The sequence below is a fragment of the Oncorhynchus kisutch genome, linkage group LG2 (genome assembly GCF_002021735.2).
Source record: "Oncorhynchus kisutch isolate 150728-3 linkage group LG2, Okis_V2, whole genome shotgun sequence".
In the NCBI taxonomy this organism is placed as follows: domain Eukaryota; kingdom Metazoa; phylum Chordata; class Actinopteri; order Salmoniformes; family Salmonidae; genus Oncorhynchus; species Oncorhynchus kisutch.
Genome location: NC_034175.2, coordinates 62,051,930 through 62,196,108, shown reverse-complemented (window position 1 = coordinate 62,196,108; position 144,179 = coordinate 62,051,930). Strand labels below are relative to the sequence as shown.

Here is a 144,179-nt window from a genome sequence, read left to right as displayed (position 1 = left end):
CCGGGATTCCTAAAGATTGGAATGCTGCCACGGTCATCCCCCTCTTCAAAGGGGGTGACACTCTAGACCCAAACTGTTACAGACCTATATCCATCCTGCTGTGCCTTTTCTAAAGTCTTCGAAAGCCAAGTTAACAAACATATCACTGACCATTAAGAATCCCACCATACCTTCTCCGCTGTGCAATCCGGTTTCCGAGCTGGTCACAGGTGCACCTCAGCCACGCTCAAGGTACTAAGTGATATCATAACCGCCATCAATAAAAGACAGTACTGTGCAGCCGTCTTCATCAACCTGGCCAAGGCTTTCGACTCTGTCAGTCTCCGTATTCGTATCGGCAGACTCAACAGCCTTGGTTTCTCAAATGACTGTCTCGCCTGGTTCACCAACTACTTCTCAGATAGAGTTCAGTGTGTCAAATCGGAGGGCCTGTTGTCTGGACCTCTGGCAGTCTCTATGGGGTACCACAGGGTTCAATTGTCGGTCCGACTCTTTTCTCTGTAAATACTTTAAGTTACAAGACCCAGACTTAGGAAAGCCTAATCCTGGAGATCCCTTCAAACTCCACTGAGTTTGGTAAATTTGCTTTTAATTTGTCTGTGCCTCTCATCGAATGATCTCCAAAAGTCCTTAAAGTTAGTGGATTTGGTGCCTCTAGGGCAATTCAGACAGATTTTAGAGGTCCTTTTTACTGAAGAATGTGTTTGTTTCATATGACTGTGTTTTGCTTTTTATGTACTGTGTCATTAATGTGTGCTGTAGAAATGTATAGTGTAATTGTTGTTTATGAATCGTTTCATTCAGGACTCATCTGCAAAAGGTCTAGTTATGACTCCCTTCTAATACATTTGTGGACTTTAGAGAGATTGACAAAAGATTTATTGACAAGAATACATTTCTGCACTTTCTCCCAAAATGTTTTGCATGTCAGCAATCAAGTTTTCAAGATATATAACTTTCAAAATAAAGAAATAGAGCCGGTATGATCCATTTAGCATCATACCAGCTGTATTTCTGTATTTTGAAGTTACACATCTTAAACCCTTGACTGCTGACATGCAAACATTTTGGGACTATATCAACAATTAACTAATGAAACAAATACCAACATATCGTTTTTGGGTGGAATTTTCATTTATCAATGAGGTATGTGGGAAGTTTTTGCAAAAGGAATTTGTAGACAAAAAGAGCACAATGCAACGATCTACGAAACTTTAAAGATGGACATTACATTGTATTTTCTAATACAAAAGGCAATGATATGTACTGAGCCTATCACCCGTGATATAATGCCAGGTGCTATGATAAACTGCATCCAATGGCTTCAATACAGTGGCAGCTGCATTCATAAAGATAATATTGCCATTGTGTAAGCAGAGTGAGCGGTAAGCTGGATCAAAGACAGGAGGAGAAATGGAAGTGAATGAGGGTGAGGTGTCGGAGTTGGTAGGTGTGCTGAAGTTCTCAGAGCCTGAGGATTGCACCGTGGGTCAGGATATAGATGAGTCTGATGGTAGGAGTGCATTTTTGGAAAAAGTGGACCCTTGCCTTTTGGCTGATCCATTTGTGGTTTCAGGGTGGGTGAAAACAGAGTTGGGTGCTGTGAAATCAGTGAAGGTAGTAACCAAAAGTGGTCTCTATGTAATTGTTTGTGTTTCTGCTGGTCGGAGGAGGCAGGCGCTCTGTGTTACACAAAGGTGGACAAGAGAGAGAAATTGTTTTGCTCTCAAGAAAAGGGCACCATTGAAAGGATTGATTACTGGGGTAGAGGTAAATGTGAAAGTTGACCAACTGAAGGGGAAGATTCCAGGTGTTTGTGATGCTAGTCGTTTGGTGCGACGTAGACAGGGTGGAGTGAGTGGTGAAACAGAAGAGTCATTGTCTGTTCTTTTGAGTTTTGATGTTGAGTCCTTGCCCAACAAAGTGATGGTAGGATATACAGTATAAGTTATCCAGTAGAAGATTTTGTGCCAAATACATTATGTTGATACAGGTGTTAAGCTTATGCGCATGTGGCTGCAGTTTGTAAGAGGGATGCTCCAAGGTATGAGAAATGTGCAGAAGGGCATGAGGAAAAGGAATGTGTAGCATTGGATTAAGTAATGGTTAATTGTAGGGGTTCCCATGGGGCTGGGGATCAGAAACGTCCAGTGTAAGAGATGCAGGTTGAAGTTTCCAGGGTTAGAGTAGTGCAGAAGTTGTCATATGCTGAGGCAGTGAAAAAGTAGAGGAAGATGGGTCAAGGGGTAGGGATCCTGAGAAGAGTGGTGTGAATAGCAGTACTAGTACAGAGGGATAGATGATTTGTTTCAGTAATATTGGATTTTTTTCATTTATAGCAATAGTTATCATCTGTACTGCAAAGATGGAACATAAGTCGCATAAAATTGATGTTGTGGTGGGAGCTGCAGAGAGGAATTTGGGTGTGGGAGACTACAGGGTGTGATGACGCCAGAGGAGATGGCTGCTGTTTTATGGGCTCCTAACCAATTGTGCTACTGTGTGTTTTTTGTTGTTGCATTATTCGTAACTTATTTTGTACATAATGTTTCTGCCACTGTCTCTTGTGACCGAAAAGAGATTTTAGATATCAGGACAGCGATGACTCAACTCGTACTGGAAAAAGATTGTCTCTTTAATGAGTCGAACATGAAGGATTTCCTTCAAACACCCAACAAGGCCCAAATCCCTGTTATACGCATGAAGAAGAGACAGAGATATCGGGGACGTAGTTCGGGGTGCCTTGTAATGATCCGACGGTAACTGAGTAAACCGCCTTTACATCAGTCCTATTAGCCAATGTGCAATCACTGGATAATAAAATGGATGAGCTCCGATCAAGACTATCCTAATGTTACGGATACCAGTATCCTGTGTGTGTATCCTGTGTTCTTTTCTCTCCTTCTCCCCTCACAGGTGAAAATCATCACTCCCCAATCAGTCACAAATCAATCATCAATCAGAAGACACACCTCCTCCTGTTTCCTACCCTATCACAGTTCCTTTCCCTTGGTTTAAAAACCCTGTCAGTTGTTTGCTCTAGAGCGCAATCTCTCTGTAGATGCCATGTCTGTAGGTCTCTGTGGTTTACTCTCTTTGTGTATTAACCTCTCGTTTGTTTGAGCACCTCCATAGCACTTTGTCCTTTGAGTATTGTTTTTGGTTATTGTGTTTGTTTGCTGGTGGGAAAAGGGGAAACCAAGACAAGTCGCCCATGGGCATACACTACCCGTAGGTAGACTTTGTTAAATACACTAGTTAGAACTGGGCGGACCACCCACTGTATTTTTGGTTAGTTAGTTAGCTGTTGTTAAAGTAGGCTAGTCTAGCTTAGGGGTGTTTTTGAATACTTATTGTTTCTTTCCTTGGGTCCAGCTCAGCCCCTTTTCCTGCTCCCCCCCATTACCGTGTGTTTTCAAATAAACCTAGAGTTTGACGGTAGATTTCAGTTGTCCTGGTTATTTCGTTCACACTTTTTTACTTTGTCACTTTTATAATTTGCCTGAGTTATGTTACGGGTCTCATTTCCATCCCCCCCCAAGACTGTCGGGCCAAAAGGGATTCGTAACACCTAACAACGGGACATTAAAAACTGTAATATCTTATGTTTCACCGAGTTGTGGCTAAACGACGACATGGATAACATACAGTTGGCTGGGTTTTCGGTCCATCGGCAACATAGAACAGCTGCCTCCGGTAAGATATGGGGTGGCGGTCTGTGTCTATTTGTAAATAACAGCTGGTGCACGACATTTAATATTAAGGAACACTCTAGGTTTTGCTTACCTGAGGCAGAGTATCTCATGATAAGCTGTAGACCACACTATTTCCCAAGAGTTTTCATCTATATTTTTCGTAGCTGTCTATTTACCAACACAAACCAATGCTGGCACTAAGACCGCACTCAACGAGCAGTAAGCAAACAGGAAAATGCTCGTCCAGAGGCGGCGTTCCTAGTGGCCGGGGACTTTAATGCAGGGAAACTTCAATCCGTTTTACCTCATTCCTACTAGCATGTTACATGCAACCAGAGGAGGAAAAAAACTCTGGACCACCTTTACTCCACACACAGAGACGTGTACAAATCTCTTGCTCGCCCTCCATTTTGCAAATATGACCATAACTCTATCCCCCTGATTCCTGCTTACAAGCAAAAACTAATGCAGGAAGCACTAGTGACTCGCTAAATAAGGACGTGGTCAGATGCCGCAGACGCTAAGCTACAGGACTGTTTTGCTAGCACAGCCTGGAATATGTTCCTCGATTCTTCTGATGGCATTGAGGAGTACACCACATCCGACAGTGGCTTCATCAATCACTGGGCAACAGAGTGGTGCAGCGGTCTAAGGCACAACATCCCAGTGCTTGAGGAGTCACTACAGACACCCTAGTTCGGTTCCAGGCTGTATCATAACCGGCCGTGATTGGGAGTCCCATAGGGTGGCGCACAATTTTCCCAGCGTGGTCCGGGTTTAGCCGGTGTAGGCCGTCATTGTAAATATGAATTTGTTCTTAACTGACTTGTCTAGCTAAATGAACGTTAAATACAAAATAAGTGCATCGATGACGTGGTCCCCACAATGTCCGTACGTACATACCAGAACACAGGATTACAGGTAACATCTGCACTGAGCTAAAGGGTAGAGCTGCCGTGTACATGGGCGCTTATAAGAAAAACCATTATACCCGCCGACGAACAATCAAACACTCAAAGAGTCAAAACGGGACTAAGATTGAATCATACTACACTGGCTTTGATGCTTGTCAGATGTGGCAGGGCTTGCAAACTCTTACGGACTACAAAGGGAAGCACAGCCGCGAGCTGCTGAGTGACACGAGCCTACCAGATGAGCTAAATGACAACTATGCTTGCTTCGAGGCAAGCAACACTGAAGCATGCATGAGAGCATCAGCTGTTTACTCCACACAAGACTAAGGAGATGATTGTGGACTACAGGAAAAGGAGCACCGAGCACGTACCCATTCTCATCGACGGGGCTGTAGTGGAGCAGGTTGAGAGCTTCAAATTCCTTGGTGTCCACAACAACAAACTAGATTGGTCCAAACACACCAAGGCAGTTGTGAAGAGGGCATGACAAAGCCTATTCCCTTCAGGAAACGAAAAAGATTTGGCATGGGTCCTGAGATCCTCAAAAGGTTCTACAGCTGCAACATTGAGCATATCCTGACCGGTTGCATCACTGCCTGGTACGGCAATTGCTCGGCCTCCAACCGCAAGGCACTTCAAAGGGTAGTGCGTACGGCCCAGTACATCACTGGGGCAAAGCTGCCTGCCATCCAGGACCTCTACACCAGGCTGTGTCCCTGAAAATTGTCAAAGACTCCAGCCATCCCAGTCATAGATTGTTCTCTCTACTACCGCATGGCAAGCGGTACCAGAGTGCCAAGTCTAGGACAAAAAGACTTCTCAACAGTTTTTACCCCCAAGCCATAAGACTCCTGAACAGGTAACCAAATGGTTACCCAGACTATTTGCATTGTGTGCCCCTGTTTGAATGTTAAATGACGAGACCGAGGCATTGATGCGAGTAACCAGTCTTGTTCAGTACATCACAACACATCCGGGTATCTCAAGCACCTCGGTAAAACACAAGAGTTGCAGTAATGAACATTTACCAACAGATGGCATCACTGTGCCATCTTACACCCATAACATCTTCCATTTAATAAAATAGGACAGGAGGTGTCAATTCACTAACAAAACAAACCTAGTAACAATTTCCAACATGAACAGTTTAGTATTTTTATTTTTTATTTTTTTCAGGTAACAACAACACATTTTGATATTCTCTTCACTTTTATCTCTATCAACAATCCCTGATGGGAAACCTACAGATTAAGTATTTTTGGTGGCTGGGACAGACGCCTGCAGCGTGAAAAGACAAGGGGCTTGTCTGCGAGGACTGTGGGTTCCCCCACAGGTGTGTCACCTGAATGTCTAAGGGGAGAATTGATGGGCGAGGGAGCGGCCGACCTGTGATCCCCTGGCTCTTCGTCCAGTGCCTCAGGCCCCATGTGACTTGCTGGGGTTCTGTCTTTTGTCATGCGATCCCTTTGGCCATCAGGGTTCTGAGTAGGTGCTGGCTCAGCAATCCGAAGGTCAACCCTGTTACGACGGTACAGTGATCCATTCACTTCGACCAAGTAGGAGCGTGGTGCCACTTTCTGTACACAGGATCCGAGTCTCCAGAGGCCTGTCCGGTCCCCTGGTAGTGGCTTCATTTGCACTGTTTCACCCACCCTGAGCTCAGGTAAGTCTTTTGCTGATTTGTCGTAGATGAACTTGGAGACCTGTCTTCTGTGACGTAGCTTCACCAGCACGTCTGTCACCACACATGGCTCCAGGAGAGTGCTGGCTACTGGCATAGCTGCTTTTAAGCGCCGTGCCGTGAGGCGCTGTGCCGGGCTGCTATCCATGCCTTCTGTCGGGGTATTGCACCACTGCAGGATTGCTTTCCAGGCATCTTTGCCCTCTCGCAGAGCCTTTTTGCAGGTTCTTTGCGATTTTTACTGCGGACTCCACCTTCCCATTAGCTTTTGGGTGCCATGGTGATGAAGTGACGTGCTCGAATTCCCACCCTGCAGCAAGTTTTCGGAACTCAACTCCGGAGAATTGGGGTCCATTGTCTGAAATTAGCCTATCTGGCTGGCCATAGCGGGCAAACTGAGCCTTGCAGCGTTTGATCGTTGTCTCTGCTGAGAGGTCGGGGAGGAGGTCGATCTCCCAAAAGTCTGAGTAATGATCGACTACCAGCAGAAAGTCTTTGCCACTGTGCTGGAAGAGATCTAGACTTACTATCTGCCAGGGGCGCATCGGTAGCTCGTGGGACATCATCGTCTCTCTCTGTTGCTCAATGGCATATTCATTGCTGATTGTGCATTTACTGACATAGTCTTTGATTTCACTCTGCATTCCTGGCCAATACAGTGTGTCACGTGCTTGTCTGTAACAGGCCTCACCTCCTATGTGACTTGAGTGCACACGTGCCAACATCTCAAGGTGCAGAGACCGGGGAATAACGACTCTCTGACTCTTGAATATTACTCCGTTTTGAACACTGAGCTCCTCTTTGACTGGCCAATATTCTCTGACGGCTAAAGAAGTTTCTTCCCTGCAGTCGGGCCAGCCCATCAGAATCACAGACCTCAATGCCTGGAGTTGCCCGTCCCTGTCTGTGTGCTGTCTGATTTGTATAAGGCGCTGGTCCGTAACATTGAGGTAGTCAGCCTGGTTGATGTGTTCAACATCCACTTGCTCTGTTTGTAAGCTGCACACTGCGTGTTGTTCATGCATGGAGCGTGTGTGGGTGCCTGATGCAGTAGCCCTGCTGAGCGTGTCACTCACATACATCTCTGGCCCTGGCTTATACACCTCCTTGAGGTTGTAGTTTTGTAGGGCCAGTAGAATGCTTTGCAGTCGTTTTGGGGCATTCAGGAGAGGCTTGCTGAATATAGCAATAAGGGGCTTGTGATCTGTCTCTGCGGTAATATTGTCGCGCCCGTACAGGTAGTGGTGGAAGCGTTGGCATGCAAACACAATGCTAAGGCACTCCTTCTATATCTGGGCATAGTTCTGCTCTGTTGGGGCGAGTGCCCTAGAGGCGAATGCCACAGGCTGGCCCTCCTGCATGAGGCAACAGCCAAGTCCATACTGGCTTCAGTCACTCTTAATCGTGACAGGTTTTGACACATTGTAGTATCGCAGTACAGGTGTCTGGGTGACCAGTTGTTTTATTTCCCTCACCGCTGTGTCATGTTTTGGGAGCCAATGCCAGATGGTGTCCTTGTCCATGAGCCTCCTTAGTGGCTCACACACTTCAGAGAGCCGCGGTAGGAATTTGGCCAGGTAGGTGACGAATCCGACGAAGCGTTGCACTCCCTTCACGTCAGATGGGTGGGGCATTTCCAAGACAGCCTTCACTTTCTCAGGATCCACCTTCAATCCGGTGGAGGACAAGATGTGCCCATGAAAGCGGACCTCTGGCACTTTAAACTGAAGCTTTATGCTTAGCCTTAGCTTGACCTGTCTGCATCTGACCATCAGGGCCAGCAGCTTGGCGTCATGGTCACATTCTGCCTCCTCATCACTGTCCCCACAGCCCACTACGAGGATGTCATCTGCTATGGGTTCCACGCCACTGAGTCCCATCAACAGCTCATGCTGTTTCCGCTGATACACCTCTGGAGCCACGGAGACACCAAACGGAAGCTTCAACCACCTCTTCCTGCCCCAGGGTGTCCAAAAGGTGGTCATGTAGTTGCTGGGCTCGTCGAGCTTGCACTGCAGGAAGGCATCTCTGGCATCCACGAGCGTGAAGACTCTGGCCTTTGGGAGCTTGTAAAGAATATCCTCCAACGTGAGCATAATGTAATGTGAACGTCGCAGAGCCCAGTTGAGGTATTTAGGATCAATGCATATCCGTAGCTTGTCTGGTTTCTTGACGATAACCATATTACTTATCCAGTCTGTAGGCTCGGTGACGGATATGATGTGGCCATCTGCTTCGTATTTGTCAAGCTGAGCCTTTGTAGCTGCTTTCATGGCCACTGGTACATTGCGGGGTGCACACTGGACAGGCTGGATTGCTGCATCCAACTCAAAGTGGACTTCCCCGGGAACTGACTCAACCGGTGCGTTGAAGACATCATGGTACTTGCTTAGGAGTGTCTTTGTCTATAATGTTAAGATCAGCTGGGATGGTGAAGTTAATAAGTCCCAGGCGCTCGCATGTAGAACCTGACAGTAATGGCTGTTGACTAGCCTCAACTATTTCAAACTCAAGGGTGTATTTCTGGCCACGTAAAACACACTCTGTCACAAACAGGCCTAAAGAGGTCATGAACTGGCCTGAATACAGTTTCAGCTTGGTGCTACTCTGTGTGAGTTTGTCTCTGGGCGCGAGCCTCCTTTTGTCTTTAAGGCTCATAACGTTGCATGTGGCCCCTGAATCTAGCTGGCATTGCTGTGGTTTATTATTAAGTAGCAGAGTGACAAACCACTTTTGTCCTTTTGCCCTCACTGCCCCTATGCACTCGCTAGCATGTACATCCTCTGTGCTGTCGTTCCCTTCATCTGTGTTTGTTTCCATGGAGTGCACTTTACCCTCCTTTCTCTTGCTTTTCATGCAGACCCTTGCGAAGTGATTAGCTGTACCACAGGATTTGCATATTTTTCCATAGGCTGGGCAGTGTTCTTTTCCTAGTCCATGAGAAATGCCACAATATCGGCATGTATTGGGGTTGTCTACTGCAGAGTTGGCCGTAGTATTAGCATTAGCTGTGGCAAAGGGGAATTTCTTTACTGGCTGCCTGAATGTAGCATTGACATTGTCCATATGTTGCCTTTCTAGCTCCATGGACCTTATCCGTATATCAGTAAGCTCTGCTGCACGGCATGTCTCCACTGCCAAGGCCAGCGTCAAGTCACGTTCTCTCAGCAAACGTCTGCGGGTGCCCTCATCAGTTATGCCAAGCACAATCGTATCTCTGATCAGTTCATCTCTTAAAGCACCATAGTCACATGTAGCTGCCTTTTCCCTTAACCTAGTGACAAATCTGTCAATGGACTCTCCGTCCTCCTGTTTGCAACGACCGAAAACATAACGCTCGTAGATGACGTTCTTTGCTGGTGTAAAGTAATGTTCAAGAGCATCAAGAATAGCTATAGCGTTACCTTGCTGAGCTGCTGTTAGGTTCAGGTTGTGTTTGTATACATGTCGGCATTCAGTTCCCATTATAGTCCTCAGTGGCAGCCACTACCTCATCTTCCTTTTCCAGAAGTCCCGTTGCTAGCGCATAGTCCTCCCATTCACCTCTAAACGTATCCCAGTTCGTGCTCCAATCCCCGCTGAGCTTCATAACGGCGGGAGGGGGAATGTTCACTGTGCCATCTTACACCCATAACAGCCCCTCTCCCCAACCCCTCTTTTACGCTGCTGCTACTCTTTGTTTATCTTATATGCAGTCACTTTAACTATACATTCATGTACATACTACCTCAAATGGCCCAACCAACCAGTGCTCATTGGCTAACTTGGCTATCTGCATTGTGTCACCCACCCGCCAACCCCTCTTTTTACGCTACTGCTACTCTCTGTCTCTCTATAGTCACTTTAACCATACCTACATGTACATACTACCTCAATAAGCCTGACTAACTGGTATCTGTATATAGCCTTGCTACTGTTATTTTCAAATGTCTTCTTACTGTTGTTTTATTTCTTTACTTACCTACCTACACACACACACACACACACACACACACACATACCTTTTTTCACACTGTAAATCTAAATCAAATCAAATCACATTTATTTATATAGCCCTTCGTACATCAGCTGATATCTCAAAGTGCTGTACAGAAACCCAGCCTAAAACCCCAAACAGCAAGTAATGCAAGTGTAGAAGCACGGTGGCTAGGAAAAACTCCCTAGAAAGGCCGAAACCTAGGAAGAAACCTAGAGAGGAACCAGGCTATGAGGGGTTGTCAGTCCTCTTCTGGCTGTGCCGGGTGGAGATTATAACAGAACATGGTCCAGATGTTCAAATGTTCATAAATGACCAGCATGGTCAAATAATAATAATCACAGTAGTTGTTGAGGGTGCAGCAAGTCAGCACCTCAGGAGTAAATGTCAGTTGGCTTTTCATAGCTGATCATAAAGAGTAACTCTACCACACCTGCTGTCTCTAGAGTTGAAAACAGCAGGTCTGGGACAGGTAGCACGTCCGGTGAACAGGTCAAGATTCCATATCCACAGGTAGAACAGTTGAAACTGAAGCAGCAGCATGGCCAGGTGGACTGGGGACAGCAAGGAGTCATCATGCCAGGTAGTCCTGAGGCATGGTCCTAGGGCTCAGGTCCTCCGAGAGAAATAGAGAGAGCATACTTAAATTCACACAGGACACCAGATAAGACAGGAGAAGTACTCCAGATATAACAAACTGACCCTAGCCCCCCGACACATAAACTACTGCAGCATAAATACTGAAGGCTGAGACAGGAGGGGTCAGGAGACACTGTGGCTCCATCCGATGATACCCCCGGACAGGGCCAAACAGGAAGGATATAACCCCACCCACTTTGCCAAAGCACAGCCCCCACACCACTAGAGGGATATCTTCAACCACCAACTTACCATCCTGAGACAAGGCCGAATATAACCCACAAAGATCTCCGCCACGGCACAACCCAAGGGGAGCGCCAACCCAGACAGGAAGATCATGTCAGTGACTCAACCCACTCAAGTGACGCACCCCTCCTAGGGACGGCATGAAAGAGCACCAGTAAGCCAGTGACTCAGCCCCTGTAATAGGGTTAGAGGCAGAGAATCCCAACGGAGAGAGGGGAACCGTCCAGGCAGAGACAGCAAGGGCAGTTCGTTGCTCCAGAGCCATTCCGTTCACCTTCACACTCCTGGGCCAGACTACACTCAATCATATGACCCACTGAAGAGATGAGTCTTCAGTAAAGACTTAAAGGTTGAGACCGAGTCTGTGTCTCTCACATGGGTAGGCAGACCATTCCATAAAAATGGAGCTGTATAGGAGAAAGCACTTCCCCAAGCTGTTTGCTTAGAAATTCTAGGGACAATTAGGAGGCCTGCGTCTTGTGACCCTAGCGTATGTGTAGGTATGTACGGCAGGACCAAATCAGAAAGATAGGTAGGAGCAAGCCCATGTAATGCTTTGTAGGTTAGCAGTAAAACCTTGAAATCAGCCCTTGCCTTAACAGGAGGCCAGTTTAGGGAGGCTAGCACTGGAGTAATATGATCACATTTTTGATTCTAGTCAAGATTCTAGCAGCCGTGTTTTGCGTGCTTTATCCGGGTAGCCGGAAAGTAGAGCATTGCAGTAGTCTAACCTAGAAGTAACAAAAGCATGGATTAATTGTTCTGCATCATTTTTGGACAGAAAGTTTCAGATTTTTGCAATGTTACGTAGATGGAAAAAAGCTGTCCTTGAAACAGTAAGTAAGCATTTCACTGCTGTATTCGGCGCACGTGACAAATAAACTTTGATTTGATTGTTGTAACTTAGGACTGCCTAGGAGCCTTGCACTGAGCACACACTGAGCAGGAGGACACATAAACCCTCACGTCCTTGGCTAAAGTGGGCCACCAGTACTTCCCACTAAGACATCGCACCGTCCTCCCGATCCCCAGGTGACCAGAGGAGGGGGATGTGTCAGCCCACCAAATTAACCTGACTCTAACCTCCGGAAAGGGTGTTGGGCCCCCTCAAGCCAATGTCTCCACACCTTCAGGGCTCTGACAACAGCTAGCAGCTCCCGATCCCCCACTTCATAGTTTCGCTCCGCCGGGATGAGCTTCCCGAGAAAAGAAAGCACAGGGGCGGAGCTTCGGTGGCGCACCCGGACGCTGGGAGAGCACGGCTCCAACCCCAGCCTCGGATGCGTCCACCTCCACTAGAAATGCCAAAGAGGGGTCCGGATGCGCCAGCACGGGAGCCGAGGTAAAAAGAGCCTTCAGGCGACCAAAAGCCCTGTCCGCCTCAGCCGACCATCCCAGACGCGTCGGCCCCCCCTTCAGCAGTGACGTAATGGGCGCAGCCACCTGCCCAAAACCCCGGATAAACCTCCGGTAGTAGTTGGCAAACCCTAAGAACCACTGCACCTCCTTTACCGTGTTTGGAGTCGGCCAATTACGCACGGCTGCAATGCGGTCATCCTCCATCACCAACCCCGATGTGGAAATGCGATATCCAAGGAAGGAGACAGCCTGTTGGAAGAACGAGCATTTCTCAGCCTTGACGTACAGGTCATGCTCCAACAGTCGCCCAAGTACCCTGCGCACCAGAGACACATGCGCGGCCCGTGTAGCGGAATAGACCAGAATATCATCGATGTAAACCACCACACCCTGACCGTGCAGGTCCCTGAGAATCTCATCCACAAAAGATTGGAAGACTGCTGGAGCATTCTTCAACCCGTACGGCATGACGAGGTACTCATAATGGCCGGATGTGGTACTAAATGCCGTCTTCCACTCATCTCCCTTCCGGATACGCACCAAGTTATATGCACTCCTGAGATCCAGTTTTGTGAAAAACTGTGCTCCGTGAAATGACTCAATCGCCGTGGCAATGAGAGGTAGCGGGTAACTATACCCCACCGTGATGGAATTTAGACCTCTATAGTCAATGCACGGACGCAGACCACCCTCCTTCTTCTTCACAAAAAAGAAACTCGAGGAGGCAGGTGAGATGGAGAGCCGAATGAACCCCTGCCCCAGAGATTCCATGTATGTCTCCATAGCCACCATCTCCTCCTCTGACAGGGGATACACGTGACTCCTGGGAAGTGCAGCGCCTACCAGGAGATTTATCGCACAATCCCCTCGTCGATGAGGTGGGTCGCCTTCTTTTTACAGAAGGCGATAGCCAAATCGGCATATTCTGAGGGAATGTGCACGGTGGAGACTTGGTCTGGACTCTCCACCGTTGTAGCACCGATGGAAACTCCTACACACCTGCCTGAGCACTCCTCCGACCACCCCTGTAGAGCCCTCTGTTGCCACGAAATCCTGGGGTTGTGACGGGCCAACCAGGGGATCCCCAACACCACCGGAAACGCAGGAGAATCAATGAGGAAGAGACTAATTCTCTCCTGCGTAACCATACCCAGTGGAGCCGTGGCCTCCCTGACTAGCCCTGACCCTAATGGTCGGCTATCTAAGGCATGCACTGGGAAGAGTTTGTCCAGCTGAACAAGGGGAATCCCTAACCTGTTCGCTAAACCGTGGTCAATAAAATTCCCCGCCGCGCCTGAATCTACTAGCGCCTTATGCCGGGAAAGAGGGGAAAATTCAGGAAAAACAATCCATACATACATGTGACCAACAGGGGGCTCTGGGTGAGCCTGGTGCCGACTCACCTGAGGTGTCCGGGCAGTGCTCGGCCTGGCGTCTCAACTCCCGGGGGGACCCCCCCAGCACCGGTCAGCAGTGTGCCCTCTGTGACCACAGCTGGCACAGGAAAGGCCCCCTCCTCCAGTCGCCTCGCTGAAGCACCTCCTAGCTCCATGGGTGTTGGAGTGGTGGAGCTGGGAGATGGAACTGACAGAGCCCGATCTGGACGTCCGTGGGTCGCCAGCAAGTTGTCCAACCGAATGGACATGTCGATCAATTGGTCCAAGGACAGGGTGGTGTCTCTACAGGCCAGCTCCCTATGGACGTCCTCACGCAAACTACACCTATAGTGATAGATCAAGGCCCTGTCGTTCCATCCCGCGCCAGCGGCCAAGGTCCGGAACTCTAGAGCAAAGTCCTGAGCACTCCTCCTCTCCTGCCTCAGATGGAACAGCCGTTCACCCGCCGCTCGACCCTCAGGTGGGTGATCGAACACGGCCCGAAAGCGGCGGGTGAACTCTGGGTAGTGGTCCCTCGCCGAGTCAGGATCGTTCCATACCGCGTTGGCCCACTCCAGGGCTTTACCTGCGAGGCAGGAGACGAGGGCGTTCACGCTCTCGACCCCCGAAGGAGCCGGACGAACGGTCGCCAGGTATAGGTCCATCTGGAGTAAGAAGCCCTGGCACCCGGCCGCCATCCCATCATACTCCCTCGCGAGGGCGAGTCGAATCCCACTGTGCTCAGGCAATGAAGGAGAGGATAGTGGTACTGGTTGGGGTGTGGCTGATAACGGTGTGGGAAGGCCACCTCTCTCCCATCTCTCCATCGTCGCCATCACCTGATCCATGGCGATCCCCAGTCGGTGTAACACTGCCGTTTGGTGTTGAACTCGCTCCTCCACAGACCCTGGGAGTGCGTCCGCTCCTGCTGACTCCATAATTATATTGGTGCAGGATTCTGTGATAACATGCGTCTTGGTGAGAAGTGTAGGAGTCAGACAAAGGAGAGCAGGGATGTCTGAGAAGCGTGTTTAATAATATAGTCCACCAATACAAAACGGCACAGACAAAAATCCCAAAACTACGCTCTCGAATACTCAGAAACTCGTGCAAACGCACGGAGGAACAAACACAGTTCCGACACTTTACATACATGTGCGTAATAGCGAAAAAACAACAAACATCAAATACAATCGAGCGTAATACACACAAGTCTAATCCTGCATGAATTACGGCAGGTAACAGGTGCCCTATATACCCACAGAAATCAAAGCAATTGAAAATCAGGTGTGAAAAGGAACACAGACAAAACAACCAGAAAAAGAAAAAGGGATCGGTAGCGGCTAGTAGACCGGCGACGCCGAGCGCCGCCCGAACAGGGAGAGGAGTTACCTTCGGTAGAAGTCGTGACATGGCCAAGCACGACTCCAACACCATCATTAACTTTGCAGACGACACAACAGTGGTAGGCCTGATTACCGACAAGCACGCCCCCATTCTCATCGACGGGTCTGTAGTGGAGCAGGTTGAGAGCTTCAAGTTCCTTGGTGTCCTTATTACCAACAAACTACCAAACACACCAAGACAGTCATGAAGAGGGCACGACAACACTTATTTGGCATGTGTCCTCATTTCCTCAAAATGTTCTACAGCTGCACCATCGAGAGCATCCTGACTTGTTGCTTCACTGCCTGGTATTGCAACTGCTCGGCCTTCGACCGCAAGGCACAACAGAGGGTAGTGAGTATGAACGAGTACATCACTGGGGCCAAGCTTCCTGCCATCAAGGACCTCTATACCAGGCGGTGTCAGAGGGAGGTCCTAAAATTGGCAAAGACTTAAGCCACCCAGTCATAGACTTTTCTCTCTGCTACCGCACGGCATAGTCACTTTACCTCTACCTACATGTACATATTACCTAAATTACCACGACTAACCTGTGCCCCTGCACATTGACTCTGTACCCGTTTCACCTGTTGTCACGTCCTGACCTTAGTTCCTTTGTTATGTTTCTTGTTTAGGTTGGTCAGGGCGTGAGGTGGGGTGGGCATTCTTGTGTTGTTCTAGTTTTGGTTTTCTATGTGTTTGGCCTGGTATGGTTCTCAATCAGAGGCAGCTGTCAATCGTTGTCTCTGATTGAGAACCATACTTAGGTAGCCTGTTTTTCCCACTTGATTTGTGGGTAGTTGTTTTCTGTTTTGTGTGTTTGCACCTTACAGGACTGTTTCATTCACTCTCTTTGTTGTTTTGTTTTTCAGTGTTCAGTTGATTTATTCAATATTAACATGGACACATAACACGCTGCGCATTGGTCCGATCTTGACTACTCTTCCTCAGAGGATGAGGAGAACTGTTACACCTGTATATAACCTCTCTACTGTTATTTTATTGTTGATCTTTAATTATTTGTTCTTGTTCTTCTTTAAATTTTATTTTAGAAAAATACTTTCTTAATTAGAATTATTTTTCTTATAACTGCATTGTTGGTTAAGGGCTTGTAAGTAAGCATTTCACTGTAAGGTCAACACCTGTTGTATTCAGCTCATGTGACATAGGATTTGATTTGATTTGTTAAGTGGTGGCGTCCCATGCTTTCAGCCTGTTGGCCTGAGGTAGGACTAAATATATTTAAATAGTGGAGTAGGTTGGTGTTTTTATTTTTTGATTTAAGTGAGTGTAGGGTTAGATGGTAGGGCATTTGTCTATTTATTTGTGTCTATTTTTTTAAGCAAAGTATAAAAGAGTTATTCTCCAGTCTAGTAGGAGGCGGTAATGCAACATTTATTCGATGCCAACCGATGTTAAACCTCATTGAAGAAGAACGACCTTTTCGGTTGGACACCTTTACGCTTCAAACACACCGACTGTGTTTTGGCGTTTCGAAACACCAGAAGTACATTCATTTCCAATGGAACGCTGCAATTGCCTTGCGTTGCAGAGGCAGTTGCAGCGCGTTCTGTGTGGTGCATATGCATCAAACTGTATGTGTCAATTGACAGAAAGTAGCAAAATATGAATGTAGATTTTGTTTTTTCTACACATATTCAGTAAAAATATGGGATTACATAAAAGCAGTTTGATTGCATAATTTCTTTACATTTTTTATTAATTTATTTTCCAAGTATATTATTTATTCGATGACATCCACAAATTCATTGTGAGAGCCTATAATATATAGTCAAGATAGCAGTCGGCTCTTTCAACAATTAGACCAACGTTATGGAAGGTGGTCTTGATCGCGCTGTTGGGCCGGGACAAACTCCGCCGAAATCGCAGGTCTGAGTGGGTCCCGAAAGCAGGCAGGGGAATTCCACCGTCTATTTCAAGAGCTTCGACTGTTTGGATAGGAATTCCGAAGTTACTTTCGTCTGGACCGAAGCCAGTTCGATCACCTGCTTCAGATGGTTGGAGCCAGGATCACTCGGATGTATACCAACTACCGGGAGTCCAGCCCAGTTGAACGCCTGGCGATTTGTCTCCGGTAAACTACATTCTAGTACATTTTTAAAACCTTTGATACCATAATTGATTGATATTTGATACATTGTTTTTATGTGCAACCTAGCTAGCTAAAGGGCTCTAGTTAATAGTCCCTATATGACATCAGATGTACTTTTACAGAAAGTTCATTGGGACTATAACTTTCCCAAAGTTGATTTATAATCCTTTTTTAATTATGCAATGTTACCAAATGAAAAGAAAGGTGCCTTCTGCCCTGATGAAGGTAGGCTAGTCTTCTCCAGGACCCATTGTTGTTCAAGACAGTTAGTCATTCATTATTCTTATTGGACTCACATACACTCTTAGAGAAAAAGGTTCCAAAAGTGTCCTTCTGCTTTCCCCATAGGATAACCATTTTTGGTTCCAGGTATAATACATGGAACCCAATAGGGTTCTACTCGGGAACCAAAAGGGGTAGTACCTGGAACCTAAAAGGGATCTCCTATGGGGATAGCCGGAGAACCCTTTTAAGTAGATAGTACCATTCTTTCTAAGAGTAGAGTTGGCCTGGGATACAGTTTAATGATATAGTCATAGACTGAATTGTACTGTTTCAAGGCATTGTTAATGATGGTTGATGAGTATTACAATATAATTAGTAAAGTATAATAAACAGTAATGAGGTAGCTATATGAGTAGATATAATATGTGGGTGGAATTCAAGTTATACACAATATTGATCATTATTTTGAATTATATTTTAGATTCTTGGCGACAGGGGACTCCTACAGGACCATAGGATTCAGCTTCCGAGCTGGACGGTCCACGGTGGCAGGCATTGTCCCCTCTGTGGCACAAGCCATTTGGGACTGTCTGGTTGGTGAATACATGCCTGTCCCCAAGGAGGAAGCCTGGAGGGCCATCGCTGCCGAGGTCCTGGAGAGGTGGAATTTCCCCAACTGTCTTGGCTCCATTGATGGGAAACATGTAGTAATCCAGGCTCCACCATGCTCAGGTTCGCAGTTCTACAACTACAAGGGTACATATTCAGTTGTACTCTTGGCTGTAGTAGATGCCATCTACTGTTTCCGTGTTGTCGATGTTGGTGCTTACGGCAAGGGAAGTGATGGCGGGACCCTCCGAGACTGCCTCTGGCCAGGCACTTCAGGATGGCACCCTGGATATTCCACTACCTGCATCACTCCCTGGGGCTGAAGACCTGGGACCTTTTCCCCACGTCTTCGTCGGCGACGAGGCCTTCCCTTTAAGACCCAACCTCATGTGGCCCTACGCTGGATATCAGCTGCCATTGCCAAAGCCTGTAAGGATCTTTAACAAACGACTGTCCAGGGCAAGGTTAGTTGTTGAATGCGCCTTTGGGATTCTGGCAGCCCGATGGAGAATGTATCGGAGAGTGCTTGGTCTCAGAGTGAAACGGCTCTTTGAAGAGCCCCATAACACAAAGGTTATTTTAAGAACCATCCATCGTTGTCCATAAAATTGCATTTTCCCCCCCAGATTACTTTATGTATGACTGTCTCTCTTCATTTGGAAGCTATATTTAAGTGAAATTTGTGAGTAAAGACCACACCTTAACCCCTTCCCTCTCCCATTAACGTCAGTATTATACACACCTGGCATGGTACATCAGGTGAGCAGGAGCACTAATTAAGGTTATACGACATACAGTTAGTATGATAACAAAGGGAAAGGGTAACCTAGGTAACCTAGGGTCCATACAGATAGTACAGTTTACCACCATGTTCACTGGCCTGACAAAATGCAGGTGGGGAAGAGAATGTGTTTTTACTTTCATCTTGTCTTAGATCAGCAAAGGTGTAGGGAAGAAATAAGCAGATTAAGTCTAAGTTAAATATTAATAAACAACTGACTATGAAAACATTATAATTGAATAAGTATTCAAGTACAGGAAAGAACATGACAGGTGTGTGTGTTGTAAAAATGTTTAAAAAAATAACACTATTGAAAGAGGTGTGTGCGTGCGTGCAATTTATTATTATTTTTTAAATAAATGTGTAGCCTGTAATCTGTAAGAGAACAACAAGAGCATGTATTTTTGGCACAACTGCAGACCGATACAGGGACTACTCATAAAGCCTAGACGGAACTTTAGACATGGCCATAAAGAGAGAGAGGGCAGGGCACTGGAGATCTGAGGTACGAAGAGGTGTGTGTGTGTATGTCTCAGTCTCTGAGAAAAAGGGAATAATATGTAGCCATAACACAGCTAAACAAACAAATGGCCCCTGGACGTCACAGACCAGTCGATGGAACATAACTTCACAAACAGTTTTAACACCCTGGTTTTCAAGTGATTTTAAATGAAATAAATATATTGATCTTTAGTCTCGTAAGAGACCAAGAGTATCTGTGAAAACTCTGTATGAGTTTCAATTCAGAAATGTATGTAACACTAATAGTGAATGCTATCCTAAGACTTTATAAACAAATTACTTTATGAATTGGCTGAATTTAAACAGAACTGACGTGTGTGAAAAGAAAGGTACAACGAGGGAGGTCAAAACAACAACCAGACAACTCCTCTCCTCTTCCTGTCCTTCCTGTGAGCTGGTCGGCTAAATTGACTCCATTTCTGAAAGGGAAGAGAAAAACAACACATACAAGCTTAACATAATATGACACCTTAAAAGGTGAGATTTATGTTAACTAAATACTGCTTGTATAGTGTAGTTAGTGGCATAAATATAGGAACAGTGTGGTAAAGTTGGTAATACTTGCTGTTTACTCATGGAATTTGTATTTCAGATCAAAAGATGAATATGGCAGGCAGATATTTTGACAGCAAACTGTTTTAGGATATTTTCTAACACAGAAACAACAGCTATACATTTGCCTCATATTAATACTTTGATCTGAAATACCAATTAACCTACATGACTATACTGTAAAAATGACCTACTTCACTTCACTGTCGCACACTTATGACACTACCTGTGATGTGGAGAGAAAAAACGTACCATTGAACTCGGCTTCAAAAAGCATTTTAACCTTGACTGCTGCTTTTCTTTGCTGAGGCAGCCTCTTCAGTGTTGGCACCAGGCTCATGGCAAAGAGGGTCTCTTCATCCTCCTTCCTGTGAGCATCAGGTTGGGCTGCATCCCTCTCGACGGCTTGGAGGAGCCTCTGCTGAAATGAGTTGAGTGGATCTGGAGGCTGGTACCTCCGATGACGCCTGGTGTGACGTTGTTCCTCATCGTTTCACTCTCTGTTTCTCTCCACGGCCACATCCTGTTCAACGAGGTCCTCAGCGGTCACTTCCGTGAGGTTCATAATAATCTCAGGTGGTCCTATATCCAGAGGTGCTTCCTCCATTTCATCATCTTCCATGGCTGCACCGGTAGTGGTCATACTCGTGGATGATGTTGTAGAGGGTCGTTGAGGGTCTTGATGCACCGGTGGCGACAACACTTGTGGATGATGTAGTAGAGGGTCTGGCTGTAAAATTGCCACTCGTTGCCATAGGCACAATAAATGGATCCAGAAAAAAATGTGTCAGAAGTGCCAAGGCTGCTGACCTGAAGCTGCTGACCCAGACCTCTTGTCTTTCTCTGCCCTTCTCTCTCTCTGATACCTGTCCCTGAGTCCTCCTCACTTCCTCCTACAGTATTCTTCTACATAGACATGAACATGATAAGCCAAACCATTACCTAGCCTAACTATAGTTATTAGCTATCATGGACATGTCACCTACTGTACAGACACACACACACACACACACACGGTTATCTGACCAAATGATCAGGGGTACAGTAATATCTACCATTTCTATTACTATTTATCTAGCATACACACTCACACTCTTTCAAACATGGTTATTTGGTAAAGGTATCAGGGGTAGTAACTAGCATCATTTATTTGACTATTTATTTCACACACACCTCATTGGCTAGGTTAGCTAGCTAGCCACATCTAGCACAAGCTCACTACTAAGCTGACCTGGCAATCCTACTATCGTGGACACTTGTCTCCAAGCAGCATTTTTTGTGTTTATGTAGCTGTCAGCTGCTGTGTCAAAAAGACACGGCTTTGAGGATACTGCGAAAATGATTCTCTCCTCCATGTGCACAACTACATGCGACCATTTGCAAAAGGTACCTGCATCAGTATAGTTGCCTAGCTGCGCAAAATGTGATGCAGCTGTGATGCAATGACGCAGTCGATTCGAAGCGAATAAGCGTTTTCCAACCAGAGCGTTTTCCTACCAGAGCGTTTTCCGGCAGCACAAACGGTGTCAGCTGCTTCAGCAGAAGAACTTACATTCAACAAAGGTTTGTGGCCTATTACATTTACTGTTGCATCTGTTTACCTCCATTATTACTGACCAATGTAGGACTGTTTGTTGATTTTTGTAATAAGGTGTAGGCTACTTTGCAAGACGTGAATAGTCTCCATCAAGGAGTAATGATAGTTCATAAGCACAGCTAAATACTAATAATGTTCTTGTCTGTGTGTTTAGTTATCATCTCTGTTTATTAGAGGTCATAAACCTCTATTCTACAGGTATCTTTTGGACTGTATTTTTGGCTTGTGTTTTCTCTTCAGGTACACGTGTGATTGGAGGATGGAGGACTGTGGTACTGGGGGAGGATGTGGACTTATCCTGCAGACTGATAGAGACAGACGAGGAGCTTGAACAGATAACATGGCAGAAAAGTACTTTGGAAGAAACACAGAAACTTCATTTGCTGCTGATCTATCCCAATGGGGTTATTTCACCGAATGGATTGAGTGGTAGAGTCCAGTTTATTGGGAACCCATCAGAAAACCTTGGATCTATTCGAATAACTGCTGTCAGACTGCTTGATGAAGGCACCTTCACATGTATCTTCAGTGTTTTCCCCAGTGGAGCATACATTACAGAGATACCTCTGACTGTGCTAGGTAAGAACTCTTCCTTCACTCTTTGCATCACTGTTTCTACTTTTGAAGTCTAGAAAGACTGCGTGTGATAACCAACACTCGACAGCTAAAAAGATGGTTGGTACATTTAAAAAAAAATTTTTTACAAGATTTTATTTATTCTTTTATCAACAATACAACACATACAAACAACTACATCATACATACAAACATCTAGAGCACACCCGCCAGACCCACTAGCCTCCACCCCTATTTTCAGCACACGTAACACCTTCTGCCACATGGCTTCAAACAGCACGATTTTGTTTCTCCGTCAACCACGCTCTTTAAATTTTTTAAAATGTATAAAGCATTTGAACTTTACATTTCGTGAAAGATGGAGGATTGGCTTATTTCCAGCTTTTGAGTAAAAGTTTTGTTTAAAGATTATTGATGAGAAGAGTACTGTCCAACCCACCGGGTATCTCATTGCACCCTCATACAGTTGACGTCGGATATTTACATACACTTAGGTTGGAGTCATTAAAAATCGTTTTTCAACCATTCCACAAATTTCTTGTTAACAAACTATAGATTTGGCAAGTCGGTTAGGACATCTACTTTGTGCACGACACAAGTCATTTTTCCAACAATTGTTTACAGACCGATTATTTCACTTATAATTCACAGTATCACCATTCCAGTGGGTGTCACAAGAATTATGTTCTCAGTGTTCACAAACCCATTTGAATTGATTACTCAGCCTGATACCCAGAATTTGTAGGAAAATGGTTGGAATGAATCAGGCGGAGGCCCAGCCACAATTGTCAGGAATGTTTATTTAGAGAGGTCTCCTTATAATTTCCAGTACATTGGTCTATATACCTCACATTTCATCATAAATGTCCCTCCTCTCAGATACAATGGCAACATAGTTCACAAGTCTTCTCCTACTCATACATTGTGTTCCTAGGCCGTCATTGAAAATAAGAATTTGTTCTTAACTGACTTGCCTAGTTAAATAAAGGTTAAATAAAAAATTGTCTGCCACCTGTTAAACAATCTACTACAAGCCCAAGGTCTGTCCCCTCCCTGGGTGGGGACAGAATGTCCTGTAAGGAACACAGTAGTACAGCTTGTCTGATAGCTCCATTTCACACTTGCACCCTGCTTACATACTAAAAAGGAACAGAAAGTCCTTGTTCTAATTCTTGCCTAAAACTACACACATTAGATTTAGTTTTATGATTCTATTAAGTTGCATACAATCATACAGTGACAGGGTAGTATTCTGTTATAGTTCTACGTTAAATGTATACATTTAGTCATTATTCATAAAATTCACAACAGTGGGTCAGAAGTTTACATACACTAAGTTGACTGCATTTAAACTGCTTGGAAAAAGAAATCAGCCAAGACCTCAGGAAAAAAAATGTAGACATCAACAAGTCTGGTTCATCCTTTGGAGCAATTTCCAAACGCCTGAAGGTACCACGTGAACAATTGTTTGTACAGATGAACAAGTATAAACACCATGGGACCACGCAGCCGTCATACCGCTCTGGAAGGAGACACGTTCTGTCTCCTAGAGATGAACGTACTTTGGTGGGAAAAGTGCAAATCAATCCCAGAACAACAGCAAAGGACCTTGTGAAGATGCTGGAGGAAACAGGTACAAAGTATCTATATCCACAGTAAAACGAGTCCTATATCGAAATAACCTGTGGCCGCTCAGCAAGGAAGAAGCCACTGCTCCAGAACCGCCATAAAAAAGCCAGACTACGGTTTACAACTGCACATGGGAACAAAGATCGTACTTTTTGGAGAAATGTCCTCTGGTCTGATGAAACAAAAAAAGAACTGTTTGGCCATAAAGACAATTGTTATGTTTGGAGGATAAGGGGGAGGCTTGCAAGCCGAAGAACACCATCCCAACCGTGAAGCACGGGGGTGGCAGCATCATGTTGTGGGGGTGCTTTGCTGCAGGAGGGAATAGATGGCATCATGAGGTAGGAAAATTATGTGGATATATTGAGGCAACATCTCAAGACATCAGTCAGGAAGTTAAAGCTTGGTCACAAATGGGTCTTCTAAATGGACAATGACCCCAAGCATACTTCCAAAGTTGTGGCAAAATGGCTTAATACGGACAACAAAGTAAAGGTATTGGAGTGTCCAACACAAAGCCCTGACCTCAATCCCATAGAAAATCTGTGGGTGGAACTGAAAAAGCGGGTGCGTGCAAGGAGGCATACAGACCTGACTCAGTTACACCAGCTCTGTCAGGAGGAATGGGACAAAATTCAAACAACTTATTGTGGAAGGCTCCCCAACACGTTTGACCCAAGTGAAACAATTTAAAGGCAATGCTACCAAATATTAATTGAGTGCATGTAAACTTCTGACCCACTGGGAATGTGATGAAAGAAATAAAAGCAGATATAAATGATTCTCTCTCCTATTATTCTGACATTTCACATCCTTAAAATAAAGTGGTGATCCTAGCTGAGTTTAGATAGGGAATTGTTACTAGAATTAAATGTCAGGAATTGTGAAACTGAGTTTAAAAGTATTTGGCTATGGTGTATGTAAACTTCCGACTTCAACTGTATGTCATGTCTGGAAATATACAGACGGACAAATTAATAGTACATTTTAGAGGTCGACCGATTAATCGGAATGGCCGATTTTTAATTTGGGCCGAGTTCAAGTTTTCATAACAATCGGAAATCTGTATTTTTGGGCACGATTTATTTTTAATTATTTTACTCCTTTAGTCTTTTAATTAGGCAAGTCAGTTAAGAACACATTCTTATTTTCAGAGGGTGGAAGCGTTCAGAGGGTTCTAGAAGGATTCCTTCAAAGATATAAGGGTTCTTGGGCGGCAGGTAGCCTAGCAGTTAGAGCATTGGGCCAGTAACCGACAAGGTAGCTGGTTTGAATACCTGAGCCAACAAGGTGAAAAATCTGTTGATGTGCGCGTGAGAAACACTTAACCCTAATTTCCAGTGGTGCTGTACTACTATGACTGACCCTATAAAACAACACATTTCACTGCACATCTGGTGTATGTGACAGTACATGAAAGCAGCCTTCTATGGAAGCAGTCTACATAGAGGGTTGTAATCCTCTTCCAAGGGTTCTACCTAGCACCAAGAAGGGTTCCCATATGGGGACAAACCAAAAAACACTATTGTTGCATTTAGTACCTTTTTTCCTAAGAGTGTATCCTTTTACTCAAGCTGTAACCAGGAGAGCACGGGCATTAATAGTTTACCTAATGGTGGAACAGATGTTGGAATATATACACCACTATATACAGCATCCATTAACGGCATAATCACTGGGCAGTGATTGCTTTTCAGTGGAACTGCTGAAAATTAAAAACAGCTTTCGTGATGTGTGTGTGAAACTTAATACCTCAGGTGCAGGTAACACTCATCAGGGTGAGCTAAAACCTATTAACTGGATTTGACCAAACCTCCAATACAGTAAATGTATAGCTACTAAGGATGTATATTGCAATTGGTCAGATAGAGAACATGAAAGGGTTCATTTAAAGTGTGTTAGTCATATGACATGAGCATTTGAATAAGTTTCACATGACGGGCTGTGCATGGTGTTTTTTTCATGGATAGTTCCACATTTATAATTAGTGACTTGTTCATGTTTTCTGTTCTCTGTTCGTTTGTGTTCTGGTCATAGTTCCTCCAGTAGTGAGTGTGACAGTTGATGTTGCTCCTGTCATTGGGGAGAATGAGGTTGTCTTGGCAACCTGCGTGGCTGCTGGTGCCAAGCCACAGGCAGAAGTGAGGTGGAAGACTGGTGCATTTGGCAGTTTGTTGAGGACAGTGACTAACTTCACACAGCACGCCAACGGAACCACCACAGTACTCAGCCACCTGCTCGGGGTACCAACCAAGGCAGCCAATCATCAGCGGGTCCAGTGTGTGGTCAACCAGTCTGCCCTGGCAACAGAGAAGACCTACAACTTCAGCATAAACATCCACTGTAAATATTTTCTACTACCACTGTCCTACACTATAGACATCCACTGTCAGTATATTCTACTACCACTGGCCTAGACCATAGACATCCGCTGTCAGTATATTCTACTACCACTGGCCTAGACCATAGACATCCGCTGTCAGTATATTCTACTACCACTGGCCTAGACCATAGACATCCGCTGTCAGTATATTCTACTACCACTGGCCTAGACCATAGACATCCGCTGTCAGTATATTCTACTACCACTGGCCTAGACCATAGACATCCGCTGTCAGTATATTCTACTACCACTGGCCTAGACCATAGACATCCGCGGTCAGTATATTCTACTACCACTGGCCTAGACCATAGACATCCGCGGTCAGTATATTCTACTACCACTGGCCTAGACCATAGACATCCGCGGTCAGTATATTCTACTACCACTGGCCTAGACCATAGACATCCGCGGTCAGTATATTCTACTACCACTGGCCTAGACCATAGACATCCGCGGTCAGTATATTCTACTACCACTGGCCTAGACCATAGACATCGGCTGTCAGTATATTCTACTACCACTGGCCTAGACCATAGACATCGGCTGTCAGTATATTCTACTACCACTGGCCTAGACCATAGACATCGGCTGTCAGTATATTCTACTACCACTGGCCTAGACCATAGACATCGGCTGTCAGTATATTCTACTACCACTGGCCTAGACCATAGACATCGGCTGTCAGTATATTCTACTACCACTGGCCTAGACCATAGACATCGGCTGTCAGTATATTCTACTACCACTGGCCTAGACCATAGACATCCGCTGTCAGTATATTCTACTACCACTGGCCTAGACCATAGACATCCGCTGTCAGTATATTCTACTACCACTGGCCTAGACCATAGACATCCGCTGTCAGTATATTCTACTACCACTGGCCTAGACCATAGACATCCGCTGTCAGTATATTCTACTACCACTGGCCTAGACCATAGACATCCGCTGTCAGTATATTCTACTACCACTGGCCTAGACCATAGACATCCGCTGTCAGTATATTCTACTACCACTGGCCTAGACCATAGACATCCGCTGTCAGTATATTCTACTACCACTGGCCTAGACCATAGACATCCGCTGTCAGTATATTCTACTACCACTGGCCTAGACCATAGACATCCACTGAGGCACACAAGTGGTATGGACCTTTACACGCTTTCATTGTACTGCTGCTCTACTGTAACTAATCTATCAAACTGAAATGAAGGAAGACCAGGTTCACAAACAAACAATTCTTAGAGGGGTGTTCTCAACTTTACTTTGCTACCTACCTGACAACTTTACGGTTTTTACTTTTTAATTACCGTTTATATTTTCGGTTTTTCCCTCACTCCATTTTTTTTCACTCAGACTTTTTCACTCCGGGCGCTTTATCTGGATATGGTTTGTCAGGACCTCCAACAGCTGAAGCTAAGTAGTAACATTAACATGATGCCTTCTAATTGCAGTCGCTGTACTCATAATATACAGGAGAACAATCGCCTTATGGTGAGGATAGCTGTGCTGCAAGCCCAGCTTCAGACACAATTGTTATGCAAGGGTAATTTAAGTGTAGGAAAGGATGAAACGGCATCTGTGCCACCAGTAAGTACAGATAGTAACGTTAGTATAAATCCCCTTGCATGGTCCCCGCAGCCGGACAACTTTCTCACGGTTTCTGGAGGAAAATGCTGTAGGAATGCTCAACCGGTGTCGCTCATTCAGCCGACAGAAACTTTCAACCGGTTTTCCTCATTAAGCAGCGAGTCAGAGGCCGAGCCTCCTCTGGCCTCTACTCCTCCCGTTAGGGGAGGCCGAAGATTCCCACCATTAGCTCTGACAAATTGAAAACCCTAGTCATTGGCGACTCCATTACAATCGGTATTAGACTTAAAACGAATCATCCAGCCATCATACACTGTTTACCAGGGGGCAGGGCTACCGACGTTAAGGCTAATCTGAAGATGGTGCTGGCTAAAGCTAAAACTGGTGAGTATAGAGATATTGTTATCCACGTCGGCACCAACGATGTTAGGATGAAACAGAGGTCAACAAGTGCAACATGGCTTCAGCGTGTAAATCAGCTGGAAAGATGTGTCGGCATCGAGTAATTGTCTCTAGCCCTCTCCCAGTTAGGGGGAGTGATGAGCTCTCACAACTCAATTGCTGGTTGAAAACAGTTTTCTGCCCCTCCCAAAAGATAGAATTTGTAGATAATTGGCCCTCTTTCTGGGACTCGCCTACAAACAGGACCAAGTCTGGCCTGCTGAGGAGTGACTGACTCCATCCTAGCTGGAGGGGTGCTCTCATCTTATCTACCAACATAAACAGGGCTCTAACTCCTCTAGCTCCACAATGAAATAGGGTGTAGGCAAGGCAGCAGGCTGTTAGCCAGCCTGCCAGCTTAGTGGAGTCTGCCACTAGCACAGTCAGTGTAGTCAGCTCCGCTATCCCCATTGAGGCGGTGTCTGTGCCTCGACAAAACTAAACATGGCGGTGTTCGCCTTAGCAATCTCACTAGCATAAAGACCTCCTCCATTACTGCCATTATTGAAAGAGATCGTGATACCTCACGTCTCAAATTAGGGATACCGTACTTAACTTCAAAGGCAGTTATAGTCAATGAACTAATCACTGATCATAATCTTGATGTGATTGGCCTGACTGAAACATGGCTTAAGCCTGATTAATTTACTGTGTTAAATAGGCTTCTCCTCCTGGTTACACTAGTGACCATATCTCCCGTGTATCCCGCAAAGGCGGAGGTGTTGCTAACATTTACGATGGCAAATTTCAATTTACAAAAAAATAAAATGGCGTTTTCGTCTTTTGAACTTCTAGTCATGAAATCTATGCAGCCTACTCAATCACTTTTTATAGCTACTGTTTACAGGCCTACTGGGCCATACAGCGTTCCTCACAGAGTTTCCTGAATTCCTATCGGACCTTGTAGTCATAGCAGATAATATTCTACATTTTGGTGATTTTAATATTCACATGGAAAAGTCCACAGACCCACTCCAAAAGGCTTTCAGAGCCATCATCGACTCAGTGGGTTTTGTCCAACATGTCTCTGGACTTACTCACTGTCACAGTCATACTCTGGACCTAGTTTTGTCCCATGGAATGAATGTTTTTCCTCATAATCCTGGACTATCGAACCACCATTTACGTTTGCAATCTCAACAAATAATCTGCTCAGACCCCAACCAAGGAGCATCAAAAGTCGTGCTCTAAATTCTCAGACAACCTAAAGATTCCTTGATGCCCTTCCAGGCTCTCTCTCCCTACCCAAGGACGTCAGAGGACAAAAATCAGTTAACCACCTAACTGAAGAACCCAATTTAACCTTGCGCAATACCCTAGATGCAGTTGCACCCCTAAAAACTAAAAACATTTGTCATAAGCAACTAGCTCCCTAGTATACAAGCAAGCTTCCATAAAATTCTAACTGAAATGGCGCCACACCAAACTGGAAGTCTTCCGACTAGCTTGAAAAGACCGTACTGTACAGCACTCACTGCTCCTCGATCATCCTATTTTTCCAAATTAATTGAGGAAAATAAGAACAATCCAAAATGTATTTTTGATACTGTCGCAAAGCTAACTAAAACGCAGCATTCCCCAAGAGAGGATGGCTTTCACTTCAGCAGGAATAAATTCATGAACTTCTTTGAGGAAAAGATCATGATCATTAGAAAGCAAATTACGGACGACTCTTTAAATCTGCGTATTCCTCCAAAGCTCAGTTGTCCTGAGTCTGCACAACTCTGCCAGGATCTAGGATCAAGAGAGACACTCAAGTGTTTTAGTACTCTATCTCTTGACACAATGATGAAAATAATCATGGGCTCTAAACCTTCAAGCTGCATACTGGACCCTATTCCAACTAAACTACTGAAAGAGCTGCTTCCTGTGCTTGGCCCTCCTATGTTGAACATAATAAACGGCTCTCTATCCACCGGATGTGTACCGAACTCACTAAATGTGAGATCTGCATGGAGGAATGGGCCAAATTACCGTGTGAAAACCTTGTCAAGACTTACAGAAAATGTTTGACCTCTGTCATTGCCAACAAAGGGTATATAAGTATTGAGAAACTTTTGTTATTGACCAAATACTTATTTTCCACCATAATTTGCAAATAAACTATGTGATTTTCTGGATTTTTTTTCTTCTCATTTTGTCTGTCGTAGTTGAAGTGTACCTATGATGAAAATTACAGGCCTCATCTTTTTAAGTGGGAGAACTTGCACAATTGGTGGCTGACTAAATACTTTTTTGCCCCACTGTGTGTGTGTGTGTGTATATATATATATATATATTTCATAAAACGGCATTAGCACTTACCCGTCCAGAAGTACGTCCTCTCCTTGCAGAAACAGCTCCTCAGTTCCTGTTTGAATCATAACACTCAAAGATTCCTCAAACAAAAAAATCTGTCTCACTTTCACTTTTTCACTTTCACTTTAGACTTTGACTTCGCTTTTCCTGATTTATTCGCCATGATGTCTTCAATGAAATCGTTGAAAATACAACTTTCCAAAATACTGCTGCGCGTAACAAGCGTCACAGCAACTCCTCTGATAGTCAAGGCGAGAATGGAGTTTGTTACGCGTGCATTTACAAACAAGGAATGGTGGTCCAACCTAAAAACCATTACATACTGGCTATTACCTCAGCTCATTGGCGATCTACCCAGCTAGATTTCAAGAAGATCAGTGGTCATTGGGCAGAAATAGTCAATCAATGAAGCTTCGCTAATATTATTGGTGCGCAAGGTAGTCATTGCTCGTTGTCTTCAAATCAGTTCACTTCGGTCAATACTCCCCGCAAAAGAAACAATGACGTTTGGCTGTGTTGCAAACATCCAGAGGAATGCACTGAAACCATGACTAGATAAACGATTGTTTACAGTGTGTAATTACGTCGAATGCTCCGTAAAATTGATAGAGATGGAATTCACGGCACAAACGGGTTACAGAATGGATTTTATCAAAGAAAACGGCACATCATTTGATCACTGGGACCCTCGGGAAGAGAAATAAGAGCAAAAAATCAGAATGAAAGTCATAATTTTACCTTCAGATGTGGATGTGTAAAAACTGTCATGGCGGGAAATGTTTTTGTTAATCATTGCTCTTCTCAAACAAAAGCATGGTATTTGTTCTCTGTAATAGCTATTTTAAATTGGAAAAGTTTGATTACCAAGATCCTAATCTTTTGAAGGATGTAAGACACTTGCGTTTTCAAGAATATTTAATGTTACGACGTTGTATTTTTAGTTGTCACTCAGAAATTTCCCCTGATGTTGATCCCTGTACGGGGATTGCAGCCATAGGCGTCAGACCGAGGCTCTGCATCTGTCCTCGTGCTCCTCGACCTTAGTGCTGCTTTTGATACCATCGATCACCATATTCGTTTGGAGAGATTGGTTTACGCGGACAAGTTCTGGCCTGGTTTAGAGCTTATCTGTCTGGAAAGATATCAGTTTGTCTCTGTGAATGGTTTGTCCTCTGACAAATCAACTGTAAATTTCGGTGTTCCTCAAGGTTCCCCTTTAGGACCACTATAGTTTTCACTATATATTTTACCTCTTGGGCATGTCATTTGAAAACAAAATGTAAACTTTCACTGCTATGCGGATGACACACAGCTGTACATTTCAATGAAACGTGGTGAAGCCCCAAAATTGCCCTCGCTAGGAACCTGTGTTTCAGACATAAGGAAGTGGATGGCTGCAAACTTTCTACTTTTAAACTCGGACAAAACAGAGATGCCTGTTCTTGGTCCCAAGAAACAGAGATCTTCTGTTGAATCTGACAATTAATCTTGATGGTTGTACAGTAGTCTCAAATAAAACTGTGAAGGATCTCTGCGTTACTCCGGACCCTGATCTCTCTTTTGATGAACATATCAAGACTGTTTCAAGGACAGCTTTTTTTCATCTACATAACATTGCAAAAATCTGAAACTCTGTCCAAAAATGATGCAGAAAAATTAATCCATGCTTTTACTTCTAGGTTAGACTATTGCAATGCTCTACTTTCCGGCTACCCAGATAAAGCACTAAATAATCTTCAGTTAGTGCTGAATACGGCTGCTAGAATCCTGACTAGAACCCAAAAAATTGATCAAATTACTCCAGTGCTAGCCTCCCTACACTGGCTTCCTGTTAAGGCAAGGGCTGATTTCAAGGTTTTACTGCTAACCTACAAAGCATTACATGGGCTTGCTCCTACCTATCTTTCCGATTTGGTCCTGCCGTACATACCTACACGTATGCTACGCTCACAAGACGCAGGCCTCCTAATTGTCCCTAGAATTTCTAAGCAAACAGCTGGAGGCAGGGCTTTCTCCAATAGAGCTCCATTTTTATAGAATGGTCTGCCAACCCATGTGAGAGACGCAGACTCGGTCTCAACCTCTAGGATAGGGGGCAGCATTTGGAATTTTGGGTGAAAACCATGCCCAAATTCAACTGCCTGCTACTCATCCCCAGAAGATAAGATATGCATAGTATTAGTAGATTTGGATAGAATACACTCTGAAGCTTCTAAAACGGTTCGAAACCATGTCTGTGAGTATAACAGAACTTATGTAGCAGGCGAAACCCTGAGGACAAACCATTCAGATTCTTTTTTTGGGGTCACTCTCTTTTCAATGTGTTTTCATTGGGATTCCAGATTTCTAAGGGACTTGCTTGCAGTTCCTACCATTTCCACTGGATGTCACTAGTCTTTAGAAATTAGTTGACGTTATTCCTTTGTGTAATGAAGAAGTACCATCTTGAACGTGGGTCACTTCATGTACTGTTAGATAGAGGTGCGTGACCAGAAAGCATGCTTCAGTTTGTTCTTCCTGTATTGAACACAGATCATCCCACATTCAATTTAATTATTTACTTTAAAAAATAACTAAAGTTGTATTACAAAAGCAGTTTGAAATGTTTTGGCAAAGTTTACAGGTCACATTTGAGATTTTGTAGTCACGTTGCACAAGTTGGAAACATGGTTTTTCTAGCTCAAACGCGCCAAATAAATTGACATTTTGGATATATGGACGGAATTAATCGAACAAAATGACCATTTGTGATGTTTATGGGACATATTGGAGTGCCAACAGAAGAAGCTTGTCAAAGGAATTGCATGATTTATATATTTATTTCTGTGTTTTGTGTCGTGCCTGCAGGGTTGAAATAAGTTTTCTCTCTTTTGTTTAGGGAGGTGCTATCCTCAGATAATAGTATCGTTTGCTTTCGCTGAAAAGTATTTTTGAAATCTGACATGTTGGCTGGATTCACAACACGTGTAGCTTTAATTTGGTATGTTACATGTGTGATTTCATGAACGTTTGATTTTTATAGTAATTTATTTGAATTTTGCGCTCTGCACTTTCTCTGGCTTTTGGCCAAGTGGGACGCTACCGTCCCACATATCCCAGAGAGGTTAAGTCTTTATTGAAGACTCATCTCATCAGTGGGTCATATGATTGAGTGTAGTTTGGCCCAGGAGTGTGAAGGTGAACAGAAAGGCTCTGGAGCAACGAACCGCCCTTGCTGTCTCTGCCTGGCCGGTTCCCCTCTTTCCACTGAGATTCTCTGCCTCTAACCCTATTACAGGGTCTGAGTCACTGGCTTACTGGTGCTCTTTCATACCGTCCCTAGGAGGGGTGCGTCACTTGAGTGGGTTGAGTCACTGATGTGATCTTCCTGTCTCGTTTGGCGTCCCCCCTTGGATTGTGCCGTGGCGGAGATCTTTGTGGGCTATACTCGGCCTTGTCTCAGGATGGTAAGTTGGTGGTTGAAGATATCCCTCTTGTGGTGTGGGGGCTGTGCTTTGGCAAAGTGGGTGGGGTTATATCCTTCCTGATTGTCCCTGTCCAGGGGTATCATCGGATGGGGCCACAGAGTTTCCTGAGCCCTCCTGTCTCAGCCTCCAGTATTTATGCTGCAGTAGTTTGTGTCGGGGGGCTAGGGTCAGTCAGGTATATCTGGAGTACTTCTCCTGTCTTATCCGGTGTCCTGTGTGAATTTAAGTATGCTCTCTCTAATTCTCTCTTTCTCTCGGAGGACCTGAGCCCTAGGACCAGCCCTAGTACCATGCCTCAGGACTACCTGTCATGATGACTGACTCCTTGCTGTCCCCACCTGACCGTGCTGCTGCTCCAGTTTCAACTGTTCTGCCTGTGGCTATGGAATCCTGACATGTTCCCCCGGACGTGTTAACTGTCCCAGACCTGCTGTTTTCAACTCTCTAGAGACAGCAGGAGCGGTAGAGATACTCTTAATGATCGGCTATGAAAAGCCAACAACTACTGTGATTATTATTATTTGACCATGCTGGTCATTTATGAACGTTTGAACATCTTGGCCATGTTCTGTTATAAATCTCCACCCGGCAGAGCCAGAAGAGGACTGGCCACCCCACATAGCCTGGTTCCTCTCTAGGTTTCTTCCTAGGTTTTGGCCTTTCTAGTGAGTTTTTCCTAGCCACCGTGCTTCTACACCTGCATTGCTTGCTGTTTGGGGTTTTAGGCTGGGTTTCTGTACAGCACTTTGAGATATCAACTGATGTAAGAAGGGCTATATAAATCATTTTGATTTGATTTTGATTTGATTTAGTGTTGCCTCATCTGTGCATTAAAGTTTCTTCCCTGCCCACTGCTCAGAGTCTGTAGTGTCATTGTTATGGGTCTGTCTTGGTATGAGTGTGTAGGTCTATTTACATTCTATATCTGCAGTATCTGTAACCATTTCTCTCTCTCTCTCAGATCCACCTCAGTCAGTGAACATTACCCTTAGTGAGGCCTCTAAAGCCACAGTCTTCCTTTGTGTAGCAGACAGCAACCCACACCCCAACTACACCTGGAGCCGGTACTGACTCCTATGTAAACTAGTTCAAAACAGTTTAAATGTAAATGTTAGGTACACTTGTTTAAACATATGAAACAGATTAGCTTGCAGCTTCAGTATGTTCATATATTATGCTGGTAGTCAAATTATGCCTTTGCCTATCTCACACACACTCACACAAAGCCCTTCTCCTCCTCTCTCTCTCTCCCAGAGTGGTCCAGCCATGGCCTGGGTCTTCAGTGAGAGCTGAGGGAGACAAACTGCACCTCCTCAGTCTCAGCTCTGAGCTGAATGGTCTCTATGTCTGTCAGGCCTCCAACCCCTACGGGCGAGCCACTGGCTCCCTCAATGTACACATATCCTCCGGTGAGAAGCACCTGAGAGAGTGAGACACACACACACACTATTCATGCTGGTCATAAGCAACTAGTTAACTAGTTGCTTATGCTGTTTTATAAGATGCTTATAGTTGTTTCTGATTTGATTGATTGATATATTGAATACTTTATTGTCCCATAGGGAATTTTGCCTGGCAAGAATATTGGCATTCCTGGCATACATAAAAAACACATATATGAGGTTGAGAAATGTGTTGTAGCATGGATAACAAAGTTGAGCCAGATGTTCACTTATCTTTCACTGCATGTGTTAATATCAGATGTATGGCCTCATTCCCCTTTCTATGGGAAGGTACTGTATAACCATTACTAAGATGGTCATAATACACACATCTCTTACTGTATATGTACGTGTCTTATAACCTGGTATTACCTCTTTGTTTTCTGCAGGAAAGTTTTTGCATTGGAGCCATGATGGTTGCTTGGGCAACATGATTACATGTCATTATAAATACAGACTGTTTCTTATATTAACTGTATCTCCTCTCTCCTCACAGAGACCTCTGCTGCCTGTTGGGTTCTACTAGTTGTCATTCTCTGTCTGATTGTTGCTGCGGCTGCACTCATATGGTACCGGTGGAAATACGGACAGTTTCCTTGGTAATATCAACTATTGTAATATCATGAACTGATTTTGCATTGTGAAAAGAATGCATTTGCATTAGATGATCATATATTGATTTTGCTCAAGTTAATATATTTTATTTTCCTGGACTATATTTTCCAGGAGTTCATTCATGGCCAAGGCACCAGAACAGGTATGCTGTGAGTAGTTATAGATGTAGGATCTTAATTTGAGTCAGTTTGCTACAGCAGGAAAATAATCGTTCAGTAACAGGAAATGTGAATTATTATGAAAATTATTATAGGCATTTTTGTAAGGGTTGACACATTTTTCATGAGGAAAATCTAATCTGACATTTCTGTGGAAACTGCAAACTTAAAAAAAAAAAATGCCTTTTTAACCCATTTAATCCTGAACATGAAAATATCCAAATCATGTGTCATTATCCTATATATTTTTTTACATTTTAATGGAAAAGTACGTGAAAACGTGTGTTTTATGTTCGGTCACAATTGTAACTGGTTGGATAATAATAATTAATAACTTTATTGTAACATACATTGTTACTTTATTGCAACATGCATTGAAACAGTAATATTGTAACATTTGACCTTATTCTAATATTCATTGTAGCATTGTATTTGTGACATTTTAGTGCAACATTCACTAACAACTGAATAGCAGTCGTGTGATTCATTCACATTGAACAGAAAGGTAACATTTTGGATAGAGGTAGCCTGTAGAATATGCATTAGAGGCCTACACTGAACATATAGAGGTAGGCTTCAGAACCAAGTGCACGATTAGTTTGTGCATCACTACTTTGAACTACAATCAGTCAGACCTACTATCCTACAGTTGCTTGTCCTTGGTCTGGGTGGAGTAGATGTTGGACATTTCAATGGTGATATCTCTTAAGGTGGGTGGATACATTAGAAGGAAAACATCCATTGGGTTGGGGCAGCTTTGATTGACACATTCTGCAGCATTTGGACTGTATACTATGTGTTTTGGAATCACAGCGGTGGCTGGCCTCTTTGATCGTTTGAACACTCCATCTTTATTTTTGACCACCTGCAGCTTTGCCCTTGGCTCTTCTGACTGGACCCTCTAGCGGGTACAGGCCCTTGGCTCTTCATTATCAACAGTGGAGGCGGGTGGTGGGTTGGAGAGGGGGGATGGCGAGGGTTTGGTCATCATCAATGATAACGTTGTCCCTGTCATGATCTGTTTGCATAGGTTCAGCATATGCATTCAACAGCCTGGCTGGCAAATGGCCTGTTTCCCCCTCATAGTCCATATCTGACCCAGCGCTATCACAATCACTGAGGACAGCATCTTTCTCATTTTGAGGGATAACTGCAGTGTTGCATGCCTTGTCTGGGCGGTCACCTAGATCCAACATATCCAGAACTTGACTCGAAGTGAAACTAAAAGCAAGAACAGAGTAGAAAGTTAGGTAAAACAAGAACTATATATGTGTATAACTATGTCTATACCTAGATGCACTGTGATATACCGCCGGTCACTATTGTGACTAATGGGATTAAAAATATATTTTTTTATTTTACCTTTATTTAACCAGGCAAGTCAGTTAAGAACAAATTCTTATTTTCAATGATGGCCTATAGGTTAAACCTCAAATACACTACAAGTGTTAAATGTCCTACATTGCAGGGAAGTTCTCCAGTTCCCTCAACTGGGTGATCAAATTAAGTTGCTACATATGTATTTCACTGTCCTCCATTGTTTTGTGACTAAACTTACGAATTAGGTTTCTCATTAGCCACTGGTTTCTATGGAATCATACTGTAATAATGTCTGTTTGATTCCAGACTATATCAGTATCTTCCAAGACGAGGAGACATGACAAGGTTGAGGAAGGTGAAGATGACTCATTGACTGCAACTGTCCAAACCAGGAAGGAGCCTCAGGAGGAGGAAGAAGTATCATGATGTATGGAACAATATACCTTATTTGTTTTTTTGGAAACATTTTATTTTTTAATTTGTATTATTCCAAATGTTTTTCATGTTCGATAGATTGTCTGTTCATTATTTATATTTATTGTGTTAGCTCGAAGAAATCGCCGGACAGATTTTAATCCCAGGTTTTTATCCCGAGTGGCGCAGTGGTCTAAGGCACTAGAGATCCTGGTTAGAGTACAGGCTCTGTCACGACCGGGAGACCCATGGGGTGGCGCACAATTGGCCGGGTTAGGGGAGGGTTTGGCTGGCAGGGATGTCCTTCTCCCATCGCGCTAGAATGACTCCTGTGGTGGGCTGGGAGCATGCACGCTGACACGGTCGCCAGGTGTACAGTGTTTCCTCTGACACATTGGTGTGGCTGGCTTCCGGGTAAAGCAGGCATTGTGTCAAGAAGCAGTGTGGCTTGGTTTTGTTGTGTTTCAGAAGACGCATGGCTCTTGGCCTTTGCCTCTCCCGAGTCTGTACGGGAGTTGCAGCGATGAGACAAGACTGTAACTACCAATTGGATACCACAAAATTGTGGAGAAAAATATATACAAATAAAACAGAATTAGCACATTCTCCAACCATCTAATGAACAATATCTTCTAGGACATTGGAAACCTCGACTCCATCACAGCTTCACCCAGTGCTGGTCCTTGTTTCAGAGTTTTGTTCCCCTCTCGTGGACTCCACCTTGTCATGGTGAATGGTCTTTGTTGCTTCAGTGGGAATAACAACTCTCCTGTATGTATAGTATGTATGTACAGTATGTATGTATGGTGCTTTCAGAAGTATTCATACCCCTTGACTTATTCCATATTTTGTTGTGTTACAGCCTGAATTTCAAATGGATTAAAACATTTTTTTCTCACTCATCTACACATAATAAACCATAATGACAAAGTGAAAACATATTTCTTGAAATGTTTGCATATTTATTGAAAATGAAATACAGAAATATCTCATTTACATAAGGATTGTGGTGGCATTTTTCTGCTTTACCAAATGAGGAGAGTTGCAAACTACACACCAGTCAGAGTTATACTTAAACTACATATTTTTTAATAATTAAGCTTTGCAATAGCCCTTTTTGACTTTCAATGATGCGCTATCTCTAATGAACCATTGAGAAGTACCACCAGAAAAGTACAAAGATCATTTATAGCCAAGATACACCCCTCTCAACTTACATGATGAACCACAGATCTTAGGAACAGTTCACAAAGGTTAAGATTTGTATGAAAGATATCTATAAAACACTGCAGACAGTTACTGCTGTGTCAACAGTTCTTATTGTAAAGACCAGTGTCTGGCCCCCTCCTACTCCAAACTGGAACCCGTCTCACCCTGGTAGGGTATAGCACAAAAACATTACCTTTACTATCTGGAATGCTCTTTAGGTTTTATTACCCAAAGACATTGTAAATCTCATAGAGGCCCATCCTCAGTGGAACTCACACACAATACTCTATTCTGTCGAATGTAACAACTATTATAATGTAATACAAGCATTATAACAATCCTACAAGCATTAAAACATAATCTTGCAATTTTCCACGACAGGATTCACACCCATAAGTCAATAGATGCTATAATCACCTTTAGCAGTGTCTTTCTGGGTAAGTCTCAATTTAACTAAAAACTGTAACTAAGCCACTCCCAAACATGTAATGTCGTCTTGGTAAGTAACTCTAATGTATATTTGGTCTTGTGTTTTAGGTTATTGTTCTGCTTTAATGGGAATTTGTCTCCCAGTATCTGTTGGAAATCAGACTGAACCAGGGTTTCCTTTAGGACACTGCCTGTGCTTAGCTCTATTCCATTTTTTTTTTTTATGTGGTTCTCAGCGATGTTTTGTGTTGGATTTGCCCATAACATAATACTTTGTATTCAGGACATAAAGTTAATTTCTTTTCCCTTTAGGATGCACATGATGATTATTTTGGAATATTTTTTTCTAGCCACCGTGCTTCTACACCTGCATTGCTTGCTGTTTGGAGTTTTAGGCTGGGTTTCTGTACAGCACTTTGAGATATCAGCTGATGTACGAAGGTCTATATAAATACATTTGATTTGATTTTGATTTGAGACAGAATCATTTCCAAATTTCAATAGCTTTAATTAAAATGTATTTCACAGTATAATTTCAATGTGATGGTGAATGCTTACTAAAAAGGTTTACACCAAGTGTGATGTTGCATTTTTATTCAGAATTAAATATCAAGGAGGATCATTTATCAGCCAAACAACAATTAGCTAGCCTGTCTAACTATCTTAGCTGGCATGCCTTCTGGCAAGGTTGGCAGACTTTAGAAAAGCAAGCAATTACGCAATATACTGAATATGACTTACATGACTCATTCTTTTACCCAGATTTTAGATGAAGAGAAGCATATTTAATTTCTTTTAAAAAATAACCAGTTGTCAGGAGGATACAGACAGCTCAAGAGTTATGCTTAGATATGCAGAGAAATAAACCTTTTTTATTTATTTTTTTATTTTATTTTTTTTACATAGAATTAAGCAAAATGATTATGGCTCTAGATTGCAGAAAAAAACAGTTTCAGGTCTTTGAAAAATTCAAAATTCTCCAACTTCCCAAAGGGGGGGTAACTCCTTACGGACCACCTCCAGCCATCCTCACGTACTGTGTGCCACTTCAGATATTTGCGTTGCGTGACGCCCCTGCTCCACTTTATCATGTCCTGTATGGATTGGATTTTCATGCTGGTAAAGTAAAATTATCTTATAAACAAAACATCTAAAATGTCTCTTCTTTTCTATTCTATCATATTATATTCTACCGCATTCTTTTATATTCTATTTTATATTGTCTGGGTATCCTCAGTTATTCCCAGCTATACCGTGACCTGTGGTTTGAACTAAGCATTGTATGTGTTATTAATTCCTGGAGGGCAATAAGCAGGGAATCTTCTGTGCTGGTGTGGGCTATCCTGTGTTGGGCTTGGTGTGGGGAAGACCTGTTGGGCTGGTGTGGGCTCGCCTGTGTTGGGCTTGGTGTTGGCTAGACCTGTTGGGCTGATGCGCGACTGCTGTGGGCTAGCCCGTGCCCACCTTGCCTACCAAATACCCACATGGAGCCAATGGGGTCATGTTTGCTGAGATGTTTTCTATCTTACATACCTCTCTGGTCATATCTCCAACATTGCACACACAGACGTTCTTACACAATAACAATATCAAACAAACATGCCCAATTAGAGATACCCAGGAGTAATTCAAGCGGTTACGAAAATAAGCGATGTTCTGATTTTACTCAATGGGCTCTGGAGAGCCTGAGCAACCGCTTGAATTAATCCAGCCCAACACAGGGTAGCCCACACCAGCCCAACAGGTCTTCCCCACACCAAGCCCAACACAGGATAGCCCACACCAAGCCCAACACCAGATAGCCCAAACCAACCCCAACACAGGATAGCCAATACCAAGCCCAGCTAGAGAAAGGGGCTCACTCGATTATTGTGTGGTGTGCACGTTGTGCCATGCCCAATTTGTGGGATCTTGTACACTGCCAATGATGAAGTCTTTAAGTCTTCAATAAGTACATGTGACATGAGACTTAACAGTTTCTCTTGTAAAAAAATAAATATGTTTGATAGTAACAACTTGGTTGTCTTTTTGATACAATAATGTATCATGTTCCATAAATACCTTTAACGCTTGGAAATTATTCAATTCATGCATTGAATTAAATTCCTAATAAATAGCAAAGATGCATTGGTCCAATGTGAGCAGCCTACATGGGGACAATATTTTAGCCTGCATTGGGCCCACATTGTGCCAATTTGGACATATTTGCTGGTAATTTTTTTTTGTTTATTTCAGGCAAAGTGAGGGCTGCCTTCATCAGAAGTGGGCCACTCACCCTGGGCCACACGTGGCAAAGGCCTTGAGGGCTAATGTCCAGCCGATGAGCAAAGGTGCATTGGCCCAATGTTGGCAGCCTATATGGGGACAATATTTTAGCCTGCATTGGGCCCAAATCGTGCCAATTTGGTCATGTTTGCTGGGATAGAATAAGAATTTTGAAATCTCTGATTTTTGTTGCTGTGCAATTATGCAAATAATTGCAGTTGCTGGCTAATTGCATAAGTATCAGAACTGAAATTATAAACACATGCAAGCACGCATGGCCAGTCTCTCTGAGCTTTGCCCTACTGTGGGAATATTGTAGTGGGATCTCACTCTCTCTGCTATAGATGGTGGTCTCTCTCTCTCTCATATAGACAGTGGGCAGTGCTGACCCAACCACCATGTCTCTCTCTGTGGCCTCCTGTGAATCATCCACCAATGTCTTGTTTATCAAGACAAGGATCACAACAAAATACAGATCGTAACTTTTACAACTTACGTAAACTGCACATAAAATGCAGAACGGAGGAGAAAGAAGTGGCTTGAGGCATTGTTGATAAACAATCTGAGAGAAATGGGGTGAAGATAGAGGTCTAAAGATATGCTCGGCCTGAGCTTCCTACAAAACCTTTAAGTGGAGAGATCTCAGGTGACAGAGATGGATGAGAAAGCACCTGGCCCACTAGCTCTGGTCATCTCAGTGCACTAATGTCTCCATCCCAAATGGCTCGTGCACTGAGCTGACCAGGCAAAAAAGAAACTACTGATTACTATGGCTGGCCAGTGGCCTGGAACAGAGAATTATACTGAGTGGGGGATTTGAATGCCACACAACAGTCAACAAAAAGCTCCAAACCCATGTGTATTGGTGTTGCAAGTCATCCATCGCAATCATCCAGCTATTTCATGACACAACATGTCGAGGTGTTGGCTTTGAAGCATTGCTCAGAGGGGAAAGAAAAAAAACACCCTGTTCCAGCAGCGCTTTCTTGTGTCAAAAGATCATACTGTCCTCTAAATTGGCCCTGAATCTCAGTGCTGATTTTAGGTCAGTTTTGCCTTTTATGGTGTTATGTTGTAACAGTTACTCTAGTTCTCACTCTACTCCTTTGTTCTTAGCAACGATTCAAGCTGCCTGACAGCAGAGAAAGATCTCCCTGATTAAAGGAGCAAACAAGAGATTCACATTTAAGTAATTTTAACAGGCTTTGATATGATTTCATGTTAACAGCTACTCTCTGTGACAAACATATTTCCCAAATGACACCCTATTCCCTATTTAGTGCACTCACTACTTTTAACCAGAGCCGTATGGGTCCTGTTCAGAAGTAGTGCACTAGATAGGGAACAGGGTGCCATTTGGGACAAAGGTTCTAGTATCTAAACACTATGCACCTTTAATGATAACCACTATGCTCAGTGACTGGGCCACCTCATTGCCCTTACGATAACCAGACGCTACCCCAGGAGGACTCCTATTGGTCTGATTTATCCAAGGAAATGACTGTCTGCCTCATGACATATATCCACTTACAGTGGTGGGCCTTCATTATTTTTCTCTGTGTGTTTTACAATCAGAGGGCAAAGACAGACAGATCTCTGAAAACACTGCATTCCTCAGGGCACTGTTTGGAGGGGGACACGTGGAAAAATACATCTCTTCATTGAAAGATGGCAGGTAAGGAGAGAGAGAGGCATCCACATTAATACCAGGGCTTCTATAATTCTATCCACGGTCTGTAGTTCCTCTGACTTGACCCATGCTGAGCCGTGGCAGCTTGAGGAGAGAGCGCTCCTGGGGCTTTCCATGTCTGTTACCTACCTGTGCCTTCAACACTGCTGGCTCCGGTGCAATGTCAATTCCTGGAAAATATGAACTTGTGTCGACTTGCAAGCCTCAAACTAATAGAGTTTGTTCCCCAACACCATAAATCACTGAAAACAACACCTTTTTGCTGTGTGGCAAAAGGATATACAGTACTTGAAGCAGAAGTGTCAAAAATATATTTTAGAGAATGGCCATTGGGAGTGAGGTGAAACCCTCAACCCTGACCCAGTATGAAGTCAACCAGTTAGAATAACATTTACACGATGTGTTGAAGGTCAATGGAAGGAAAAAGTGACATACGTTTCTATAAATCTACCAGTTTTATACGAGATACAAGGACAATGAATCTAAATTGCTGCTTTATCTTGGTCTTAAAAAGTTACTTGATGTAGCTCACATCAAATACAACAAAAATATTTTTTAAATGAAATACCCCAAAAATAAAGAGTAGAGAGAACAGTTTACTTTTTATTTGTATAGTAAGTGCAGAAACTCACTTGTCAATTCATTCCAATTTATGAAAGGAACTTTGTATAAAAGAAAAGTTTAATCAATGAACAAACAATTATGAAAGTCAAAATTATGTCTCTGTATCCAAACAAATACTGATGAATTATCTTTAGATCATTCAACATGCCATGACAAAATCATGTTTTCAAAACTTGGATATTGGGTCTTGCCTTGAATCAAGAAAACGTCAAAGCAGTTTTCTTCCATTTTGACAATGGCTGTTTAAACTTACAGTAACAGCAGAAAACTCCTGGCAGCCCAACAAGTCCTAAAGTTGTTCTATGAGGAAAATATAGTGGCCAGTTTATTAGGCACACCCATCTAGTACTGGGTCGGACCCCCTTTGCCTCCAGAACAGCGTGAATTATTCGGGGCATCGATTCTACAAGGTGTGGCGTTCAAACGTTGCTCAATTGGTATCATGGGACAAAGCATGTGCCAGGAAAACATATTCCACACCATTACACCACCGCCACCAGCCTGTACCGTTGACACCAGGCCGGATGGGAGAATGGACTCATAAAGCTTACGGCAAATCCTGACTCAACCGGAAACGGGATTCGTCGGAACAGGCAATGTTTCTCTACCCTCAGTTGTCCAGTGTTGGTGATCGCATGCACACTGAAGCCACTTATTGTAGTTTTTGACTGATAGGAGTGGAACCACCAAGTTGTATGTTGCGTGATGCTGTTCTACACACCACTGTTCTGCTGTCCCGTTATTTGCCTGTTTGCGGCCCGCCTGTTAGCTGGCACGGTTCTTGTCATTCTCCTTCGACCTTTCTCATCAACAAGCTGTGTATCAAGGACCTGAAATGAAACACAATCAAAATAAAATGTTATTAGTCACATGCTTCGTAAACAACAGGTGTGGACTAACAATGCTTACTTACAGGTTCTTTCCAGCAATGCAGAGAGAAAGAAAATAAAGAAATAATAGAAAAGTAAAAACAAGTAATAATAGACAGATATTGAGGGTATCAGTACAGTCTCGATGTGTAAGGGTACGAGGTCATTTAGTTAGATATGTACATTTAACTAGGAATAAAGTGACAGATAGTAAACATCAGTGTATGTGCAAACGGCCCAAGTACATCACTGAGGCCAAGCTTCCAGCCAGCCAAGACCTATGTAATAGGCGGTGTCAGAGGAAAGCCCTTAAAATTGACAGAGACTCCAGTCACCCAAATTATAGACTGTTTTCTCTGCTATCGCATGGCAAGCGGTACCGAAGCGCCAAGTCTACGACCAAAAGGCTCCTCAACAGCCTTTTGTACGCTGCTGCTACTCGCTGTTTATTATCTATGCATAGTCACTTCACCCCCACTTATATGTACAAATGACCTCAACTAGCCTGTACCCCCACACACTGACTCGGTACCAGTGCCTCCTTTATGTAGCCTCGTTATTGTTATTCTTGTTGTGTTGCTTTTTATTATTACTTTTTATTTTAGTCTATTTGGTAAATATTTTCTTAACTCTTCTTGAATTGCACTGTTGGTTAAGGGCATGTAAGTAAGCATTTCACGGTAAGTCTACACTCGTTGTATTCGGTGCATGTGAAAAATACAGTTTGATTTGAAAAAGTTAGTCTGGGTAGCTGTTTGGTAAAAATATTTAACTAACTCTTTAGCAGTCTTATGGCTTGTGGGTAGAAGCTGTTCAATGTCCTGTTGGTTCCTGACTTGGTGCATCGGTACCCTTTGCCGTGCAGTAGCAGAGAACAGAAATAGACATAAGGCGATAGGTATAGTTAAAATCACAGCCTTAATAACAGGAACAGTTAATTTATCATGAGAGACGTGTCTATTATGTGTAACAATATGGGTGAAAGACAACTACGGTAATGTGAACATGGTATATAAAACCTGCCACGCCCTGACCTTAGATATCTCTGTTTTTCTATATATTTTGGTTAGGTCAGAGTGTGACTAGGGTGGGTACTCTAGTTTTTTGTATGTCTAGGGGTTTTTGTATGTCTAGGTTTTTTTTAATGTCTGTTTTTTTGTATGTCTGTTTTGTTTTTGTATGTCTAGGGTTTTTTTGTATGTCTAGGGGTTTTGTATTTCTATGTTGGCCTGATAGGGTTCCCAATCAGAGACAGCAATCAGAGACAGCTGAGACTAACCCTAACCCACTTTCTGGTGTGGGATCTTGACTATGTGTAGTTGCCTGTCAGCACTATATTGTATAGCTTCATGTTTCGTTTGTTATTTTGTTAGTTTGTTCGGTGTTCATTCTTTAAATTAAAAGAATGTACTAATACCACGCTGCGCCTTGGTCTCCTTCATACGAAGATTGTGACAAAACCTTTATAAATTCGTAATTATGTCCCCTATGGGAATGGTTGAAATTGGGAGGGCTTCAACCCAATCCACATGGTTCTATAGCTGTAAATTGTTCAGTTTTGTCAGTCCTCACTTCAGTAGTTATTTTTTTAGAAGTAGAGCAGTTTTACTACTGTGAATACTGGAAATAATGATAACAATTTATGTTTTTAATAAATGGTGATTTATTTTACAAAATACAGACAATTTACAGATTTTCTGTTTGCACATTTTTGTTAACAGTTTGACACATGCACCAACTCTTTCCCAGGCCTCTCTATACCACTTAGTCTTTCTCAGTGGATGGGATGCATGCCAGCAAAGCCACTAAAGAACACAACACTAAACAATGCATTAATTGCACTATAACGGTGACAAACGGTGCCCACAAACTGTTAGGGCCTACATAAACCTGTCCAAACAGCAGAGTCCCAACAGCAGAGTCCAGTGTTCAGCACTTTTGAAATGTACAGCAACAGATTTCAGAACATGGGCCAATCTTACAGTGTTCTCCCTGTACAACAAGTCAGAACCATAGGATAAATAAAGGGGGCATGTAAACAGACAATGAAAGCTCTTACCATATTTGAAGATGAGATTTCTCTAAAGTAGGTTTTTGGCTACATGTGCACCACCAAGTTAGAACAGCAGGTGAAATTAAGACGTGAAAATAGACCAAATTATTAGGGTGAGGCACATTGAACGCCATTTGGGTCTTTGCATGTCAAAAAAGATACACTAAATAAGCTTTTAATTTGACACGTCAAATAACACAATTCTATCATTTTGAATTTGTCAGTCACTCTCGCCATGATATCGTATGAACATGGCCTTAGTCATGGCAAAATATTAAGAATATCATGAAAATAGATTTAAAAACCGCAATATTTTCCATCTGCCCTATGGCAAAATGTGTACAAATGCAGGAAATTTGCTTTAAAACTTCAAATGTTTCACTCCACCCCATGGCAATATGAGTATAATTGCATCAAACATATATTTTTAAAACTGTAAAGTTCTCTACTTATTGCAAAATGTATAGAATTGCAGGAAATTCACTTTAACATTGTACTTTTTTTTCCAAGAGGATGGCACTAAAATATTCTGCCGTAGTTAAGCGGATAGGTAAAGGCGTGATTTGACTAACAGCATAATTCAACATCTGTCCGTAACTGCTCCAGGGTAATGTTTACTGCGTGAGGTGGATATGAGAAAAAAAGAGAGCGCAAGAGAGAGAGCGAGAGTGTGAGAGCGAGAGTGAGAGCGAGAGAGAGCGAGAGAGAGACAGCCAGGTGGTTACTGTTACTGCAGCTATAGAATGTAAGTAGGCCTAAATTCACACCCATTCCTGGACAGATACACTACATTACCAAAAGTATGTGGACACCTGTTTGTCAAACATCTAATTCCAAAATCATTGCCATTAATATGGAGTTGGTCTCCCCTTTGCTGCTATCACAATCTCCACTCTTCTGGGAAGGCTTTCCATTAAATGTTGGAACATTGCTGCGGGAACATGCTTCCATTCAGCCACAAGAGCATTGGTGAGGTTGTGCACTGATGTTGGGTGATGTGGCCTGGTTGGCAGTCGGCATTCCAATTCATCCCAAAGGTGTTTGATGGGGTTGAGGTCAGGACTCTGTGCAGGCCAGACATGTTCTTCCACTTCGATCTCAACAAACCATTTCTGTATGGACCTCGCTTTGTGCACAGGGGCATTGTCTTGCTGAAACAGGAAAGGGCCGTCCCCAAACTGTTGCCACAAAGATGAATGCACAGAATCGTCTAGATGCTGTAGCGTAAATATTTCCCTTTTTATTTGTATTTATTTCACCTTTATTTAACCAGGTAAGCTAGTTTAGAACAAGTTCTCATTTGCAACTGCGACCTGGCCAAGATAAAGCCAGGCAGTGTGACACAGACAACAACACAGAGTTACACATGGAGTAAACAATAAACAAGCCAATAACACAAACAAGTCAATGTCACAGTAGAAAAAAGAATGTCTATATACAGTGTGTGCAAAAGGCATGAGGAGGTAGGTAATAAATAGGTCACAGGAGAGAATAATTACAATTTAGCAGATTAACACTGGAGTGATAAATAAGCAGATGATGTAGAGATACTGGTGTGCAAAAGAGCAGAAAAGTAAATCAAATAAAAACAGTATGGGGATGAGGTAGGTAGATTGGGTGGGCTATTTACAGATGGACTATGTCCAGCTGCAGTGATCGGTTAACTGCTCAGATAGTTGATGTTTAAAGTTGGTGAGGGAAATAAAAGTCTCCAACTTCAGCGATTTTTGCAATTCGTTCCAGTCACTGGCAGCAGAGAACTGGAAGGAAAGGCAGCCAAATTAGGTGTTGGCTTTGGGGATGATTAGTGAGATATACCTGCTGGAAAGTGTGGGTGTTGTTATCGTGACCAGTGAACTGAGATAAGGCGGAGCTTTACCTAGCATAGACTTATAGATGACCTGGAGCCAGTGGGTCTGGCGACGAATATGTAGCGAGGGCCACTCGACTAGAGCATATAGGTCGCAGTGGTGGGTTGTATAAGGTGATTTGATAACAAAATGGATGGCACTGTGATAGACTGCAACCAGTTTGCTGAGTAGAGTGTAGGAAGCTTTTTTGTACATGACATTGCCGAAGTCGAGGATCGGTAGGATAGTCAGTTTTACTAGGGTAAGTTTGGCGGCGTGAGTGAAGGAGGCTTTGTTGCGAAATAGAAAGCCGATTCTAGTTTTGATTTTGGATTGGAGATGTTTAATATGAGTCTGGGAGGAGAGTTTACAGTCTAACCAGACACCTAGGTATTTATAGTTGTCCACATATTCTAGGTCGGAACCGTCCACGGTTGTGATGCTAGTCGGGCTGGCGGGTCTGGACAGCGAACGGTTGAAAAGCATGCATTTGGTTTTACTAGCATTTAAGAGCAGTTGGAGGCCACGGAAGGAGTGTTGTATGGCATTGAAGCTCGTTTGGAGGTTAGTTAGCTCAGTGTCCAAGGAAGGGCCAGAAGTATACAGAATGGTGTCGTCTGCGTAGAGATGGATCAGGGAATCGCCCGCAGCAAGAGCGACATCATTGATATACAGGGAAAAGAGTCGGCCAGATTGTTGGGTCCAGATTGTCTAGCCCAGATTGTCTAGCCCAGCTGATTTGGGCACAGCTCTTTCAGAACATCTGCTGTCTGGATATGGGTGAAGGAGAAGCTGGGGAGATAACACGGTCACGATAGCAGGCGGCAACAGTGAGAGACTTATTTCTGGAGAGGTACATTTTTAAAATTAGAAGTTCAAACTGTTTGGGTATAGACCTGGAAAGTATGACAGAACTTTGCAGGCTCTCTGCCGTAGATAGCAACTCCTCCCCCTTTGGCAGTTCTATCTTGACGGAAAATGTTGTAGCTGGGTATGGAAATCTCAGAATTGTTGGTGGCCTTCCTAAGCCAGGATTCAGACACGGCAAGGACATCAGGGTTGGCGGAGTGTGCTAAAGCAGTGAGTAAAACAAACTTAGGGAGGAGGCTTCTGATGTTGACATGAAATCAAGGTTTTTTCGATCACAGGAGTCAACAAATGAGGGTGCCTGGGGACACATGGGTCCTGGGTTTACCTCCACATCACCCGAGGAACAGAGGAGTAGGATGAGGGTACGGCTAAAGGCTATCAAAACTGGTCGCCTAGAGTGTTGGAGACAAATAATAAAAGGAGCAGATTTCTGGGTGTGGTAGAATAGACTCAGGGCATAATGTGCAGACAGGGGTACGGTGGGGTACAGCGGGGTTAAGCCCAGGCACTGAGTGATGATAAGAGAGGTTGTATCTCTAGATAAGCTGGTTATAATGGGTGAGGTCACCGCATGTGTGGGAGGTGGGACAAATGAGGTATCAGAGGTATAATGAGTGGAACTAGGGGCTCCATTGTAAACTAAAACAATGATAACTAACCTAAACAACAGTATACATGGCATATTGACATATGAGAGAGACATACAGCGAGGCATAAAGTAATCACAGGTGGTGATTTGGAGAGCTAGCTAAGACAACAAAAACAGCTAATCAGCTAAAACAACAACAGGTAAAATGGCGATGAATGGGCAGAAGGTCGGTTAACTACACACAGAACCTGAGTTCGCGGCTGGGGCCGGCAGATTTAAAAAAATAATTATAATAATTATAAAAAATAAAAAATATGTAAATATAGAAAAAAATATTAAAAAAAAATAAAATTATAATAAATAAATAAATAAACAAACAGAATGGAGTACCGTGATTCATGGACAGTCCAGCGGGCATCAGCTATGTAGCCAAGTGATCATAGGGTCCAGGGGGCAGCAATAGGTGGAACAGGGAAGCCGCGGAGTAGTCGTTACTACGCTAGCACACGGGCGCCACAGCGTTTAAAGTTAGTAGCCAGGGGCTAGTAGAAGCTAACTGGTGCTAGCTTCGAGGCAGGGGCGGTGATCCAATGCCAAGGTCAAGCTTACGGCAAGAATCCGGTGGAGTAGTGTGTTCTAGCCGTGTTTGGGTAGAGTCCAGGTGAAGAACTGAGTAGGCCGGGAGGTGGGCCTCCGGGATAGCTTCGGTACTGAGTAACTTGGTGGTTGCTAGCTAGCTGTGAAGATCAGGAGGTCCAGGAATTACGGCAGGAATCCGGCGTTGTAGTGGAGAGACAGTCCGTTACTGGTAGGCTGGCGAGTATTATCCAGGCAAAAAATATATATTTAAAAAAAGGGCTGGTACCTGGCAGAAGGTAAAGGCCGCAAACAGTGGCTAACAATGCTTGTAGCTAATTAGCTGGTTAGCTTCTGATGGCTGTGGTTCTTGCTATAAGGTCCGTATCACATTGGGTGAGGTAGGTTGAACTAATTGAACTAAATTGGAGAAGAGATTGAAAATAAAATTGAAATATATACAAAGAAAACACGTCTGCACTGCTACGCCATCTTGAAAAAAACTGGAACTAAGGGGACTTTCCCTAACCATGAAAAACCATGAAAAACAGCCCCAGACCATTATTCCTCCTCCACCAAACATTACAATTGGTACTAAGCATTGGGCAGGTAGCATTCTCATGGCATTCGCCAAACCCAGATTAGTCTGTGGGACTGCCAAATGGTGAAGGGTGATTCATCATTCCAGAGAATGCGTTTCCACCACTCCAGCCAACGCTTGCCATTGCGCATGGTGATATTAGGCTTTTGTGCGGCTACTCGGCCATGGAAACCCATTTCATGAGACAGTTTGGAACTCAGTGTGAGTGTCCACCTAAGGGCAGAGAATGAGGTGAGCGACTACTCCAGCTCAGCAGAGAATGCTGTGGAGTACGCCCTCACCTTTCGGACTGAGACAACACAGCACCTTATTCAGAAGAGGACTGCGTGAAGAGGTCCAGATGGAGTTGACGTGTCAGGAAGACAAAATTTCTTTGGACACGCTCATAGCGATGGCTATCCATCTGGATAATCTTCTTCGAGAGCGCCGGACTCCTTTGGCCGAGGACAAAGGGACGGCCGCGTGGTCATCTGTCTCCGAGATACGCTTGAGTATTCCATCATCATCACTTTCCGCCAAACCCTTTCTGGTTTCCATTTCACTGGCTGGCTGTCCCTCATGTGTTGTCTCTACAGCTCAGTGGACTCCAGCACCGCTGGGAATTTCAGCGACCAGGCTCTCGGCTCCTCCCTCAACATCACGTCATACCTGCTCTCCTCTCCTTTTCCGGTCCAAGCACTGGATAATCAACCATTGGGATCAAAGACAATAACGCATATCACTGCACCACTCACACTCACTGTGGAACCCATGCATCACGAAAGCTTTCCCTTCCTCATCATCAATACATCCGTACACAAAGTCATCCTCAGTCTCCCGTGGCTCCAACGTCATGACCCCACCATCTCATGATCGAGGATGGAAATCACAGACTGGGCACCCGAATGCGGGAGGATCCACGTCGGTTGAAAGTCCTGTGGTTGCCCTCCAGTCCAACATCCTGGAGGTATACCAGGATCTCCAGGAGTTTTTCTCCAAGACCCGCACCCCCTGTCTCCCTCCTCATCGCCCTGGGACTGTGCCATGAAACTGCTTGCAGGCACTGTGTCTCCGCGCAGCTTCATCTACCCTCTATCGGATGCTGAAACCAAGGCTAGGGAGGAGTACATCCAGGAGGCTCTCCAACAAGAATTCATCCACACATTCACCTCCGTTGCGTCGGCAGCATTTTTCTTCGTAGCCAAATGGACAGAGGTATACGCCCATGTATCCACTACAGAGGCCTCAATTCCATCACCACCAAGTACCAAGAAAACCTACCCTCTCCTGTTGGTCCTGGCCAGTACAGTTCCACGGTGCTCATTTTTACACAACATCGGACCTGCAGAATGCCTACAATCTCCTCCGCATCTGGGAGGGGGATGAATAGAAAACGGCATTCAGCACAATGTTCCAACACTAGTCTCAACGTCAACAGTGAAGAGGCGACTCCGGGATGCTGGCCTTGCAGAGTTGCAAAGAAAAAGACAAATCTCAGAATGGCCAATAAATATACAAGATTAAGATGGGCAAAAGAACAGACACTGGACAGAGGAACACTGCCTAGCAGGCCAGCATCCCGGAGTTGCCTCTTCACTGTTGACGTTGAGACTGGGGTTTTGCGGGTACTATTTCATGAAGCAGCCAGTTGAGGGCTTGAGGTGTTTGTTTCTCAAACTAGGCACTCTAATGTACTGGTCCTCTTGCTCAGTTTTGCACTGGGGCCTCCCACCCCTCTTTCTATTCTGGTTATAGCCAGTTTGCGCTGTTCTGTGAAGGGAGTAGTACACAGCGTTGTACGAGATCTTCAGTTTCTTGGCAATTTCTTGCAAGGAATAGCCTTCATTTCTCAGAGCAAGAATAGCCTGACGAGTTCAGAAAAAAAGGTATTTGTTGCTGGCCATTTTGAGCCTGTAATCGAACCCACAAATGCTGATGCTCCAGATACCTGTCACGAATATTACCGACGGTGGCTCCCCTTCTGGTTCAGGTGGCGCTCGGCGGTCGTCGTCGCCGGTCTACTAGCTGCCACCTATCCTTTGTTCTGTGTTCGTTTGGTTTTGTCTAATTGGTTTCACCTGTTCCTTGTTTGGTTGTTAGGGTGGGGTTATTTAAGTTCGTTTAGCCCGCTTCTGTTTGTGCGGGCTTGTTCATCTGTATGTGTTAGAGTGATTAGTGTTTTCATCGGGTTTCTCGCTGTCCTTATATTTCACGATAGGGTACATTTTTGTTTTGTAGTTATACCGGGTTTGGATATACTATTTTGTTCCTGTGATTATTTTGGACATTAAAGCGTGTTTTTCCCGCATCCTTTGCTCTCTGCGCCTGACTATTCAGTCATTGAGCGTTACAATACCCAACTAGTCTAAAGAAGGCCAGTTTTATTGCTTCTTTATTCAACAAAACAGTTTTCAGCTGTGTTGACATAATTAGAAAATTGGTTTTCCAATGATCAATTAGCCTTTTAAAATTATAGACTTGGATTAGCTAACAGAACATGCCATTGGAACACAGGAGTGATGGTTGCTGATAATGGACCTGTGTACACCTATGTAGATATTCCATTAAAGAATCTGCCATTTCCAACTACAATAGTAATTTAACATTAACAATGTCTACACTATATTTCTGATTAATTTTATGCTATTTTTGTCAGGCTGTGTATGAAGGCGAAGTCAGGTGCAGGAGAGCAGAGTATGATTAAATAAAGCGCACTTTATTATAGTTCCAAACCGGGAGCACAACAAAACAAACGTGCTCAAAAAACAGGCATTTTTCAGCCTTGACATACATGTCATGCTCCAACAGTCGTCCAAGTACCTTGCGCACCAAGGACACATGCTCGGGGCGTGTAACGGAGTAAATCTGAATGTCATCGATATACACCACAACACCCTGCCCGTGCCGGTCCCAGAAAATCTCATCTACAAAGGATTGGAAAACTGATGGAGCATTCTTCAACCTGTACGGCATGACGAGGTACTCATAAAATACCCTGCCTGGTGTGTTCCTTGTTCTTCATGATGCTCTCTGCGCTTTTAACGGACCTCTGAGACTATCACAGTGCAGGTGCATTTATACGGAGACTTGATTACACACAGGTGGATTGTATTTATCATCATTAGTCATTTAGGTCAACATTGGATCATTCAGAGATCCTCACTGAACTTCTGGAGAGAGTTTGCTGCACTGAAAGTAAAGGGGCTGAATAATTTTGCACGCCCAATTTTTCAGTTTTTGATTTGTTAAAAAGGTTTGAAATATCCAATAAATGTCGTTCCACTTCATGATTGTGTCCCACTTGTTGTTGATTCTTCACAAAAAAATACAGTTTTATATCTTTATGTTTGAAGCCTGAAATGTGGCAAAAGGTCGCAAAGTTCAAGGGGGCCGAATACTTTCGCAAGGCACTGTATGTCTGGTGGCTCCAGCCTATGGATTTTCGGGGCATGTACATCGGCATGTACACCGGGGGGATCGAAAGTGTATAATCTACACACATGTTTATTGACTTTTAAAAAGACCACAGTAACATGACAGATATAGTGGAGATGCAACAAAAAATCTGCTAGTGGATATTCAATGTACAACAGTAGTCTTCTGTAACAAGCAATACGTGTTAAATATGTGCCACAGTCAATCATGACAGCCTCTTTTTGAAAGGCCTTTACTTATGACATAAACAGATTCATTTTCTACCCATCTTATTCATTAATGCTGTGGGATAAATCAGGTGTTTCTAGGTGGGCTTAAATAAACTTCAATGAGTGTAGATGAAGGGGAGGAGACAGGTTAAAGTGCCTTTGAACAGGGTATGGTAGTAGGTGCCAGGCGCACCGGTTTGAGTGTGTCAAGAACTTCAAAGCTGCTGGGTTTTTCATGCTCAATAGTTTCCCATGTGTACCAAGAATGGTTCACCACCCAAAGGACATCCAACCAACTTGACACAACTGTGGGAAGCATTGGAGACAACGTGGGCCAGCATCCCACTGGAACGCTTTCCACACTTTGTAGAGTCCATGCCCTGACAAATTGAGGCTGTTCTGAGGGCAAAAGTGGGTCCAAATCAATATTAGGAAGGTGTTCCTAATGTTTTGTACACTCAGTGTATATGAAGGCTATCTGTCTGTTGTAATGGATATTGCCTTAACACAAGCAAGGTGCAGTCTACCCATTGCATTGGGGCAAAACTATCAGCTAACTGCACTGTGTGATGATGAGTGTGTGTGTGAAACAACTCTGCCTCCCAATAGCCAATGTTTGCACATTAAACCGCTCTTTTCTGCCTGTCTGTCTTGCTTGATATGCTGAATAGGCTACGTATAGCTTACCTAGAGTAAATAGCTGCATGTAGGCTAAATCCCCTCCTGAAAAAAGAACAGAAAATCATTAGACTGCAATTTATGTTTGCTTTGATTGCCTTTACACTAGACAAAAAATTAAGTTTGTTCAAACATTCGACAGCGGAGTCACAGAGTGAGTGAGCACTGAGTAGGAACTGAAAGGACTCGGAGGGGGAGGGCGCAGCAGATCCTGCACATGCGCAGAAGTCTTTAGTCCAAACCTTCTGGGCTCCAGACATCCGTAACTGCAGCCACTCCGTTTTTTTACAGTAATCTTTGGTACTGTTGTTTTACCCATGTTGTTTTACAGTACCTTACAGGTAAATGCACTGTTAAAAATGCCCTATCATTTTACATTACACAACCGGCTACTGGGTGTTACTGTGTTTTTACTGCTAAATCAAGGTGTTTTTGCTGTATGCTGCTGACTGTTGGCACAAATACACACATATTAGACCACACCCCCAAATATGCTAATGTTCCTTACCAGTACATTGTCCCTACCTACATTACAGAGCACAGTGGTGATTGTACCTTATATTCAAAATGTTGGGTCCAACATTTTACCATGAAAATAGATTATCCGCACAACCAGTTCCATGTGAGTTCTTATGTGTGTCCCTTTGACCACTTTTTGGCTGCCCCAACCCCCGGCCAACAGTTCCGCACCCCCTGCAGCTACTTGCCCAAGCCTCCGCAGCTTAATCCTTCACCCAAATCCAAATAGCAGATGTTCTGAAAGAGCTGCAAAACCTGGACCCGTATAAATCATCTGGGCTAGACAATCTGGACCCTCTCTTTCTAAAATGATCTGCCGCCATTGTTGCAATTCCTATTTCCAGTCTGTTCAACCACTCTTTCGTATCGGCCGAGATTCCTAAAGATTGGAAAGCTGCTGCGGTCATCCCCCTCTTCAAAGGGGGTGACACCCTAGACCCAAACTGTTACAGACCTATATCCATACTGCCCTGCCTTTCTAAAGTCTTCGAGAGCCAAGTTAACAAACAGATCACTGACCATTTAGAATCCCACCATACCTTCTCTGCTGTGCGCTCAAGGTACTAAATGATTTCATAAACGCCATCAATAAAAGACAGTACTGTGCAGCCGTCTTCATCGACCTGGCCAAGGCTTTTGACTCTGTCAGTCACCATATTCGTATCGGCAGACTCAACAGCCTTGGTTTCTCAAATGACTGTCTCGCCTGGTTTACCAACTACTTCTCAGATAGAGTTCAGTGTGTCAAATTGGAGGGCCTGTTGTCCGGACCTCTGGCAGTCTCTATGGGGTACCACAGGGTTCAATTGTCGGGCCGACTCTTTTCTCTGTATACACTTTAAGTTACAAGACCCAGACTTAGGAAAGTCTAATCCTGGAGATCCCTTCAATCTCCACTGAGTTGGGTAAATTTGCTTTTAGTTTGTCTGTGCCTCTCATGGAATGATCTCTAAAAGTCCTTCAAGTTAGTGGATTTGGAGCCTCTAGGGCAATTCAGACAGATTTTAGAGGTCCTTTTTTACTGAAGAATGTGTTTGTTTCATATGACTGTGTTTTGCTTTTTATGTTTTGTGTTTGCTTTTTATGTACTGTGTCATTAATGTGTGCTGTAGAAATGTATAGTGTAATTGTTGTTTATTAATAGTTTCATGCAGGACTCATCTGCAAAAGGTCTCTGCATGACCTCCTTCTAATACGTTTGTGGGCCTGAGAGAGATTGCCCACAGATTTATTGGCAAGAATACATTTCTACGCTTTCTCCCAAAATGTTTTGCATGTCAGCAATCAAGTTTTCAAGATATATAACTTTCAAAATAAAGAAATAGAGCCGGTATGATCCATTTAGCATCATACCAGCTGTATTTCTGTATTTTGAAGTTACACATCTTAAACCCTTGACTGCTGACATGCAAACATTTTGGGACTATATCAACAATTAACTAATGAAACAAATACCAACATATTGTTTTTGGGTGGAATTTTCATTTCTCAATATGTGGGAAGTTTATGCAATTTTTTTTTTGTGTGTGTGTGTATTTTACCCCTTTTTCTCCCCAATTTTGTGGTATCCAATTGTTTTTTAGTAGCTACTATCTTGTCTCATCGCTACAACTCCCGTACGGGCTCGGGAGAGACGAAGGTTGAAAGTCATGCGTCCTCCGATTCACAACCCAACCAAGCCGCACTGCATCTTAACACAGTGCGCATCGAACCCGGAAGCCAGCCACCAGTGTGTCGGAGGAAACACTGTGCACCTGGCAACCTTGGTTAGCGCGCACTGTGCCCGTCCCGCCACAGGAGTCGCTGGTGCGCGATGATACAAGGATATCCCTACCGGCCAAACCCTCCCTAACCCGGACGACGCTAGGCCAATTGTGCGTCACCCCATGGACCTCCGGGTCGTGGCCGGTTACGACAAAGCCTGGGCGCGAACCCAGAGTCTCTGGTGGCACAGCTGGCGCTGCAGTACAGCGCCCTTAACCACTGCATCACCCGGGATGCCGCAAAAGGAATTTATAGATAAAAAGAGCACAATGCAAAGATCTACGAAACTTTAAAGATGGACAATACATTGTATTTTCTAATACAAAAGGCAATGATATGTACTGAGCCTATCACCCGTGATATAATGCCAGGTGCTATGATAAACTGCATCCAATGGCTTCAATACAGTGGCAGCTGCATTCATAAAGATAATATTGCCATTGTGTAAGCAGAGTGAGCGGTAAGCTGGATCAAAGACAGGAGGAGAAATGGAAGTGAATGAGGGTGAGGTGTCGGAGTTGGTAGGTGTGCTGAAGTTCTCAGAGCCTGAGGATTGCACCGTGGGTCAGGATATAGATGAGTCTGATGGTAGGAGTGCATTTTTGGAAAAAGTGGACCCTTGCCTTTTGGCTGATCCATTTGCGGTTTCAGGGTGGGTGAAAACAGAGTTGGGTGCTGTGAAATCAGTGAAGGTAGTAACCAAAAGTGGTCTCTATGTAATTGTTTGTGTTTCTGCTGGTCGGAGGAGGCAGGCGCTCTGTGTTACACAAAGGTGGACAAGAGATATAAATTGTTTTGCTCTCAAGAAAAGGGCACCATTGAAAGGATTGATTACTGGGGTAGAGGTAAATGTGAAAGTTGACCAAATGAAGGGGAAGATTCCAGGTGTTTGTGATGCTAGTCGTTTGGTGCGACGTAGACAGGGTGGAGTGAGTGGTGAAACAGAAGAGTCCTTGTCTGTACTTTTGAGTTTTGATGTTGAGTCTTTGCCCAACAAAGTGATCGTAGGATATACAGTATAAGTTATCCAGTAGAAGATTTTGTGCCAAATACATTATGTTGATACAGGTGTTAAGCTTATGCGCATGTGGCTGCAGTTTGTAAGAGGGATGTTCCAAGGTATGAGAAATGTGCAGAAGGGCATGAGGAAAAGGAATGTGTAGCATTGGATTAAGTAATGGTATGTGTTAATTGTAGGGGTGCCCATGGGGCTGGGGATCAGAAACGTCCAGTGTAAGAGAGGCAGGTTGAAGTTTCCAGGGTTAGAGTAGTGCAGAAGTTGTCATATGCTGAGGCAGTGAAAAAGTAGAGGAAGATGGGTCAAGGGGTAGGGATCCTGAGAAGAGTGGTGTGAATAGCAGTACTAGTACAGAGGGATAGATGATTTGTTTCAGTAATATTGGATTTTTTTCATTTATAGCAATAGTTATCATCTGTACTGCAAGGATGGAACATAAGTCGCATAAAATTGATGTTGTGGTGGGAGCTGCAGAGAGGAATTTGGGTGTGCGAGACTACAGGGTGTGATGACGCCAGAGGAGATGGCTGCCGTTTTATGGGCTCCTAACCAATTGTGCTACTGTGTGTTTTTTGTTTTGTTTTGTTGTTGCGTTATTCATAACTTATTTTGTACATAATGTTTCTGCCACCGTCTCTTGTGACTGAAAAGAGATTCTAGATATCAGGACAGCGATGACTCAACTCGTACTGGAAAAAGATTTTCTTTAATGAGTCGAACATGAAGGATTTCCTTCAAACACTCAACAAGGCCCAAATCCCTGTTATTCGCATGAAGAAGAGACAGAGATATCGGGACGTAGTTCGGGGTGCCTTGGAAGGATCCGACGGACACTGAGTATACCGTCTTTACCATCAGTCCTATTAGCCAATGTGCAATCACTGGATAATAAAATGGATGAGACTATCCTAACAACAGGACATTAAAAACTGTAATATCTTATGTTTCACCGAGTTGTGGCTAAACGACGACATGGATAACATACAGTTGGCTGGGTTTTCGGTCCATCGGCAACATAGAACAGCTGCCTCCGGTAAGATATGGGGTGGCGGTCTGTGTCTATTTGTAAATAACAGGTGGTGCACGACATTTAATATTAAGGAACACTCTAGGTTTTGCTTACCTGAGACAGAGTATCTCATGATAAGCTGTAGACCACACTATTTCCCAAGAGAGTTTTCATCTATATTTTTCGTAGCTGTCTATTTACCAACACAACCCAATGCTGGCACTAAGACCGCACTCAACGAGCAGTAAGCAAAGAGGAAAATGCTCGTCCAGAGGCAACGTTCCTAGTGGCCGGGGACTTTAATGCAGGGAAACTTCAATTCGTTTTACCTCATTCCTACTAGCATGTTACATGCAACCAGAGGAGAAAAAAAACTCTGGACCACCTTTACTCCACTCACAGAGACGTGTACAAATCTCTTGCTCGCCCTCCATTTTGCAAATATGACCATAACTCTATCCCCCTGATTCCTGCTTACAAGCAAAAACTAAAGCAGGAAGCACCAGTGACTCGCTAAATAAGGACGTGGTCAGATGCCGCAGACGCTAAGCTACAGGACTGTTTTGCTAGCACAGCCTGGAATATGTTCCTCGATTCTTCTGATGGCATTGAGGAGTACACCACATCCGACAGTGGCTTCATCAATCACTGGGCACCAGAGTGGTGCAGCGGTCTATGGCACAACATCTTAGTGCTTGAGGAGTCACTTCAGACACCCTAGTTCGATTCCAGGCTGTATCACAACCGGTCGTGATTGGGAATTCCATATGGTGGCACACAATTTTCCTAGCATGGTCCGGGTTTAGCCGGTGTAGGCCGTCATTGTAAATATGAATTTGTTCTAAATGTCTAGCTAAATGAACGTTAAATACAAAATAAGTGCATCGATGACGTGGTCCCGACAGTGTCTGTACGTACATACCCCAACCAGAACCCATGGATTACAGGCAACATCTGCACTGAGCTAAAGGGTAGAGCTGCCAGGTACATGGACGCTTATAAGAAAAAACACTATACCCGCCGACGAACAATCAAACACAAAAAAGCATCAAAACGGGACTAAGATTGAATCATACTACACTGGCTCTGATGCTCGTCAGATGTGTCAGGGCTTGCAAACTATTACGGACTACAAAGGGAAGCACAGCCACGAGCTGCTGAGTGACACGAACCTACCAGATAAGCTAAATGACAACTATGCTTCGAGGCAAGCAACACTGAAGCATGCATGAGAGCATCAGCTGTTTACTCCACACAAGACTAAGGAGATGATTGTGGACTACAGGAAAAGGAGCACCGAGTAAGCCCCCATTCTCATCGACGGGGCTGTAGTGGAGCAGGTTGAGAGCTTCAAATTCCTTGGTGTGCACATCAACAACAAACTAGATTGGTCCAAACACACCAAGACAGTCGTGAAGAGGGCACGACAAAGCCTATTCCCCTCAGGAAACTAAAAAGATTTGACCTCTACACCAGGCTGTGTCCCTAAAAATTGTCAAAGACTCCAGCCATCCCAGTCATTGAATTTTCTCTCTACTACCGCATGGCAAGCGGTACCGGAGTGCCAAGTCTAGGACAAAAAGACTTCTCAACAGTTTTTACGCCCAAGCCATAAGACTCCTGAACAGGTAACCAAATGGTCACCCAGACTATTTGCATTGTGTGTGCCGCTCCCCCTCCGTTCACCTTCACACTCCTGGGCCAGACTACACTCAATCATATGACCCACTGAAGAGATGAGTCTTCAGTAAAGACTTAAAGGTTGAGACCGAGTCTGTGTCTCTCACATGGGTAGGCAGACCATTCCATAAAAATGGAGCTCTATAGGAGAAAGCCCTGCCCCCATCTGTTTGCTTAGAAATTCTATGGACAATTAGGAGGCCTGCGTCTTGTGACCGTAGCGTATGTGTAGGTATGTACGGCAGGACCAAATCAGAAAGATAGGTAGGAGGAAGCCCATGTAATGCTTTGTAGGTTAGCAGTAAAACCTTGAAATCAGCCCTTGCCTTAACAGGAAGCCACTTTAGGGAGGCTAGCACTGGAGTAATATGCTCACATTACTTGGTTCTAGTCAGGATTCTAGCATCCGTATTTAGCACTAACTGAAGTTTATTTAGTGCTTTATCCTGGTAGCCGGAAAGTAGAGCATTGCAGTAGTCTAACCTAGAAGTAACAAAAGCATGGATTAATTTTTCTGCATCATTTTTGGACAGAAAGTTTCAGATTTTTGCAATGTTACATAGATTGAAAAAAGCTGTCCTTGAAACAGTAAGTAAGCATTTCACTGTTGTATTCGGCACACGTGACAAATAAACTTTGATTTGAATTGTACTGGTACCCCCTGTATATAGCCACAAGCAGACCACCAAAGTCCCTGTTTCCAAGAACACAAAGGAATCCTGCCTAAATGACTACTGACCCGTAGCACTCACATTTGCAGCCATGAAATGCTTGAAAGGCTGGTCATGCCTCACATCAACACCATTATCCCAGAAGCCCTAGACCCACTCAATTTGCATACCGCCCCAAAAGATCCACAGATGATGCAATCTTTATTGCACTCAACACTGCCCTTTCTCACCTGGACAAAAAGAACATCTACAGGAGAATGCCATTCATTGACTACAGCTCAGCGTTCAACACCATAGTGCCCTCAAAGCTCATCACTAAGCTAAGAACACTGGGACTAAACACCTCACTCTGCAACTGGATCCTGGACTTCCTGACGTGCCGCCCCCAGGTGGTAAGGGTAGATAACAACAATATATCTGCTACGCTGATTTTCAACACTGGGCCCCTCAGGGGTGTGTGCTCAGTCCCCTCCTGTACTCCCTCCTCACCCATGAGTGCATGGCCAAGCATGACTCCAACACCATCATTAAGTTTGCAGACGACACAACAGTGGTAGGCCTGATTACCGACAACGATAAGACAGCCAATAGGGAGGTCAGAGAACTGGTAGTGTGGTGCCAGGATAACAGCCTCTCCCTCAACGTGATCAGGACAAAGTAGATGATTGTGGAATACAGGGGAAGGAGGACCAAGCACGCCCCCATTCTCATCGACGGGTCTGTAGTGGAGCAGGTTGAGAGCTTCAAGTTCCTTGGTGTCCTCTTTACCAACAAACTATCATTGTCCAAACACACCAAGACAGTCATGAAGAGGGCATGACAACACTTATTTGGCATGGGTCCTCATAGCCTCAAAATGTTCTACAGCTGCACCATTGAGACCATCCTGACTTGTTGCTTCACTGCCTGGTATTGCAACTGCTCGGCCTTCGACCGCAAGGCACAACAGAGGGTAGTGAGTATGAACCAGTACATCACTGGGGCCAATCTTCCTGCCATCAAGGACCTCTATACCAGGCGGTGTCAGAGGGAGGTCCTAAAATTGGCAACGACTTAAGCCACCCAGTCATAGACTTTTCTCTCTGCTACCGCACGGCATAGTCACTTTACCTCTACCTTCATGTACATATTACCTAAATTACCTCGACTAACCTGTGCCCCTGCACATTGACTCTGTACCGGTTTCCCCTTTTGTCACCCCCTGACCATAGTTTGCTTTGTATGTTTCTATGTTTTGTTTGGTCAGGGTGTGATCTGAGTGGGCATTCTATGTTGTGTGTCTAGTTTGTCTGTTTCTGTGTTTGGCCTGATATGGTTCTCAATCAGAGGCAGGTGTTAGTCATTGTCTCTGATTGGGAACCATATTTAGGTAGCCTGTTTGTTGTTGGGTTTTGTGGGTGATTGTCTCCTGTGTCAGTGTTTGTACCACACGGGACTGTTTCGGGTTTTCACATTTATTGTTTTGTAGTTTGTTCATGTATAGTTTTTCTTATTAAAAAACCATGAACTTCAACCACATTGGTCCGCCTCTCCTTCGACGGAAGAACCCCGTTACACCTTTGTTATGTTTCTTGTTTAGGTTGGTCAGGGCGTGAGTTGGGGTGGGCATTCTATGTGGTGTTCTACTTTTGGTTTTCTATGTGTTTGGCCTGGTATGGTTCTCAATCAGAGGCAGCTGTCAATCGTTGTCTCTGATTGAGAACCATACTTAGGTAGCCTGTTTTTCCCACTTGATTTGTGGGTAGTTTTCTGTTTTGTGTGTTTGCACCTTACAGGACTGTTTCATTCACTCTCTTTGTTTTGTTATTCAGTGTTCAGTTGATTTATTCAATATTAACATGGACACATACCACGCTGCGCATTGGTCCGATCTTGACTACTCTTCCTCAGAGGACGAGGAGAACTGTTACACCTGTATATAACCTCTCTACTGTTATTTTATTGTTGCTCTTTAATTATTTGTTATTTTACAAATGTTCTTCTTTAAAGTTTATTTTAGAAAATACTTTCTTAATTTTGACTTGTTTTTTGTAAAACTGCATTGTTGGTTAAGGGCTTGTAAGTAAGCATTTCACTGTAAGGTCTACACCTGTTGTATTCACCTCATGTGACATACAATTTGATTTGTTAAGTGGTGGCGTCCCATGCTTTCAGCCTGTTGGCCTGAGGTAGGACTAAATATATTTAAATAGTGGAGTAGGTTGGTGTTTTTATTTTTTGATTTAAGTGAGTGTAGGGTTAGATGGTAGGGCATTTGTCTATTTATTTGTGTCTCTTTTTTTTTAAGCAAAGTATAAAGGAGTTATTCTCCAGTCTAGTAGGAGGCGGTAATGCAACATTTATTCGATGCCAACCGATGTTAAACCTCATTGAAGAAGAACGACCTTTTCGGTTGGACACCTTTACGCTTCGAACACACCGACTGTGTTTTGGCGTTTCGACACACCAGAAGTACATTCATTTCCAATGGAACGCTGCATTTGATTTGCAGCATTTATCGAATGTATGCATCAAATTGTATGCGTAGACTTGACAGAAAGTAGCAAATTATAAATGTAGATTATTTTTTTGCACACATATTCAGTAAAAATGTGCGATTACATAAAACGTTTTGATTGCATAATTTCTTCACATTTATTATTAATTTATTTACCAAGTATATTTATTCGATGACATCCACAAATTAATTGTGAGAGCCTATAATATAATTTCCCTCAAATGCAGTTTTCGAGCGAAATGCAATAATAAATAGTCAAGATAGCAGAGTTGGCTCTTTCAACAATGAGACCAACGTTGAGGAAGGTGGTCTTGATCGCACTGTTGGGCCGGGACCTGCCCCGCCGAAAGCGCAGGTCTGTGTGGATCCAGATATGGTTAAAGTCCCGAAAGCAGGCAGGGGAATTCCACTGTCTAATTCAAGAGCTTCGACTGTTTTGAGAGGAATTCCGAAATTACTTTCGTCTGGACCGAAGCCAGTTCGATCACCTGCTCCAGATGGTTGGAGCCAGGATCGCCCGGATGGATACCAACTACCGCGAGTCCATCAGCCCAGTTGAACGCCTGCCGATTTGTCTCCGGTAAGCTACATTCGATTACATTTTTAAAGCCGTTGATACCATAATTGATTGATATTTAACACACCGTTTTTATGTGCAACCTAGCTAGCTAAAGGGCTCTAGTTAATAGTCCCTATATGACATCAGATGCACTTTTACAGAATGTTCATTGGGACTATAACTTTTCCCAAAGTTGGTTTATAATCCTTTTTCAATTATGTAATGCTACCAAATGAAAAGAAAGGTGCCTTCTGCCCTGATGAAGGTAGGCTAGTCTTCCCCAGGACCCATTGTTGTTCAAGACAGTTAGTCATTCATTACATTCTTATTGGACTCACATACTCTTAGAGAAAAAGGTTCCAAAAGTGTCCTTCTGCTTTCCCCATAGGATAACCATTTTTGGTTCCATGTATAATACTTAATACATGGAACCCAATAGGGTTCTACTTGGAACCAAAAGGGGTACTACCTGGAACCTAAAAGGGATCTCCTATGGGGATAGCCAGAGAACCCTTTTAAGTAGATAGTGCCATTCTTTCTAAGAGTAGAGTTGGCCTGGGCTACAGTTGAATGATATAGTCATAGACTGAATTGTACTGTTTCAAGTCATTGTTAATGATGGTTGATGAGTATTACAATATAATTAGTAAAGCATAATAAACAGTAATGAGGTAGCTATATGAGTAGATATAATATGTGGGTGGAATTCAAGTTATACACAATATTGATCATTATTTTGAATTATATTTTAGATTCTTGGCGACAGGGGACTCCTACAGGACCATAGGATTCAGCTTCCGAGCTGGACGGTCCACGGTGGCAGGCATTGTCCCCTCTGTGGCGCATGCCATTTGGGACTGTCTGGTTGGTGAATACATGCCTGTCCCCAAGGAGGAAGACTGGAGGGCCATCGCTGCCGAGGTCCTGGAGAGGTGGAATTTCCCCAACTGTCTTGGCTCCATTGATGGGAAACATGTAGTAATCCAGGCTCCACCGTGCTCAGGTTCGCAGTTCTACAACTACAAGGGTACATATTCAGTTGTACTCTTGGCTGTAGTAGATGCCATCTACTGTTTCCGTGTTGTCGATGTTGGTGCTTACGGCAAGGGAAGTCATGGCGGGACCCTCCGGGACTCTGCCTCTGGCCAGGCACTTCAGGATGGCACCCTAGATATTCCACTACCTGCATCACTCCCTGGGGCTGAAGACCTGGGACCTGTTCCCCACGTCTTCGTCGGCGACGAGGCCTTCCCTTTAAGACCCAACCTCATGAGGCCCTACGCTGGACGCCAGCTGCCATTGCCAAAGCCATAAAGTTGTCCATAAAATTGCATTTTCCCCCCCAGATTACTTTATGTATGATTGTCTCTCTTCATTTGGAAGCTATATTTAAGTGAAATTTGTGAGTAAAGACCACACCTTAACCCCTTCCCTCTCCCATTAACGTCAGTATTATACACACCTGGCATGGTACATCAGGTGAGCAGGAGCACTAATTAAGGTTATACGACATACAGTTAGTATGATAACAAAGGGTAACCTAGGTAACCTAGGGTCCATACAGATAGTACAGTTTACCACCATGTTCACTGGCCTGACAAAATACAGGTGAAAAAAAAACGAATTAGGAAGAGAATGTGTTTTTACTTTCATCTTGTCTTAGATCAGCAAAGGTGTAGGGAAGAAATAAGCAGATTAAGTCTAAGTTAAATATTAATAAACAACTGACTATGAAAACATTATAATTGAATAAGTATTCAAGTACAGGAAAGAACATGACAGGTATGCGTGTTGTAAAAATGTTTCAAAAAATAAAACTATTGAAAGAGGTGTGTGCGTGCGTGCAATTTATTATTATTATTTTTTAAATAAATGTGTAGCCTGTAATCTGTAAGAGAACAGCAAGAGCATGTATTTTTGGCACAACTGCAGACCGATACAGGGACTACTCATAAAGTCTAGACGTAGTAGTGGAACTTCAGACATGGCCATAAAGAGAGAGAGGGCAGGGCACTGGAGATCTGAGCTACGAAGAGGTGTGTGTGTGTCTCAGTCTCTGAGAAAAAGGGAATAATATGTAGCCATAACACAGCTAAACAAACAAATGGCCCCTGGACGTCACGGACCAGTCGATGGAACATAACTTCACAAACAGTTTTAACACCCTGGTTTTCAAGTGGTTTTAAATGAAATAAATATATTGACCTTTAGTCTCGTAAGAGACCAAGAGCATCTGTGAAAACTCTGTATGAGTTTCAATTCAGAAATGTATGTAACACTAATAATGAATGCTATCCTAAGACTTTATAAACAAATTACTTTATGAATTGGCTGAATTTAAACAGAACTGACGTGTGTGAAAAGAAAGGTACAATGAGGGAGGTCAAAACAACAACCAGACAACTCCTCTCCTCTTCCTGTCCTTCCTGTGAGCTGGTCGGCTAAATTGACTCCATTTCTGAAAGGGAAGAGAAAAACAACACATACAAGCTTAACATAATATGACACCTTAAAAGGTGAGATTTATGTTAACTAAATACTGCTTGTATAGTGTAGTTAGTGGCATAAATATAGGAACAGTGTGGTAAAGTTGGTAATACTTGCTGTTTACTCATGGAATTTGTATTTCAGATCAAAAGATGAATATGACAGGCAGATATTTTGACAGCAAACTGTTTTAGGATATTTTCTAACGCAGAAACAACAGCTATACATTTGCCTCATATTAATACTTTGATCTGAAATACCAATTAACCTACATGACTATACTGTAAAAATGACCTACTTTACTTCACTGTCGCACACTTATGACACTACCTGTGATGTGGAGAGAAAAAACGTACCATTGAACTCGGCTTCAAAAAGCATTTTAACCTTGACTGCTGCTTTTCTTTGCTGAGGCAGCCTCTTCAGTGTTGGCACCAGGCTCATGGCAAAGAGGGTCTCTTCATCCTCCTTCCTGTGAGCATCAGGTTGGGCTGCATCCCTCTCGACGGCTTGGAGGAGCCTCTGCTGAAATGAGTTGAGTGGATCTGGAGGCTGGTACCTCCGATGACGCCTGGTGTGACGTTGTTCCTCATCGTTTCACTCTCTGTTTCTCTCCACGGCCACATCCTGTTCAACGAGGTCCTCAGCGGTCACTTCCGTGAGGTTCATAATAATCTCAGGTGGTCCTATATCCAGAGGTGCTTCCTCCATTTCAGCATCTTCCATGGCTGCACCGGTAGTGGTCATACTCGTGGATGATGTTGTAGAGGGTCGTTGAGGGTCTTGATGCACCGGTGGCGACAACACTTGTGGATGATGTAGTAGAGGGTCTGGCTGTAAAATTGCCACTCGTTGCCATAGGCACAATAAATGGATCCAGAAAAAAATGTGTCAGAAGTGCCAAGGCTGCTGACCTGAAGCTGCTGACCCAGACCTCTTGTCTTTCTCTGCCCTTCTCTCACTCTGATACCTGTCCCTGAGTCCTCCTCACTTCCTCCTACAGTATTCTTCTACATAGACATGAACATGATAAGCCAAACCATTACCTAGCCTAACTATAGTTATTAGATAGCTATCATGGACATGTCACCTACTGTACAGACACACACACACACACACACGGTTATCTGACCAAATGATCAGGGGTACAGTAATATCTACCATTTCTATTACTATTTATCTAGCATACACACTCACACTCTTTCAAACATGGTTATTTGGTAAAGGTATCAGGGGTAGTAACTAGCATCCTTTATTTGACTATTTATTTCACACACCTCATTGGCTAGGTTAGCTAGCTAGCTAACGCGAACTAGCCACATCTAGCACAAGCTCACTACTAAGCTGACCTGGCAATCCTACTATCGTGGACACTTGTCTCCAAGCAGCATTTTTTGTGTTTATGTAGCTGTCAGCTGCTGTGTCAAAAAGACACGGCTTTGAGGATACTGCGAAAATGATTCTCTCCTCCATGTGCACAACTACATGCGACCATTTGCAAAAGGTACCTGCATCAGTATAGTTGCCTAGCTGCGCAAAATGTGATGCAGCTGTGATGCAATGACGCAGTCGATTCGAAGCGAATAAGCGTTTTCCAACCAGAGCGTTTTCCTACCAGAGCGTTTTCCGGCAGCACAAACGGTGTCAGCTGCTTCAGCAGAAGAACTTACATTCAACAAAGGTTTGTGGCCTATTACATTTACTGTTGCATCTGTTTACCTCCATTATTACTGACCAATGTAGGACTGTTTGTTGATTTTTGTAATAAGGTGTAGGCTACTTTGCAAGACGTGAATAGTCTCCATCAAGGAGTAATGATTGCAGACCATTGCTCGAATAATTAGCATTGTATTCAACATACTTTAACATTCGATGTAGCTTAGCCTACATAACTGTCGTACATAAAACAATTTAATAGGTCCTCATTACAAAACGCCAATCTCAAAATGTAATGTAACGCTATTATCACATTTTACGTAGTGACCCTAGCAATGAGAAGAACAAAGCATGTTACGGACGCTGTGCTGTGTGATTCTACTCATCGTCCAGAGGGATACAGAAAGTAGGTTTCCGATTGATGTCATAAAATGCCATATTTTTGAGTGCATGTTTTTAATTCTCTTTTAATGTTGACACAATGCAAGGACAATAACAACCACAAAACCCCACCATTCAATTGCAGTCCTGGTACTTTTAGGGTACGTTAAGGCACACACACATTAGCTCAGTATGTTTACTATGTTTTTAAATCATTATGTTTACGATGTTTTTACCTCAGCATGTTTACGATGTTTTTAACTCAGTATGTTTACGATGTTTTTAACTCAGTATGTTTACGATGTTTTTACCTCAGCATGTTTTGAGACATGCTGAACATGCCCAAGTATCTAGGAATGTCTTGAATATCTTACTCTTGATTAAGTGTAAGAATAGAGTCAGGGCTTTTGGCTTATTATTCTAATAACATATTCACTAAGTATTTTCAGCCTAGACTGAACCCAGATCAGTATGTGCTTTAGCCATCTCCTCTGACTATGGCTGTCCAAATGGGGTTAGGGTCAAAGATTGAGCAATTGGCACATTTGTTGTTGCAATAGCCACATTTCAGCATCAATAGGATTTCATAGTTCATAAGCACAGCTAAATACTAATAATGTTCTTGTCTGTGTGTTTAGTTATCATCTCTGTTTATTAGAGTTCATAAGCATCTATTCTACAGGTCTCTTTTGGAATGTTTTTTAGGCTTGTGTTTTCTCTTCAGGTACACGTGTGATTGGAGGATGGAGGACTGTGTTACTGGGGGAGGATGTGGACTTATCCTGCAGACTGATAGAGACAGACGAGGAGCTTGAACAGATAACATGGCAGAAAAGTACTTTGGAAGGAACACAGAACCATAATTTTATGCTGATTAATCCCAAAGGGGTTAATAAATTCATTTCACCGAATGGATTGACAGGTAGAGTCCAGTTTATTGGGAATCCATCAGAAAACCTTGGATCTATTCGAATAACTGCTGTCAGACTGCTTGATGAAGGCACCTTCACATGTATCTTCAGTGTTTTCCCCAGTGGAGCATACAATACAGAGATACCTCTGACTGTGCTAGGTAAGAACTCTTCCTTCACTCTTTGATTCGCTGTTTCTACTTTTGAAATTCTAGAAAGACTGTGTGTGATAACCAACACTCGACAGCTAAAAAGTTGGTTGGTACATTTTGTATTTTTTTTACAAGATTTTATTTGATCTTTTATCAACAATACAACACATACAAACAACTACATCATACATACAAACATCTACAGCACACCCGCCAGACCCACTAGCCTCCACCCCTATTTTCAGCACACGTAACACCTTCTGCCACATGGCTTCAAACAGCACGATTTTGTTTCTCCGTCGCCCACGCTCTTTCAATTTTTTAAAATTAATAAAGCATTTGAACTTTCCATTTGGTAAAAAATGGAGCATTGTGTTATTTCCAGCTTTTGTGTGTATGTTTATTTATTTTTTTAAAGATTATTGATGAGAAGAGTATTGTCCTAACCCATCGGGTATCTCATTGCACCCTCATATGTCATGTCTTGAAATATACAGACGGACAAATTAATAGTATCTTTACATTGCAGTACCTCTGCATCTTTCCAACTCTGCCCATTACTTTTTAATTTTGTAACATTCCCAGAAAGCATGAATTATTGAGTCATTAGTATTTTTGCACTTCAGACATGACTGCCGTTTTGCGGTAGAATTTGTGAATTTTGTGACCTGTATTTAAATTCAAAAAAGAATTTATACTGGATTAAGCGTACATTTTTGTTAACTGTAATCTCGTTAGTTATGTTCCAACCTTCCCTCCATCTTGTGCCAATATCAGTTATTTTAAATCTTCCAAAAGTTTATATTGTCTGTTGAAAAGGCTCTCTGCAAGGATTTGTAAAGCTTACCAATCATATGAACATCCTTTTCTGACTCATAGGATTGATTCCCTCAAAATAGAGGGATTCCCTCAAAATATTTCTAATTGAAATGTTGCGAAATAGAACTTTTAAGTTGCATTTATTTTTAAATATCGACATTGGTCAACCCAAAATTGCTTTTTAAAGCGGCCATGGAAATGAATGTATTTCCTATTACCAAGTCATTTATGGTTTCTATGCCTTTAGTCTTCCATGCGGGGCTATTTATCGATGAATTCTGAAAAGCTACCCAAGGATTGTTCCATAAGATTGTGTTTCTGAAAAGGTATCTGTCAAGTTCTGACCCTAGTTCTTGTGTTATTTGTTTGTTTTGGTAGGTCAGGACGTGAGTTGGGTGGGCATTCTATGTTTTGTGTTTCTAGGTTGGTTTTCTGTGTTCGGCCTAGTATGGTTCTCAATCAGAGGCAGGTGTCGTTAGTTGTCTCTGATTGAGATTCATACTTAGGTAGCCTGGGTTTCACTGTTATTTTGTGGGTGATTGTTTCCGTGTCTGTGTTTTTCACCACACGGTACTGTTTCGGTTATCGTTTGTTTCGTTCGTTTATTATTTTTGTATTCATAGTGTTCAGTTTATGTTTTCTTAAATAAACAACCATGGACACTTCCACGCTGCGCATTGGTCCTCCGATCCTTCTCGCTTCTCCTCCTCAGACGAATCGGAGGACGAAAACCCTTACAGAATCACCCACCAACCAAGGACCAAGCTGCATGATAACGGGCAGCAGCAACAGCGGCCGAAGACACAAGACTCCTGGACGTGGGAGGAAATCCTACACGGGAGAGGACCCTGGGCAAAGCCAGGGGAATATAGCCACCCCAAAGTGCAGCAGGAGAAGCAGCATTAGCCAGCATCACAAGACTCATGGACATGGGAGGACGAGTTGGACGGAAAAGGACCCTGTGCATAGCCCAGTGCGGTACATTCCAGCTCCTCGTATCGGCCGGGCTAGAGTGGGCATCGAGCCAGGTAAGGTTGGGCAGGCTAGGTGCACAAGAGCTCCAGTGCACCTGCATGGTCCGGTCTATCCAGTACCACCTCCAGAGCCGCCAGAGCCTCCCGCCTGTCCAGCGCCGCCAGAGCCTCCCGCCTGTCCAGCGCCGCCAGAGTCTTCCTTCTCTCCAGAGCCGCCAGAGCCTCCCGCCTGTCCAGAGCCGCCAGGGTCTCCCGCCTGTCCAGAGCCGCCAGGGTCTCCCGCCTGTCCAGAGCCGCCAGGGTCTCCCGCCTGTCCAGAGCCGCCAGGGTCTCCCGCCTGTCCAGAGCCGCCAGGGTCTCCCGCCTGTCCAGAGCCGCCAGGGTCTCCCGCCTGTCCAGAGCCGCCAGGGTCTCCCGCCTGTCCAGAGCCGCCAGGGTCTCCCGCCTGTCCAGAGCCGCCAGGGTCTCCCGCCTGTCCAGAGCCGCCAGGGTCTCCCGCCTGTCCAGAGCCGCCAGGGTCTCCCGCCTGTCCAGAGCCGCCAGGGTCTCCCGCCTGTCCAGAGCCGCCAGGGTCTCCCGCCTGTCCAGAGCCGCCAGGGTCTCCCGCCTGTCCAGAGCCGCCAGGGTCTCCCGCCTGTCCAGAGCCGCCAGGGTCTCCCGCCTGTCCAGAGCCGCCAGGGTCTCCCGCCTGTCCAGAGCCGCCAGGGTCTCCCGCCTGTCCAGAGCCGCCAGGGTCTCCCGCCTGTCCAGAGCCGCCAGGGTCTCCCGCCTGTCCAGAGCCGCCAGGGTCTCCCGCCTGTCCAGAGCCGCCAGGGTCTCCCGCCTGTCCAGAGCCGCCAGAGCCGTCCTGAGCTACCCCTCAGTCCGGAGGAATTTGTTTGTTTTGGTTGGTCAGGACGTGAGTTGGATGGGCATTCTATGTTTTGTGTTTCTAGGTTGGTTTTCTGTGTTCGGCCTAGTGTGGTTCTCAATCAGAGGCAGGTGTCGTTAGTTGTCTCTGATTGAGATTCATACTTAGGTAGCCTGGGTTTCACTGTTGTTTTGTGGGTGATTGTTTCTGTGTCTGTGTTTTTCACCACACGGTACTGTTTCGGTTTTCGTTCGTTTCACATTTATTATTTTTGTATTCATAGTGTTCAGTTTGTTTTCTTAAATAAACAACCATGGACACTTCCCACCCTGCGCATTGGTCCTCCGATCCTTTTCGCTTCTCCTCCTCAGATGAAGAGGAGGAGGAAAACCCTTACAGTATCCAGCATTGTTCCATAAGTTTGTGTTTTTAGGGAGTGATATTGGTTCTTGAAAAATGTTTCACTTTTTTTCATATTCTTAACTATGAAGTTGTTAATGTTCTTAGCTTTAGCCTTTGCAAATAGACCCGTGAAAATATTCTGTTGATGAACATGTGCATCTTCAATATGTAGCCAACCCATTGTTCCTCTTTAGTGCATTTATATGTCGCAAGTAAAAGCCTTGTCTAGCGTGCTGATACAATTCCAAGTCTGGAAGGTTAAAGCAACCCTCAGACTTAGGAAGATGTAAAACTTTCCTTTCTATTCTTCAAATTTTATTTGCCCATATAAAGTCTGGTATTACAGAGTATACTTTTTACATAAATAAATACAAAAATGGCAGCCATTTCATTCTAAAGAGGCAGGTTCATTATTCAAATGAAGCAAGAGTCAGAGACCTCATCTACAGGTTTTAAATTGCTATGGAAAATCCATCTTCTCTACACTTAGAAATAATAGTTCCAAAGGAGTTCTTTCCAGAGGGATAGGATTCTACATTTAACCTTATCTTAACAGTTTTTGGTAGAAAGGGTTCTTTAATGATTCCTTGGAAGGCAATAAGGACTCTTTGGAAGGCAAGAAAGGACATGGAACCCTACTGAATTTTTATAAGACTTTCATTGTATTATTATAATGTTTTTTAAACTTTAACATCAGGAGTTCCAGTAATCTGATGAATTTCAAAACATGTTTTAAACTGTACGTACAGTATATGGCAATATTTGTACATACAATCTGTGCCTTTACTACTATAGCCCATAGAAACACATTCACTAATGGTAAAAAAGACAGTCAAAGAATATATCTGGAAGATTTGAGAAAGCTCAGGAAATACAGTGCCTTGCGAAAGTATTCGGCCCCCTTGAACTTTGCGACCTTTTGCCACATTTCAGGCTTCAAACATAAAGATATAAAACTGTATTTTTTTTGTGAAGAATCAACAACAAGTGGGACACAATCATGAAGTGGAACGACATTTATTGGATATTTCAAACTTTTTTAACAAATCAAAAACTGAAAAATTGGGCGTGCAAAATTATTCAGCCCCTTTACTTTCAGTGCAGCAAACTCTCTCCAGAAGTTCAGTGAGGATCTCTGAATGATCCAATGTTGACCTAAATGACTAATGATGATGAATACAATCCACCTGTGTGTAATCAAGTCTCCGTATAAATGCACCTGCACTGTGATAGTCTCAGAGGTCTGTTAAAAGCGCAGAGCATCATGAAGAACAAGGAACACACCAGGCAGGTCCGAGATACTGTTGTGAAGAAGTTTAAAGCTGGATTTTGATACAAAAAGATTTCCCAAGCTTTAAACATCCCAAGGAGCACTGTGCAAGCGATAATATTGAAATGGAAGGAGTATCAGACCACTGCAAATCTACCAAGACCTGGCCGTCCCTCTAAACTTTCAGCTCATACAAGGAGAAGACTGATCAGAGATGCAGCCAAGAGGCCCATGATCACTCTGGATGAACAAATCTGGCCTTTATGGAAGAGTGGCAAGAAGAAAGCCATTTCTTAAAGATATCCATAAAAAGTGTTGTTTAAAGTTTGCCACAAGCCACCTGGGAGACACACCAAACGTGGAAGAAGGTGCTCTGGTCAGATGAAACCAAAATTGAACTTTTTGGCAACAATGCAAAGCTCATCAGCCTGAACACACCATCCCCACTGTCAAACATGGTGGTGGCAGCATCATGGTTTGGGCCTGCTTTTCTTCAGCAGGGACAGGGAAGATGGTTAAAATTGATGGGAAGATGGATGGAGCCAAATACAGGACCATTCTGGAAGAAAACCTGATGGAGTCTGCAAAAGACCTGAGACTGGGACGGAGATTTGTCTTCCAACAAGACAATGATCCAAAACATAAAGCAAAATCTACAATGGAATGGTTCAAAAATAAACATATCCAGGTGTTAGAATGGCCAAGTCAAAGTCCAGACCTGAATCAAATCGAGAATCTGTGGAAAGAACATGAAAACTGCTGTTCACAAATGCTCTCCATCCAACCTCACTGAGCTCGAGCTGTTTTGCAAGGAGGAATGGGAAAACATTTCAGTCTCTCGATGTGCAAAACTGATAGAGACAAGGGGGCTGAATAATTTTGCACGCCCAATTTTTCAGTTTTTGATATGTTAAAAAAGTTTGAAATATCCAATAAATGTCGTTCCACTTCATGATTGTGTCCCACTTGTTGTTGATTCTTCACAAAAAAATACAGTTTTATATCTTTATGTTTGAAGCCTGAAATGTGGCAAAAGGTCGCAAAGTTCAAGGGGCCCGAATACTTTCGCAAGGCACTGTATATTTCTATTTGTTAACACTTTCTGAAGACACTGTGTATATATATTATTTCTGGTGTAGAGTAAAACACTCAACCACGCCCATCATTATTATATTTCTCAGCGTGCTCTATTGGAGGTAGATTTTTTATTTATTTCAATATCTGTGTTTTTGCAAGTCCAGTGATTAGTATATTAATATTATGCTACACTAAGATAAATAACATGTATTTTTCAAAACTAATCCAATCTGTTACAAATTGGATTTATTGCACCCATTACTGAGAAAGTTATTCCAGTTCAGATGATTTAGGTAGTCTTATTTATCAGTTTACCCTGGCAGTCATTCTGAATGCAATTTGGATTTATTGCACCCATTACTGAGAAAGTTATTCCAGTTCAGATGATTTAGGTAGTCTTATTTATCAGTCTACCCTGGCAGTCATTCTGAATGCAAGTTGCGGGTGATTTAAAAGTTGCAATTGTTTTACATCCTCAGTGGCTGGACTCCAATAGCAATTACACATTACTTTCCAAGCCAGCATAATGTGACTTGCAGGCCTGATGTGGCCTGTAAAGCATGAGTTTCCTTTTTAGGGTTTAACTAGGCACTCAAAGAAAGGCTTTATGATATATACTGTATGTAATGCATTGGTATAAAGAGTTTAATTTTAAAGGCTAATAAGGTTGGTGGAACCGTTCATAGAGGGTTCTAGAAGGATTCCTTCAAAGATATAAGGGTTCTTGGGCGGCAGGTAGCCTAGCGGTTAGAGCATTGGGTCAGTAACCGAAAAGGTAGCTGGTTTGAATACCTGAGCCAACAAAGTGAAAAATCTGTTGATGTGCGCTTGAGCAAGACACTTAACCCTAATTTCTAGTGGGCTGACCCTATAAAAAACAAATTTCACTGCACATCTGGTGTATGTGACAGTACATGAAATCAGCCTTCTATGGAAGCAGTCTACATAGAGGGTTGTAATCCTCTTCCAAGGGTTCTACCTAGCACCAAGAAGGGTTCCCATATGGGGACAAACCAAAAAACACTACTGTTGCATTTAGTGCCTTTTTCATAAGAGTGTATCCTCTTACTCAAGCTGTAACCAGGAGAGCACGGGCATTAATAGTTTACCTAATGGTGGAACAGATGTTGGAATATATACACCACTATATACAGCATCCATTAACGGCATAATCACTGGGCAGTGATTGCTTTTCAGTGGAACTGCTGAAAATGAGTAACAGCTTTAGTGGTGTGTGAAACTTAATACCTCAGGTGCAGGTACCTCTCATCAGGGTGAGCTAAAACCTATTAACTGGATTTGACCAAACCTACAATACAGTAAATGTATAGCTACTAATGATGTATATTGCAATTTTTATTTTATTTTTATTTCACCTTTATTTAACCAGGTAGGCTAGTTGAGAACAAGTTCTCATTTGCAACTGCGACCTGGCCAAGATAAAGCATAGCAGTGTGAGCATACAACAAAGAGTTACACATGGAGTAAACAATTAACAAGTCAATAACACAGTAGAAAACGAAGGGGGGGTCTATATACAATGTGTGCAAAAGGCATGAGGAGGTAGGCAAATAATTACAATTTTGCAGATTAACACTGGAGTGATAAAAGATCAGATGGTCATGTACAGGTAGAGATATTGGTGTGCAGAAGAGCAGAAAAGTAAATAAATAAAAACAGTATGGGGATGAGGTAGGTGAAAAGGGTGGGCTATTTACCAATAGACTATGTACAGCTGCAGCGATCGGTTAGCTGCTCAGATAGCTGATGTTTGAAGTTGGTGAGGGAGATAAAAGTCTCCAACTTCAGCGATTTTTGCAATTCGTTCCAGTCACAGGCAGCAGAGTACTGGAACGAAAGGCGGCCAAATGAGGTGTTGGCTTTAGGGATGATCAGTGAGATACACCTGCTGGAGCGCGTGCTACGGATGGGTGTTGCCATCGTGACCAGTGAGCTGAGATAAGGCGGAGCTTTACCTAGCATAGACTTGTAGATGACCTGGAGCCAGTGGGTCTGGCGACGAATATGTAGCGAGGGCCAGCCGACTAGAGCATACAAGTCGCAGTGGTGGGTAGTATAAGGTGCTTTAGTGACAAAACGGATGGCACTGTGATAGACTGCATCCAGTTTGCTGAGTAGAGTGTTGGAAGCCATTTTGTAGATGACATCGCCGAAGTCGAGGATCGGTAGGATAGTCAGTTTTACTAGGGTAAGCTTGGCGGCTTGAGTGAAGGAGGCTTTGTTGCGGAATTGGCCAGATAGAGAACATGAAAGGGTTCATTTAAAGTGTGTTGGTCATGTGACATGAGCATTTGAATAAGTTTCACATGACGGGCTGTGCGTGTGTGTTTGGTATTTTTTTCATGTATAGTTCCACATTTATAATAATTGACTTGTTCATGTTTTCTGTTCTCTGTTCGTTTGTGTTCTGGTCATAGTTCCTCCAGTAGTGAGTGTGACAGTTGATGTTGCTCCTGTCATTGGGGAGAATGAGGTTGTCTTGTCAACCTGCGTGGCTGCTGGTGCCAAGCCACAGGCAGAAGTGACATGGAAGACAGGTAAATTTGGCAGTTTGTTGAGGACGGTGACCAACTCCACCCAGCACACCAATGGCACCACCACAGTACTCAGCCACCTGCTCGGGGTACCAACCAAGGCAGCCAATCAGCAGCAGGTCCAGTGTGTGGTCAACCAGTCTGCCCTGGTAACAGAGAAGACCTACAACTACAGCATAAACATCCACTGTAAATATATTCTACTACCACTGTCCTACACTGAGGCACACAAGTGGTATTGACCTTAACCCGCTTTCATTGTACTGCTCTACTGTAAGTCATCTATCAAACTGAAATGAAGGAAGACCAGGTTCACAAGTGCTGCCTCATCTGTGGATTAAAGTTTCACCCCTGCCCACTGCTCAGAGTCTGTAGTGTCATTGTTATGGGTCTGTCTTGGTATGAGTGTGTAGGTCTATTTACATTCTATATCTGCAGTATCTGTAACCATTTCTCTCTCAGATCCACCTCAGTCAGTGAACATTACCCTTAGTGAGGCCTCTAAAGCCACAGTCTTCCTTTGTGTAGCAGACAGCAACCCACACCCCAACTACACCTGGAGCAGGTACTGACTCCTATGTAAACTAGTTCAAAACAGTTTAAATGTAAATGTTAGGTACACTTGTTTAAACATATGAAACAGATTAGCTTGCAGCTTCAGTATGTTCATATATTATGCTGGTAGTCAAATTATGCCTTTGCCTATCTCACACACACTCACACAAAGCCCTTCTCCTCCTCTCTCTCTCTCCCAGAGTGGTCCAGCCATGGCCTGGGTCTTCAGTGAGAGCTGAGGGAGACAAACTGCACCTCCTCAGTCTCAGCTCTGAGCTGAATGGTCTCTATGTCTGTCAGGCCTCCAACCCCTACGGGCGAGCCACTGGCTCCCTCAATGTACACATATCCTCTGGTGAGAAGCACCTGAGAGAGTGAGACACACACACACTATTCATGCTGGTCATAAGCAACTAGTTAACTAGTTGCTTATGCTGTTTTATAAGATGCTTATAGTTGTTTCTGATTTGATTGATTGATATATTGAATACTTTATTGTCCCATAGGGAATTTTGCCTGGCAAGAATATTGGCATTCCTGGCATACATAAAAAACACATATATGAGGTTGAGAAATGTGTTGTAGCATGGATAACAAAGTTGAGCCAGATGTTCACTTATCTTTCACTGCATGTGTTAATATCAGATGTATGGCCTCATTACCCTTTCTACGGGAAGGTACTGTATAACCATTACTAAGATGGTCATAATACACACATCTCTTACTGTATATGTACGTGTCTTATAACCTGGTATTATCTCTTTGTTTTCTGCAGGAAAGTTTTTGCATTGGAGCCATGATGGTTGCTTGGGCAACATGATTACATGTCATTATAAATACAGACTGTTTCTTATATTAACTGTATCTCCTCTCCTCACAGAGACCTCTGCTGCCTGTTGGGTTCTACTAGTTGTCATTCTCTGTCTGATTGTTGCTGCGGCTGCACTCATATGGTACTGGTGGAAATACGGACAGTTTCCTTGGTAATATCAACTATTGTAATATCATGAACTGATTTTGCATTGTGAAAAGAATGCATTTGCATTAGATGATCATATATTGATTTTGCTCAAGTTAATATATTTTATTTTCCTGGACTATATTTTCCAGGAGTTCATTCATGGCCAAGGCACCAGAACAGGTATGCTGTGAGTAGTTATAGATGTAGGATCTTAATTTGAGTCAGTTTGCTACAGCAGGAAAATAATCGTTCAATAACAGGAAATGTGAATTATTATGAAAATTATAATTCATAGACATTTTTGTAAGGGTTGACACATTTTTCATGAGGAAAATCTAATCTGGAATTTCAAAGTGGAAACTGCAAACTTTTGAAGATTTTTTAAACCTCAAATACACTACAAGTGTTAAATGTCCTACATTGCAGGGAAGTTTTCCAGTTCCCTCAACTGGGTGATCAAATTAAGTTGCTACATATGTATTTCACTGTCCTCCATTGTTTTGTGACTAAACTACGAATTAGGTTTCTCATTAGCCACTGGTTTCTATGTAATGATACTGTAATAATGTCTGTTTGATTCCAGACTGTATCGGTATCTTCCAAGACGAGGAGACATGACAAGGTTGAGGAAGGTGAAGATGACTCATTGACTGCAACTGTCCAAACCAGGAAGGAGCCTGAGGAAGAGGAAGAAGTATCATGATGTATGGAACAATATACCTTATTTGTTTTTTGGAAACATTTTATTTTTAATTTGTATTATTCCAAATGTTTTTCATGTTCGATAGATTGTCTGTTCATTAAGTATATTTATTGTGTTAGCTCGAAGAAATCGCGGACAGGTTTTAAGTGAATGCCAGAAAAATCTCATTCTCCAATGTTCTAACCATCTGCAAAGAATAGGCGCAGTGGTCTAAGGCACTAGAGATCCTGGTTCGAGTACAGGCTCTGTCGTGACCGGGAGAACCATGGGGTGGCGCACAATTGGCCGGGTTAGGGGAGGGTTTGGCTGGCAGGGATGTCCTTCTCCCATCGCGCTAGAATGACTCCTGTGGTGGGCTGGGAGCATGCACGCTGACACGGTCGCCAGGTGTACAGTGTTTCCTCTGACACATTGGTGTGGCTGGCTTCCGGGTAAAGCAGGCATTGTGTCAAGAAGCAGTGTGGCTTGGTTTTGTCGTGTTTCAGAGGATGCATGGCTCTTGGCCTTTGCCTCTCCCGAGTCCGTACGGGAGTTGCAGTGATGAGATAAGACTGTAACTACCAATTGGATACCACGGAATTGTGGAGAAAAAGGGGTCAATTTTTTATTTTTTATTATACAAAAATAAAGCACATTCTCAGAATAAGCACATTAAACACAATAAGGACATTCTCCAACCATTTAATGAACAATATCTTCTAGAACATTGGAAACCTCGACTCCATCACCTCTTTACCCAGTGCTGGTCCTCGTTTCAGATTTTTGTTCCCCTCTCGTGGACTCCGCCTTGCCGTGGTTGAGGGGCTTTGCTGCTTCAGCGGGAACAACAACTCTCCTGTACAGTATGAATGTACAGTATGTATGTACAGTGCTTTCAGAAAGTATTCATACCCCTTGACTTATTCCATATTTTGATGTGTTGCAGCCTGAATTTCAAATGGATAAAAAATATTTTTCCACACTCATCTACACATAATAACCCATAATGACAAATTGAAAAAAATTTTTTTAAATGTTGACACATTTATTGAAAATGAAATACCTAAATATCTAATTTACATAAGTAATCACACACATAAGTCAATACATGCTAGAATCACCTTTAGCAGTAAGTCTTTCTGGGTAAGTCTCTAAAAGCTTTGCACACCTGGATTGTACAATATTTGGACATTATTACAATTTTTTTAGCTCTGTCAAGTTGGTTGTTGATCATTGCTAGACAGCCATTTTCAAGTCTTGCCATAGATTTTCAAGCCAATTTAAGTAAAAAGTAGGCCACTCCCGAACATTTAGGGTCGTCTTTGTACGTAACTCCAATGTATATTTGGTCTTGTGTTTTAGGTTATTGTTCTGCTGTAATGGGAATTTGTCTCCCAGTATCTGGAAATCAGACTGAACCAGGTTTTTCTCTAGGACACTGCCTGTGCATAGCTCTATTCCATTTATTTTTATTTAAAAAAAACTCCTTCCGATGACAAGCATACCCATAACATGATGAAGCCACCACCATGCTTGAAAATACAGTATGAAGAGTGGTTCTCAGCGATGTTTTGTGTTGGATTTGCCAAAAAAACATAATACTTTGTATTCAGGACATAAAGTTAATTTCTTTTCACTTTAGGATGCACGTTTTGGAATATTTCTTTCTGTAGAAAGTTTCCTCCTTTTCACTCTGTCATTTAGGTTAGAATTGTGGAGTAACTGCAATGTTGTTGATCCATCCTCAGTTTTCTCCTATCACACCACTAAACTCTGTAACTGTTTCAAAAACACAATTGGTCTAATGATGAAATCCCTGAGCGGTTTCCTTCCTCGACTACGGCAACTGAGTTAGGAAGGACGCCTGTATCTTTGTAGTGACTGTGTATTGATACATCATCCTAAGTGTAATGAATAACTTCACCATGCTCAAAGGGATATTCAATGTGTCTGATTTTTTTTACCAGTCCACCAATAGGTGCCCTTCTTTGCAAGGCATTGGAAAACCTCCATGGTCTTTGTGGTTCAATCTGTGTTTGAAATGCACTGCTAGACTGAGGGACCTTATAGTAACTGTATGTGTGGAGTACAGAGATGAGGTAGTCATTTTATTTTATTTTATTAGGATCTCTTTTAGTCCCCATTTGGACTAATCTTCCAAGAGTCCTTAACATTATAAATACAATTTATAATACAAACACACTTTCACATATAACACACTATTACAAACATACATAATACACTAGCATAATGACCCAATAAATACTCAATCTAAAAAAATATTGATTCTTCATCTACTATAGTCCCACAACATTTCTATATACTATATTTAAATAGTTTTTAAATAATGTTTAAGCTTATATATTGAAAGGTTTCTAGTTTGCTCAGTTAATTTATTCAATTTCTTTATTGCTCTAAATCGAAATGTTATTTTGCCCATTTCTTTTTTCTGTCTGGATAACGCATAGATGGTGGACAATCTATTCCTAGTATTTACGGAATGTCTGTCTCTTACCAACTGAATACCGTTGTGAATAGAACTTGGCCGTTTTAAATTATGTATATTATAAAATAAGATAAGCATGTTTTTTTCAATTATCTTGTCGATTGATGACCATCCAAGAACACTGCGCATGACTGCAACAGAAGAACCATATATCCGCCTTAAAACAATCCTTGCTGCTTTATTTTGTGCATTCTGCAGCCTCCTAACTTCACTAGATGATGCATTTCCCCAGACCACCGAACAATAGTTCACTTGACTCTCAACCAATCAATGCCTGTGTTATTTGCTGAAGGATTTTCCCTGGTAAATATTTAGCTATTCTTCTGATTATGCTGTTTTAATATTTTTTTTACATGGATTAGTTATTTGAGACGACCATGATAAGCAGTTGTCTAGCTGCACTCCCAGTAGTTTGGTTTCTGCCACTTCTTCCATTTGTACTCCTCCCATACTTAATTGTATCCCATGCTGTTTTGGCCTTTTCCTAGTTGAACAGACCAACATAACTTTGGTTTTCTTGGTGTTTAAAGCAAGTTTGTTTTGGCAAACCCATTTCCTGATAATCTCCAAATCTCCTTGCAAAGCTTGCTGTACCTGTTGAACCGATTGTCTTGCTGCATAAATTGTAGTATCATCTGCAAATATAGTAGCTTGAGTTTCAACCAAGGCATAGGGAAGGTCATTGGTGTATATTAAGTAGAGTGGCCCAAGGCAGCTGCCCTGCAGTATTCCACAGTTTAACACATTAGGGGAAGAAAATGAACCATTGATATAGGTGGACTGTTTCCTGTCAGTTAGATATGGCTGTACCCAATTCAATGCTACCTCCTTAAAACCATAATGCATTCATTTTGTCAAAATTATTTCATGATCCACTAAATCAAATGCTGCACTGAAATCTAAAAATACCATCAATCAAACCCTAACCCTATTTTTTGTAATCATATATCCACTTTGACATTATGGGGTATTATGTGTATTCTAGTGACACAACATCTAAATGTAATACATATTACATTCAGACTGTAACACAACTAAATGTAGAAAATGTCAAGGGGTGTGAATACTTTCTGAATGAACTGTACTGTAAGTGTTGAAGCCAACTAAAGGGAGCCCTGGTATAAGCTAAATGGCATATGTATAAAATGGAGAACCTTGTCTTTATATTATGCGGTTATGCTGTTTTGGTACAGGGAGCAGTTATACTGTAAAAGGAACCATGAAACCAAGTGATCCACTGGGAACAGCTGCCTTATGATCCACGCATTAACCCTATCCCTCATGAACCCTGTATTATTTGTTGTTTTAGATTAGTATTAGTGTAGCATGGCATTTTTGGCCACCAGTAGTTACTGTAGGTAGTTAGTAGTTACAATGCAAGTATTTACACTACATTAGTAGTTACAGTGCAAGTATTTTCACTACATTAGTAGATAGAATGCCAGTGGTTTACTACGTTAGTTGTCAAGTGTCACGTTCTGACCTTAGTTCCTTTTTTATGTCTCTGTGTTAGGTTGGTCAGGGCGTGAGTTGGGGCGGGTAGTCTATGTTATATTTCTATGTGTTTGGCCTAGTATGGTTCTCAATCAGAGGCAGGTGTCGTTTCTTGTCTCTGATTTGAGAATCATACTTAGGTAGCCTGTTTTCCCCATTTTGGTGGTGGGTGTTTAATTTCTGTTTAGTGTCTGTTCACCTGGCAGAACTGTTTCGTTTTCCCTTTGTTGTTATTTTTTGTAGTGTTCAGTTTTTCAATTAAAATATGACGAACACTTACCACGCTGCATTTTGGTCCTCCTCTCCTTCCACCAATGAGAATCGTTACATTAAGGCCTTGCTTTGGTTAGTGCACTGTAATGTCCTTGTTTTTCAGCCTTGGAAATAGGAACACACGGGGACAAGCTGTTGCTTGGAGTTGGCCTCTTATTAAGTTGAAACATGCTTAAAGAGGAACGTAGTCTGCACACCTGCCTTTTCTGAAAACAATAATGAGTGCCTTTTTTTAATCAACAATGAGAGACAGGAGTGTGGGTTTAGGGGTGGTGGGTGGTGTGTGTGTGTGTGTGTGTGTGTGTGTGTGTACAATACTAGTCTGTACATGTCTTTGTTAATTGTGCGGTTGCTAATTAAACATACACTGCCGTTGTCACATTTTTTGTCCATTAAAATAACATGAAAGTGATCAGAAATGCAGTGTAGACATTGTTAATGTTGTAAATGACTATTGCAGCTGGAAATTGCAGATTTTTAATGGAATATCTACATAGGCATACAGGGGCCCATTATCAGCAACCATCACCCCTGTGTTCCATTGGCAAGTTGTGTTAGCTAATCCAAGTTTATCATTTTAAAAGGCTAATTGATCATTAGAAACCCATTTTGCAATTATGTTAGCACAGCTAAAAACTGTGGTGCTGATTTAAAGAAGCAATAAAAATGGCCTTCTTTAGACAAGTTCAGTATCTGGAGCATCAGTGTTTATAGGTTTGATTACAGGCTCAAAATGGCCAGAATCAAATAACTTTCTAAATCAAATCAAATGTATTTGTCACATACACATGGTTAGCAGATGTTAATGCGAGTGTAGCGAAATGCTTGTGCTTCTAGTTCCGACAATGCAGTAATAACCAACGAGTAATCTAACTAACAATTCCAAAACTACTACCTTCTACACACAAGTGTAAAGAGATAAAGAATATGTACATAAAGATATATGAATGAGTGATGGTACAGAGCGGCATAGGCAAGATGCAGTAGATGGTATCGAGTACAGTATATACATATGAGATGAGTATGTAAACAAAGTGGCATAGTTTAAAGTGGCTAGTGATACATGTATTACATAAAGATGCAGTAGATGATAGAGTACAGTATATACGTATACAGTATACAGTAGATAAATAATGTAGGTTATGTAAACATGCCTCGTAGGCCAGCATCACGGAGTCGCCTCTTCACTGTTGACATTGAGACTGGTGTTTTGCGGGTACTATTTAATGAAGCTGCCAGTTGAGGACCTGTGAGGCGTCTGTTTCTCAAACTAGACACTAATGTACTTGTCCTCTTGCTCAGTTGTGTACCGGGGCCTCCCACTCCTCTTTCTATTGAAGTTAGAGAGAGATTGAGCTGTTCTGTAAAGGGAGTAGTACACAGCGTTGTACGTGATCTTCAGTTTCTTGCCAATTTCTCGTATGGAATAGCCTTAATTTCTCAGAACAAGAACAGACTGATGAGTTTCAGCAGAAACTGGGTCTATCCGACAGAGATGGCCGCCTCGCTTCGCGTTCCTAGGAAACTATGCAGTTTTTAGTTTTTTTACGTGTTATTTCTTACATTGGTACCCCAGGTCATCTTAGGTTTCATTACATACAGTCGAGAAGAACTACTGAAAATAAGAGCAGCGTCAACTCACCATCAGTACGACCAAGAATATGACTTTCACGAAGCGGATCCTGTGTTCTGCCTTTCACCCAGGACAACGGAATGGATCCCAGCCGGCGACCCAAAAAAACGACTTCGTAAAAGAGGGAAACGAAGCGGTCTTCTGGTCAGACTCCGGAGACGGGCACATCGCACACCACTCCCTAGCATACTTCTCGCCAATGTCCAGTCTCTTGACAACAAGGTTGATGAAATCCGAGCAAGGGTAGCATTCCAGAGGGACATCGGAGACTGTAACGTTCTTTGCTTCACGGAAATATGGCTCACTCGAGAGACGCAATCGGAGTCGGTGCAGCCAGCTGGTTTCTCCACGCATCGCGCCGAGAGAAACAAACATCTTTCTGGTAAGAAGAGGGGCGGGGGCGTATGGTTAACGAGACGTGGTGTGGTAAAAACAACATATAGGAAATCAAGTCCTTCTGTTCACCTGATTTAAAATTCCTCACAATCAAATGTCGACCGCATTATCTACCAAGGGAATTCTCTTCGATTATAATCACAGCCGTATATATTCCCCCCCAAGCAGACACATTGATGGCTCTGAACGAACTTTATTTGTCTCTTTGCAGACTGGAATCCACATATCCTGAGGCTGCATTCATTGTAGCTGGGGATTTTAACAAGGCTAATCTGAAAACAAGACTCCCTAAATTGTATCAGCATATCGATTGCTCAACCAGGGCTGGTAAAACCTTGGATCATTGCTATTCTAACTTCCGCGACGCATATAAGGCCCTCCTTTCGGAAAAGCTGATCACGACTCAATTTTGTTGCTCCCTGCCTACAGACAGAAGCTAAAACAAGAAGCTCCCGCGCTGAGGTCTGTTCAACGCTGGTCCGACCAATCTGATGCCACGTTCCAAGACTGCTTCCATCACGTGGACTGGGATATGTTTCGTATTGCGTCAAACAACAACATTGGCGAATACGCTGATTCGGTGAGCGAGTTCATTAGAACGTGCGTGGAAGATGTCGTTCCCATAGCAACAATTAAAACATTCCCAAACCTGAAACCGTGGATTGATGGCAGCATTCGCGTGAAACTGAAAGCGTGAACCACTGCTTTTAATCAGGGCAAGGTGACCGGAAACATGACCGAATACAAACAGTGTAGCTATTCCCTCCGCAAGGCAATCAAACAAGCTAAGCGTCAGTATAGAGACAAAGCAGAATCACAATTCAATGGCTCAGACACAAGAGGTATGTGGCAGGGTCTACAGTCAATCACGGATTACAAAAAGAAAACCAGCCCAGTCACGGACCAGGATGTCTTGCTCCCAGGCAGACTAAATAACTTTTTTGCCTGCTTTGAGGACAATACAGTGCCACTGACATAGCCCGCAACCAAAACATGCGGACTCTCCTTCACTGCAGCCGAGGTGAGTAAAACATTTAAACATGTTAACCCTCGCAAGGCTGCAGGCCCAGACGGCATCCCCAGCCGCGCCCTCAGAGCATGCGCAGACCAGCTGGCTGGTGTGTTTACGGACATATTCAATCAATCCTTATCCCAGTCTGCTGTTCCCACATGCTTCAAGAGGGCCACCATTGTTCCTGTTCCCAAGAAAGCTAAGATAACTGAGCTAAACGACTACTGCCCCGTAGCACTTACTTCCGTCATCATGAAGTGCTTTGAGAGACTAGTCAAGGACCATATCACCTCCACCCTACCTGACACCCTAGACCCACTCCAATTTGCTTACCGCCCAAATAGGTCCACAGACGATGCAATCTCAACCACACTGCACACTGCCCTAACCCATCTGGACAAGAGGAATACCTATGTGAAAATGCTGTTCATCGACTACAGCTCAGCATTTAACACCATATTACCCTCCAAACTCGTCATCAAGCTCGAGACCCTGGGTCTCGACCCCGCCCTGTGCAACTGGGTACTGGACTTCCTGACGGGCCACCCCCAGGTGGTGAGGGTAGGTAACAACATCTCCACCCCGCTGATCCTCAACACTGGGGCCCCACAAGGGTGCGTTCTGAGCCCTCTCCTGTACTCCCTGTTCACCCACGACTAAGTGGCCACGCACGCCTCCAACTCAATCATCAAGTTTGCGGACGACACAACAGTGGTAGGCTTGATTACCAACAACGACGAGACGGCCTACAGGGAGGAGGTGAGGGCCCTCGGAGTGTGGTGTCAGGAAAATAACCTCACACTCAACGTCAACAAAACTAAGGAGATGATTGTGGACTTCAGGAAACAGCAGAGGGAACACCCCCCTATCCACATCGATGGAACAGTAGTGGAGAGGGTAGTAAATTTTAAGTCCCTCGGCGTACACATCACAGACAAACTGAATTGGTCCACCCACACAGAGAGCATCATGAAAAAAGGCGCAACACTGCCTCTTCAACCTCAGGAGGCTGAAGAAATTCGGCATGTCACCAAAATCACTCACAAACTTCTACAGATGCACAATCGAGAGCATCCTGTCGGGCTGTATCACCGCCTGGTACGGCAACTGCTCCGCCCACAACCGTAAGGCTCTCCAGAGGGTAGTGAGGTCTGCACAACGCATCACCTGCCCTCCAGGACACCTACACCACCCGATGTCACAGGAAGGCCATAAAGATCATCAAGGACAACAACCACCCGAGCCACTGCCTGTTCACCCCGCTATCATCCAGAAGGCGAGGTCAGTACAGGTGCATCAAAGCTGGGACCGAGAGACTGAAAAACAGCTTCTATCTCAAGGCCATCAAACTGTTAAACAGCCACCACTAACATTGAGTGGCTGCTGCCAACACACTGACTCAACTCCAGCCACTTTAATAATGGGAATTGATGGGAATTGATGTAAAATATATCACTAGCCGTTCCTGCACGGTTATCGGGGGAAGTTAAGGACGAGCTCATCACCTTGACCAACCTGATTGATGGGCGGATACGGGAACATAGGAAGGAGAGGAAGTCCAATTCCGTACCCCCTTGCATGCCCAAGGATTCCACTTCGCCACCGAGGCATCCCGGAAGTCCCTGACGTCTACGTGTCCAAGAGAATCTGAGGCTACCCGAGTGTCTCCAAAGTCTGCCGATTCGCCTCTTCCCGAGCTGATGCAACTAGGCAGAGTTAGGTTGTCTCCTGATGAACGTTTACGCAGGCTTAACACAAAGAGTTGGCTGTATTGCAGGACTATTGGTGATTTCGTGTCTACCTGTCCACTAAAAGACTATGCTCTGGTGGCCCATAGGGAGAACTTTCCATCTCCCCTTACTCGCACCCCTCTCCATTCCATCCTGCTGTGGGGGAACCAGTGGAATCTCTCTGAGTACTCATCGACTCTGGGGCCAATGAGAGTAGTTTTATGGACACTACCCTTGTGTCAGAACTGGACATCCCCACTCAGCCCCTCTCCATTCCCATAGATGATAGAGTGCTGGAATGACGCTCTATTGGCAGGGTCACCCACAATACCACTCCCATCAACCTGTGAGTGTCAGGGAACCACAGCTAGGCTATACCGTTCATGCTGATTAAGTCTCCTCAGGTTCCTGTGGTATTGGGATTCTGTTGGCTCCAGCTACACAATCCCCTCATCGACTGGACTGCTGGTGCTATCACTGACTGGAGCCCGTTCTGCCACGCCCATTGCCTGAAGTCGTGCAGACTCCCCCGGGATGCCTTCCTGTGGGCTCGGAAGTATCCTCGGACTTCTCCGCCATTCCCGCGGAGTAGCAGAACCTCCGGGAGGTTTTCAGTAAGGCCAGGGCCACTTCATTTCCAACGCATCGACCCTATGACTGCGGGATCAATCTTATCCCGGGCATCATACCACCCCGGGGACAACTGTATACGCTGTCGTGTCCGGAAACCAAGTCTATGGAGACTTTCATAGAGGACTGTCTGGCTGCAGGTTGTATCCGTCCTTCTTCCTCCACTGCCAGCACAGTGTTCTTCTATGTGGAGGAGGGACAAACCCTGCGCCCGTGCATCGACGACCGGGGCCTCAATGACATCATTGAGGCTACCCGCTACCACTCATCGCCTCAGCCTTCGAGCCGCTCCAGGGGGCCACCATTTTCTCCAAGTTGTACCTGTGGAACGATCTGGTGTGGATACGGGAAGGGGACGAGTAGAAGACAGCCTTCAACATGGCCAGTGGACACAAGGAATATCTGGTTATTGGTCTGACCATTTGGTCTGACCAACGCTTCAGCTGTGTTCCAGGCCCAGTTAACGATGTTCTCTGTGACATGTTGAACCGGTTCATGTTCGTCTACCTCAACGATATCCTCCTCTCCTCCCTCTCCTCCCGCTCCATATCCATATCCAACTAGCTTTTGGTCAAAAGTGAAAATTCCATCGCTCCACCATGTTCCTTGGTTACATTATCGCTGCAGGTAATGTGCAGATGGATCCCGGAAAGGTGAGAGCGTTGGTGGAATGGTACCTACGTCTAGAGTGCATTTGCAGCTCTTCCTGGGTTTTGCCCATTTCTATCGCTGCTTTATCCGGGTGTTACAGCACCCTGGCTTTCCCCCTTTCTGCACTCACCTCTTCCAAGGTTCCATTCACGTGGTCCCCAGCTGCTGACTGAGCATTCCTGGATCTCAAGCACTGATTCACCACAGCTCCCATATTAGTCCATCCCGATCCATCCCGTCAGTTCGTGGTGGAGGCCAACGCTTCGAATGTCGGAGTGGGAGCTGTCCTGTCCCACCATTCTGCACTGGACCTTAAGCTGCATCCCTGCGCCTTCTTCTCCCATCGTCTTAATGCCACAGAGAGGAATTACGATATGGGGAATTGTGAGCTTCTCGCGGTGAAAATGGCTTTGGAGGAGTGGAGGCACTGGTTGGGGGGAGCATCCTTTCATTGTGTGGATGGATCACAAGAACCTGGAATATCTCCACACCACCAAGCGTCGCAATTCCAGGCAAGCTCGGTGGGGCCTTCTTTTCACCCGGTTCCACTTCTCCCTCTCCTACTGCACAGGATCCAAGAATGTCAAGCCGGATGCGCTTTCACACCGCTATAGCCCCGCGGCTACACCCTTTGATCCCGAGACCATCTTTCCTTCCTCGTGTGTGGCGGCGGCACTCATCTAGAGTATTGAGAACCAGGTCTGTGAGGTGCAGCGTTCCCATCCGGTTATCAGGGGGCCCTAGTCCTGGAGGGGGCTCACTCCCCCAGGCTTGTCTGCCACCCGGGTTCCCGTCGGACCCTGTCCTTTGTGGGACAGAAGTACGAAAAACATGCTGGTAGGCTTGACGAAACAAAACGAACTGGCAACAAACAAACAAAGAACATGGGTATAAATGCACAGGGGATAATGGGGAAGATGGGTGACACCTGGAGGGGGGTGGAGACAAGCACAAAGACAGGTGAAACAGATCAGGGTGTGACATGACGTCCCATTTAGGCCAGAAAAGGGAGACCTGGCCAAGAAGCCAAGCTATAAAACACTCCATATATACAGTACCAGGCAAAGTTTGGACACACCTACACAGTCAAGGGTTTTCTTTATTTTTTACATTGTAAAATAATAGCAATCCAGGAGGTTGAGAGAATGCCAAGCATGTGCAAAGCTGTCATCAAGGCAAAGGGTGGCTACTTTGAAGAGTCTTTGTTTAACACTTTTTTGGTTACTACATAATTCCGTATGTGTTATTTCATATTTTGGATGCCTTCACTATTATTCTACAATGTAGAAAATAGTAAAAATAGAGAAAACCATGGAGAGTAGGCGTGTCCAAACTGTTGACTGGTACTGTAATTCCACAGTACAGTGCAGACATAGCAAAAACATAAATGGATATATCACAAAATACCATCAACATTAAACACTTGTGCCGTTTATGTCTCACATTCAGTCATGAAATCAACATGTGTTGACAGAATATGGAAATAAAACCCAACTTCCCACTACAAACTAAAAAGAGTGCAGGTACCTATGAACAGCTAATTTAAGGTTACAAAACTATTGGTAGGAAGCTTCTCTATAGACCCAGCATGGGAGAGGCAGTCAGGTGAAACTCTGATACATAGATAGGTTCGGGTTAATGAATACAGTAGGCCTTGGGAAGGATGACGTGTTTGTGTGTTGAACCTCTGTGCTATTGAAAAACAGGGCAGACAGACACTATCTTTGTCCTGAATGAATGAGGATATGTATTCTACAGCTGGTATGTACTCAATGTGGGCAAAATCCATCACTCATCCTAATTCCTTTAGGGTTTTCTTTCTCACCGGTCTATTTTTGTATATGATTTCTGCTGTGGTTGGAACAACAAGATGACATGAGCATCAGAAGGCCACTCAGCCCACAATAATATATTTATTTTTAGGCAGATGAAATTCTGGCAGAAAATAAATGGTGTCGCACAGAAGTTCCAGTGACAGGGGGGTGATACAGAGGCTTAACAAAATACATTTAATAAATACTATAAAAAGAATTATCACGAAAAATAAATCAGATAACCGACATTGAAGCTGTCTTCTTTTTCTCAAAGAAGTCACTGTTTACAAGCCTCTGCCCTCTACACCAGATTCAGAACTGAATGATGGTAGCTAAGCCTCCAGCCAAGTTCCTAACTTGATTATTATGCTGTTACTCTGAGAACTGGACCCATGCAATCTAATATGGACTAGTGGCTGTGGTGGAAAGTCCCGTGATGTAATCACTATGGTAAAGGCAGAGATCAGTAGATCATGGGAGTGCCTCAACCTCACTCACATGGTTTTATTTCTGTGAAGAATTCAGCTGTGTCCCTCTGCTCACTACTTTCTTTGTAAACAAATGAGAGAGAAGGCAAGAGCAGTTGTACTGCTGTAAATAATGATAACCATTGATGTTTTTTTGAATAGTGATCCATTTACCAAGTGCAGGAAATGTAACGATGTTCAATTTGAACATGCATTCAAAAACAATGTTTATTTATCAATTTGACACCTGCACCAACTCTTTCCCAGGCCTCTCTATACCACTGTCTTTCTCCCATCATGGTGTGACCAGTGGCCTTAAGTTGTCATGCTGCAGTGAGCATGTTTCTCTATATGTGTACACACTACTGTAGTTGTTCTTCACTCATGTTGTTATTCATAATATGCAGGATTTTCATTATTTTGTTGTTGCTGTTACAATGTAGATCTAGTTCCTTACACCCAACTACCAGACCTTGTTGCTTTATGTCTATTTCAGGGCCTGGACACATTAACTGGGTGGATACATTATTTGAATAGTCTTCTGAATAGAAACATAAAGCAGGGAGGCCACTGTTATCTAGAAACAACGTGTGACATTCTGAGATACATTGCATTTGAGCCATAGATAAAATCCCTTGGGCTCGTTGTTTTTCTGTAAACCAGCCTTAGCTTTTATATTCTTATATTCTTGGCATGAGTAGCAGGAAGTTGAAATTGGGCACGCTATTTATCCAAAAGTGAAAATGCTGTCCCCTATACCTTAAGAAGTTAACAAGAAATGTGTAGAGTGGTTGAAAAAACAGTTTTAATGACTCCAACCTAAGTGTATGTAAACTTCCAACTTCAACTGTATCTGACACGAGTCCGGAGCGAGAGGTTTGGTGATGAAATTTCCTCTTCTCGGACAGAAATCAATATTTCCATCTACACCACCTGAGTTCTCTCATCATTTAATTGGTCAGCGAATTCAGTGAGTTCTGCTGATTTGTCATCCAACTTGGTCATTGTGTTCATTAACTGATGGTCTTTGGTTTGCAGCATGTTGAGTAGATTGTTACTTTGAGTAACGTTCAACACAACTACATGCATGTTGTCACTTTGCACGCTCCTATTTGTAGATAACTTGTCAGATTTAGCTAGTTTAGTGTGGACTTCGTCATTTTTAGTTTGGCTAAATCGAGTTGTTCCTGTAGAAGACGATTTTGTTGAAGAGTTTGTACTCGTTCATCATCATAAGTTTTTGCAATTACTTTAAATTGTTCCGTTTTCGACCACAATTCATTGGTTAACAGAATGTTTTCCTCATCTGCTTTTGTCAATAGTTTCCCGGTTCTCTCCAACTGTTCCTTCAGATCAACCATTTCTTACTAGTGCTTCAGCTGTGCACTGTGCTATTGGACTGATGCCAACGTCTGATGGCGATACATCAGGGTTAACCTTTCTAGCTAGCGGAACACCTCGACAACATTCCGCTGAAAAGGCGGAATTCAACAATATTTTTTTGAAATATGTCACTTTCACACATTAACAAGTCCAATAAAGCAAATGAAAGATAAACATCTCGTTAATCTACCCATCATGTCCGATTTAAAAAATGCTTTACAGCTAAAGCACAACATATGATTATGTTAGATCTCCGTCAAGTTGGAAAAAAACACCTCCTTCACCTACTAAAGCAATGGTGCATTTTCCCATCAGAGTTACGTTTGCATCAAATTGACTTGTTGCAGATAAAAGTCTGTGCGTAAATAAAAATAACTTGCAGTTAAAATCCCATGTACCAAGAAAAAAAAAGTGAAATTTCCATCGCATCTTTTACTCAAGGCCTACAGATGGTTTTGTCACAAAAAATGCTTTACTCGCATAAAAATGTTGATTGGCAACCTGGTTAATGTGGTTGAACGTATGCAAGCCTACAGGAGACTTTTGAAGTAGCCTAATCAGATTGAACGATTGTGACTGGTTGTTTTAATGCCACATATGAAAGGTAATATATTTGTTAAATGATAAATATGAAGACTATACTGAAGCGTTAGGTCCTAGGTGCATGAGGAATAGCCGCTTGGATTGGAGAGGAGGTAGAACGTGTGTTAAACTTTCCTGAATAACTGGGAAAGCCGGGAGCATATTTGGCCACATTATAGGGAGACTTGGGAGAAGGATGATCTACAAAAAACAGCACATTCAGTATTAGATTTGAAATACAGCCAGACCGCACTGCTACTGTGCCTTTTTAGACCCAGAACTGATCCTAATGGAATGAAACCTTGAAGTCACAGGGCTTTTGCGCTATATTCAAATAACATTTTCACTGCAGCTCGGAGTAGAATTTTGAACTCACTTGAAAACAATAATGCAATTATTCATTTCATTGTGGTGTTGTAGTCTAGTCTATAATTGTATTGTACCTAAACAAGATCAATACGGGAGCTTTTTGACCTGGCCTCCCCACTTCCTATCAGCTAATCGTATTTGTTCTTGTGGATTCATTTTGAGAATTGATGCCGTTTTGAATGCTTTGTGTGGTATGATTGCTAGTTTAGGTTGCAGATCTGGACAAATTATCCACCTACCACTATTGCCACTATGAATGGTGGATAGAGGGCAGGATAGGCAGCTAGACTGGTAAACTATATTGAGCTGAGGTATAGTAAAAGTTTGTAGTGCATAAGGGAAGTACCAAAAACACATTTGGACTACCCCCCCCCCCCCCCCCCCCATTACATTTCGAGCTGTCACTAAAGTTTTCTACAGGATGTGAAATGGCTCACATCAGGTGTGTCTTTTACAACCGTGTTTTTTACATTTTGGCAAATGTTTCAACAAGGTGTATTACATTGTCTGCTTCATTACAGTAGTTGATAGGCTTGCTATTGTGGCATGTTTTTCTGTTGGTCAACTAATTTAACCATTTATTAACTGGTTAATTAAAAAAATATATATATATATTTCACCTTTATTTAACCAGGTAGGCTAGTTGAGAACAAGTTCTCATTTGCAACTGCGACCTGGCCAAGATAAAGCAAAGCAGTGTGACACAGACAACAACACAGAAATACACATGGAGTAAATAATAAACAAGCCAATAACACAAACAAATCAATGACACAGTAGAAAAAAGAAAGTCTATATACAGTGTGTGCAAAAGGCATGAGGAGGGAGGTAATAAATAGGCCATAGGAGAGAATAGTTACAATTTAGCAGATTAACACTGGAGTGATACATGAGCAGATGATGATGTGCAAGTAGAGATATTGGTGTGCAAAAGAGCAGAAAAGTAAATAAATAAAAACAGTATGGGGATGAGGTAGATAGATTGGGTTGGCTATTTACAGATGGACTATGTACAGCTGCAGCGATCGGATAACTGCTCAGATAGTTGATGTTTAAAGTTGGTGAGGGAAATAAAAGTCTCCAACTTCAGCGATTTTTGCAATTCGTTCCAGTCATTGGCAGCAGAGAGCCGGAAGGAAAGGCGGCCAAATGAGGTGTTGGCTTTGGGGATGATCAGTGAGATATACCTGCTGGAACATGTGCTACGGGTGGGTGTTGTTATCGTGACCAGTGAACTGGAATAAGGCGGAGCTTTACCTAGCATAGACTTATAGATGACCTGGAGCCAGTGGGTCTGGCGCCGAATATGTAGCGAGGGCCAGCCGACTAGAGCATACAGGTCGCAGTGGTGGGTGATATAAGGTGATTTGGTAACAAAAAGGATGGCCCTGTGATAGATTGCATCCAGTTTGCTGAGTAGAGTGTTGGAAGCTATTTTGTAGATGACATCGCCAAAGTCAAAGATCGGTAGGATAGTTAGTTTTACATGGGTAAGTTTGAGGGCGTGAGTGAAGGAGGCTTTGTTGTGAAATAGAATGCCGATTCTAGATTTGATTTTTGATTGGAGATGTTTAATATGAGTCTGGAAGGAGAGTTTGCAGTCTAGCCAGACACCTAGGTATTTATAGTTGTCCACATATTCTATGTTGGAACCATCCAGGGTGGTGATGCTAGTTGGGGTTGGTTAGTCAGCCAAAAGTTTTACTGAAATGTGCAGCCCCAATTACTCCCTGTAATAAACATCAGCTGTTATCTATTTTTCCAGTAGTGCAACTGCTCTTGCATTCTTTCTCCTTCGTGTTGAAAACAATTGCTGAACTGAGGAATGAAATGGCTGAACACTTCACAGACATAAATTTCACATGGAATGACGATGGAGAGATGAAGCAGGTACGGGGAGTCAAACATTTAATAAATAACGGACATGGAAGGAGACAGGAACAGCGTCAGCAAAGTAATAATGCAGACAAAAAAATGAATGCAGCAGTGGGGAACAGAGCAGGGAACTGACAAATATAGGGGAGGAAATGAACAGGTGATGAGTGAGTCCAGGTGAGTCCAATAACACTGATGCGCGTGATGAGGGAAGGCAGGTGTGCGTAATGGATGGCAGGAGTACGTGATGCAGGGCAACCTGGCGTCCTCAAGCGCCAAGGGGGGAGAAGAGTGGGAGCAGACGTGAAATAAAGACGTGTGGGTGGAAGAACTCCAATTTCAGCAGTTCCCATAGGGATTATGCCTGGGTACTTTCCAGTGACAGCCTCTCGGCCACTAGTCTATAGTTACATTGTCTGTTCTCAGTGTAACTGCATAGTAATCATGTTAGGAGTCTGGGCAGAGGCAGTGTTCTACATCTGATGTAGAGGGCAGAGGAGCTAAACAGTAACTTCTTTGTTTATTATTACAATGTCTGATGTTTTTCTTGTGATATTTGGTGAAACATTCCTCAGCCTCTCAGTATCACGCCTTTGTCACTGGTTGCACTTCCCAGAGAGGGAAACATCTACATTGAACAGAGCCAGGTCTAAGGAAACATGGTATGAAGAAAAGGTAGCCTATTTCAGAAGAACAGAATAACATATTCTGAGTTGTCCTTGTGTTAAATAAAATTACTGAACTGAGGAATTACACAGAGGAATACTTCACAGCCATAAAGCTGTGTGGGTTGGGTTGAAGCACTCCAATTTCAGCCACTCCCAAAAGGATCATGCCTTGGTACTTTCCAGTGTAATAGGATAGTTCTACATCTGATGTAGAGGGTGGAGGATGTAAACAGTAACTTCTTTGAGGGGAGGATTTTCGTTGTTGTTGTTATTACAGTGTCTGATGTACTGTATTTTTCTAGTGATATTTTGTTAATACAGAGTCAGCTACTCTGTTCCATACTCTATAACTTTACTTATGGTCCAAACATTAGGCTATATGTTTAGATTGGTAATACATTCTAAGGCAGTGTGATGCGACTCTAATGATGATTTGAAAAAAGTAGCTTGAAAGGCCTAAGCTCTGCTGTGTTTCTTCTGCTCTGTTTCTCTTATTCACAATTTGACAAGCACTTGATACTATTATCACCAATCAGACTCTTCTTAATTTAACGTGGTCTTTACACAGCCTACTAATATAAGTCTGGAATAATTGTTTATTTAGAATAAAAAAACATGTAATCTGTAGCCTGCACTCGAATAGTGTGTGTTCCATTTATAATAGTAAAGTTAGGGGTAGCTAAGCTTTCCCTACAGTAAATAGAATTACTGAGTTTGTGCTATTAGTCCAAATAAATATACCTGCTTATTTGGACGTAGCTAGCTAGCTATTTTACAGTGAAAGTCAGGTAAATTATCGGATAAGAAATGACCAATAATCTAGTAGTTTCTGTATTTCGGCCCATATAATTCTAGACTATTATTGCATTTGAATCAGTTATGTGTATTGCTTCATAATCTTGTATATTACTGGAAGTGATCTTTATTTGTTCTGGCCAACATTGTTGTTGTTGTAACACATTAGCTTTTTGGTTCCCGGAGCGTGTAAAATTACGCCTTTTTAAAATCTACTCGCTGTTGTTATCATTTATGTAAAAAGACAATACATAATATCAATTGTGTAAGCACATGGAACTACTTTTTAGCAATTTATTGATTTATTTCAGACTCATGATTTAAGTGGCTCGCTGTGAGTGACGGACTGTGAAACTCAATCTCCCATGATTCCGTAGTACCTTAACTGACCATATAATTCATCAATTTATGTTGTATTCAAATAAAATAAAATTGTATTAGTCATATGCGCCTGATACAACAGGTGTAGACCTTACAGTGAAATGTTTACTTACAAGCCCCTAACCAACAGTGCAGTTAAAAAAAATACAGATAAGAATAAGAGATTAAAGTAACAAGTAATTAAAGAGCAGCAGTAAATAATGACAATATATACAGAGGGGTGCTGGTACAGTGTCAATGTGCGGGGGCACTGGTTAGTTGAGGTAGTATGTACATGTAGGTAGAGTTACTAAAGTGACTATGCATAGATGACAACAGAGAGTGGCAGTGGTGTGGAGGGGGGAGCGGGGGCAACGCAAACAGTCTGGGTAGCCATTTGACTAGATGCTCAGGAGTCTTATGGCTTGGGGGTAGAAACTATTTAGAAGGCTCTTGGACCTAGACTTGTCGCTCCGGTACCGCTTGACGTGCGGTAGTGGAGAGAACAGTCTATGACTAGGGTGGCTGGAGTCTTTGACAATATGTAGGGCCTTCCTCTGACACCGCCTGGTATAGTCCTGGATGGCAGGAAGCTTGGCCCCAGTGATGTACTGGGCCGTTCGCACTACACTCTGTAGTCCCTTGCGGTCGGAGGCTGAGCAGTTGCCATACCAGGCAGTGATGGTGCAGCTGTAGAACCTTTTGAGGATCTGCGGACCTATGCTAAATCTTTTCATTCTCCTGAGGGGGAATAGGTTTTGTTGTGCCCTCTTCGTGACTGTCTTGGTGTGCTTGGACCGTGTTAGCATGTTGGTGATGTGGACGCCAAGGAACTTGAAGCTCTCAACCTTCTCCACTGCAGCCCCGTAGATGAGAATGGGGGCGTCCTCGGTTCTCTTTTTCCTGTTGTCCTCAATTATCTCCTTTGTCTTGATCACGTTGAGGGAGAGGTTGTTATCCTGGCACCACACGGCCAGGTCTCTGACCTCCTCCCTATAGGCTGTCTGGTTGTTGTCGGTGATCAGGCCTACCACTGTTGTGTCATTGGCAAATTTAATGATGGTGCACCAAAATTAAGAAAAAATAATTCCTCTGCATATAATATATAATAATAGAAGAAACAATTGTATTTTGCAGTTGAATTAGATCTGTGATAGTGTAGCTAGTTCATTTATTGGCCTGTCTGTGTCCAATAGAAAATAAACTGGTATGTCCTGTCTGTACAACCATTAAAATAAAGCATAGAGAAAAAATAAGAAAATCCTTTGAGCCTTAGTAGTTGCTCAGTGAAACATTGTTGACAGTATATTGAGATGTTATTCACAGAACACTCAGAAAAATAAGAGTGCTTTGGGGCACCATTTGTGCATGTAGCGCAAACAAAAAAACAAAAAAAGGTTCCAGATCAAACTGTTTAAGATCAGATAAAATGCTTTCTTTCTGAGAGTTTACAATATTTATTGTCACATAGCTCACTGTCGATATTGACAATTAGGTTAAACAGAGCATGACTGTTGTAGCCTAAGTTTGTGCACTCGGACAGCATCAGTAGGCAGCATCAGTGGACTAGACTGGGAAGGCTTATTGTCAAAGTCTACAGGGACACCAGGGATTTGACTTGGCAATAGTGCAACCAATAAAACTATACTACTTTGGCAAGACTGCCCTACAGAGGCAAAATGCCATAACTATAAATGTGCTAAAACATATTTGATCTGTTGTAATGGTTTCCTGACACAAGAACAAGCCAGTTAATCAGAATATATCACTGATTACCAGAAATTGCAGTCTGTCTAGACAGAAAAATAAAGTCCGATTTTGCAGTAAAGTACATTTAAAGTTCCTGCATTTAACATGTGTAGGGCAGAAGTGGGAGCACATTAACAATGTCTACACTGTATTTCTGATCAATTTGATGTTATTTTAATGGACAAAAAATGGCTTTTCTTTCAAAGACAAGGACATTTCTAAGTGGCCCTAAACTTTTGAACAGTAGTGTATATTATAAAACATATATATATTTTTTTGAGCTATTGTCTATTCAAGAGGTACAGTCATGTGAAAAAGTAAGTACAACCCCTGGAAAGTTGTCTTCTTTTTTTTTTTTTTTTTACATATTTGGACAGATGGATATGTAATCTTCACTTCAACTCTTTTGACAGATAAAGGTAACCTAATTTAACAAATGACACTGAAAGAGTATACTTTAAAATAATTTATTCATCAAAAATCAACAGAAATGCAATTCCATAGTATATAAAAAAATATGTACACCCCAAGCTTCAATAGCTTGTGTTGCCCTCTTTGGCTGAAATAACTTCATGTAGACATTTCTTGTAACTATATCAGTCTCTTACATAGACTGGGATACATTTTTGCCCACTCTTCCTTACAGTACTGCTTCAACTGTGTCATGTTCGAGGGCTTTCTTGCATGCATGGCCTGCTTCATGTTCCCCCCCACAGACCATTTCAATAGGATTGAGATCTGGGCTTTCACTCGGTCATTCCATAACCCTCCATTTCTTCTTCTTTAGCCATTATGTTGTAGCTTTGCTTTTGTATCATTGTCATGTTGCAAGATACATGTTCGGTTCAGCTTCAGCTTTTTGACAGATGTTGTCACATTCTCCTCAAGAATTCTCTGGTACAATATAGAATTCATGGTTGACTCAAGTTGGCCAGGCCCTGAGGCAGCAAAGCAGCCCCAAAAAGCTGAGTCCTATATCGATATAACCTGAAAGGCTGCTCAGCAAGGAAGCCACTGCTCCAAAACCGTCATAAAAAAGCCAGACTACGGTTTGCAACAGCACATGGGGACAAAGATCGTATTTTTTTGAGAAATGTCCTCTGGTCTGATGATACAAAAATAGAACAGTTTGGCCATAATGACCATTGTTATGTTTGGAGGAAAAGGGGGAGGCTTGCAAGCCAAAGAACACCATCCCAACCGTGAAGCACAGGGTGGTAGCATCATGTTGTGGGGGTGCTTTGCTGCAGGAGGGACTGGTGCACTTCACAAAATAGATGTTATCATGAGGCAGGAAAATTATGTGTATATATTGAAGCAACATCTCAAGACATCAGTCAGGAAGATAAAGCTTATTTGCAAATGTGTCTTCCAAATGGACAATGACCCCAAGCATACTTCCAAAGATGTGGCAAAATGACTTAAGGACAACAAAGTCAAGGTGTTGGAGTGGCCATCACAAAGCCCTGACTTCAATTCTATAGAAAATGTGTGGGCAGAACAGAAAAAGTGTGTGCGAGCAAGGAGTCCTACAAACCTGACTCAGGTACACCAACTCTGTCAGGCGGAATGGGCCAGAATTCACCCAAGTTATTGTGGGAAGCTTGTGGAAGGCTACCTGAAACGTTTGACCCAAGTTAAACAATTTAAAGGCATTGCTACCAAATACTAATTGAGTGTATGTAAACTTCTGACCCACTGGGAATGTGATGAAAGAAATAAAAGCTGAAATCAATCATTCTATAGTATTATTCTGACATTTCACATTTGTTTAATAAAGTGGTGACCCTAACTGACCTAAGACAAGGAATTTTTACTAGGATGAATTGTCAGGAATTGTGAACAACTGAGTTTAAATATATTTGGCTAAGGTGTTGTAACGGTTTTCTTGAGTTGAAGGAGAGGTGGACCAAAACGCAGCGTGGTTATTATTCATGGTTCTTTAACAAAGAAACTATACATGAATAGACTAACAAAACAATAAACGTGAGAAAGCCTAAACAGCTTATCTGGTGAAAACAAACACAGAGACATGAACAATCACCCACAAAACCCAACACCAAACAGGCTACCTAAATATGGTTCCCAATCAGAGACAATGACTAACACCTGCCTCTGATTGAGAACCATATCAGGCCAAACATAGAAATAGACAAACTAGACATGTAACATAGAATGCCCACTGAGATCACACCCTGACCAAACAAAACATAGAAACATACAAAGCAAACTATGGTCAGGGCGTGACATAAATACTAATAATGGTCTTATCTCTGTTTATTAGAGTTGTTTTTTGTATTTATTAGTTAGTTAATGTATCGTCACTTTTCATTCATTAAAGATCATGATTAACCACCACGCTGCATTTCGGTCCGACTCTCTTTCGACAAACGAAGAACGCCGTTACACTAAGATCCTTTTTTGGAAGAATTTGTTATTTGATGAGTATTTCAAAGGCAAGAAGGTTTCTACATAGAAACTCTTCTGAATTTGAATTATTATTATTATTTTTTTTATTACTTTAAAATAATGCCTGAGCGTTAGTGTTAATCTAATTACTTAAACTTTAACATCAGGAGTCCCAGTAATCTGATAAATGTTTAAAGATGTTTTAAACTGTACCTACAGTGTAAGGGAATATTTGTGCATATGATTTGTGCAATGATTCTCTTAATCATTTAACAAATACAATACTGACTGTTTATGTTTTTGCCATGATTTTTGTGTTTCAAACTAGTATTTTTTTTCATTGTATTGATCAGAGAGTGGGAGAATAGATGGAAGTCTGAGTGAACCAGCAATGTATTGTGTGTTACACAGAACATTTTGCAGTTTTACCTAGGGTTGATTTTTCATTGTAACATGTCTATTGTTGATTCAGGAGTTGGTGTTAATAACCAGAATTGAGTGTTATTAATTTATTTTGTGTACAGCAGGGATTGGCAACTTTGTGAGGGAGGGGGTAGGGCTGTGGCAGTCGACATTTTGTCACCTGGTTATTGTCAAGTAAAAACAGACGTCCGGTCTCACGGTAATTGACCGTTAATTAACATAAACACGTTTAGCATCTCCAGGCCTCCACACATACAAGCCACTGATTTGCTCCTTTGGAACATCTACATAAAAAAAGTTATAATAAAGTAATACATCAATTTAATATACATCACAAATCCATTATTTATTTTAGTCAGGTCTAAAGAAACATTATGATATGAAGAAACTGTATTTCAGAAGATCAGAATATGAGTTGGCCTACTGTATGTTATCTGGCTATGCTCCGTGCCATTTAGCTGACAAGATAAACTTATAAGTCCCGTTCCATTATTTTATTTTATATGATTTTATATTATGAAGAACATAATTGATCTTAACTGAAAAAAATGGAAAGGACGTTTTTCTTGAAACAGGTCCTATATGCTAGATTTAGAGTTTAGTTGTGAATGATACCAACCTCAGAATGTCTTAGAAATCAAAACATATATGGGCTGCATGGTGCGACATTAGGCTATTGCAGCACTGCTGTTCTCTCATCAAGTGATTTTCCCTCATCAGACTATTCTCAATTTAATCTTGTTTTTACTAATATGTAACATTTGTTTCGATTTAGAATGGCCCATTATCAAATGGGCAGCAACAGGGGCAGGGTAAAAAAAATACATGTAATTTGTATGCACTCGAATAGGGAATGGAAGCGCCAAGCTTTCCAGATTACTGGATAGGGCTGCACTCAGAGTATCCTGCCTTGGAAAATCTTACTGTTAAGACACTGATGCCCTTTGCAACCACGTACAGTACCTATGTGAGAGTAGATTCTCGGCCCTCGCTAGCATGAAAACTAAATACAGGCACAGACTGTGTGGAAAATGATTTAAGACTCTCTCCAATACAACCCTACATTACAGAGTTATGTGCATCCTTTCAAACACACCCTTCTCATGAACCTGTTGTGAGTTATTCACCATTTTTGATGAACAAATAAGGATTTATTTGTAAGATGGCTAAGTAAAGAGCAAAAGTATTGTTATTATATGTGTCCTGGTACTATAAGAGCTCTTTGTCACCTCCCACGAGCCAGGTTGTGACAAAAACACACTCATTCTTACGTTTAAGAAATGTATCGTATAGTGTGTGTGTGACAGGCTTACAATGGTGGCAAAAAACAACATTTGAGAGTGCGCTGACCCTGGTGCTAGAGGGGGAACACAGCTGGAGGAGTGTTTGAAAGTTTACAGGACTATAACAAGTTTGGGAACCACTGCTCTAGAGAAAGCATTTTCACTGAGCTTGACACCACTCCAGTCGACACATGGCATTGCGTAAGGTGATTTTAGGCTCGTGTCCTGCTGCTTGGCCATGGAAAGCCATTTCATGAAGCTCCCAACGAATAGTTCTTGTGCTGACGTTGCTTCAGTTTGGAACTCGATTGTGAGTGTTGCAACTAGGACAGACCATTTTTAAGAGTTACCCGCTTCAGCACTCAGCGGTCCCGTTCTGTGAGCTTGAGTCGCCTACCACTTCGCAGCTGAGCCGTTGTTTCACCTATATGTTTCCACTTCACAAAAACAGCACGTACAGTTGACTGGTACAGCTGTAGCAGGGCAGAAATTTTACAGACTGACTTGTTAGAAAAGTGGCATTGTACGACGGGGCCACATTGAAAGTCACTAAGCTCTTCAGTAAGGCCATTCTACTGCCAATGTTTGGCGGTGTGCTTAATTTTATACACATGTCACCAATGGGTGTGGCCGAAATAACTGAATCCACTAATTTGAATCGGTGTCCACATACTTTTTTATATAAAGTGTATCATCAGAGAGAGGGGTCCCAAGTCATACAGATGATGGCCTGTTTTTCTAAAATAAAATAAATAATTTTGTCTGTTTGTTTGTAATGAGGCCAATGTGTATGTTTCATAACCAGTATAAGGTTATAAGGCTTTCAAGTATGTAGCACACAGTCTATGAAAAGCCAGTAGTCTGCGAGTGGGGTGGAGACTAAACTGTGTCAACCAATGTCCACCGTTTGTGCTATAGCTGCTGTGGCTTACTGAGGACATTTTTCTGTTAGCACAAACCTCGAAAAAAACACGTCTCGGCTATTCCAGCAGAGGAACTTCCCCTTCAAAGGTTAGTGGTCTCTTAAATGTATTTTGTTAAAAGGTTTTGTCTTCATTGAAAGATGTGCATAGATTCCATCAAAGATTGATGATTGCATTCAACATTATTTTACATATAGCTTAGCCTACATAAATGTATTGCATGAACAATTAATAGGTCCTCATTATTACAAATCACCAATTTTAAAATGTAATATAATTACATAATTGCATTTCCCCTCTGATCCTAGCAATGAGAAGAGCATGTTACTGAAGCTGAGCTGTGTGATTCTGCTCATCATCCAGAGGGACACAGAAAGTAGGTTTCCAATTGTCATAAAATGTCATACTATTGAAATCATGTTTTTGTCTCTGTATTCTTATTGACACAAGGCAAGACAGGGCTTTTGGCTTATTATTCTAATAACATATTCACTAAGTAGTTTCAGCCTAGACCAGTGGTTCCCAAACTTTTTATAGTCCTGTACCCCTTCAAACATTCAACCTCCAGCTCCCTCTAGTATCAGGGTCAGCACACTCAAATGTTGTTTTTTGCCACCATTGTAAGTCTGCCACACACACTATACGATACATTTATTAAACATAAGAATGAATGTGAGTTTTCGTCACAATCTGGCTCGTGGGAAGTGACAAAGAGCTCTTATAGGACCAGGAAACAAATAATAATATAATAATAATCAATAATGTTGCTCTTTATTTAACCATCTTACATATAAAACCTTTTTTGTTCATCAACAAGTGTGAATAACTCACCACAGGTTAATGAGAAGGGTGAGCTTGAAAAGATGCACATAACTCTGCAATGTTGGGTTGTATTGGAGAATCTCAGTCTTAAATCATTTTCCACACACAGTCTGTGCCTGTATTTAGTTTTAATGTTAGTGATGGCCAAGAATACACTCTCACATAGGTACGTGGTTGCAAAGGGCATCAGTGTCTTAACAGGGCGATTTGCCAAGGAAAGATACTCAGAGCAAAGCCCTATCCAGAAATATGTCAGTGGCTTCTGAATAAATTTAATTTTCACAGAACTTATTGTTGCAATTTCATTGAGGCTCTCTTGTTCAGATATCGGCAAGTGGACTGGAGGCAGGGCATGAAAGGGATAACGAATCCAGTTGTTTGTGTCATCTGTTTCGGAAATGTGCTGTGTGTTCTTGTTAATGCAGAAAGAGAAGAGCTACAACTTCTCAATCATAGCCTCAATTTTGTCCCGCACATTGAATATAGTTGTGGAGAGTCCTTGTGATAATAGATTCAGATCATTCAGGTGAGAAAAAAACATCAACCAAATAGGCCAGTCGTCTGAGACACTCGTCATCATGCAAATGGTCAGACAAGTGAAATTTATGGTCAGTTGAGAAAACTTTAAGCTTGTCTCACAATTCAAAAAAAATGTGTCAATACTTTGCCCCACTCCACTGTGTCTCCCTGTCATGGATTTTGCGCCATCAGTACAGATACTAACACATCCTGACCGCGAAAGTCCATTTGATGTCACAAAGCTCACCAGTACATAAAAAATATCCTCTCTTGTTGTTCTGGTTTATAGTGGTTTGCAGAAGAGGATTTCTTCCTTAATTGACCCCCCCCCCCCCCCCCCCATAAACATAACAGACATATACCAGGAGCTGTGCCAGGCCCGCAACGTCTGTTGACACATCCAGCTGTAACGCATAGAATTCGCTGGCTTTTATGCAAAGCAGTAATTGCTTCAAAACATCTTCTGCCATGTCACTGATGCATCGTGAAGCAGTGCTGTTTGATGAAGGCGTTGTGTATAGTTTTTTGGGCCTTTTCCTCAGCATTGTCCCAGCCACATCCACGGCAGCAGGGAGAATTAAGTCCTACACAATAGCATGGAGCTTGCCTGTCGTAGCCACTCTTTAGCTCACCATATAAGACGTTTCTAGCCCCTTTTATCCATGTCTTACTACTCGAAAGTCATCTTAATTCTCATTCAAAAAAACTCCTGTGGATTATTTTTCTAAATGTCTACACAAGAGTGAAGGTTTCATCGAGTTGTGAGATAGGACTTTTGCACATATAACACACTGTGGCTCAGGAAAGGCACTACTCAATGTACAGTTGTTCTCATCGTATTTTCGCTTCTTCGATGATCCAACGTCCCTGTCTGTTGTTTGGTGCTTTCCCGGGTAAGGGGGAAGTAGTTATTCGGCTGCATCAGATTCACAACTGTCAGTGTCCATGCTGGGCTAACAACAAATGTAGAATTACTAATGCTAGCATTATATGTGCTCGTGGAAGCAGAAAAACTTGTGTTTTGTGCGACAGGTGCAGGTGTAGTTCTGCATATAGTCACTCCCAAGTGGCGCAGTGGTCTAAGGCACGGCATCTCAGTGCTAGAGGCGTCACTACAGACCCCCTGGTTCGAATCTAGGCTGTATAACAACTGATTGGGAGTCCCATAGTGCAGCACACAATTGGCCCAGCGTCGTCCGTGTTTGGCTGGTGTAGGCCTTCACTGTAAATAATAGTTTGTTCTTAACTGACATGCTTAGTTAAATAAAGGTGCAATTTAAAAAATAAATGAAGTAGCAGTACTACCAGTAGAGCTGGTATGGATGCGGGACTTACTTTTTTAAAACCGTTTATCAATTTTCGATTTAGCAGAATGAGCAGCAATTACGTTTGGCTACACACGGACTGTTAGCGGAATTACCGCAAGAGAGTAACGGTTAATGTGATTGGATGTTAATTATTTGACTAGGCTCCCTCTATTTGACATTGGGTTGTTATTTCACTGAACACTAGGTGGTTTAATTTTAATTTTGGCAGTGAAACGATGCTACTCAGGCGAGAAAAACATCACCCAAATGTATAGCCCCGTTCTAAATCTAAATGGACTGTTTGAAAATGTGAATCACATGTTTCTTTGTCATACCTCTCGAAGGCATTGCGCGTACCCCTGGGGCGGAGACTGAACCCAGATCAGTGTGTGCTTTAGCCATCTCCTCTGACTATGGCTGCCAAAATGGGAATAGGGTCAAATATTGAGCAAATGGCACATTTGTATTTGCAATAGCCACATTTCAGCATTAATAGGATATCATAGTTCATAAGCACAGCTAAATTGTCACGATCGTAGTAAGAAGCGGACCAAAGCGCAGCGTGGTGTGACTGCATGATTTAATGGATGACGAAAACACGAAGTGAACTGAACAAAACAATAAATGAACAACGACCGTGGCGCTAATGAATAATCGTGCTGACACAAACACTACACATAGACAATCACCCACAACCCAAAATGACAAAACAGGCTACCTAAATATGGTTCCCAATCAGAGACAACGACTAACACCTGCCTCTGATTGAGAACCATATCAGGCCGAACACAGAAACAGACAAACTAGACACACAACATAGAATGCCCACTCAGATCACACCCTGACCAAACAAAACATAGAAACATACAAAGCAAACTATGGTCAGGGCGTGACATAAATACTAATAATGGTCTTATCTCTGTTTATTAGAGTTCATACGCATCTATTCTACAGGTATCTTTTGGACTGTTTTTTAGGCTTGTGTTTTCTCTTCAGGTATTCGGGTCATTGGTGAATGCAGGACTGTGGTACTGGGGGAGGATGTGGACTTATCCTGCAGACTGATAGAGACAACCGAGGACCTCGAACAGATAACATGGCAGAAAAGTACTGCGGAAGAAACACAGAACCATAATTTTATGCTGATTTATCCCAATGGGGTTACTAATTTTATTGCACCGAATGGATTGGCACATAGAGTCCAGTTTATTGGGAACACATCAGAAAACCTTGGATCTATTCGAATAACAGCTGTCAGACTGTTTGATGAAGGCACCTTCACATGTATCTTCAGTGTTTTCCCCAGTGGAACATACACTACAGAGATACCTCTGACTGTGCTAGGTAAGAACTCTTCCTTCACTCTTTGCAGAATTGTTTATACTTTTGACGGTGTAGAATGACCGCATGTGATAATCAATACTAGAAAGCCAAAAAGTTGGTAGTTTCATTATTCAAGTGAAGCAAGAGCAGAGCCCTCATCTACAGGTTTTGCTTTTTCCACACTTAGAAAAAGGGTGCTAAATGGATTATTTCCAGAGGGATACGATTCGACCTATAACCTTTTTTTATCCTAAGTGTCACGCCTTGGTCTTAGTATTTTGTGTTTTCTTTAATTATTTGTTCAGGCCAGGGTGTGACATGGGTTTGTGTGTTGTGTTTCGTATTGGGGTTTGTAGTATTTGGGATCGCGGCCGATTAGGGGTGTTGTATAGGCTTGGCTGCCTGAGGCGCCAGTCAGGTGCTTCTCGTTGCCTCTGATTGGGAACCGTATTTAGGTAGCCTGAGTTCGCTTTGTCTTTCGTGGGTGATTGTTCCTGTCTCTGTGTAGTGTTCACCAGATAGGCTGTAATTAGGTTTCACGTTCCGTTTGTTGTTTTTTGTATTTATTAGTTAGTTCATGTATCGTCACTTTTCATTCATTAAAGATCATGATTAACCACCACGCTGCATTTCGGTCCGACTCTCTTTCGACAAACGAAGAACGCCGTTACACTAAGATCCTTTTTTGGAAGAATTTGTTATTTGATGAGTATTTCAAAGGCAAGAAGGTTTCTACATAGAAACTCTTCTGAATTTGAATTATTTTTTTTATTTTTTTTATTACTTTAAAATAATGCCTGAGCGTTAGTGTTAATCTAATTACTTAAACTTTAACATCAGGAGTCCCAGTAATCTGATAAATGTTTAAAGATGTTTTAAACTGTACCTACAGTGTAAGGGAATATTTGTGCATATGATTTGTGCAATGATTCTCTTAATCATTTAACAAATACAATACTGACTGTTTATGTTTTTGCCATGATTTTTGTGTTTCAAACTAGTATTTTTTTTTCATTGTATTGATCAGAGAGTGGGAGAATAGATGGAAGTCTGAGTGAACCAGCAATGTATTGTGTGTTACACAGAACATTTTGCAGTTTTACCTAGGGTTGATTTTTCATTGTAACATGTCTATTGTTGATTCAGGAGTTGGTGTTAATAACCAGAATTGAGTGTTATTAATTTATTTTGTGTACAGCAGGGATTGGCAACTTTGTGAGGGAGGGGGTAGGGCTGTGGCAGTCAACATTTTGTCACCTGGTTATTGTCAAGTAAAAACAGACGTCCGGTCTCACGGTAATTGACCGTTAATTAACATAAACACGTTTAGCATCTCCAGGCCTCCACACATACAAGCCACTGATTTGCTCCTTTGGAACATCTACATAAAAAAAGTTATAATAAAGTAATACATCAATTTAATATACATCACAAATCCATTATTTATTTTAGTCAGGTCTAAAGAAACATTATGATATGAAGAAACTGTATTTCAGAAGATCAGAATATGAGTTGGCCTACTGTATGTTATCTGGCTATGCTCCGTGCCATTTAGCTGACAAGATAAACTTATAAGTCCCGTTCCATTATTTTATTTTATATGATTTTATATTATGAAGAACATAATTGATCTTAACTGAAAAAAATGGAAAGGACGTTTTTCTTGAAACAGGTCCTATATGCTAGATTTAGAGTTTAGTTGTGAATGATACCAACCTCAGAATGTCTTAGAAATCAAAACATATATGGGCTGCATGGTGCGACATTAGGCTATTGCAGCACTGCTGTTCTCTCATCAAGTGATTTTCCCTCATCAGACTATTCTCAATTTAATCTTGTTTTTACTAATATGTAACATTTGTTTCGATTTAGAATGGCCCATTATCAAATGGGCAGCAACAGGGGCAGGGTAAAAAAAATACATGTAATTTGTATGCACTCGAATAGGGAATGGAAGCGCCAAGCTTTCCCGCTGGTCTGTTTTGGAGGCTACTTCGGTTTTCTAGCAGAGAATGTGCTTAATATGAGCAGCTGAAAAATAAATACAAGAACACTTATTTCACTACACGCATCAATCACTTGTTTTTGTCTTGTCCCTTACTGTCCCTTGTAAACATCGTTTTTCCTTGTTTTTTCCCCCCGTATATATATTTAATATTTTAATTTCACTTTCTATCTATGTACTGAATATACTTTCCCACAACCCGCCTCACCCAATGTGGTACGGATCTGCTATTTTTATACTTAAGAACTTATCAACTCATCAAAAGCTATGCAAGTTATGCCTTGAATCTATTCTACCATGCCCAGAAATCTGAACCTTTTACTCTCTGTTCTGAACGTACTAGACGACCAGTTGTTATAGCCTTTAGCCGTACCCTTATCCTACTCCTCCTCTGTTCCTCTGGTGATGTGTTGGTTAATCCAGGCCCTGCAGTGACTAACTCCACTCCCATTCCCCAGGCACTATAATTTGTTGACTTCTGTAACCGTAAATGCCTTGGTTTAATGCATGTTAACATTAGAAGCCTCCTCCCTAAGTTTGATTTATTCACTGCCCTAGCACACTCTGCCAACCTGGATGTCCTAGCTGTGTCTGAATCCTGGCTCAGGAAGACCAACAAAAACCCTGAAATTTCCATCCCTAACTGTAACGTTTTCCGACAAGATAGAACTGCCAAAGGGGGCGGAGTTGCAATCTACTGCAGAGATAGCCTGCAGAGTTCTGTCTTACTATTCAGGTCTGTACCCAAACAATCCGAGCTTCTACTTTCTGATGTAAAAGAGAATGTTTTTGGATTTTCAAACATTATTTCCTAAAGGACTTAATGATGAAATGCCTATGTATGTTATGTTGTGAATTTGAACATGAATTATGTGCCTATTTAAGATTACTCATTCATCTTGTGCGGGATCGTTTTCCTTCATCTTGTTCAACTGTTGCCATGCACCTGCAAAAAAGATTGCTCAGATGTGCGAGTGTCTTTTGAATTTTGAGCTTCTACTTTTAAAAATTCACCTTTCCAGAAACAAGTCTCTCACCGTTGCCGCTTGCTATAGACCACCCTCTGCCCCCAGCTGTGCCCTGGACACCAAATGTGAACTGATTGCCCCCCATCTAGCTTCAGAGCTCATGCTGCTAGGTGACCTAAACTGGGACATGCTTAACACCCCGGCCATCCAACAATCTAAGCTTGATGCCATCAATCTCTCAAAAATGGTCAATGAACCCACCAGGTGCAACCCCAAATCCGTAAACACGGACACCCTCGTAGGTATCATCCTAACCAACTTCCCCTCCAAATATATACCTCTGCTGTTTTCAAACCAATATCTCAGCAATCATTGCCTCATTGCCTATATCCATAATGGGCCTGCGGTCAAACGACCACCCCTCATCACTATCAAACGCTCCCTAAAACACTTCAGCGAGAAGGCCTTCCTAATCGACCTGGCCCCGGGAATCCTGGAAGGACATTGACCTCATCCCGTCAGTAGAGGATGCCTGGTCAATATTTAAAAGTGCCTTCCTTGCCATCTTAAATAAGCATACCACATTTTAAAAAATGATAACAAGGAAAAGATATAGCCCTTGGTTCTCTCCAGACCTGACTGCCCTTGACCAGCACAAAAACATCCTGCGGCGTTCTGCATTACCATTGAAAAGCACTCGTGCAACTTTTCAGGGAAGTTAGGAAAAAATATTCACAGGCAGTTAGGAAAACTAAGGTTAGCTTTTTCAAGCAGAAATTTGCAACACTGTCACCACCGATAAATCCACAATAATTGAGAATTTCAATAAGCATTTTTCTACGGCTGGCTATGCTTTTCTACGGCTGGCTACTCCCCACTGCAACTCGCCCAAGCCTCCCCATTTCTCCTTCACCCAAATTCAGATAGCTGATGTTTTTAAGAACTGCAAAACCTGGATCCCTACAAATCAGCCCGGGCTTGACAATCGGTACTATCTTTTTAAAATGATCTGCCAAAAAAATTTCAACCCCTATTACTAGCCTGTTCAACCTCTCTTTCTTATCGTCTAAGATTCCCAAAGATTGGAATGCTGCCGTGGTCATCCCCCTCTTCAAAGGGGGAGACACTCTTGACCCAAATTGCTACAGACCTATATCTGTCCTACCCTGCCTTTCTAAGGTCTTTGAAAGTCAAGTCAACAAACAGATTACCGACCATTTCCAATCCCACCGTACCTTCTCCGCTATGCAATCTGGTTTCAGAGCTGGTCATGGGTGCACCTCAGCCATGCTCTAGGTCCTAAACGATATCATAACCGCCAATGATACCTGGCCTGGCCAAGGCTTTCGACTCTATCAATCACCACATTCTTATTGGCAGATTGAAACAGCCTTGGTTTCTCAAATGATTGCCACGCCTGGTTCACCAATTACTTCTCTGATAGAGTTCAGTGTGTCACATCAGAGAGCCTGTTGTCCGGACCCCTTGCAATCTCTATGGGGGTGCCGCAGGGTTCAATTCTTGGGCCGACTCTCTTCTCTAAATACATCAAGGATGTTGCTCTCGCTGCTGATGATTCTCAGATAAACCTCTACGCAGACGACACCATTCTGTATACATCTGGCCCTTCTTTGGACACTGTGTTAACTAACCTCCAGACGAGCTTCAATGCCATACAACTCTCCTTCCATGGCCTTCAACTGCTCTGAAATGCAAGTAAAACTAAATGCATGCTCTTCAACCGATCACTGCCCACACCTGCCCCCCCCGTCCAGCATCACTACTCTGGATGGTTCTGACTTAGAATATGTGACAACTACAAATACCTTGGTGTCTGGCTAGACTGTAAACTCTCCTTCCAGACTCACATTAAGCATCTCTAATCCAAAATTAAATCTAGAATCAGCTTCCTATTTCGCAACAAAGCATCCTTCACTCATGCTGCCAAACATACCCTCTTAAAACTGACCATCCTACTGATCCTTGACTTCGGAGATGTCACCTATAAAATAGCTTCCAACACTCTACTCAGCAAATTGGATGCAGTCTATCACAGTGCCATCCGATTTGTCACCAAAGCCCCATATACTACCCAATCTGGTGCAGTCCATGAAGAGGAGAACACTGCAGTACTTAATGCTGCTGTTTGCCACACCAGATACTGACTGTTACTTGTGATTTTGACCCCTTTTTGTTCAGGGACACATTATTCCATTTCCATATTTCATATGGAAAGAAGTATGTTCAATAGGAAACCGATATTAGCAGGTGCATTTTATCTTCATCACGCGTGCATACACACATTTCCAATAGTGTGTCCCACTACAAAAAGTAATTATTCTTACTCGTTTTGGAAGAAACAAGCCTGAAATGTATTTACCTCCCCAGACGGATTCTGGCACTTAGACCGCACTCAGTCAGCTGAAAAATGAAAAAAGTAAACTGGAAAACGCCAAGCCAGAAGCAGTGCTCCTAGTGGCTGGGGACTTTAAAGCAGGAAAAACTGAAGTCAGTCTTACCTAATTTCTATCAGCATGTTAAATGTGCAACCATAGGAGAAAAAAAACTCAAGACCACCTTTACACCACACACAGAGATGCATACAAACCTCTCCCTTGCCCTCCATTTGGCAAATCTGAACATAATTCCATCCTCCTGATTCCAGCAGGAAGCACCAGTGACTCGGTCAATAAAGAAGTGGTCAGATGACGCAGATGCTAAGCTACAGGAATCTTTTGCTAGCACAGACTGGAAAATGTTCAGGGATTCTTCCGATGGCATTGAGGAGTACACCACATCAGTCACCGACTTCATCAATAAGTGCATCAATTACATCATCCCGACAGTGACTGTATGTACATACCCTAACCAGAAACCATGGATTACAGGCAACATCCACACTGAGCTAAAGAGTAGCGCTGCCGCCTTCAAGGAGCGGGACTCTAACCCGGACGTTTATAAGATATCCCGCTATGCCCTCAGACGAACCATCACAGGCAAAGCGCCAATACAGGACTAAGATTGAATCGTACTACACTGGCTTCGACGTTTGTCAGATGTGGCAGGGCCTGCAAACTATTACAGACTACAAAGGGAAGCACAGCCACGAGCTACCCAGTGACACAAGCCTACCAGATGAGCTAAATCACTTTCATGCTCGCTTCGAGGCAAGCAACACTGATGCATGCATGAGAACATCAGCTGTTCCGGACGACTGTGTGATCACGCACACCATAGCCGATGTGAGTAAGACCTTTAAACAGGTCAACATTCACAAGGCCACTGGGGCAGACGGATTACCAGGACATGTGCTCTGGGCATGTGCTGACCAACTGACAGGTGTCGTCACTGACATTTTCAACATGTCCCTGATTGAGTCTGTAATACCAACATGTTTCAAGCAGACCACCATAGTCCCTGTGCCCAAGAACTCTAAGGAAACCTGCCTAAATGACTACAGACCTGTAGCACTCACGTCGGTAGCCATGAAGTGCTTTGAAAGGCTGGTCATGGCTCACATTAACACCATTATCCCAGAAACCCTAGACACACTCCAATTTGCATAACGCTCAAACAGATCCACAGATGATGCAATCTCTATTGCACTCCACACTGACCTTTCAAATCAAATCAAATTTTATTCATCACATGCGCCGAATACAACAGGTGTAGGTAGACCTTACAGTTAAATGTTTACTTATGAGCCCTTACCAACAATGCAGTTTTTTAAAAAGTAGATAAGAATAAGAAATAAATGTAACAAGTAATTAAAGAGCAGAAGTAAATAACAATAGCGAGACTATACACAGTGGGGTACCGGTACAGAGTCAGTGTGCGGGAGCACCGGTTACTTGAGGTAATATGTACATATAGGTAGAGTTATTAAAGTGACTATGCATAGATGATAACAACAGAGAGTAGCAGCGGTGTAAAAGAAGGGGAGAGGGGGGCAATGCAAATAGCCTGCCATCCAGGACCTCTATACCAGGCAGTGTCTGGTTGTCAAAGACCCCAGCCACCCCAGTCATAGACTGTTCTCTCTGCTACCGCATGGCAAGCGGTACCGGAACGCCAAGTCTTGGACCAATAGGCTTCTCAACAGCTTTTACCCCCAAGCCATAAAACTCCTGAACATGTAATCAAATGGCTACCCGGACTATTTGCATTGTCACCCGCCCCTCGCCAACACCTCTTTTACGCTGCTGCTACTCTCTGTTTATCATCTATGCATAGTCACTTTAACTATACCTACATGTTTATATTACCTCAATTAGCCTGACTAACCGGTGTCCCCATACATTAACTCTGTACCGGTACCACCTGTATATAGCCTCACTACTGTTATTTTTACTGTCATTTTACTGTTTTTTATTTCTTTACTTTTCTATTGTTTACCTAATACCTATTTTGTACTTAAACTGCACTGTTGGTTAGGGCTTGTCCGTAAGCGTTTCAGTGTAAGGTCTGTTGTATTCGGCGAATGAGACAAATAAAAACTGTAGAGCAGAGAAGGTTGTATCCCCCATATAAATGACATTCTATTGGTTGCAAGAATTTTGTATAATCATTTAAAATAAAAAATTGTACGTTTTGAATCCGGTGTCATTTTGCGTATCAGTTCATACACCATGTGCCATGGAATCAGTACGTAAAAAATCTCTTCCCAACTATTTTGCAATCTATATGGGACTGCTGTCAATCCTTTGGCCTTTAAATGAAACTGGTATACTCTTTTATTTATCACAATTATTGTCTTTAATGCAGGGCCGACAGACAAGTTCCTTACTTTTTCCTCCTTCCACTTTCCTCTTCCATTTTTGCTGCAATGCTAATATTATTCAGTTGTAATTTTGGGTAGGGCATACATTTCTATATGGTTTGTCAGCTGCATTTGCGACATAACTTCTTACAGTCATACAGATATAATTTACAAAGATTATACATATGTTTTTTTTAATCATTTTATAAATTCAATTATTATGTTGGAGTTTAAACAATATTTGTTGCATAATTTTTTCTGTCGTTTCTGTACTCTTTATATAGATTGTTTTAATGTGAAATGAATGGGGTTGATTTTTAAGGCTGTTGAAAAGTGTGGTGAATAGTGACACTTTTTTAGGATGTCAATATAAATGAACGTATTTAATCTTGTTTGTAATTTGTCTTGCCATTTCATCATTATATGTGTTAGGGTTTTTACCATCGAGGACCACTTTGGAAACAAGCGTTTTAATTAATTCTATATGCTGTTACACAAAATAAATTCAATTCAATTCATTTTGAATGATTAGCAGAACAGGAAAATTGTGAAATTGACACACTTATCAAGAGAACACACGATCATCCCTACTGCCTATGTTCTGGCGGATTCACTAAACACAAATGCATCTTTTGTAAATAATGTCTGAGTGTTGGAGTGTGCCCCTGGCTATCCGTACATTTTTCCGTACATTTTTAAACAAGAAAATGGCGCAGTCTGCTTTGCTTAATATAAGAAATGTGAAAATATTAATATACATTTTTACTTTTACTTTTGATTCTTAAGTATATTTTAAACCAAATACTTTTAGACTTTTACTCAAGTATTTTACTTGGAAACTTTCACTTTTACTAGGTAAAGGGTATCTGTACTTTCACTCAAGTATGACCATTTGGTACTTTTTCCATCACTGATGATTTGAAAAAGTTGCAAAAAAAGGCAAGCTGTGTCTTGCCTTACTGAACAACCTGGGCATCATTCCTAAGTGATAATACATCATTCACAAGTGATAGGCTATTATTGTCCCCCATCAGACTGTTCTTAATTTAGTGTCATCTTTACATATACTAAATAATATATGTGTGAAATTAGTTTTTATTTAGAATGGACCATTATCATGTCCCTGTCTCGGGAACATGGGCAATGGGGGAAAAATATGTAATGTATATGCTTAAATAGCAAAGGGAGCAAGCTTTTCCTGTGGTTAATTTTCATGCCAGTCAGGTAGACTATACTCCTGTACTAAATTGTCATACTTGAGTAAAGGTAAAGATACCTTAACAGAAAATGAATCAAGTAAAAGTGAAAGTTACCCTACTTGAGTACATGTCTAAAAGTATCTGGTTTTAAATATACTTAAAGTACAGTGGTAAAAAAGTACTACATTATCATACTTGAGTAAAAGTACAAAGTAAATGTTAAACATCAAATTCCTTATATTAATTAAACTGTGTTCTTACTATTTTTTATTAGGGAGAGACAGGGGCACAATCCAACACTCACACTCCAACACATCATTTTAGGGCTCCCAAGTGGCACAGTGGTCTAAAACACAAAATCTCAGTGCTATTGGTGTCACTACAGGCAACCTGGTTTGAATCCAAACTATCACAACCGGCTATGACACGGAGGCGCACAATTGGCCCAGTGTTGCCCGAGTTTGTCCGGTGTAGGCCATCATTGTAAATAAGAATTTGTTCTTAACTGACTTGCCTAGTTAAATAAAGATGAAATAAAAACAATTTTTAAAAATTATGACAGGGACAACATGAAGTGGATGATCAAGTGGATGATCAATCATTATCAGGCTGATAACCATCTCTGGCTTTTCAGTGATGGTTATAAATAAGTAAGTGTACGTTTTTCTGTGTTTTTTGATATTTTTTATTTAAAAAATGGTAATGAGTTTTTAAAAACACATTTGTGATCATAGGCAGAAGGGATGATAAAGCATTCTGTCCTGCATGAGAATTCTAAATGTAACGAGTACTTTTAGTTGTCAGAGAAACTGTATGAAGGAAAATTTACTTCATTTTCTTTAGGAATGTAGTACAAGCATAATTTGTAAAAATAATAATAATAATAGTAAAGTAAAGTACAGATACCCCAAAAATCGACTTTAGTTACACTTAAGTGTTTTTACTTAAGTACTTTACACCACTGGTGTAGCCTATAGAAAGCTGATGGGATCCTCCCTCTTTTTAATAGAGGCCATCAAAACTCTGTTATCTCATGCAATTGCTTAGCCTATAGAAATGCTGTGCAATAGGAGCTCATGGGCTCTCATTAAGTGTGATTAGATTTTCGATTACCTATGCAATGATGTCAGAGGTATGAGAGGGACAATAGTGTGCAAAGCAGTATAAACGTTTGTTAGGCTACTAATGACCATCAGCAGAATCAGAGCTTGGAGAAGTCTAATATACTGTATACTGTATAATATATATACTGAAGTCTAATATATATACATATATATACTGTATATATATATATATATATATATATATATACAGTATATATATACAGTAACTTTCAGTATATATACAATATATATACAGTATATATATATATATATATATATATATATATATATATATACAGTATATATATATATAACACAGGGTTTAAACCCAAACAAAAGAGCGAGGTGTAAATCTCAATATAATCACAGCATGAGACCCGTAATACAAGTGCACATAGCACAAAAGCCAATACATTGCACAGGTGCTCACAGAACCAACAGACATGGTAACAATAATCAACAAGGACAATGGGGCACAGAGGGCACATATGTAACATACTAATCAGTGGAAATGGGAACCAGGTGTGCGTAATGAGACAGTCCGGTCTTGGTGGTAATGAATCCAATTCAATGATGGCTAGAAAGCCGGTGACGTAGACCTCCGGAGCTGGTTCACGGAATGAGCAGCAATACCGGGGTATCCGTGACATTAACCCTAATTTGCTCCATTGATGCTGTACTATTTTGGCTGATGCTGTAAAACAACACATTTCACTGCAATTACCTGGTGTATGTGACAATAAAACATCTGAAACTCCACTACTACTGCCCTATAGACAGACATTGTAACTATATTATACTACCATATATAGAGGGTTCTAGGCAGAATCATTTAGAGGGGGATCTATGAAGAACCCATAGAGATCCTATTCTAATTTCTAATTATTATTCTAGACTCTGCAAAGGGTTCTACCCAGCACCAAAAAGGGATCCTGTATGGGGACAAACCAAAGAGCCCTATGTGGTTGTACTTAGCAACTTCCTTTCTGAGAGTGTATCCTCTTACTCAAGCTGTAACCAGTAGAGTACAGGCGTCAATAGTTTCAACAATGGTGGAAAAGATGTTGGAATGTATAGAATACACCACTGTATCCTGCATTCCTTGACGGCATAATCACTGGGCTGTGAATGCTTTTCAGTGGGACTGGTGAAAAACAGATGTTGTGATATGTGTGAAACTTAATACCTCAGGTGCAAGAACCTCTCATCAGGGTAAGCTAAAACCTGTTCAAACATGATTGCCCATACCTCCGATACAGTAAATGTGTAGCTACTAATGATGTATATTGCAATTGGCCAGATAGAGAACATTAAAGGGTTTATTTAAAGTGTGTTGATCATGTAACATGAGCATTTGGATAAGTTTCACATGACGGGCTGTGTGTGTTTGGGTTGTTCTTTCATGAATAGTTCCACATTTATCTTGGCCAGGTCGTAGTTGTAAATGAGAACTTGTTCTCAACTGGCCTACCTGGTTAAATAAAAGGTGAAGTAAAAATAAAAGAAAACAATTATAATTAGTGACTTGTTCATGTTTTCTGTTCTCTGTTTGTTTGTTTTCTGGTCATAGTTCCTCCAGTAGTGAGTGTGACAGTTGATGTTCCTACTGTCATTGGGAAGAATGAGGTTGTCTTGGCAACCTGTGTGGCTGCTGGTGCTAAGCCACAGGCAGATGTAAAGTGGCAGACAGGTACAATTGGCAGTTTGTTGAAGATAGTGACTAACTCCACCCAGCACGCCAACGGCACCACCACAGTCCTCAGCCACCTGCTCGGGGTGCCAACCAGAGCAGCCAATCAGCAGCAGATCCAGTGTGTGGTCAACCAGTCTGCCCTGGCAACAGAAAGGAGCTACAACTACACCATAGACATCCACTGTAAGTATATGCTCCACTACTACTGCCCTATAGACAGACACTGTAAATATATTCTACTACCACTCTCCTACACTATCGACATCCACTGTACATTTATATTCCACTATCAATGTTATAGACCATAGACATCCACTGTACAGATAGAGTCTCACGGTCTTCACTGGCTGTAGCCTAGTAGCCCCTCTAACCAGTCCATGTGTCACGGTCGTGAGGAGAGACAGACCAAGGCGCAGCGTGATTAAAGTTCCACATCTTTTAATAAAGCAAAGCTTCCAAACAAAACAATAAACACTACCATGACATCAGTGGTGCTACATGCGCATAAACAAAACAATATCCCAGAACCCAGGTGGGAACATTGGAGAACTTAAGTATGATCCCCAATTAGAGACAATGATAATCAGCTGCTTCTAATTGGGAACCATACCAAGTACACCAACATAGAAATAGCTAAACTAGAACTCCCCCCTTGTCACGCCCTGACCTACAACACCATAGAGAACCAATGACTCTCTATGGTCAGGGCGTGACACCATGTCTGTCTATACACTCTTAGAAAACCAACAGGAGAACCCTTGAATAACCCCCTATTAGATCCAGGTAGAACCCATTTGGTTCCAGGTAGAACCCTTTTGGGTTCCATGTAAAACTATTTGCACAGAGGAAAGCCTTTGATCTAGCCCCGTAATAACTGTTATTTTCTTGAGCTTAAACATAGTTCTGAGGCACAGAGTGGTATGGACCTTTACAAGGCTTTCATTGTACTGCTCCTCTACTGCAAGTAATCAAACTGAAATGAAGGAAGATAAGGTTTTGCCTCATCTGAGGATTGGGCCAGTAACCAAAAGGCTAGATTGAATCCCTGAGCTGACAAGGTAAACATCTGTCCTTCTGCCCCTGAACAAGGCAGTTAACCCACTGTTCCTAGGCCGTAATTGTGAATAAGAATTTGTTCTTAACTGACTTGTCTCGTTAAACAATGGTTAAATTAAAATGTAAAAAATATGTGGGTTAAAGTTCCACTCCTGTCATTGTTCTAGTTGTAATATATCTGTCTTGGTATTGGTGTGTGAGTGTATTTTTACATTCTTTACCTGCAGTAACTGAAATCACCTCTCTGTTTCTCTTTCTCTGTCTCTCAAATCAAAGAAAATAAAATGTTACTTATCACATACGCCGACTACAACTGGTGTAGACTTTACAGTGAAATGCTTGCTTAAAATCCTTTCCCAACGATGCAGAGTTTAAACAAAATTATTCAATAGTAACTAACACAAGAGGAATAAAATAAAATACGCAAGAAAGGAGCTATATGCAAAGAGTACCAGTACCAGATCAATGTGCAGAGGTACGAGGTAGTTGAGGTAGATATGTACATGAAAGCAGGGTCAAGTGACTAGGCATCCGGATAGTAATAATAATAGTAAAATAAAGAACAGAGTAGCAGCAGCAAATTATGTGTAAAAGTCTGTGTGTGTATGTTAGTGTGTGAGTGTCCGTCTGTATTTGTGTGTTTGTGTTGTGTCAGTATGCGTGTGTGTTGTGTGTGTGCATATTTAGTGTTTGAAGGTGTGATGGATTTGTCTGGGAGTGACAGTGTAGTGTGGGTGTATAAGTGAGTGTGTATATGGTGTATAAATAGTCTAGTGAGTCTGCGTAGGGTCAGTATATATCAGGTCAGTGTATATGTAAAGTGTAGAGTCAGTACAGATAGTTTAGGTACCATAACTGATTATTTAGCAGCCTTATGGCTTGGGGCTAAAAGCTGTCTCTGAGCCTGTTGGTCCTAGAGCCGATGCTCCGGTACCGTTTACCGGACGGTAGCAGAGTGAACAGTCTATGGTTAGGGTGGCTGGACTCTTTGGCAATTTCCTCTGGGACCACTTGCTATAGAGATCCTGGATGGCAGGGAGCTCGGCCCCTGTGATGTACTGGGCTGTCTGCATCAACCTTTGTAGCGCTTTGCGGTCAAGGGCAGTGGAATTGCCATACCAAGCGATGATGCAGCTATATAATTTTTGGAGGATCTGAGGGCCCATTCCCTTCAGGACTGTGCGGGTGAGTGTGGACCATGTTAAGTACTTACAGATGTGGACGCCAAAGAACTAAAAAGTCTCACTCCACAACTACCCCGTCGTTGTGGATGGAAGTGCTCTCCTTTGTCACCACACTGCTAAGTCTTTGACTCTCTCTCTCTCTCTCTCTCTCTTTCTCTTTCTCTTTCTCTCTCTCTCTCTCTCTCTCTCTCTCTCTCTCTCTTTCATATATATATATATATATATATATAGATCCACCTCAGACAGTGAACGTTACCTTTAGTGAGGCCTCTAAAGCCACAGTCTTCCTATGTGTAGCAGATGGCAACCCACACCCCAGCTACACCTGGAGCAGGTACTTACTCCTATGTAAACTATTTCATACCAGTTTAAATGTTATCTACACATGTTAAGACATGAGATCTAAATAAGTTAAAGGACAGTTGTTGAATTATGCTGGCAGTCAAATCATGTCTTTAACACACACGCACACATACAGTCACACAGATACTCAGCCCCTCTCCTCTCTCTCTCTCTCTCTCCCAGAGTGGTCCAGCCATGGCCTGGGTCTTCAGTGAGAGCAGAGGGAGACATACTGCACTTCCTCAGTCTCAGCTCTGAGCTGAATGGTCTCTATGTCTGTGAGGCCTCCAACCCCTACGGACGAGCAACTGGTTCCCTCAATGTACACATATCCTCTGGTGAGATGCACCTGAGACACATACACACACACACACACATTCATACTACTTGCTTATAATTGATTGATTGCCTAATTTCTTGAATACTTTATTGTCCCATAGGGAAATTTGTCTGATAAATATACAGGCTTTCCTGGTATACACATGAAACACATATATGAGGTTGAGAAATGTGTTGTAGCATGGATAACAAAGTTGAGCCAGATGTTCACTTATCTTTCACTGCATGTGTCAATATCAGACTTATGGCCTCATTACCCTTTCTACGGGAAGGTACTGTATAACCACTAACTAAGATGGTCATGATACACACGTATCTCTTACTGCATATGTACATGTCGTTTAACCTACAGTCATGGCCGAAAGTTTTGAGAATGACACAAATTTGGCTGCTTCAGTGTCTTTAGATGTTTTTGTCAGATGTTACTATGGAATATTGAAGTATAATTACAAGCATTTCATAAGTGTCAAAGGCTTTTATTGACAATTACATGAAGTTGATGCAAAGAGTCAATATTTGCAGTGTTGACCCTTCTTTTTCAAGACGTCTGCAATCCGCCCTGGCATGCTGTCTATTAACTTCTGGGCCACATCCTGACTGATGGCAGCCCATTCTTGCATAATCAATGCTTGGTTGTCAGAATTTGTGGGTTTTTGTTTGTCCACCTGCCTCTTGAGGATTGACCACAAGTTCTCAGTGGGATTAAGGTCTGGGGATGGACCCAAAATATCAATGTTTTGTTCCCTGAGCCACTTAGTTATCACTTTTGCCTTATGGCAAGGTGCTATATCATGCATTGTTCCTCACCAAACTGTTCCTGGATGGCTGGGAGAAGTTGCTCTCAGAGGATGTGTTGGTACCATTCTTTATTCATGGCTGTGTTCTTAGACAAAATTGTGAGTGAGCCCACTCCCTTGGCTGAGAAACAAACCCACACATGAATGGTCTCAGGATGCTTTACTGTTGGCATGACACAGGACTGATGGTAGCGCTCACCTTGTCTTCTCCAGACAAGCTTTTTTCCGGATGCCCCAAACAATCGGATAGGGCATTCATCAGAGAAAATGACTTTACCCCAGTCCTCAGCAGTCCAATCCCTGTACCTTTTGCAGAATATCAGTCTGTCCCTGATGTTTTTCCTGGAGAGAAGTGGCTTCATTGCTGCCCTTCTTGACACCAGGCCATCCTCCAAAAGTCTTTGCCTCACTGTGCGTGCAGATGCACTCACACCTGCCTGCTGCCCTTCCTGAGCAAGCTCTGTACTGGTGGTGCCCCGATCCCGCAGCTGAATCAACTTTAGGAGACGGTCCTGGCGCTTGCTGGACTTTCTTGGGCACTCTGAAGCCTTCTTCACAACAATTGAATCGCTCTCCTTAAAGTTCTTGATGATCCGATAAATGGTTGATTTAGGTGCAATCTTACTGGCAGCAATATCCTTGCCTGTGAATGTAACGGGGTTCCTCCTGGGAAGGAGAGGCGGACTAAAATGCAACGTGGTTATAATTCATGGTTCTTTAATAATGAAACTATACATGAATAAACTACAAAACAAGAAACGTGAAAACCCAAAACAGTCCCGTGTGGTACAAACACTGACACAGGAGACAACCACCCACAAAACCCAACACAAAACAGGCTCCCAATATGGCTCCCAATCAAAGACAATGACTAACACCTGCCTCTGATTGAGAACCATATCAGGCCCAAACACAGAAACAGACAAACAAGACATCCAACATAGAATGCCCAGTCAGATCACACCCTGACCAAACAAAACATAGAAACATACAAAGCAAACTATGGTCAGGGCGTGACAGCGAAGCCCTTTTTGTGCAAAGCAATGATGACGGCACGTGTTTCCTTGCAGGTAACCATAATTGACAGAGGAAGAACAATGATTTCAAGCACCACCCTCCTTTTGAAGCTTCCAGTCTGTTATTCAAACTCAATCAGCATGACAGAGTGATCTCCAGCCTTGTCCTCGTCAACACTCAACCTGTCAGCTGGTCCTTTTGTGGCATGGCTGAAATGCAGTGGAATTTTTTTTGGGGGATTCAGTTAATTAGCATGGGAAAGAGGGACTTCGTAATTAATTGCAATTCATCTGATCACTCGTCATAACATTTGAGTATATGCAAATTGCCATCATACAAACTGAGGCAGCAGACTTTGGGAAAATTAATATTTGTGCCATTCTCAAAACTTTTGGCCACGACTGTAGTATTATCTCTTTGTTTTCTGCAGGAAAGTTTTTGCATTGGAGCCATGATGGTTGCTTGGGCAACATGATTACATGTCATTATAAATACAGACTGTTTCTTATATTAACTGTATCTCCTCTCTCCTCACAGAGACCTCTGCTGCCTGTTGGGTTCTACTCGTTGTCATTCTCTGTCTGATTGTTGCTGCGGCTGCACTCATATGGTACCGGTGCAAATACGGAAAGTTTCCTTGGTAATATCAACTATTGTAATATTATGAACAGAATTTTCCATTATGAAAAAATATCATTTTCATTTGATGATCATATATTGATTTGGATCAAATTCAGATTATATTTTTTTCTTGACGATATTCCAGGAGTCCAATCATAGCCAATCAACAGGTCCAGGCACCACCACAGGTATGTGACTATTTTAAAGTCCACCATTGTTGTGTGATTAACCTATCTCATCAGCCACCTTTTGCTATGCAATAATAATGTTATAATGTCTGATAACAAGGTTGAGGAAGATGAACCTGGGACGTCTGGGTTCTGACACTCCAAACCAGGAAGGGAGAAGTAACGTGATGTAAGGAACACACATTATTTGTATTATTATTTTGTATTTTTAACATGATTTATATCTTGTTTGAGGTATTGTCTATTCATGAGGCATGATTATTGTGCTTTTTTAAAAGAAATCACTGGACAGCCTGAGAACAGATGCCAGAAGAAGCACAGACATGCACTATGTGGGGGAAGAATTCCAGTCTGCACATTCTCCAACGCCACAGCCATTTGCAAGAACAGGCACATTCTCCAACCCCACAGCCATTTGCAAGAACAGGCACATTCTCCAACGCCACAGCCATTTGCAAGAACAGGCACATTCTCCAACCCCACAGCCATTTGCAAGAACAGGCACATTCTCCAACGCCACAGCCATTTGCAAGAACAGGCACATTCTCCAACTTAAAAAAAATATGTATTTAACTAGGCAAGTGACTTAAGAACAAATTCTTATTTACAATGACTGCCTACACCGGCCAAACTCGGACAACGCTGGGACAATTGTGCGACGCCTTATGGGACTCCCAATCACAGCCAGTTGTGATACAGTCTGGATTTAAAACAGGTTGTCTGTAGTGACCTCTCTAGCACTGAGATGCAGTGTCTTAGACCACTGTGCCACTTGGGAGCCTAATGAACAGGGACCCTATGCAGTATTATCTGTGACATTAGAAACCTCAGCTAGGCCCCTCCTCCACCACAGCTTTAAATAGTGCTGGTCCTCGTTTCTGTTTTTTGTTCCCTTCTCGTGGACTCCGCCTTGCCGTGGTGGAGGGGCTTTGCTGCTTCAGCGGGAACAACAACTCTCCTTTATGTATATGCACTGCTCAAAAAATAAAGGAACACTAAAACAACACATCCTAGATCTGAATGAATGAAATATTCTTATTAAATACTTTTTTCTTCACATAGTTGAATGTGCTGACAACAAAATCACACAAAAATGATCAAAGGAAATCAAATTTATCAACCCATGGAGGTCTGGATTTGGCGAGCACATGGAGCACATGGAGGATCTGGCGAGCACATGGAGCACATGGAGGATCTGGCGAGCACATGGAGCACATGGAGGATCTGGCGAGCACATGGAGCACATGGAGGATCTGGCGAGCACATGGAGCACATGGAGGATCTGGCGAGCACATGGAGGATCTGGCAAGCACATGGAGCACATGGAGGATCTGGCGAGCACATGGAGCACATGGAGGATCTGGCAAGCACATGGAGCACATGGAGGATCTGGCGAGCACATGGAGGACTGTGTGGTCCCCCAAAGAAATGCCACCCCACACCATGACTGACCCACCACCAAACCGGTCATGCTGGAGGATGTTGCAGGCAGCAGAACGTTCTCCACGACATCTCCAGACTCTGTCACGTCTGTCACATGTGCTTAGTGTGAACCTGCTTTCATCTTTGAAGAGCACAGGGTGCCAATGGCGAATTTGACAATCTTGGTATTCTCTGGCAAATGCAAAACGTCCTGCACGGTGTTGGTCTGTAAGCACAACCCCCACCTGTGGACGTCGGGCCCTCATACCACCCTCATGGAGTCTGTTTCTGACCGTTTGAGCAGACCAATACACATTTGTGGCCTGCTGGAGGTCATTTTGCAGGGCATGTGAAATGTATTGTCAATCAGTGTTGCTTCCTAAGTGGACAGTTTGATTTCACAGAAGTGTGATTGACTTGGAGTTACATTGTGTTGTTTAAGTGATCCCTTTATTTTTTTGAGCAGTGTATATGGTGCATGTTGAATCCAACTAAAGGGAGGTCAGGTATAATCTAAATAACATGTGCAAATGGAGAATATTGTCAGTAATGACTAGACAAACACTGGCTGGTGGTGGTACTTGCAGCTGCTCTAAAATGAATTCCTTCATATTATGCAGCCTTATGGGGTCTTGCTATTTTTTTAATATTTTTACCTAATTAGGCATGTCAGTTAAGAACACATTCTTATTTTCAATGACAGAACAGTGGGTTAACTGCCTTGTTCAGGTGCAAGAACAACATATTTTTTATCTTGTCAGCTCTGGGATTTGATCTTGCAACCTTTCAGTTACTAGTCCAACGCTCTAACCACTAGGCTAACTGCCACCCATGGCTACTGATCCACAGGGGACAGAAGCTCCACTAACAGCTGCCTTATGATTCATGCATTAACCCTATCCCTGATAAACCCTATGTTATTTGTTTTTTTAGCCTAGTATTAGTGTAGCATGGCATTTTTCGGTCACCAGTAGTTACTGTAGGTAGTTAGTAGTTATAATGCAGTTATTTTCCCTATATTATTAGCTAGAATGCAGGTCTAGTTACAATGCAGATCTTTTCACTAAGTTAATTGTTAGAATGCAGGTTAGAAAGAGACTGTTATGTCATGTCTTGTTCAAAATGTACACACAATTTTCACAAGGCCTTGCTTTGCTTCGTGCACTGTAAAGTCCTTGTATTTCAGCCTTGGAACTAGGAACACACAGGGACAAGCTGTTTCCTGGTCGTTGTGGCTCTGTTCTGTCTGCTTGATTGATGATATGGGAGTGGCTATTATAGACCACATGGGGGTTCCGGGCAGATTAATTCCCTCCTGATCTATGAACTGTTTTAGCCTCAACTTCCTCCCAACCCAATCTTCCAAAATACGTTAATTCTTATCAAGTTAAAGCATTCCTAAAGGTTAACCTAGTGTGCACTTCTGCCTTTTAATCAACAAGAAGAGACATGTCTGTTGGTTTATGGGTGGTAGTGGCAGTGGTTGGTGTGTGTGTACATTACTAGTGTACATTTTTTTGTGTTGGTTTATTCACACATACTGATTGGTTGGATGCTAATTAATCCTATACTATTCTGAGTGGGACATGCATTTTGTTCAGTGAAATTTAAAATAATCCAATATCTCTAGTGATCAGGCACTGCAGTGAACAGTAGCTGTATGACCACTCAGAAAAGGAGAAGATGAAAGAAGGAAGTCAGTGAAAACGACAGTTTGGTTGCAACCACCAAACTTGCATCAGAGATAAATAATTATATTTTTGAACATCTGTTAGACGGTTAGCAGTTGTTTCCTTCCTGAGAATATATTTTTAACTACTCGTTAGTTTCAGTGCTTTTGAACATATTGTAAACTGTTAAAAATCATTCAGAAGTTTGTGACTGAGTCTACCAATTATTATAGTATTATTATATTATTATTATTCTATATTATTATAATTATATGTTTACGTGTTGTGTGCAGTATGTAAAGAATTGCTACTTTTATAATATTTTTTATTTAACCTTTATTTAGCCAGAAAGTCCCATTTGGGGCCAGAAAAGGGAGACCTTGCCAGAAGGCTAGCAGAAAATACAAAAGAACACATAGAATTCAAAAGTACAGTGCATACACACAAAAACATGACTCCCTCACATTACTCTGTTCCCCGGAGATGGGGAGTTTCCCTTTGGAATGTGTAACCAGTGACAGAGGGGTGATACAGAGAGATTGATGAAAACAAAAAACTGTAAAAAGAACTATCAAGACAAAGAGATATCAGATAACGGACATTGAAACTCTTTCTCTCAAATAAGTTACTGTTTCTGGACTGAATGCTAGTAGCTAAGCCCCCGGCCAAGTTCCTAAATGTATTAATATGCTGTTACTCTGGGCACTAAGTCCATTCTTAGTATCGATGCGAAGGTGCATTGAAGCTGTCCTGGCAGGTCGTGGTGGCCTAAAACCCTGTTAACACACTCTATATACAGTTGAAGTCAGAAGTTTACATACACTTTAGCCAAGTACATTTAAACTCATTTTTTCAAAATTCCTGACATTTAATCCCAGCAAACATTTCCCTGTTTTACGTCAGTTAGGATCCCTTTATTTTAAGAATGTGAAATGTCAGAATAATAGTATAGAGAATGATTTCTTTCAGCTTTTATTTCTTTCATCACATTCCCAGTGGGTCAGAACACTCAATTAGTGTATGGTAGCATTGCCTTTCAATTGTTTAACTTGGGTCAAACGTTTTCGGGTAGCCTTCCACAAGCTTCCCACAATAAGTTGGGGGAATTTTGGCCCATTCCCCCTGACAGAGCTGGTGTAACTGAGTCAGGTTTGTTGGCCTCCTTGCTCGCACACACTTTTGCAGTTCTGCCCGCAAATTTGTGGCTTTGTGATGGACACTCCAATACCTTGACTTTGTTGTCCTTAAGCCAATCTGGCACAACTTTGTAAGCATGCTTGGGGTCATTGTCCATTTGAAGACCCATTTGCGACCAAGCTTTAACTTCCTGACTGATGTCTTGAGATGTTTCTTCAATATATCAACAACATTTTCCTGCTAAATGATGAGATCTATTTTGTGAAGTGCACCAGTCCCTCCTGCAGCAAAGCACCCCCACAATATGATGCTGCCACCCCCCATTCTTCACGGTTTGGATGGTGTACTTCGGCTTGCAAGCCTCCCCCTTTTTCTTCCAAACATAATGATGGTCATTATGGCTAAACAATTCTAGTTTTGTTTCATCAGACCAGAGGACATTTCTCCAAAAAGTGTGATCTTCATCACCAGGTGCAGTTGCAATCCGTAGTCTGGCTTTTATAGGGTGGTTTTGGAGCAGTGGCTTCCCTGTTGCTGAGTGGCCTTTCAGGTTATATCGATATAGGACTCATTTTACTGTGGATATAGATACTTTTGTAGCTGTTTCCTCCAGAATCTTCACAATGTCCTTTGCTGTTGTTCTGGGATTGATTTGCACTTTTCGCAACCAAAGTACGTTCATCTCTAGGAGACAGAGCACGTCTCCTTCCTGAGCGGTGTGACGGCTGCGTGGTCCCATGGTGTTTTAACTTGTACACGTTTGTTTGTACGGATCAACGTGGTACCTTCAGGCGTTTGGAAATTGCTCCCAAGAATGAACCAGACTTGTGGAGGTCTACAATTGTCTGATTTCTTTAGATTTTCCCATGATGTCAAGCAAAGAGGTACTGAGTTTGAAGGTATGCCTTGAAATACATCCACAGGTACACCTCCAATTGACTCAAATGATGTCAATTAGCCTAATCGAAGCTTCTAAAGGCATGACGTCATCTTCTGGAATTTTCCAAGTTGTTTAAAGGCACAGTCAACATAGCGTTTTCATTCGTCTGACCCACTGGAATTGTGATACATTGAATTATAAGTGAAATCATCTGTCCATATGTGTGGGAGGAGCACCACCTTTTTTAGCTCTTTACTTTCAAGGGCAGTTCAATTACCATCCCAAGAGGTGATGCAGCCAGTCAAGATGCTCTCAATGTAAAACTTTTTGAGGATCTGAGGGCCTATTCTCTTCACGACTGTGTGGGTGTGTGTCGACCATGTTAAGTCATTACTGATGTGGACATCAAGGAACTTGACTATCATACACTTTCCATCTCCAAGAGGAGAAAAACTCCTCAATCGGATTCAGGAAAGGCGAGTATGGAGGGAGGTACAAGTTCATAAACTTCCCATTGATGTTAAACCATTCCCTTACCTGAGCAGCTTGATGGAAACTGACATTGTCCCACACTATCACATAGGTGGGAATGGGATTCTCATTTAGCTCTCGACCCTGCTGCTCTTGAACCTGCTGCTCAAATAAAATATCTCTTAGATTGGAAGTAAATCTTAGAAGGTGCTGGGTGTTATATGGCCCGAGTGTAACATGGTGATGTAGAACATCATGGTTGCTGATAGCAGCACAGATTGTGACATTGCCACCTCGTTGACCAGGGACTTCAACAATGGCCCGCTGTCCAATCATGTTTCGGCCTCTCCTTCTCCTCTTTGTTAGATTGAAGCCTGCTTCATCGACAAAGATGAACTCATGGGGTCTGACTAAGGATTCCAAGTCAAATATTGTCTGTGTAGAAATACAATATACTGTATGTAGGATTTTTTTTTTGTAAGTCATACAGAGACAGTGCTATACTGTAGAGTACAATTAGGCTTCTGATTCACATACATTGTATGTACTGAAGAGTAATGTCATTCACATAGTATGTGTTAGTACTGTAGACAATCTGGATTACAGTAAATGTTTCTGAATACACTTACTTGCACATACTGAGCTCGCAGTTCTTTCACCCTTGGTGAGTTGCACTCAAAAGGTACTCTGTATACTTGTTTCATTCGCATCCTGTTACGATGGAGGACACGGCCAATTGTGGAAATGCTCACACTGTCGATTCCCTGGAAGTGTGTGTTGTCTTGTATCACTCGTTCCTAGATTTCTCTGAGTCGTATTGCATTATCTTGAAGGACCATGCCAACTATAACGGCCTCTTGCTTCCAAGTGAATATAGCTGTCCTTCCACCTGCATGTGGCAGCCTTGCAATTCTACAAAAAGTAGTTGTGCAGTTCCAAAACATATTCATGCAGTGCAATACATACAGTGATTAACTTTACAAATGTCTATTGAAACAGCTGCATATAGTGTAGTACAGTACATTTGCAATTTCAAAAATACAGTAGTATACTGCACCTGTTCTCTTCTCTGAATGTCCTTACTATGGTGGACACAGAAAATCGTCTCAAATTGGGTTGCACTCTAAGTCCTGCTTCCCTCATTGTTAGTCCATGGACAAGAACATGGTCTATAACTGTTGCTCGAATTTGATCAGATATTTCCACTCTTTGTCTTCCTCTTCCTCTTCGTCCTCCTCTTCCTCTTTCTTGTCCTCCTCCTCCTCTTCCTCCTCGTCGCCCACCTCGCATACGCACTCGTCCTCTCACATTGTTTCTTCTATCCATTCTCAGACTTTCTTCTTTCCACCTTCAACAACCTGTTTGCTCTCTGAACTGGCTTATATTGGTTGTGTCGCATCATTTGAAACAGGTTAAATCAATTTTGAGTGGTTGTGTTCAATCAATGACATGTCTTCTCTATTTGTATTTGATTGCATTAGAGTGCAGAATATGTTTTGAGAATGAGAATGTGTTTAGAGTTTTGCTGAAAAGTCTAAGTGAGATCTGCATATTGTGTTTTACCATGTGAAATGGTTTAAGGTATTGACAACAGACTGCATAATTAGCTAAATGAGTCCAGGCAACTGAGAACTTTGTTCAGCCAATGGGTTTTAGTGTTTTAGCAATTGAGAAAAACTGTAAATCTAGTTTAAATGTAAATGTTAGCTGTACATGTACACTACTGTTAAAAAGAGTGGGGTCACTTAGAAATGTCCTTGTTTTTGAAAGAAAAACTATTTTTTTTGTCTATTTACAATAACATGAAATTGATCAGAAATACAGTGTAGATGTTGTAAATGACTATTGTAGTTGGAAACGGCAGATTTTTTATGGAATATCTACATAGGCGTACAGTGGCCCATTATCAGCAACCATCACTCCTGTGTTCCAATGGCACGTTGTGTTAGATAATCCAAGTTTATCATTTTAAAAGGCTAATTGGTCATTAGAAAACCCTTTTGCAAAAATGTTAGCACAGCTGAAAACTGTTGTTCTGATTAAAGAAGCAATACAACTGGCCTTCTTTAGACTAGTTGAGTATCTGGAGCATCAGCATTTGTAGGTTCAATTACAGGCACAAATACCTTTTTTTCTGAAACTCGTCAGTCTATTCTTGTTCTGAGAAATGAAGGCTACTCTATGTGAGAAATTGCCAAGAAACGGAAGATCACAGAACAGCACAAACTGGCTCTAATCAGAATAGAAAGAGGAGTGGGAGGCCCCGGTGCACAACTGAGCAAGAGGACAAGTACATTAGAGTGTTTAGTTTGAGAAACAGATGCCTCACAAGTCTGCAACTGGCAGCTTCACTAAATAGTACCCGCAAAACACCAGTCTCAACGTCAACAGTGAAGAGGCAACCCCCGGGATGCTGGCCTTCTAGGCAGAGTTGCAAAGAAAAAGCCTTCTCTGTCCAGTGTCTGTGTTCTTTTGCCCATATACATTTTTTATTTTCATTGACCAGTCTGAGATATGGCTTTTTCTTTGCAACTCTGGGCCTACGTATATAGATATTCCATAGAAAATCTGCCTTGTCCAGCTACAATAGTCATTTACAACATTAACAATATCTACACTGTATTTCTGATCAATTTCATGTTATTGTTATATAAAATAAATATTTAATTAACAAGGACATTTCTAAGTGACCCCAAACGTTAAAATGGTAGTGTAGGCTTGAATCATCAGTATGATTCACACACACACACACACACACACACACACACACACACACACACACACACACACACACACACACACACACACACACACACACACACACACACACACACACACACACACACACACACACACACACACACACACAGACCTCCTTCTCTCTCTCTCCCCCTCAGAGTGGCCCACCATGGCCTGGGTCTTCAGTGAGAGCAGAGGGAGGAGACACACTAAACTTCCTCAGTCTCAACTCTGAACTGAATGGTCTCTATGTCTGTGAGGCCTCCAACCCTACGGACGAGCAACTGGCTCCTTCTATGTACACACATCCTCTGGTGAGAATCACCTGAGACACACACACACACTATTCATACTGGTTGACAGTGGTGGAAAAGTACATCATGCCTTAATAAAAAATGACTCACATAAAAGTGGAATTCACCAGCAAATTTCTAGATAAGTAAAAGTCTAAGTATTTGGGTTTAAATACACTTAAGTATCAAAAGTAAATGTAATAGCAAAATAATGCTTAAGTATCAATATATTAAGCAAACCAGATGGCACAATTTTCTTTTTTATTTTATTTACGTATAGCCAGGGGCACACTCCAACACTCAGACATCATTTACCAACTAAACATTTGTGTTTTGTGAGTCCGCCAGATCAGAGGCAGTAGGGTAGAACAGGGATGGTCTTTTGATAAGTGTGTGAATTGGACCATTTTCCTGTCCTGCTAACCATTCAAAATGTAACAAACCCTTTTGAGAGTCAGGGAAATGTATGGAGGAAAAAGTACATTATTTTCTTTAGGAATGCAGTGAAGTAAAAGTAAAAGTTGTCGAAAATATAAATAGTTACAATTTCTTAGGGCTGAAATCCCCTCAACGGGATCGATATGATAACAGCCAGTGAAAGTACACTGCGCCAAATTCAAAACAACAGAAATCTCATTATTAAAATTCCTCAAACATGCAAGTATCTTATACCATTTTAAAGGTAATCTTGTTGTTAATCCCACCACAGTGTCCGATTCCAAATAGGCTTTACAGCGAAAGCACCACAAACGATTATGTTAGATCAGAGCCAAGCCAAAGAAGAAGAAAAAATCCAGTCAAAGAGTGGAGTCACAAAAAGCAGAAATAGAGATAAAATGAATCACTAGCCTTTGATGATCTTCCTCAGATAACACTCATAGGACTTCATGTTACACAATACACGTATGTTTTGTTTGATAAAGTTCATATTTATATTCAAAAATCTCAGTATACATTGCCGCGTTATGTTCAGTAGTTCCCAAAAACATCCGGTGATTTTACAGAGAGCCACATCAATTTACAGAAATACTCATTATAAATGTGGATGAAAATACAAGTGTTATGCATGGAACTTTAGATACACCTCTCTTTAATGGAACCGCTGTGACAGATTTCAAAAAAGCTTTACGGAAAAAGCAAACCATGCAATAATCTGAGTACAGCGCTCAGACAACAAATACATATGTCCGCCGTGTTGGAGTCAGCGGAAGTCAGAAATAACATTTTTAATATTCACTTACCTTTGATGATCTTCATCAGAATGCACTCACAGGAATCCCAGTTCCACAATAAATGTTTGATTTGTTCGATAATGTCCATCATTTATGTCCAAATAGCTACTTTTGTTGTCGTGTTTGGTAAACAAATCAAAACTCATGAAACGTGTTCAATAGTTGCAGATGAAATGTCAAAAAGTTCCGTTACAGGACGTAGACACTTGTCAAACGATGTATAGAATCAATCTTTAGGAAGTTTTTAACATAAATATTCAATAATATTCCATCCGGAGAATTCCTTTGTCTTCAGAAAAGCAAAGGAACGGGAGATACCTCACATGTGAAATGCGCATGACCAGCGCGTGACTGCTGGCAGACCTCTGACTCATTCCCCTCTCATTCAAATCAAATCAAATGTATTTATATAGCCCTTTGTACATCAGCTGATATCTCAAAGTGCTGTACAGAAACCCAGCCTAAAACCCCAAACAGCAAGCAATGCAGGTGTAGAAGCACGGTGGCTAGGAAAAACTCCCTAGAAAGGCCAAAACATAGGAAGAAACCTAGAGAGGAACCAGGCTATGTGGGGTGGCCAGTCCTCTTCTGGCTGTGCCGGGTGGAGATTATAACAGAACATGGCCAAGATGTTCAAATGTTCATAAATTACCAGCATGGTCGTATACTAATAAGGCAGAACAGTTGAAACTGGCGCAGCAGCACAGTCAGATGGACTGGGGAAATCATTCAGCTCCCCTTCATAGTAGAAGCATCAAACAGTTTCTAAAGACTGATGACATCAAGTGGAAGCCTTAGGAAGTGAAACATGACCAATATCCCACTGTATCTTCAATAGGGGCTGAGTTGAAAATCGACCAACCTCAGATTTCCCACTTCCTGATTTGATTTTTTCTCAGGTTTTTGCCTGCCATATGAGTTCTGTTATACTCACAGACATCATTCAAACAGTTTTAGAAACTTCAGAGTGTTTTCTATCCAAATATATTAACAATATGCATATATTAGAAACTGGGACTGAGGAGCAGGCAGTTTACTCTGGGCACCTCTGGGCACCTTATTCATCCAAGCTACTCAATACTGCCCCCCAGCCATAAGAAGTTGAAGTAAAGTACAGATACCCCCAAAAACTACTTAAGTAGTACTTTACAATATTTTTGCATATGTAGTTTACACCACTGCTGGTTGCTTAACTGGTTTCTTATACTGTTTTATAAGTTGCTTATAATTGTTATGCGATCGTTTGATTGGTTTGTTGATTTGATTGCTTGATTTATTGAATACTTTCTTGTCCCATAGGGAAATGTGTCTGGCAATGATATAGGTATTCATGGCACACATATATATGAGGTTGAGAAATGTGTTGTAGCATGGATAACAAAGTTGAGCCAGATGCTCACTGATCTTTCACTGCATGTGTTAGTTTCAAACTTATGGCCTCATTACCCTTTCTACAGGAAGGTACTGTATAACCATTACTAAGATGGTCATGATACACTTATCTCTTGCTGCATATGTACATGTCTTATAACCAAGTATTATCTCTTAACTTTCTGCAGGGAAGGGTTTACAACAAAGCTATACTGATTGCTAGGGCAACAAAATGACACGTAAATGCAGCTGCTAGGAAAACAAAATGACATGTAATTGTAAATGCAGACTTATATTAACTGTATCTCCTCTCTCCTCACAGAGACCTCTGCTGCCTGTTGGGTTCTACTAGTTGTCATTCTCTGTCTGACTGTTGCTGCGGCTGCACTCATATGGTACCAGTGCAAATACGGACAGTTTCCTTGGTAATATCAACTACTGTAATATTATGAACTTAATTTTGCATTTAAAAATAAATGAATTGCCATTAGATGATCATATATTGATTTGGCTCAAGTTCATATAATATTTTTGGGGGGGAGTTCAATGACAGGAGTTCAATCATGGCCAATCACCAGTTCCAGGCACCACCACAGGTATGTGACTATGTTAAAGTCCACCATTGTTGCTTGAGTAATCTATCTCATCAGCCACTTTTTGCTATGTAATAATACTGTTATAATATCTGATGACAAGGTTGAGGAAGATGAACCTGGGACTTCTGGGATCTGACACTCCAAACCAGGAAGGCGGATAAGGAACAAATAGTTTGATGTAAGAAACACACATTTTTTTAAATGTATTTTGAAATATTATTAAAAACATCTATAACAATAAAAACATCTATTGTTTGTGCTGCTGTCTATTCATGAGGCATATTTATTGTACTATTTAAAATAAATCACAGGACAGACTGAGAGCGGATGGATGCCAGAAGAATCTCAGACATGCACTGGGTGTGGGAAGAATTCCAGTCTGCACATTCTCCAATTTTCTAACCATCTAATGAACAGAGACCCTATGCAGTATTCACTGTGACATTAGAAACCTCGGCTCGGCCACTCCTCCACCACAGCTTTACATAGTGCTGGCCCTCGTTTCAGTATTTTAGCACCTCTCATGGACTCCACCTTAACGTGGTGGAGGGTCTTTGTGACTTCAGAGGGAGCAAACTTACTCCTGTATGTATGTATGTATGTATGTATGTATGTATGTATGTATGTATGTATGTGTGTGTGTGTCTGTGCTCAAAATGTGTTCCTTCATATTATGCAGCCTTATGTAGTATTGGTACAGAGAGCAGTTATAAGAGGAACCATGAAACCAAGGGTGTGGCTAGTGATCCACTGGGAACAGAAGCTCCACTAACAGCTGCCTTATGATCCGATCCACGCATTAACCTTAACCCTGATTAACCCTATATTGTTTGTTTTAACCTAGCGTTAGTGTAGCATGTCATTTTTGGCCACCAGTAGTTACTGTAGGTAGTTAGTTAGAATGCAGGTCTTTTCACTACATTAGTAGTTAGAATGCAGGTCATTTCACTACGTTAGTAGTTAGAATGCAGGTATTTTCATTACGTTAGTAGTTAGAATGCAGGTCTTTTCACTTCATTAGCAGTTAGAATACTGTCACGTTCTGACCTTAGTTCTTTTGTTATGTCTTTGTTTTAGTATGGTCAGGGCGTGAGTTGGGTGGGTTGTCTATGTTCCTTTTTCTATGATTTGGGATTTCTGTGTATGGCCTGGTATGGTTCTCAATTAGAGGCAGCTGTCAATCGTTGTCCCGGATTGCGAACCATACTTACAGTGCCTTGCGAAAGTATTCGGCCCCCTTGAACTTTGAAGCCTGAAATGTGGCAAAAGGTCGCAAACATAAAGATATAAAACTGTATTTTTTTGTGAAGAATCAACAACAAGTGGGACACAATCATGAAGTGGAACGACATTTATTGGATATTTCAAACTTTTTTAACAAATCAAAAACTGAAAAATTGGGCGTGCAAAATTATTCAGCCCCCTTAAGTTAATACTTTGTAGCGCCACCTTTTGCTGCGATTACAGCTGTAAGTCGCTTGGGGTATGTCTATCAGTTTTGCACATCGAGAGACTGAATTTTTTTCCCATTCCTCCTTGCAAAACAGCTCGAGCTCAGTGAGGTTGGATGGAGAGCATTTGTGAACAGCAGTTTTCAGTTCTTTCCACAGATTCTCGATTGGATTCAGGTCTGGACTTTGACTTGGCCATTCTAACACCTGGATATGTTTATTTTTGAACCATTCCATTGTAGATTTAGCTTTATGTTTTGGATCATTTTCTTGTTGGAAGACAAATCTCCGTCCCAGTCTCAGGTCTTTTGCAGTCTCCATCAGGTTTTCTTCCAGAATGGTCCTGTATTTGGCTCCATCCATCTTCCCATCAATTTTAACCATCTTCCCTGTCCCTGCTGAAGAAAAGCAGGCCCAAACCATGATGCTGCCACCACCATGTTTGACAGTGGGGATGGTGTGTTCAGGGTGATGAGCTGTGTTGCTTTTACACCAAACATAACATTTTGCATTGTTCCCAAAAAGTTCAATTTTGGTTTCATCTGACCAGAGCACCTTCTTCCACATGTTTGGTGTGTCTCCCAGGTGGCTTGTGGCAAACTTTAAACAACACTTTTTATGGATATCTTTAAGAAATGGCTTTCTGCTTGCCACTCTTCCATAAAGGCCAGATTTGTGCAATATACGACTGATTGTTGTCCTATGGACAGAGTCTCCCACCTCAGCTGTAGATCTCTGCAGTTCATCCAGAGTGATCATGGGCCTCTTGGCTGCATCTCTGATCAGTCTTCTCCTTGTATGAGCTGAAAGTTTAGAGGGACGGCCAGGTCTTGGTAGATTTGCAGTGGTCTGATACTCCTTCCATTTCAATATTATCGCTTGCACAGTGCTCCTTGGGATGTTTAAAGCTTGGGATTTTTTTGTTGTATCCAAATCCGGCTTTAAACTTCTTCACAACAGTATCTCGGACCTGCCTGGTGTGTTCCTTGTTCTTCATGATGCTCTCTGCGCTTTTAACGGACCTCTGAGACTATCACAGTGCAGGTGCATTTATACGGAGACTTGATTACACACAGGTGGATTGTATTTATCATCATTAGTCATTTAGGTCAACATTGGATCATTCAGAGATCCTCACTGAACTTCTGGAGAGAGTTTGCTGCAAGGAAAGTAAAGGGGCTGAATAATTTTGCATGCCCAATTTTTGTTATTTATTGTTTTGTTCAGTGTTCTAGTACGTCATTAAAAGCTATGAACACTTACCACGCTGCGCATTGGTCCTCCTCTCTTTCTCCCAACGACAAACGTTACAGCTATTCCATGCGAGAAATTGCTAAGAAACTGAATATCTCGTACAATGCTGTGTACTACTCCTAAAACATAATGCTTTCTATTCAGGACTTAAAGTTAATTTCTTTGCAACATTTATTTTACAACATTTCTTACAAACAGGATGCATGTTTTTGAATACTTGTATTCTGTACAGGCTTCTTCCGTTTCACTCGGTCATTTAGGTGGTATTGTGGAGTAACAACAATGTTGTTGATCCATCCTCAATTTTCTCCAATTACAGCCATTAAACTCGAACTGTTTTAAAGTCACGATTGGCCTCACTGTGAAACCCCTGGGAGGTTTTCTTCCTCTCCAGCAACTTAATTAGGAAGAACGCATTTATTTGTTTTAGTGACTTGTTATATTGATACAACATCCATAGTGTAATAACTTCATCGTGCTGAAAGGAATATTCAATGTCTGCTTTAAAAAAAAAGTGCCTACCAATAGGTGCCCTTCTTTGCGAGGCATTGGAAAACCTCCCTGGTCTTTGTGGTGGAATCTGTGTTTAAAATTCATTGCTCAACTGACAGACTTAATAAGACGTAACAGATAATTGTATGTATGGGGTACAGCAATGAGGTAGTCTTTCAAATATCATGTTAACCACTTATTGCACTCACAGTGAGTCCATGCAACTTATGGGACTTGTTGTAATTGTGCTGCTGCAATAGTGCTATGCATCTTCCTGAAGCCCGATTGGTAAATTGATAAAATAGAGTTAGTATACAGTCGTGGCCAAAAGTTTTGAGAATGACACAGATATACATTTTCACAAAGTCTGCTGCCTCAGTTTGTATGATGGCAATTTGCATATACTCCAGAATGTTATGAAGAGTGATCAGATGAATTGCAATTAATTGCAAAGTCCTTCTTGGCCATGCAAATGAAATGAATCCCCAAAAAACATTTCCACTGCATTTAAGCCCTGACACAAAAGGACCAGCTAACATCACGTCAGTGATTCTCTCGTTAACACGTGTGAGTGTTGACAAGGACAAGGCTGGAGATCACTCTGTCATGCTGATTGACCTGCAAATGGTACAGGGATTTGGACTGCTGAGGACTCGGGTAAAGTCATTTTCTCTGATGAATCCCCTTTCCGATTGTTTGGGGCATCTGGAAAAAAGCTTGTCTTGGAGAAAACAAGGTGAGCGCTACCATCAGTCCTGTGTCATGCAAACAGTAAAGCATCCTGAGACCATTCATGTGTGGGGTTACTTCTCAGCCAAGGGAGTGGGCTCACTCACAATTTTGCTTAAGAACACAGCCATGAATAAAGAATGGTACCAACACATCCTCTGAGAGCAACTTCTCCCAACCATGCAGGAACATTTGTGACGTACAACGCCTTTTCCAACTTGATGGAGCACCTTGCCATAAGGCAAAGGTGATAACTAAGTGGCTCGGGGAAAAAAACATCGATATTTTGGGTCCATGGCCAGGAAACTCCCCAGACCTGAACCTTTTTGGGATAGGGGGCAGCATTTTCACATTTGGATGAATAGCGTGCCCAGAGTGAACTGCCTCCTACTCTGT

The 144,179-nt window shown here is 42.4% G+C and overlaps 4 protein-coding genes and 1 long non-coding RNA gene across 10 annotated transcripts; all 5 read left to right on the top strand.

Annotated features, from left to right (window-relative positions):
- The first annotated feature begins 20,534 nt into the window (after positions 1–20,534).
- On the top strand, positions 20,535–40,218 carry LOC109904881 (nectin-3). Its single transcript, XM_031802202.1, has 10 exons — positions 20,535–20,628; positions 21,545–21,637; positions 21,912–22,250; positions 25,914–26,219; positions 35,017–35,119; positions 35,310–35,464; positions 35,994–36,096; positions 36,224–36,254; positions 37,897–38,017; positions 38,641–40,218. Exons 1-9 carry the CDS (start codon positions 20,535–20,537, stop codon positions 38,014–38,016), a joined length of 1,344 nt encoding a protein of 447 aa, XP_031658062.1. The 3' UTR covers position 38,017; positions 38,641–40,218.
- A 24,880-nt stretch (positions 40,219–65,098) lies between these two features.
- On the top strand, positions 65,099–67,477 carry LOC109869752 (protein ALP1-like). The gene is made up of 2 exons (XM_020460017.2): positions 65,099–65,668; positions 66,400–67,477. Exons 1-2 carry the CDS (start codon positions 65,586–65,588, stop codon positions 66,959–66,961), a joined length of 645 nt encoding a protein of 214 aa, XP_020315606.1. The 5' UTR covers positions 65,099–65,585; the 3' UTR covers positions 66,962–67,477.
- A 2,221-nt stretch (positions 67,478–69,698) lies between these two features.
- LOC116352950 (nectin-3) lies at positions 69,699–86,031 on the top strand. 4 transcript variants are annotated; one of them, XM_031799594.1, is made up of 10 exons: positions 69,699–69,815; positions 70,115–70,196; positions 70,896–71,243; positions 79,065–79,370; positions 79,644–79,746; positions 79,937–80,091; positions 80,617–80,719; positions 80,847–80,877; positions 81,281–81,401; positions 82,159–83,311. In XM_031799594.1, the coding sequence occupies exons 2-9, from the start codon at positions 70,142–70,144 to the stop codon at positions 81,398–81,400; spliced, it is 1,221 nt and encodes a 406-aa protein (XP_031655454.1). In that variant the 5' UTR covers positions 69,699–69,815; positions 70,115–70,141; the 3' UTR covers position 81,401; positions 82,159–83,311. The 4 variants fall into 4 exon arrangements, with proteins under 4 accessions (XP_031655454.1, XP_031655457.1, XP_031655443.1 ...); XM_031799597.1 differs by having other exon boundaries at positions 82,103–82,347; XM_031799583.1 differs by having other exon boundaries at positions 81,281–86,031.
- Positions 86,032–104,279: 18,248 nt separating this feature from the next.
- Positions 104,280–131,344, top strand: LOC109869698 (nectin-3). Of its 3 annotated transcripts, XR_004204498.1 has the most exons (11): positions 104,280–106,892; positions 107,113–107,180; positions 110,449–110,796; positions 122,380–122,685; positions 124,974–125,076; positions 125,268–125,422; positions 127,775–127,877; positions 128,004–128,046; positions 128,147–128,215; positions 128,325–128,510; positions 128,585–131,344. XR_004204498.1 is itself a non-coding variant. In XM_020459982.2 (10 exons), the coding sequence occupies exons 2-9, from the start codon at positions 107,126–107,128 to the stop codon at positions 128,180–128,182; spliced, it is 1,149 nt and encodes a 382-aa protein (XP_020315571.2). In that variant the 5' UTR covers positions 104,280–106,892; positions 107,113–107,125; the 3' UTR covers positions 128,183–128,215; positions 128,325–131,344. The 3 variants fall into 3 exon arrangements, 1 of the variants encoding a protein (XP_020315571.2); XM_020459982.2 differs by having other exon boundaries at positions 128,325–131,344; XR_004204499.1 differs by lacking the exons at positions 104,280–106,892; positions 107,113–107,180; positions 110,449–110,796 and adding an exon at positions 121,154–122,021 and having other exon boundaries at positions 128,325–131,344.
- A 5,127-nt stretch (positions 131,345–136,471) lies between these two features.
- Positions 136,472–140,988, top strand: LOC116355487 (uncharacterized). The gene is made up of 4 exons (XR_004204501.1): positions 136,472–136,679; positions 139,584–139,857; positions 139,958–140,035; positions 140,169–140,988. It is a non-coding gene; the product is annotated as an uncharacterized LOC116355487 (long non-coding RNA).
- The last annotated feature ends 3,191 nt before the right edge of the window (positions 140,989–144,179 follow it).

Coding starts and splice junctions, on each gene's coding strand:
- LOC109904881 (XM_031802202.1), top strand. CDS start 20,535: ATGACGCCTGGTGTGACGTTGTTCCTCATCGTTTCACTCTCTGTTTCT. Junction 21,638..21,911: donor AGAACTTACATTCAACAAAG/GTTTGTGGCCTA, acceptor TTTTCTCTTCAG/GTACACGTGTGATTGGAGGA. Junction 35,120..35,309: donor CCCAACTACACCTGGAGCCG/GTACTGACTCCT, acceptor TCTCTCTCCCAG/AGTGGTCCAGCCATGGCCTG.
- LOC109869752 (XM_020460017.2), top strand. CDS start 65,586: ATGGTTGGAGCCAGGATCGCCCGGATGGATACCAACTACCGCGAGTCC. Junction 65,669..66,399: donor CGCCTGCCGATTTGTCTCCG/GTAAGCTACATT, acceptor ATTATATTTTAG/ATTCTTGGCGACAGGGGACT.
- LOC116352950 (XM_031799583.1), top strand. CDS start 70,142: ATGTTACGGACGCTGTGCTGTGTGATTCTACTCATCGTCCAGAGGGAT. Junction 71,244..79,064: donor GATACCTCTGACTGTGCTAG/GTAAGAACTCTT, acceptor TTCTGGTCATAG/TTCCTCCAGTAGTGAGTGTG. Junction 80,878..81,280: donor TGGCCAAGGCACCAGAACAG/GTATGCTGTGAG, acceptor GTTTGATTCCAG/ACTGTATCGGTATCTTCCAA.
- LOC109869698 (XM_020459982.2), top strand. CDS start 107,126: ATGTTACTGAAGCTGAGCTGTGTGATTCTGCTCATCATCCAGAGGGAC. Junction 107,181..110,448: donor CATCCAGAGGGACACAGAAA/GTAGGTTTCCAA, acceptor TTTTCTCTTCAG/GTATTCGGGTCATTGGTGAA. Junction 127,878..128,003: donor AAATACGGAAAGTTTCCTTG/GTAATATCAACT, acceptor ACGATATTCCAG/GAGTCCAATCATAGCCAATC.